The sequence below is a fragment of the Anguilla rostrata genome, chromosome 18 (genome assembly GCF_018555375.3).
Source record: "Anguilla rostrata isolate EN2019 chromosome 18, ASM1855537v3, whole genome shotgun sequence".
Lineage (NCBI taxonomy): Eukaryota > Metazoa > Chordata > Actinopteri > Anguilliformes > Anguillidae > Anguilla > Anguilla rostrata.
This window is the reverse complement of record NC_057950.1, coordinates 12,372,494-12,494,613: the sequence shown is the minus strand read 5'-3', so window position 1 is coordinate 12,494,613 and position 122,120 is coordinate 12,372,494. Positions and strand designations below refer to the sequence as shown.

Here is a 122,120-nt window from a genome sequence, read left to right as displayed (position 1 = left end):
GATTAAAAAATAAAAAGATGCTTTAGGCCTACTCCTTTCTAACTTTCCACGTCTAAGAATTCTTCATTTACAGGAACTTGCTTCTACAATTAATGCAATTCAAAGGAAAAACAATAAAAATAGAATGAAAAATTAACTATTTTGAAAGAGCTTTCAGGGGAATTAATACATTATGCTCGTAACTGGCAGTGAAACATTCGTTCCATATCTATCTATGGCAATAAACAAAAGCAATTGAATGCTCATCATTTGAGGTATACTGACAGACATATTTGGCACCTATGTGGTCCACTGAATAATAATGTTACTATGAAAGAAGATATGTATTTTTGCTAGTGTGTGTGTGTGTGCATGCATGTGTGTATGTTCCATATGTGTGCATTTTGAGTGGGAGCTGAGTGTCTGTGCTATGTAAGGGTGAGTGTGAATGAGGTAGTGCTAGAAAGCTAGTATTTTCATATAGCATTTAAGCTACAAATACTTCTTTACTAATAGTCTAAATGTGTTCATTGTACACACAGATTTTTTTTGCTAGTTCAACTTTGTCTTAGATGAGCACACTGTTAGCCACTCTCTACATGTGAAGTAGAATGTTTCCATAGAACTGGCCTGGACAACTGTTGTTCCAAAGACAAAGCTACAACAAAAATTATTTGAAAGCCTTCAGCTTAGATACAATTTTGTGGCAAGCCATGCTTTTGTTTATTCCAAACATTGTACACAAACCTTAGGACCGCCGGAATAAAATAGGCTACATATGTAAACCATATAAAATCTATTCTCTCCAGCCTGAAGTTTGATCTTAAGCATGGTTGGGCTTGGTCTTTACTTGGAGGGGACGCCTACTGAAAAACTGCTGCTGGGGGCAGTGTTGGTGGGCCAATAGGGGGCAGTATTTCCTTTGATGCAAGCAGAATAACCAACGTTCCAGTGGAGCAGCAAGGACACCAACACTTGAGTCGCTGTGGCTTGTTGCAATTATTCAAAGAGTGGAGTTTCTCATTGTGACAATTTCCTTTTCAGTTGTGATAATCTATTCATCGCACCAAATACACAATTATTATTATTATTATTATTATTATTATTATTATTATATAAGCAGTGAAGAGATAAATGTTTAATTTCATTACATATCATGTTGCAAGTCCTGTTTCAAAATGCATTGTTGCTTTTGTCATGCTTTCAATACATGTACCTTGTAAATGCATAATTTCACAAAATGAATTATAGCCCTTGGTCACCACTTCAGTTTTACAATGCAGATCAGCAGATAAGTGCATAATGCATTCCACTCACTCTGTGGATGTTCTATGTGCATGCGTACTTGGATGCTGCAAGTGCTGGCGGTGGTGTTTTTGCTTGCACACATCTGCTCGCATGAAAATATGGCATGGAGCTGGATTCGAACTTGAGCTGCTAAATGAAAGGCTACTGATGTGAATGTGTTCAGTTCATAGATCCAGCTGTATGGATGGATGGTATGCAAGCATTTTGTCACATTATGTCTTCCTGTTTTAAACTTTTAAAGTGTATTATGGTAGGTTAAATAGATCATTTATATACATATATGTGTTACTATGTGCATTTCATGTGCAGACCAACTTGAATACATTTGGTATTGGTCACTTCCCTTTTGATTCAGGAAATGAATGGAAATTCTATTCAATTAATCAAAAAATCCCCACAGACCATTTTGTATTGCGTTTCAATTTTTACTTAAATTTCCTGAATTAGCTGAATTGAAATGGAATTGTCACAAATCCTGTATGGTATATGCAATTATATTTTTTGCTATTGCATATTCATTGTGCTTCTATGGCTATATAATCTTGTTCAAACTGAGTGTATTTTGAATTTAATTCCAATTCATTTTCTTGAAAGATTTTGTTTATTGTGTTTTTTGTCCAAAATAAAGTTTATGGATGCAATGGTAGAATTTTATAGGACAGTATTTGATAACACTTGTCCTGCTCTGGCAGAAATGGTTTTTATTCTTTGGTACATCTGAGTTTCATCTATAGTCTCCTGAACTATTAATGTGTCTAAACATTTGAATAGTGGTTACATTACATGCCACCAGCACATGGTCACCTGTGTTCATTAAACATAATGTATAATTCAGTTATGCAGCTCAGAATTTGAAATTGAGCAAAAACCAGAAACATCTCTGGTCCATCATGTTAATGCCTGCAATTCTAAAACTGCTCACCAGGTGGTGCAAGAGTTTGGTAACATTGCAGACATAGGTTGAGTTGACAGCTGAAAGGGAAATTTGAACTTTGAACTGGCAGACATGTAGTCAACATGATGGATTCTGGACAAGACCAATTCATCAGTTAACTTTTAAACTACATTTCTCATAGAAAGAAAACAGTAGTACAAATGGCTGAGAGAGAAGTGGTAGTGGTAGTTATTGCACTCACTTGTTATTTTGTACTTCAGTTCACTGGTAATCAGCCCTCTTCCTGGAGATCTAACATCCTGTAGGTTGCATACCTCATTCACCAGATAAAGATCTGCATTGAGCTGCTAATTAGCGGAGTCAGATGTGCCAAATTAGAGTTGAAATTAAAATTACTGAATGGCAGATTTCCAGGAAATGGTTTGGTTACCACTACTTTGGTTCACAATCAGATCACACCAAAATGGCTTTAAACTGAGTGAGCTCTCAGTTCTTGCTGTTCTGGAGTAAACCAGACTAAGGAGAATGGAAGCAGACAGTGGAAAGGATGGGAGTGTTGAGTGTGGAGAGACAGGGCACTATCAGAGTTCAACAGCTGGGTGTACAGAAGCAGGAAGTGAGGGGAGAGATGGGCGTGTGTACGTCTGGCTGTGGGGGCAGGATGTGGCAAAGCATTGCTCTGTTCAACCATTTACATGTTTTTTTTCCGACAAAAAAAATGTAACCATCATGGTCTAGCAAACACGCAGATGCACCACATTGTATTTTTGAATAAAATAAACATAGGGTATTTCCTACTGCATGAAGTGGTACTTCATTTTAACATGGTACTCACATTAGCTTTGTGAATCAGGAGCATTATTATTAATGCTCATTGGGCATCAAGCCAGCCTTCTTTCAAGCTCGTGTAACATTGCTCTTCTGTGATTAAAAAAAATGTATTTATCCAGTTTAGTATAACTGGGAAACGCGTCTTTGTATTTATTGAGCCTCTGCGGGTCTCTCTTATGTCAGTGCGGTTAAATGTGTCCATCTGAGCGTCTCTCTCTCTCTCCCCCCCCCTCCCTTTCAGACCCCTGACCCTTCAGCTGTCCTCATTCAGAGGCTAAGAGGTGTGATCCAGACTGTGACCTCCCTCTTCCTCCCCGCACAGACAGAGAAATGATCTGCCTCGCTCAGACCCTGACCCCTCCCTCACACCACAGCCACTGACCCGTGACTGATGCTGGTGCCATGACAACGGCATCATGTGGCAGACTGCGTGTCCTTTCAGGGCGGAGGGCGAGCACACGCCTGTGCCGTGCAGTGAGAGACACACGCTCCAGGAAAAGGACACTGACACGTATAGACACACTCTACACATTCATGAATGTAAACACACATACATACACACACAAATCCACACACAAGGAAAGAAAAGAATCCCATGGCAATCCTCTACTCCTCCCCACCAAGACCAATTCACTGAGTGCTATTAGGGAGGCTATATCTTGTCTGTAACATCTGTGTGCTTTAGGGTTGGTGGTCTTTGACCTAATGGAAGAGGAGGGGGTCATTGCAGTTTATGTTATTCCTCTGAAAAAAAGTTGTCTATAAGTGCTGATATTTCACAGATAAGGATACGGTGTATTATTTTCATCTGGGTGTTCATTTTTCATATTTAATGCTATTAGATATTGCCTCCATCATCTAAAAGTGGACTATATTTGTGTCACATATCTGGAATCATTTTACTGCATGACATCATTATTTAAAATTTCAAAGTTCAGGCCAAAATATGAATATGGTGATAAACCGACAGATTAAACTATAAACCAATCTACTGATTTAGCAGAGGCCCCGCCTCCCAAGCCGGGTCTGGCCTCTCACGGTCCTTTGTGCGCTCTTGCCCCACCCCAAAGATGGCACTTCATGACAGTCTGGTCTCCCAGGGCAACCAGGGGTCCGCAGGGAGCTGTTGCTGAATTCATCGCTTTCCCCCGTCAAAGGGCGCTTTCACATCACAATCTGTTTTTCTGGCATGGAGCAGCACATCCATTCACTTAGCAGGTGCCACTCTATCGCCGCTTTTAGAGCAGGAGATGCAGCAGGAGCAGGATTCAGGACAGACCGAGCACTGCATCACATGGTGGGTTTGACACAAACCACTCGTCTGCTTATTTCATCAACCTTCAGGAAAAAGAGTTGTTTGTGTGCATTTTGACCAAATGTACCATTGTGCATTTGGTCATGTCACCAAATAGTTGAAAGGCCTCCAATTTGACTTTTACACCATGCCAGTCTTCCACTCCTTTTACCAGTTTGTTCCATTTTTAATCACCCATCCCCTCCTCCTGAGGCCACAAAACAAATCTCCCATTGCTCACAGGGATGAGGAAACTATTCTTCACACACCCAACAACCAGGGCGGGAATACTTCCTGTGACAATACTCATTTGCACAAACCAGTTTAGGCCCGGCCAATTTGGCTAGGCACTTCATCATCTGTCCCTCGACATTATGGTTTTAGTTTCACATAATATACCAGATACAACATGTGAATCAGAGAGATAGATGAGTAGAGAGCTGGTTACACACTCAGACACACACAACACTATAAATACACACACAATACGCACAAAAACCACATAAACCATATAAACCCTTTATAACCAGCAAAGAATGAGATATTTTTTATCATATATTCTTAATGTGCTTCAAGTCAGATTCATCTGCTCTATTGTTCATGGAATGCGTCTCTTACTAGCAATGTATTCTACACAACTTCCTGTCCAAGTTTTGGTTATTTCCTTGTTTTGATTAGCATGGCGCTGTCTTCTCTGGCCTTCGTTATGACAGTGTACTTCCTGTTTGGCAACATGCAGCAGAATTCTGGTGCTCAGCCTGTCTTATTCACTTTCCTAATTTAGCAGACACTCCAGTCCTGTGTGACTTACAGAGATTACATTCTTTTTGTATACAGCTGGATATTTACTATAGCAATTCAGCTTAAGTACCTCGCTCAAGGGCACCATGAAAGTTCCCCACCTGGAAATCAAACCTACAACCTCAGTTACAAGCCAAGTTCCCAAACTATTATGTTGCAGCATTATCTAAAAAGTGGGCATGCTCTCTCCCTTCTCCCAAGCTTATTTACTTCCTTTATGCGCTCTCTTCCTCTGCCCTTCTGTGGTGAAGTGAGCAGCCTGGCAACATTCAAACTGGGCCCTTCTGTGACATCACTTTCCCTCTCATTCCCTCTAGTGACCCTTCCCTCCCCTACCCCTGCCTTCCCTCTTCACACCATTTGTGCCCAAGCTGATGCTGAATCATTACCCGCTCGGCAGCCCAGTCTCGCCCGCTCTGTCCCCATGCAGAGAGGCCGATTTGAGGCACGGGATGGCCGAGCTGGGGGGGTTGGGCGCCTGGGAATCCCCAATCTGTCCTCCCCGTCATCCTCGAGCTCAGACCGGCGATGCTAATTTTCTCGTGGTAACGAGTCGGAGGAGAAATGAGAAGCGCCAGGCTGCGCCTCCGCTCTTGCCTCCCTGGCCTGCGGGGCCTGCCTCCCCCCAGCTCCCTCCTCGCCCGGGCGGGTGGCAGGCTCACGCCAGATGGCTAATTACCATAAACAGGACACAGGGAGTCATGCAGAACCAAACCAGAGGACTCTGCCGCCGTTACCAAGGAAGTGAGGCACTGGCGCTAGCAGGCAGCACAGACCTCCTTGCCCCACCCCCATTGGCCCCCCGCTTGGGCAGACTGCAGTCAGACTCCCCGCTCTCAGACAGATGGCCAGTGGGCCCCATAGGCCCTGCAGCTGGACACGGCGCAGGCAGCACAGTGGGACCTGGCTGGGTCATTTCACACCTCCTTCACTGTCCCAGCTAAGAATAGACCCCCACTTGTTGCCTGATTATCTTCAAAGTTCCAAAATCCAGCCCAAAACACGCCCCTACACCCTTACATCACCAATGGTACACCCCTACTTACCTATCAGTCAAAGTAAAGCAAGCACACACACACACGCACACAGACACACACACTAGCCTGCCTCGTTTATTTTCCTTGTCATCAGCAAATCTGCTGACTTAGTTTTTGGTTTCTTGTGAAACACGTCATCTTCAGCTGCTGCAATAAATTCATCTGTCATCAATAGTGTTGAAAACCGTTGGGTATGCTCAAGCAGAATTAAGTGGTGTGTGCTGTATGGTGAGATTCTGGATATACTGTACATATTTACATATTGATGTGTGTGGGGGCATATGCATGAGCTTGTGCGTTTGCATGTGTGTGTGTGTGTGTGTGTGTGTGGTGTGTGTGTATATATGCATGTGTGCGTGTATGTTTGTGTGTGCGCGCACGCGTGCGCGTGTGTGTGTGTGTTTGTGAGAGTGTCTGAGTTTGTAAAGTAGAGGAGTGTGATTTAAAGTATCAGGAAGTCTGATGAAACCAGTAATTTTCACAAGACTCGTGACGCAACATTTCAGGACAGACAAGTTAGTCATGGCTATTAAAACACGCAAACGGTGCCTCTGCAAAAGCAGAACAAGCCAGTGCTCATTAAAAACCAACCAATGTTCTTTTCCCTCCTTGCAGTTCATTTCTGCCAGACGTTCTCAACAGTGCATGCCATTAAAAAACTATCCCATAAACTAACTTAAAATCCTATTATATTGCCAAAGATTGCCCTTTTCCAGTGGGCATTTGCGACAAAGTGTTCTTTGCGACATTATCACCCCACAGAAAGGGTGAACAAAAAATAGCATAGAATGCAGTGGTCAAGTTTGTCACAAGGAGGAAATTAAAGTCCTTGTATTTTAATGTCAGTTTCACAAAAAAAGAATGTATTACAAATTAATGCTTGAAATAGAATGGAGAATTACAAAGCTTTTTTTTCAAAAAAATGTTTAAAACATTGAATAGACACGCAACATTAATTCCTTCAGAAGCGTTGCCACCCACAGCAGGTGAGGGCTGTCTGTGTGGTTTCTGTTTCACACAACCATTCAGAGTCCTCTAAAAATCTCTCCGAAGGACCCAGGGGAAACGCTCCGTTTGCAGAAAACTGACACCGCTGAAAAAAAAATCAGTTTCACTTCACTTGTTGGTTGCGTGTGTTCGATTTTTGCATCATGTGATTCTGTTGACATTATGTGATAGGTTGACAAAAGCCGACCTCCCAGACAATACATGCACCAGATGGTTTCACCATCGTCTGAGGGACAAGGTGGGCGGGGGGGGGGGGGGGTAATCATCTGTGGGGTATCGCTGCTTCTATTGTGGTCAGTAATAAATAAAGAATGTAAATAATATATGCACACCAAGCAGAATTATTACTTTGCATATTGTGATATAGAACTACCCCCATTTGTTAAACGTATGATTGATGTGTACAAACACTAAATGGCCAGAAGGCATCTTGTTATAACAAAAAAGTATTTTATGGATAAATACATATAAATATATTCATATGATTCCAGTGTGATTGGACAAGCTCCACCATGCATTAAACGCAAATGAGCTCACCGTATATTCATTTTAAGCTAGTGCCCATGTCTGCGGTTAGAATGCAGAGCACTGGCCTTGGACAGATGCTCTCTGGTTACACAGCTGCAGGGTCGCCGGGAGACGGGCCGAGGGGGGAGGAGTCGATTGTTTCCAGCCAGTGGGGGAACAATAGCACATCTGCCCAGGCTAGAGGTCAAGCGGCAGAGGAGAAGAGGAGGAACTAAACTGGGACAGTGACAGGAAGATGGGACAGAGAAATGAATGTGGGTGAGGTGAGACGGAAAGATATACATCGGGAAAAAGATGAGGAGAGAATAGGAGAGAGGACGAGTGGGGGAGGGGAGGGAGACGAAAAATGGCGTTTGACATGTTAGAAGCCTTTTCGCATGACCACCTCTTCTGGATGAAAAGTAGCCAAGTGGTATGAAATATCATCTCCTAATCTCAGAGTTATCATACAAAAGCATGGCAAGCATATTCCCAGGAAAAAGTGGTCTTTAGGATTATGTGCTGTATGCTGTAATTCTGGTCTTGGCTACAGACTTACTGAATCAGTACCACAGAGCTTGGTGCTTGGTTGAAGTTCCTGAGGAAAATGAGCATTCCAGAGCTCAGAGTTCTGTCACAAGAATGTTTCCTGAGGAGGACAGAACTTTAAATTCAACGAATGTCTTGCTACTGCTGTGACAGATATTCCCTTGTAATGACAGGCTTCACTCTTTTGTCCTCTTGTTGCGGTGATGTGAATGCATAGTGTGTCTGTGCAGGTTTGTCCTGCTGTGTTCTGCATTTGGGGATGCTGTGCTTCTCGTCAGTGCCTTTGCTGCAGATAGAAAACATACAGAAGCAGGTGAATAAAGATCTGAATGCGAGGGACAGAATAGATAGGGCAAAGCTGGAGAACACGCTACAGAGAGAGGGAGAGAGAGGAAGGGATGGAGAGACAGTGCAAGAGATACAACAAAAGGAAAAGGAAAGTAGGGCTTTTGCAAGAAAGAATGGGTGTTAAGAGGGGGAAGCCAGTGGAGGAGAGAGAGATTAGAGGAGAGAATGGAGAGAGTGGGGCAGAAAGGGGGCAGGGGGAGCGGGAAGCAGCAGCCCCCGTGCTGTACCACCTCTCTGCTGCCTCGGTTGCGTGGAAACGCGGGCCCAGCATGCCCTGCGGACAGGCTCCTCTCCTGCATGCTTCATTACTCACAGCACAGCCAGGCCAGCAGCGGGGAGAGCAGAGCGGCCTGTCCGCACACTGCAGCCCTGCATATACACACTGCAGCCCTGCATTTACACACTGCAGCCCTGCATTTACACACTGCAGCCCTGCACATACACACTGCAGCCCTGCATATACACACTGCAGCCCTGCATTTACACACTGCAGCCCTGCATTTACACACTGCAGCCCTGCACATACACACTGCAGCCCTGCATATACACACTGCAGCCCTGTATATACACACTGCAGCCCTGCATTAACACACTGCAGCCCTGCATATACACACTGCAGCCCTGCAAATACACACTGCAGCCCTGCACATACACACTGCAGCCCTGCATTTACACACTGCAGCCCTGTATATACACACTGCAGCCCTGCATTTACACACTGTAGCCCTGCATTTACACACTGCAGCCCTGCATTTACACACTGCAGCCCTGTATATACACACTGCAGCCCTGCATTTACACACTGCAGCCCTGCACATACACACTGCAGCTCTGTATATACACACTGCAGCCCTGTATATACACACTGTAGCCCTGCATTTACACACTGTAGCCCTGCATTTACACACTGCAGCCCTGCATTTACACACTGCAGCCCTGTATATACACACTGCAGCCCTGCATTTACACACTGCAGCCCTGCATTTACACACTGCAGCCCTGTATATACACACTGCAGCCCTGCATTTACACACTGCAGCCCTGCATATACACACTGCAGCCCTGCATATACACACTGCAGCCCTGCATTTACACACTGCAGCCCTGTATATACACACTGCAGCCCTGCATATACACACTGCAGCCCTGCATTTACACACTGCAGCCCTGCATTTACACACTGCAGCCCTGCATTTACACACTGCAGCCCTGCATTTACACACTGCAGCCCTGCATATACACACTGCAGCCCTGTATATACACACTGCAGCCCTGCATTTACACACTGCAGCCCTGCATTTACACACTGCAGCCCTGTATATACACACTGCAGCCCTGCATTTACACACTGCAGCCCTGCATATACACACTGCAGCCCTGCATTTACACACTGCAGCCCTGCATATACACACTGCAGCCCTGTATATACACACTGCAGCCCTGCATATACACACTGCAGCCCTGCATTTACACACTGCAGCCCTGCATTTACACCCCTCCCCCCCAGCACCCCCCACCCCCGAAATCACAACACCCTCATAGCAGTCAAAAAGAGCCCCTCGGCCTTTGACCCGGTCCCAGCCTGCGGGGTTTGTCGCTGCTTGGAGATGGAACAACAGCCTCTGAGGACAAGCGGCGAAACCCACAGCGGAGCTTGCGGTGACAGAGAACACTGGCGGACACAACACCCCGATTGTCCCGCAAAACAAAAGTGCACTTGTGCCTTAGGAGGGAGGGGAACTGATTGGAAGGAGGCTGGCACTAAGCACTAATAACGTGTCCACTGTTGCCTTCTGGGAAGGGTGGCAACATTCTTCCACGTGCCGTTGAGACTGGAACTTGTGGGTGAACCTTGGTTACTGAAGACTTGCATCTCCACTGAGACTCTCTGAAAGGCTGGCTTAGACCAAAAACCATCAGCTGACAAAACAGTTTTATAGCAATTTTAGAAAACAAATTGTTCTATTTAGAACATCTGCTGACAGCTGCTATAGTCTCCAAAATTCAACATGTCAAATTTCGAGCCTGGAGACAGTTCCCTCCAGTAACTCATCACACGTTGTTATGGAAACAGTCATTGAATTTTTAAACTGTTGGTTTGGTGTGGACCACATAGCCTTTACTGTGCATCATTCAAAATTATTTTTTTCTTCTTCTAGAAAACCACTCAATTTTGAGGCCTGCCACCAAATTTGGTAAAGGATAAATTTTTTCTGATTTCCCAGAAACTGATATTAGATCACAGAGGAGTCCAAAGAGTAACTGAACATGGCACACAACAAGATCTGCACTGCTAATGTAATGTACTGGTTCAGCCAGCATGCGTTGAGTTTCAGCCATAATTGTTGCAAAGTTGCAATAGCTATTACAAGAACTTAATCTGTGCATTTTACGCTAGTGCCTTTTTCTTTCAGAGGTGTTCATTTCCCTTTTTAGGGCAATAATTATGAGATAAAAACATTCTTTACTGGAATAATAGCACGGCCCAGTGGCCTAGTAAATTACTCTGCGTGAAATGTATTGTGTTACAGCGCTAGCACAATAAGCTTATCCCCTTCACACTCACTAAAAAGCTAATGACGGCGGGCTAATTTGCAGAGATTATGCACTTCTTGGGCTGCGGCATCATAAAGCGCTCCAAAGTTCACCAGCACACTCGTTGTAAAAGCGGGGTCAGGAACAGCGCCTGTGTAAAACAGCGTTATAAACCGGAGCTGGGGCCCATCGTGACAGACTCCATCACATGCTTCTGCTCTCTCTCATCCCCGCTCCTCCGGGTGGGAGAAGAAAGAAGCAGCCATTTAATGGAATGGAGGCAGTTCCTGAACATCGGCGGCCTGAAGAAGGTCCCTATGTGAGGGTAGTGGCTCGACATGACAGTGCCAAACACTAGGGCACCATGTTTTTGGTTGTCCAATTTTTCTCTCTCTTTCTGTATGGATTCCCCATTTCGGTAAAGGATTTTTAAAATCTCACATGGCCTCTGAAAGTGGATTGTCTTTATTTTGAAAGTTCCTTGGCATCGTTGGGGGGTTGGTTGGTGATAATTTGGTTGTGCTGCTGTAGCCCCTGCTCCCATCCCTTGGTTACTGCACCCCGCTCTGTACCCCGGAGCCGAAGTGTGACCAATATGTCTGTAAATCACGGCCTCCCGGGCCCTAGTGCAGACACTTCGGGCCCCGGCCCCAGGACAAAAGCAAGCGCTGCCTCTTTGTTGTCATCGCCCGAGCACAACAGGCACACTGAATGGGGTGGAGGTTTCAGGGGCCAGAGGGGTATCCCCCAATCCTGGCAGGAAACAGAGAAGTGGGGAAAGGAGGGTGGAGTGTGCGGGCGAGGGGTTCGAGTGCTCCCTGAACAATCACGGGGGGCTTGAACTGTCATCTCCTGCAAGTGGAGCGGGGAGAGAAGCCTCTCTCTCTCAGAGGTGGTGGTCCGTCTGCCATTGTTATTGACGCATTCTCCTGCTCCCCTCCCCCCCCCCCCCCCACCCGGCCATCACCACCCTTTTGCTGAAGAGGGCTATTGATCGGGCTGTCACGCCCCGCTGCCCCACGTGATTTCCACACGCACCACACAGGAGCCAAAGGAGGGCTACTCCAGTCACTGGAGCCTCCCCCTGTAACCTCCACCCCATGCCCTCCCTGCCCCCTCTCCACCCCTTGCCACCTCTCACTCCACATCACCCAAGCCGGTGGGGCCATTGCTGGATCAGTCATCCGCCGCCACTTTAGGGAGTGTAGCTGCTTCTTGGGGTGTGAATTTGGGGGACTGCATAAATCTAGCCCCCCAACCTCCCTCTTTTTCACCCCTCTCCCTTCCCTCTCTCCACTCCTGTTTCACAGAAACCAGGAGAAAGCAAGCAAGCATTTGCAAGCTCTTTATAGCTCTTGGGATAAGGGGATGCTGGGGGGAGGGGGCCAGATAGGATAAATAGGATTTAAGAAGCTGGTATTTTTCAAGATTCATTGATAAAAAAAAATGAGAAAGAAAAAAGAACTGTATTTTTCTGGCTCCAGGGAGTCAGAGTGCTCTAGTAAGCCGCCACAGTTTCAAAACCTTTTTACTCAAGACGTCAAGCCTCCAATTTTACAGTCTGGCTTCAAGAGCCTGTTAAACAGGGTTTATCAAAGCCTGCAAAATCGCTCTGATTAACATTCCTATAAGTCATGCTTCTTCTACTCCAGGAACAAATCAACAGCTCATCAAGTCCCATGTGAGTGTTTGTATACTTACCCTGAATAAATAGAGGGAGAACCGGTGTGGAATGACCCTGCTAATCATTTGGCCGCTGCCCAGCTCTTCTCCCGCCCAGTTCCTTGTTGCATATTCTTTTTTTTTTTTATTGCCTCTTCATTTGAAATGGGCCTTTATCAACTCACAGATAAGAGACAACCAGAGAGTGTTGACACAATTCATAAGGCCCCCGTTCCACACAAAGGCTGGGTAAACACTGGGCTCCTGTGCCCAAACGGCTGTTGAACGAAGGCGCTTAATGACAGCTCGCAGGACAGGGTGGTGTTAGCCATCTCAACTGCAGGAGTTGGCAGAGAGGACATGACTGTTGCTATGTGGCCCCATCTAATAGGGCCTTACTCGCGCTGTGGTGATGATGCTGAGCGTGGGGGAAAAAATATCTCCTTTACAGGCAGGGTTTTGCCCTTTGTTTATATGAGCCATAAACTTTATGTTGCCCAGAACTGATATTTTCAGATTGCACAATGGAATAAAAATATAAAAAGAATTAATAATTTTATTGATATTTACCAAAAATGTGCCATCTACTGGGTATGCACTTGATGAAATTGTAACTACCCACAAGTTCTGATCCAATGTCATATAAAATGTTTTGTTCATTTGAGTGTTACGATTTAGTAGATCCTGGACCAGTGTTGGCAGAAACACTATAAATGGAGCAGCTTGATGTATCCACACATTGTCCCATGGCCCATGACTTTTTAATAAGGACTTTTTTCCCCCTGCCCGAAGAACATCAAATCAATTTATTTCTGGAATTAGATAAATTTAACAACAGTTACAAAATGCCAAAATGTTTGTTTTTTTTTGAGCATGCAGACAGAGTGGCCATGAAAGTGTTCGGGGCAGGCAGCTTCACTTTCCTAGTACTGATCTTTGTTCCGCTCTCTCCTCTTGGTATTTTGTAAACTTTGCTCTCATATCTTGTATCAAAGTGCTGGCTGGTTATAAACCTGGCTTAAGTGAGCCATGGTGACCGGCTATAATACTGCGAGTGCTCTCCCTGGTAACTCCAGAAAGCACGTTTTATCAGATCCCGTGGCTTGTGACTTTTCAACAAACACACAGCACTTGCCCTTGGATAAATGCAAATATGCCTTGTTTACACAATCATTCGGCCTTGAGCGGCTTATCTATGGAAATGTGACTAAATGCGAGAGTGGGGGGGAGCAATCCTGGAGGCTTGGCACATACTTACAGATTTGTAATCCGCATGCCAAAAGTTCAAACTGGGCCTCCCTGGCAGAGCTTCTTCAAAGGCTGGGGTTCCAAACTTTGGTACCGGAGAGCCAACGTAGCATCAGAGACCAGCGGATCCGGCAGGGTTTCCTGATCCACGCCTTCACAGTTAGAGTTACAACAAAGATTCCTGGCACGTGAACATGTACGACCGCTTTTATAGGATCACTGTTCAAACAGACTGAAATAAACTGTGACACTCCTTGTTTCTCTTTCTCCCAGACACTGCGCCTCTCACGAGCTGAGTCTGAGCCTCAGGGCCAGCCGTGTCCCTCAGACTGCTGTAAGCCGCGAACGCGGGGCGTCTGGAGTGTAATTAGTGGGCAGCGATACCAATGGAGTGGTCTGCAGAGACCCCGAGGTGCCCGCCTGGCTGCCTGACTGTGACAGTGAAGATGCCGGAGTTGATATGTGAAACAGACAGGGGGTTGTGGCTTTCCCCTGTCCCTAAGACTGATGTGTTAAGAGACGGTGTGTGTTTGTGGAAGGTGTCAGGGTTCTGGTGCCTGGTCCCTGGTCTTATCTACGTAATTACCTGAAGTTGTGCCCTGAAGTTGTTTGTTGGTGAGGCGCATCTGAGAACAGGAGGTGCACAGATCCCCACCCCATCCCCACCATCTTTCTCTCTCTCTCTCTTTCCTTCACACACACACACACACATTTAGACAAAAAAATCATGTGACAATGTGGTTTTTAGTCATTTAAAATTTTAAGAACATAAGCACATATGATGACTACTTTCCTAGTCATCATATATGCTTATGCTCTTAAATATACACACAGGTGTAGGCCTGCTCCCCACTGTTCTGGTTCAAACTCTCCAGATCATCTGTGTAGGATTCCAACAATATGTCCAAGAACATCATAGACAGCAGTTCCCCTTTGTCCTCCCACCCTGTAGGCCCTAACAATACTGTCCACGCTAACAATTTCATCATACCATTCCTCAAAAAAATTACAACAAGCTAGTAAAAATAGATGGTGATTGAGAAAAGAATGAGAGAGAAAGAGAGCAATAGACAGATGTGAGAGAAAGAGGAAGAGAATGCGTGTGTGTGTGTGTATGTGTGTGTGTGTGCAAGCATATTAAATTACCAGGGTGGTATCAAAGATAATGCAATCTGGAGGCCTGTAGAGATGCATTTGCAGGCAAGACTACATTAAGGGCTGATTTAATTCAATAATTCCAGAACAGCCAGAGGTGGGAGTCACAATCGCGGGGCCGAGCGTGTGCACACACGCGTGTAGACGTTTCAAATGAACGTGACGTAGCAGCGGGCAACGGACCTGAAAGGAGAGAAGGAGAAAGGCAAAGAGCGAGCTGCGGGGGGAAAAGGAGGAAGAGCTGGCAAGCGGAGTATCCCATGAACAAACAGAGGTTGTCATTAATGGAGTGGTTTATTAGCCGGGGGCCGGTGGAGATGGAGTGCCGTGCGTGTGCCATGGCTCTTATCGGTCAGTGGGCAGGGAGGGAGGGTGCGAGTGTCGGCACTCACGCTCTGTAAAAGCGACCTGATTCATTTTCCGCTCGAGGAGCCCTCAGTGGGGCGGCGTCAGCCCAGCCGGGCTGCTCAGATTTATGGGCCATTAAAACAGCAGGGCTCCCAACCACACCACTACTGCTGGCCGCCTGCTCGCTCTCAGCCCCCCCCCCGCTCTCTCCCTCCCTCACGCTCCTCTCTCCCACGCTTACTCTGCGCTCTCTCCCTCCCTCACTCTCCTCTCTCCCTCCCTCACTTTCCTTTTCTTTCTCTCCCTCTGTCTCCTCTCTCTTCCTCCCTCACTCTCTGCTCTCTCCCTCCTGGCTCTCTCCCTCCCTCACTCATCTCTCTCTCCCTTCCTCACTCTCTTTCTCTTTCCCTCCCTCACTCTCCACTCCCTCCCTCACTGTCCTCTCTCTCCCTCCCTCACTCTCTGCTCTCTCCCTCCCACTTCTCTCCTCTGCCTCCCTCCATGCTCTCTCCCTCCCTCACTTGCCTTCTATTTCCCTCCCCCATTCTCCTCTCTCTCCATTAATCTCCTTATCTCTAGCTCTTTCTCTCCCTCCCTCACTCTCTTCTCTCCCTTACTCTCCTCTCTCTTTCTGTCTCTCTCTCCCTCTCTCAACTTATCTTTCATATACTTACTGTACCACTCACCCCTCTCAGATCTCTAATCTATCTCACACTCTGATCTTTTCTTTTGCACACTCACACTCTTTCTAACACACCATGCGCTGTCTCCCAATCCAGTCCCTCTTGCTTCGCAAATCCCTCTTCTTTTTTTCTCACCTTCCCTTTTAAGCCACAAGTTTTTCCTGTAGTGCACACCCTCTGGCACCCTCCCAACTCTGTTCCTGCACACACACACATTCATACACACACACACACACACACACACACACACATTAACGCACTCAGAGACACATATCACCAGGTCCTTTCAGTTTCCCCAGAGCGAAATGACCCTCTTCAGACCATCACACTCTGCCTCTCTCAAGTTAATGGTCACCATGGTGCCGAGGTCTTCACGTATTCCTCCCCTCCAATCCTCACTCGCTCCTAAAAAGACCTTATTAATGTTGTCACGGGAATACGGAACAGATGACTCCACCTGGGGAAGAGGGCCCTCAATCAGATCTGTTTCCAGGATCGCTATCTCTCATCTTCCAGTCACAGCGCCCTGCCTGCTCAGCAACTTCGCCGCGCCAGCGGACGATACTGAGGAGGGGAAAAAAAATAAAGTGCCATTCATGCCGTTCTGGCCCTATGAATAGCCTGGGAGTGTGTGGAAATGACGCTGCCCCACCCTGAACAGGAGCCGACAGAGCCCAGTGATTGCGAGCGATTCAAGGATGCTGTGACGTCGGTCATAAATCATAATGCACTCCCACGCACAGGTCTAGGGCAATAGGAATTCAGCAGTCCTCGCGCAGGGTGCGGGGTACATAGGTCTCCGTGCGTAGCTATGACTAGCGCCAGCGAGAGGCGGCGCAGTGTCCTTGAGTTATTATTGGTAATGTTGTTATTTATTTTCTCGACGTGACTTTTATTGCTCAAAATAAAGTGTTAAGGCTCTGAAGACCCCCCACGCGGCTGTGTTATCAGCTGTTCCGGAGCAGCTTCTTCCCCAAGCTGTGAGGAGCACGGACCCATGGACCTGGGAGCCCACGTGTGCACGAGAAGCCTTTGTGGTTCTGGCTGTGATTCGTGTGTGTATTGGTTTATGAGCTGAGAGAGAAAGACAGACACCGTGTTTTGTGTGTATTTATATACAAGCGGAAAGAAGAAGACAGAGACAATGTTTTGTGTGTATTTATATACAAGCTGACAGAGTAAAGGGGGAGAGGCCAACATTTAAACAGCAAATTGAACAATTTGAACATGTGTACCTGTGAGTTTGTCACTTGAGAAGCAATGCACTGAGTTAATGGATATGATTCTTACAAAACATGATCAGATACCTATGAGCGCAGCAGTCTACTTATATACTTTTTGTATATTGTTTCTGTGCAGATTATTTCTTAAATGTTTAACCAAAACATTTCAAAGGACGGTGTTAAGGGAAGGGAAAATGCAATGTGACAGTAATGAATATCGAGCAGTCCCACAAGCTCAGGGACTTGCTGCTGCGTAATGTTGCCATTGTGGCTTCGCAGCCGCACAGACTGTCTGTGTTCCACGAGAACCTCAAACAGACAGCTGCCAGCTCTCTGTCTACCCTCCACCAATCACAAGACAATCATGTGATGAGGGGTAGCGGGGCAGCAACAAATGGAGCTCATAAAAAACTGAATGAGCGGGGGGATCGGGCCTAGCGAGTGGGTGTGGTCGCAGGCCAACCGTGTCGGGACGTCTCCACTGCCCCCCATATGCAAAACCGTCTCCAGAGGTGACCGTGACCATCACCAAGCAGACTGCACTATTCTTGCTCGGTCAGCCGATACCAAACAAATGTGCCATCTGCAGAGAAGCTGATGCTCGTTGATGCAAAGGTCTGTAAAGAAGAGGAAGCAGCAACTGGGTTTTCATATTAGAGTACAAACTTACAGCCTGAACAAAAGGATGTTCCCTCTGACAGTCGATTCCAGAAATGCCTTTGACCGCTGTAGTTCACAATCCTTGCAGACTCCCCATGACAAATGCATACTTTAGACCTTAAACAGGCCGCGTGACACAGGATGACACAGGATGACACTGGCCTTCACGAATCTCATATGACATACAAATGTCACAACAATGTTTTCCACTTCAGAACAAGGTTGTACTTTTTGTTCTGGACCCCACCATGAAAAGTAGACACTTTGAAAATGGCACAAATGTAAGTTGTGTGCGAGACTAAGAGGAACTATCGGCGGCATATCAGAAGTTATTTTGGGAAAGCAGTATAAATGTGTCACGATGGTTCCATGTGCATTAGCTGACAGTGTTTTCCAGGCAATTGTTTTCACCTCACTGGAAATCACATTCAATCATCTGAAATAATCTACATAGGGCAAATGAGGCAAGGCATGCATTCGCATATCAAAGAATAATATGATGTAAATGACAATCTAAACTACATGGTGACAATTTCAGGGGACCAAAATCACAAGCACCATGCGTGAAATATGGACAGAGTTCTGAGGCGGCCAACTGCACCATGGGAAAAAACAACAGTTGAGGAGCAAGCCTTTAACATACTCAGTGATGTAGAACGGTTATAAAGGGCAGGGTGAATTTGGGTCGGGTCATATTGAAAATGGATTGTGAGCATGGAACAGTTGGTTCTGCCTTTGAGGGGGGTTTGGCAAGGTTGTGGCGGGAACCCCTCTGCCTCATCCCACCCCCATTGCCCTCCCAAAGCCAGGACAGGGCATCCCACAAGAAATCAGAGAAGTGTCACTGTGAGGCAATCAGATCAGATATCACAATGCTGTGAAAGCATTCTGTGTGAGCCAGCACATGGGTGTGAGCACATGGACACTGAACAGATAAGGGTCAAGTCAACATTCATTCATGAGGGAGAAAAATGCTTTTTTTTTTTCTCTCCGATGCATTTTGGCCAAAAATATCTATCTCTGGCAATTTCTTTGACCAAATAGGGAATACATGTTACTTGCCAGTTTTAATTTGTTGGATTTGAGAAATGTTAAGAAAAATGCTTCCATCCTTATTAACAACATGATATACATAATTTGTTTAGAAATTCAAGGCCACCGACTTCAAAATAGGTTCCCTTAGTTTATGCAACTGTGTTAGATATGTTTATATAAGTCAGTGGCGACGGCTTTTAGTGAAGGTCAGATAAACAGGCTTCTATCATAGCACGTAAAATCCGACAGGGCATCATGGGCACCATGGTCAGGACTCCCCCGCGAAAATGACGCACAAGTTTTTTAATCACGATTGGGACAGAGACAATCCTGATTGGTTGATATTCTGTAACGGAACTGCAGACTGTGGTTACTACGCGTGGAGGAAGTTTCAATTGTCGAACTCTCACTTTATAGTAGTATCGATAAAAAATTAAGCAAAGCAATATACTTTAAAAATATATACATATATGGGTATGATTAAAATGCATATTTTATATGTAATAATGATTTAATTTTTGTTTTGATGACTAATAATATTCGTTATTTTATTCCATATAAAGAAAAGATGCCACAGTATGCTATATGCAAATGCACTGTAAAACAGCAATGTTATGTCCATTTTTTCAGTAATCTAGACCCATAACTTATTCACCGAGTCAAAAATCATAGTAGTCTAATTAAGAAATAGACGGTGCCATACTTTTCCGTCGTTGAGGCCAAGTCAACGCCATACTGTTTCCAAATTAGAAACTGCACCACTCTTTTGGAAACAACGTACATTCGAGCCAAAATGGCGTACCCAGAACTAATATGAAAAAGAGAGCTACTGCTGCGGCAGTTGCCAGGGGATATGTGAGGGGAGGGGGTATGATTGGCTGAACTGGCCTTGTTGCCTTGGCGACGGCAGGGGGTTTGGTAGCGTTGCCGTGCGGCGTGATCTCTGCGCTGCCTGGATGGAGGAAGCAGCTGCTGATCTCTGACACAGTGCGAGAGAGACAGGCATCTATATGAACATACTGTATACAGAATCTCTGCCATATTGCTTAACAGGCACAACGTGCATGAATGTAAGTATCATAATTGGGTGTATACTACTTTTTATTAATATATTGAGCTTTATTTGGCCACATCATTGAATACACCACTGTTTACAATGAAAAGAACAAATAATAAGCTATATATTTGAGCAAGTCAACTAGTTATCTGAAGCTGGAACGTGACGCGGCAGCATTTACACTCTATTTTATTAACATTAGCATTCGGAATCTTTTACGCAGCTTCGTTAAGCATTCGCTTCTCTTCTTAAATAGTCATTTGGCGTATTGCATTTTCTGTGTACGAGCCATGGTTTCCCTTCTTTTCGTCCATGTGGTTTAGCTAGGCAGCTATCTAGCAAGCTGTGTGCTAACTTCTTTTGTGGTCGACGCTGGCGAACAGTACGTTGTTTTTGCTAAACTTCTCTCTGGACATTAAGTTAAACATTTTGCCAGTATTGTCTGAACGAACGGTATGTTGCTTGCTAATTCTTTGCTCATTAGTTATTAACATTCAAGCACACGCGATTTCTCCGAGCTACCTTTTTAACATCGCGTGTGTACATTGGGGGTATGCGATTCAAGAACGTTATCTAGCTAACTGACTGGATTGCTTTGATATTAATAATGTTTACAGTCTTTAGCTTTAGGCTTTTTGGTTGGAGTATAACGTTAGCTGCATTCAGCTAGTTCGTGTTTTATAGCTACATCGATGAAACGGGAAATGATATCGTGTGTAGGCTACGCTTACTTTGAAATGATTTGAAATGTGTGTTGTATACAGGGTGTGACATTTTGAGAGCTGTTTTTGTTAGTGAACTTTTCTCATCGCCGCGTTTTGTCGTCTTAAACACTGGCGGGTTGGTTCAGTGAATGGGTCCTGAATTTAAACGCTTACTAAACAATGTATTCCATTGTGTATTTCAAGGGTAGCTGGCCTGAGTTCTCTCACTAGCTGTCCGTTTGCGACGAGAATGTAGGGCAACTTTGTAACACGAGTTTTGGTTGTGGTCGTGGAGGGGGATATGTGATTTGCCTGTGTTGGTTAATTTGGATCGGCGCGTTGTTTTTGAACAGGACACGGTCTTTAAGGAAAAACAGTAACTCTTTATGAAATGTTGTTACATGGCAGTTTTGCGAGTTGTTTCCGGTGATTCTTGCTGTGGATTATTGCGTCGACTGACAGACACGTGGTAAAGGCGGCAGAGAGCTGAACGAGCGAGCGGCTTTTGGGGTACATTGATAACTGCAGCCAGTGGAGAGTAGTCACGGCTACAAATATTTCTGGTTGATTAAGTGTGTTTTCGCTCCAGTACTCTGTCTGAACACACACGCACGCACACACACAGCCGCCCCATACCCGCATGTGAAATACAACAGTCAAGTTCTATTCCGCACGGTGATCTGGAAGTAAGCAGCCGAGCTTGCTATCAGGAAGCAATTTTCTGTGTCGTGTGTGTTAAATTTAGAACCTGGCAGCGGGCAGAACTCTGCGCGATCCAGTCTAGGGACACTGCGCAGCCGAACAATGGGGCGCGTAGCTGGGCTGTGGATGGATCGCTACTGTACGCTTATTCATTCGTCAATGGCTGTATCCACAAAGACAGAAATGTCTTTGTGTAAAGTCTGTTTATAGACACCTCACCGCCGGGTGCCTTTTAATTGTCTCTACAGAGTCAGAATTAATTGATTACCGTGAAAAGCCTAGTTCTAATAGTAGCAGTTAGTTTTACGACCCCCCCCCCCCCGCCGCTAATCCAGCTTGGTTTTTGAAATTCAGGAGCACGGCCTTTGACGTTTCACAATCTGTTACATTGTCGTGCACAATGAAACGGGACCAATCAGCTCGTTGAGATAATTACAGTATCTCCATATCAACCCCCTTGGCACCGGTTACTAATTTGGATAAACAGTTATTGCGTCCCCCAACTGCTGGCATGATCGGCGGAATTGATATAATTAAAACCGAGTGACCAAAAACACTAAAGCAGCGCATTATTTGGTGCAATTACTAAATATAAATGTGAGAGTGATAGAATGTCATGTTAAACAACATTCATTCTGCATTCATTAGCCGCGTTTCCACCGCAGGAACTATACCCCGGAACTAGGAACCTTTTGAGGAACTCACTGCGTTTCCACCGCAGGAACTAGGGTCTAAATTTAGTTCTGGGGGCTTTGTTTTACCCCCCAAAACGTTCCTGCTCGGGGGGTAGTACTTTCCGAAAGTACAGGAACCTTTTGGGTGGAGCTTGCAGCGCTGAACATTTCTGATTGGTCGAGTACTCGTAGCATTTGTGTTGTATTTATTTTCCGCCATTACCCGCCATGTTTGAAAATATGCAGCGGCAAACCAATTTTTTCTCATAATAACTTCAAATCAAACTTGTATGTTATGCGGCGCAGTAGCCTACTTTTGGTTATAGCCTGTCAACGTCTTGGAATTATAACGTGTGCTCTTCTGTTCTTTTCTTGCTTTAGTATTCGTTTTATAAAATGCTAAGCATTCGTGCTGGGACAGCATATTACGTAGGCTACCAAAACATTCAAACGGATTAATTCGGTTGCTGAATATTTTCTTCCGGATTTTCTTTGTTAGCCCGTTGTAATTGACTCAAAACGTTTGATACAGTTATGTGAGGTATGCGGTAGTTCTGCATAATTAACATTGGTGATACAGTACAAGCAAACTGGAAATCACCTTCCGCACTTTTTATCCGGGTAAAATAACAGGTTAATTCTAGTAATCTTCCCTTTAGCTTTTTCAGACTGCCGTAATTTTACTCAATTTTACTGCCATTTTTCAATTCCACGAAAAGACCAGGAAGACTATGGACTCATTTATGGTGCATGGTTCGCATCTGGAGGGCACACTTCGCTGCTCGGCTAGCAGTAGCCTAACTTCGAAGGAAAGCAAACGGTGGCTGTACCACTACTAATTTACATTTTCACGCAAGTCCGAGTTTTCGTTCTATTCTTGTCATTTTGCGATTAGCCTAGCCTATATGGAATTGACGACGAGAAAGTAATAAAACAGCAAATTGTTTACAACGTGTGCATGTTTTCTGCTGTTAATGAATGTGTTTGAGAGGATATATGAAAATCAATAAATACAAAAGTAACCATATATAGTCATTGTTGGTAACCCGTTGTATATAAGTGGAATAAACCCCTCCGGGCTGTCCCGGTTATTAGAAAATAATGTAGGCTACTTCGGTGGTAGTATGGGGTTACAGAAGAAATCATATGACAGTTGGACCAACGACAACGTCAGTGGGCTAATTTGCCTAATCTTCGCGGTACTTTAGACCCCGGTGGAAACGCAGACAACCATTGGCTGAAGGAACCTTTTAGTTCCTGGTAAAGTAGTTCCTGGGACTGAAAGTTCCGGGTAATTTTGGTGGAAACGCGGCTATTCTCCACACATTTCTCAGAATTTAGCCCTGGTGATAGGACATTGCCTTTGCAGTACAAAGGTTGATGTTGACAATCGGCAGGGAAGCCACTTCAGGTACATGACGTAATAGATTGCCACACGTTTGCCCCGGATTCAAGGTGCATTTCAAACACAATGTCTGTGACCCCTCCAGATCTCTCTCTCTCTCACTCTGCTGAGTGGTGCTCGGTTTGGGGCCGAGCGCGTTTGGGGCTCGCTGTGCCACCGTGGCGTGTGTGTGACGTTCAGCAGGTAAATGAACACGCTGTCTGCAGGCGTGCGTGTGTGTGTACATGCCTGCAGCCGTCCTCTCCCTCGCTGTTTGTGTTTACTGTGCAGAAGCGTGAGGCACGGTGTGTCACCTTTGATGGAATACCCTTGAAATGACTTGCGATCCAGAAAGAGTTGCTTGTCCTTTTCTCTGTGGCCCTGCCGTGGTGTCGTCAGGCTGACATCGGGGGGGGGGGGGGCATCGTTATCCTGTTTGGTTTAGCAGATGTTTGCTGACAACTGTGACAGAGATAAAACAGCAAACAAAAGAGGTTGAAGAAAAAAGCATAAAAGATCAACCTGCTGTTCTACTGCCAGGCATTTGGGCCTGGGCATTGTGTGTGTGCGTGTGTGTGCGTGTGTGCATGTGTGTGTGTGTGTGTGTGTGTGTGTGTGTGTGTGTGTGTTTGTGTTTGTGTTTGTGTTTGTGTTTGTGTGTGTGTGGATGTGGATGAGCGTGTGTGTGTGCTGCTGTACCGTGAAGCCATCTGGTGAGCGGGTTGCCTTGCGTGTTGGGAAAAGTATGCCATGGGGCAAAAGGGATACACAGACTACATGCACATGTGAGGGCCTCTTACAGGTGTGTGTATGTGCATGTGCACGGGTGTGTGCGCGTGTGTGTGTGCTTGCACGGACATGGGTGAAAGAGTAAGCTAAATATTTCAATTGTGGCCATAAATAGGAAGTCAGATGTGTTCTGTGCACCAAGTTGCCAGGCGATCGTCCCTAAAAATAAGACTGGCCGTATAAATTATGCACTTTTGACTGCCCGTGCTGGCGTGAGACGCTGTGCCGCAGCGCCCGCTGCACTGGTGCGCGGGGGGCGCGCTGCGTGGGCACGGGGGGGGGGGGGTTCCACTTCACGCGCGCCGCGCATTACAAGGTTAATTAGCCCGTCGGCGGAACACGCGGCGGTAATCGCTCCTAATTGCGCCGTACCTTGTTTTGCGTTCCGCGACCCTCGTCAGATCCGGAAACATCCGCAGCAGCACATCAGGAGCAAAAATAAATAAATAAATAAAAAAACCAAGCCAGCTGTTCGGGTTCTTTGACGTTAAACTTACCTAGCGTCGCCCTGGGAACCCTGCTCGGATGACGTCCCCTGGTTGCATGGGAGGCGTCGAGCGTGTGCGGAAGGTTGCTTTTCCGGTCAGCATCGGGGGGGGGGGGGGGGTTGTGTGGTGGGACACATGATCTCCTCCCTCCCCAAGCTGCTGCAGCGGAGGCCGGAAAGCCTGGGTGACCCGCTGAAGGAACGCGTCTTTCCACAGTCTCCGCAGAACAATTAAAGCTAAGGGTCATGTCGAGGTAGCCATGCCACAGCAAAATGCTACAGCGTTCCCCCAAAGCAGCCCTGTGCAGACCATGCTGGGGGCTGTTTGAGTAATGAATCACCCCCCCCCGCCCCCCCTTCCCCTAACTCGTGTGAACACAGAGCCCCATTGCACTGTGGGAAGGATTCCCCCCTCTTGAGTGCATTCTTGGGGTACTCCTCCATGGAAGAGAGAGAGAGAATGAGTTGATTGCAGAGCTCAGATGTGAAATTGTGTACCGGTGGAGAGGCCTCTTCAGCCAGCTTCAGTGTGCTAATGCGCTGGCTGCACGTCTCTCAGGTTCAGCCAGCTTCAGTGTGCTAATGCGCTGGCTGCACGTCTCTCAGCTTCAGCCAGCTTCAGTGTGCTAATGCGCTGGCTGCACGTCTCTCAGCTTCAGCCGGCTTCAGTGTGCTAATGTGATGGCTGCACGTCTCTCAGCTTCAGCCAGCTTCAGTGTGCTAATGCGCTGGCTGCATGTCTCTCAGCTTCAGCCAGCTTCAGTGTGCTAATGCGCTGGCTGCACGTCTCTCAGGTTCAGTCAGCTTCAGTGTGCTAATGCGCTGGCTGCACGTCTCTCAGCTTCAGCCAGCTTCGGTGTGCTAATGCGCTGGCTGCACGTCTCTCAGCTTCAGCCGGCTTCAGTGTGCTAATGCGCTGGCTGCACGTCTCTCAGCTTCAGCCGGCTTCAGTGTGCTAATGCGCTGGCTGCACGTCTCTCAGCTTCAGCCAGCTTCAGTGTGCTAATGCGCTGGCTGCACGTCTCTCAGCTTCAGCCAGCTTCAGTGTGCTAATGCGCTGGCTGCACGTCTCTCAGCTTCAGCCAGCTTCAGTGTGCTAATGCGCTGGCTGCACGTCTCTCAGCTTCAGCCAGCTTCAGTGTGCTAATGCGCTGGCTGCACGTCTCTCAGCTTCAGTCAGCTTCAGTGTGCTAATGCGCTGGCTGCACGTCTCTCAGCTTCAGCCAGCTTCAGTGTGCTAATGCGCTGGCTGCACGTCTCTCCGGTTCAGTCAGCTTCAGTGTGCTAATGCGCTGGCTGCACGTCTCTCAGCTTCAGCCAGCTTCAGTGTGCTAATGCGCTGGCTGCACGTCTCTCCGGTTCAGTCAGCTTCAGTGTGCTAATGCGCTGGCTGCAAGTCTCTCAGCTTCAGCCAGCTTCAGTGTGCTAATGCGCTGGCTGCACGTCTCTCAGCTTCAGCCAGCTTCAGTGTGCTAATGCGCTGGCTGCACGTCTCTCAGCTTCAGTCAGCTTCAGTGTGCTAATGCGCTGGCTGCACGTCTCTCAGCTTCAGCCAGCTTCAGTGTGCTAATGCGCTGGCTGCACGTCTCTCCGGTTCAGTCAGTGCTTGGGTTTGAAAGCATCCACTGGCCCTCTGCTCACACACGGCATCTCTCTGATTTTAGATCCTTAAGAAAGGCGCCGCTTGGCAAAGGGAAGTTAAGTAGTCTTCCAGAAAAAAGAACAACTGGCGCAGAAAGTCGACTGCTGTATGGATGTAAGGAGAGCGGAAAGCCAGGGCCTCGTTTCTGTTCTGTGTGCGCCATGGTGCTTGGAGCTGGAGCATGGGCCCTCATCATAGTTTGATCCTCCAGTCAAAGTTTGCCAGGTGTCCTGATAGAAAACCAGTTTTTTTTGTGTTTGAGCTGGAAGTTGAGTGCAAGATAAAAATCGATTTATAGAGGGTTTGTAATGCGCTGTTTTAGTGAGGTCTCAGTTTGGTTTGCTAGTAGCCAACCATACTTGAGAAAGTGTCTTTTATTCAGTCATGTAGAAATATTTTCACAATAGCCAGGCCTGATTCTACAGCAGATAAGACCACATCACCCTCTTCTAAGAGTTTTTTTTTTGGTGCTTGTGGGTGTGTATGTTTTGCAAGTTTTATTTGCAAGTGCTAAGGCAAGAATTCTTGTTAGTGTATGAGTGTGAAGAGGGGCTAATTTTGCCTTTCAAATTTAGAAGTTCACGATGGACGCTTTAGTTCAAAGCCTGTTGTGTTGGAACAGGCTTTCGCTCTCCTGCTGACCGAAGACAGGTTTCGCGGTAAAATGGCCTCAGGAGCAGGCCTGAGCCCATCTGCCAGTCGGCGGGACGGTTGATTGTTTTTCCTGCGCGCGTGTGCTAGCGGGCGGAGGAAGAGGAGGAGCGATGCGCTGAAGGGCGCTCGCTCTGGGTCCACCTGCCCCGTCGGGCGCGCGCGTCGTAAGAAAGAGGAGTTTGGGCGCAGCTGTCGGAGCACGCGGAGCTCCGAGGGAAGACTGGCCTCGCGCTCTTTGTGGGAAAGGTGGGCTCGCGGCGTTTCCAGGAGGGACGCGGCTGTGAGAATTGGCCATTCGGGGCGCGTATTCGCCTGCTGTTTAGAAGAAGCAGCACGCCGCGCCTTATCCATTCATCTGGCTGCGCGTCCCTGCGGGGGTTGTCCCGAGGGGGGGGGGGGGGACCGGCGTGGCGCATCGCACCACGTGCCCGGCGGTTTGGCTCCAGACCCAAGCGGGCAGCGCTGGGGCCTCTCCCTCGGTCCCCGTCCCGGCCCCTGTTGTCGCCCAGTGTAATTATCGGGGCTTTGTTTAGCTTGCTTCGCGTCGACTTCTCTTCATAACGATTCCAGCCGCGCTCATTTTTCATCTCCCGCCCTCCCCTCTCTGGCCCTGAGCAATAGACCAGGAGGCGGGACGTCCCCAGGAGACCATAATGCTTTAGTTGTCTTGGTTACGTGACATCAGAGCGTGGTAATCAAATATAGGAGGCTGCTCTGAATTTGGGTTGCAAATGTGCTCTCTTCTCCGTCTGGGGAGCATCCCCCCCCCTTACTGTCACAACTTTACGGCTAACAACTCTCCCCTCCCTGCTCACACTGTTACCCACATTACCACCGTGACCTGTGTGTGTGTGTGTGTACGCGCGCACGTGTGTGCATGCATGCTTTACTACTGTTTTTGTTTTGTGCGCGTGAGTGACTGAGTTTTTTATTTTGACTGTAAGCCCATGTGTATTCAAGCATGCCGTTTCTGTATGGTGATATACACGTGTGGGTCTGCTGTTGGGACTAATGTTTGTGTGTGTTTTGAGTGTGTGAGAGACTGTGTGTGACTGGTTTGTGTGTTGGTGCATGTGTTTGCGTGTGTGTGCATGTGTGCGTGTGTGTAGTTGGTGTGTGTGTTCAGTGTGTGTGTGTGTGTATGGGTAATAGAGGGTGTGTGTGTAGTGTGTGTGTGGGTAATAGAGGGTGTGTGTGCGTAGTGTGTGTGTTGTGTGTGAGTGAGTGAGTGTATGTGTGTTTGTGTGTGTGTGTGGGTAATAGAGGGTGTGTGTGTGTGTGTGTGTGTGTGTGTGTGTGTGCGTGTGAGAGTGAGTGTATATGTGTTTGTGTGTGTGTGTGTGGGTAATAGAGGGGGTGTGTGTGTGTGTATAGGTAATAGAGGGTGTGTGTTTGTGTGTGTGTATGGGTAATAGAGGGTGTGTGTGCGTAGTGTGTGTGGGTAATAGAGGGTGTGTGTGTGTGTGTAATAGAGTGTGTGTGTGTGTGTGTGTGTGTAATAGAGGGTGTGTGTGTGTGTGTGAGCGCGTTGTCCCATTGTGGCGCCTGTCAGTCGGCTCAGTGTGGAGCTCCATATCTCAGGATTGGTCACAGTCTCGGCCGCTGCGCAGCGAGTTTGAACCCCCCCCCCCCCCGCTCCTCGCTCCCCGCTCCTCTCCCTGGCCTGTGTGTGTGGGGGGGTGCGGGGGGGTGTCTGAGCCGTGTTTTGGGCGGGCGCTCTGCCGTTGGAGCCTCTCCGCAGTGAAAGGCGCGGTGATGGCGGTGCAGCGCTGGTGTGGGAGCAGGGCCGCCCCGCGCCCCGTGTCACGCTCAACAATGGCCCCTTGTGCGCGCCGGCCCTCCTGAATAAGCGCGGTTTGTTTAATTGAGATGGCGGTGTGACAGACACGCAGGCCGCAGACTGCGCTGGGCTGACCCGGATCGCGCGGGTGGAGGGGCGGGGGGCGAGTGGGCGGGGGGGGGGGGTGCAGCCTGTGGGACAGAAGACCCTATTCTCCCCCGCTGGGGCGGTGAAGGTTCCGCAGGGGGCGCTGTGGAACTGAGCTCTCTCCTGCCCAGCCTCATACCCCCCTGGCCCAATCAGAGCGTTCACCCCCCCCCCCCCCCAACAAGACCCCCGGCTCTCCCCTTTCCCCCCTCACCCCCGAGAGCGTGGGCGTCCGCCGCCCTGCTCATGAATATTCATGAGTTATTCACAAGCGCTCTGGCCTGGGATCTGTTTTCCTCCTGTTTTTTTTGGGGGTGGGGTGGGGGGGGGGGGGGGGCAGGGGGGCCGTTAGTCTGTAAGGATCCTACACACGCCAAAAGAGATTAGAATCAGATCCCCATTCGTAGCTCACCGCTGGCTTAGCGTAGGCTACGCGTTAGCGCCTGCTTTCACCTGATTCGCCCTGGCGGAGCAGCGCTGGGGGATGTGGGCCGCGTTCAGTGTCAGACATCTCATTAGGGAATAAGCCGTCTGGACCAACACTGTCATCTGCGTCTCACAGCCCTTTGAACTGCGCTTCGCGCTGCTGTTTGCATCCGCTGCAGATGAAACGGTTCCATATGCGCATCGCGTTCTTTCCCTTCTTGCTTCGAGAAGTCCGTAGTTGTAGACCGAGAAATCACAAACAGGGGCTTGGGCCTCAGGTTCGAGGTTAAGGATTAACTTCATCAAAGAGCTCACTTATGTCACCGTTTGGGCCCGTTGAGTTTGCTTTGGTGTTGGTGGCGCATGCCTGCTTAATTAGGCACTCTAATAATTTTTTTAACTTACGAGATAACCAAAGAAGACTTTTCTGTAGAGGAGGGGGGAGAATCAGAGACTGCCCTGCTGAAGCTGAGCTGGGCTGCGTTTGCTGAGGTTAAGAGCTGGCTGTCCAGCGATAGCGGCCGCTCATTCTGCAGCCCCTCTCTCAGACGCGCCCCTCTGAGGAGCGTAAAGGAAAAGGAAACGCGGCTTTCAAAGGGCACGTTCCTTATTAAACGCTCATTTCTGAACCGCAGAGTTCACATTTGAGTTGTAGGCTATATGTCATCTGCCTTTTTAAAATTTAGCTGGAAAAAGGGATTACACTTTTGAAAAGTAAACTTGGAGAAGGGGCTTAGTTTGATATAACACACACACACACACACACGCACACACACACAAAACACAAACACGCGCGCATCTGCGGATCCACAGTGTGTGACTTCCTGTTTCAGGCATGCCTCCACGTATCAGCGTGTTAAGTAGCCGCTGCGTTTGCTCCTGGGCTGCTCTGCGTGCTGATTAAAGGTGTGACCTGTGAGCCAAACCGTTTGCCCCAGGTGCAGATCCTCAGCCCCTGAATGGTGATGTCAGGGGAAGCTCAGAAGAGATACAAAGGGTTTGTAACCCTTGTGAAATGCGCTGAAAGGACACTGGCACAGTTTACACGGGTAAATTACTGGTTCAGTGACAGCCAGCCCGGGTGTCCAATGTCACTTGCACTCCCAGCTGAAAGACACACCTGGCAGGTGATTGTGGGCGGGGCTAGGGGCGGGGCGACGGCGGGAGAAGCCGTTGTTTGCTGCTGGCTCCTCCCAGAGGGCTGGCTCCCTGCCCTCCCCTGAGGAGGCGCTGGAGCAGGCAGCGTGAAGGTGTTCAGGTGGCTGGGTGGGCGGGTGTTCGGGCGGGCAGCCCGTTGTTCCGATGCAGTTCGTCGCTACTTCCCTTTTTTTTTCTCCCTCTTTTTTTTCTAAGTCGACACGTTGCCGTGGCAGCAGCGCGCCAGTCAGCTGCGGGGTGGCCACGCGGGAAGCCCCGCCGTGCCCGCTCTGCCACTTACCGGTCCTGGCGTAACCTCCGCCCACTCAAAGCCTCCCTTTCACACGGCAGAGCTCGCTCACTTTCAGGAGCCGTCACGGCCTCAGTCTCCGCAGGGTGTTTTAATGCTTTATTTCTGGTTTTATTTTCCTCTTTCTCTGCTCGCGGTGGGCCATTTTAATCATGAACGCGCCTCATGGGGCCGTCCCCTCACCCTCAGCCCTTTTCTGTGGAAGTGTAAAAGCGGTGTTCTTAAGAAGCGGTGTGGAGGTAACGCGTGGCGGTTAAAGGAAGTTACTGGCTCCTGTGTGTGGGGCGGGGCTGCCGTTAAAAAGCCTCAGCTGACCTTGAAACACGGCTGCAGCGTGGCCGCTGAGCCTGCTGTGGGCAGATAAGTCTTAGCTGTGTTTAATGGCTGTGCAGGACCCTGTGTGTGATGCACAGGGGTTACAGAAGAGCAGCTCTGTCAGGGCCCTGTGTGTAAGGCACAGGGGTTACAGAAGAGCAGCTCTGTCAGGGCCCTGTGTGTGAGGCACAGGGGTTACAGAAGAGCAGCTCTGTCAGGGCCCTGTGTGTGAGGCACAGGGGTTACAGAAGAGCAGCTCTGTCAGGGCCCTGTGTGTGAGGCACAGGGGTTACAGAAGAGCAGCTCTGTCAGGGCCCTGTGTGTGAGGCACAGGGGTTACAGAAGAGCAGCTCTGTCAGGGCCCTGTGTGTAAGGCACAGGGGTTACAGAAGAGCAGCTCTGTCAGGGCCTGTGTGTGATGCACAGGGGTTACAGAAGAGCAGCTCTGTCAGGGCCCTGTGTGTGAGGCACAGGGGTTACAGAAGAGCAGCTCTGTCAGGGCCTGTGTGTGTGATGCACAGGGCCTACAGAAGAGCAGCTCTGTCAGGGCCCTGTGTGTGTGATGCACAGGGGTTACAGAAGAGCAACTCTGTGCAGGGCCCTGTGTGTGAGGCACAGGGGTTACAGAAGAGCAGCTCTGTCAGGGCCCTGTGTGTGAGGCACAGGGGTTACAGAAGAGCAGCTCTGTCAGGGCCCTGTGTGTAAGGCACAGGGGTTACAGAAGAGCAGCTCTGTCAGGGCCCTGTGTGTGTGAGGCACAGGGGTTACAGAAGAGCAGCTCTGTCAGGGCCCTGTGTGTGTGAGGCACAGGGGTTACAGAAGAGCAGCCCTGTCAGGGCCTGTGTGTGATGCACAGGGGTTACAGAAGAGAAGCTCTGTCAGGGCCTGTGTGTGATGCACAGGGGTTACAGAAGAGCAGCTCTGTCAGGGCCCTGTGTGTGATGCACAGGGGTTACAGAAGAGCAGCTCTGTCAGGGCCCTGTGTGTATGGCACAGGGGTCACAGAGGAGCAGCTCTGTCAGAGCCCTGTGTGTGAGGCACAGGGGTTACAGAAGAGCAGGTCTGTCAGGGCCCTGTGTGTAAGGCACAGGGGTTACAGAAGAGCAGCTCTGTCAGGGCCCTGTGTGTGATGCACAGGGGTTACAGAAGAGCAGCTCTGTCAGGGCCCTGTGTGTGAGGCACAGGGGTTACAGAGGAGCAGCTCTGTCAGAGCCCTGTGTGTGAGGCACAGGGGTTACAGAAGAGCAGGTCTGTCAGGGCCCTGTGTGTAAGGCACAGGGGTTACAGAAGAGCAGCTCTGTCAGACAGTGGGCCCACGTGCGCAAGGGCACTTCTGCTTTCTAAAATCTGCCCCGTTCATCAGTTTGGGTTATAAGTGTTTCTTCTGTTTCAGTATGTCAGCAACTGACCATGCGCTTAATATTGAACTTACACATGCATGCACACACACACACAAACACAGACACAAACAAACAGACACACACACACACTCTCACAAACACAGACACAAACAAACACACACACAAATACAGACAGACAGACACAGACACACACACACACTGTTCTGGGTCCTGTTCAGTGCAGTCTCATATGGAAGATTTGAGACATGCAGCAAGCCCTTGGTGAAATACTCTCATTCTAAAGCATGGTACTTCTACTCCCGTAAAAATTCCAAGATACAGAAGATCAGCCACAACTGAGCTGTCCCCGGCTCCTACATTTTCCAGTTCTAATACGTGTATGGTTCTGAACTTTAATAACAGTCATTTAATACATTTCTATTAATTATATATCTGTCCATGTAAAATGTGTTATGGAATTAAAAATGCGAGTCAGTGATGGTGGGGACATCTCTGAGACTTCAGCCTCACCCGTTTGGGACAAAGACACCGTGCTACTGCTTCGTTCTTAGGGCCTGCGTGTCAACTTCCTTCTTTTCCTCAGTTCTTTTTTTTTTTTCTCTGGTACGACGAACTTCCCCAGATATGCTAAGTGAGCGCGGGCCGCGGGCCCCCAGGAGGAGGCTCTGAAAGGCCCCTGGAGCAGGAACAGCCGCTCCTTTGTCTGAGCGGGAGCCGTTTGGGCAACAGCGGGGCCTTCATTTAACACGGCCCTCCTGGCTGCGTTCTTCTTTCAGGATCCGTGGTGTACCACTTCCTGTTTCAGACGCGGTTCTGTGTATCAGTATCAGTCGCGTACGCGTCACGCCCATGTTTTGGGTCACAGAGTTACTGGATCCGTGGGGGACACTTGGCACGTTATTTTGCAGAACAGATTTCATGTTTCCTAAATGTAAGTGAGATGACCGTTAATCTCCCCGTGCGCCCTAACAGTGGCACGTGACAGTCCCCGTGACGCTAGCGTCGGTCTGACCTAAATAAGATCCGGCGGTTTCTTCCGTACGGTGCCAGGCGGATTTCAGCCGGGAGCACCTTAACCCCGAAAAAGCACCGATGGTGGCGGGTGGGGGTTGGGGAGGGAGAACGTGGCAGAGTACTCCATGCAGCCCCGTCCAGCGCATTGGCCAGGCTGGGATTCTGTTAGCGTTGACTCTGCCGCGCGGCTCAAGTCCATCGCTCTGTAATTTGTTTGCTGATGGCGCCGTTATCGTCTAATGAAATAATGGGCCGCTTTAATCACAAGTGGGTTGATGCCGCAGTGTCACCGCTGCAGCGGTCAGGGGCCGAGAGCCCCACGCTTCTGGCTGCAGGCTGCGGCCGCAGCCACCCGGAGCCATGCGCCGTCGCGCATGCGCATTTTCTAAACTGTCACTGTTGCACTCGAACCTCATCAAGATTATCAGAAGGAAGGAAAATGGGTTTCTTTAGTGGGCATGGTGACTGTAGCTGAGCCTGGAGTGGGTGATGTTCTGTCCTATACGGAGTGGGTGATGTACTGTCCTATACGGAGTGGGTGATGTGTGCAGCTATGGGTGGGTGGGTCTATACGAGGGTGATGTACTGTCCTATACGAGGTATGTACTGCTTAGAGTGGGTGATGTGCAGTCCTATGTGGAGTGGGTGATGTTCTGTCCTATACGGAGTGGGTGATGTACTGTCCTATACGGAGTGGGTGATGTACTGTCCTATACGGAGTGGGTGATGTACTGTCCTATACGGAGTGGGTGATGTACTGTCCTATACGGAGTGGGTGATGTACTGTCCTATACGGAGTGGGTGATGTACTGTTCTATATGGAGTAGGTGATGTGCGGCCTTCACATGACCAGCTTCAATTTTCTGGTTATATATTTTTGACCGCCTGTTTACATCTACTTTTTAAAGTGATCCATATCCGATACCAGTGTTAACTCAGTTTACACTTGAAACAACCCGCATGCGTACACATTGGTTTGGTTACCGATACGAAAGTAAGCAACCATGCTACCACAGCCATATGACCATCTACCAGGCGGTGTAAACATAGCCTTATATGGAATGGGTGATGCACGGTCTTATAGGGAGTGGGTGATGCACGGTCTTATATGGGAGTGGGTGATGTACAGCTTATCTGGCATAGCCAGTTTCATTTCATATGTGATATGCTTTTACGGTTATGATCATTCCCACATCCTGGTAGTATTCGAGTTCAGGTTTGCAGTTTGATTGGCTTGATTCATTTAGCTTGTTTGTGCTCTTTTACTTGCACGTGCTGGTGTGATGCAACAAGGAATGACAAATTCTCATGTTCAGTGTTACACCTGGTGAGTGAATTGTACATCACTCTGTCATAGTACCCTTCAATATAAAAGGGTACTATTTTGTGACTTAATATATAAATACAGGGTTTATAAATGTAATGCGCATGGTGGCCTGGTCTTTTTCAGTTCACATTGGCACCCTGTTATTACTCCAGGGCCTGCCACTTTCCATAAGAGCTCCTCGAAATCTCTTCAGGCCCTCTGCTGCCTGGTGAACGGCGGCCAACGGGGAACGGGCCCTTCCCCTCGCATCAGGGCCAGGGCCGAACTCCTTTCTCCCGGGGCCCCTCAGCGCAGGTGCCCCCGGACCGGCGCTCCGCACCCCACACACACTGACACAGTCACCCGCACAGTTTATGCCGTTATTGGTCCTTTTCTGCACTGTAACAGCCTTCCGTCTGATAGTTAATTGTAGAAATATTGTTGAAGGTGTACTAGTGGATCTGTAATTGCATTGACAATTTTTGTCTTTTTTCGAAACTGATTATTTTGTGCATTATTAGTAGTGTGTACAAAAAATGTTTGTGAATCTCATTTGTGTGACCTTCATATTATTTATTTAATGATTTATGAGACAATAATAACCCCAGTGGGTGCACAAGAGGAATTATTTTTGGGTTCAGGAAGCTAGTCTGTTTTTTAATCAGACACCACTGATTATCCCAGAGCACAGAAATGCATTGTTGTCATGGTTATTGTAATATGTTGATTTGAACATACATTCAGACTGACAGACACGCGAGGGTCGCAGTCTCTCACCTGTAGTTCTGGTCCCCCCCCCACGTGGACCTGGGGACCTGGCACATTGGCTTCTCGTGCTTCATGTAGTACGGTTTGGCTTGCACTGGGGGGCTCTCAGGGTGAGCTGTAAACTGGAGACCATGGGATTTGAACTATGAACCCCCCCCCCCCCAGTCCATTGCCCCCCCCCCCCAAATCCACTCACTCGCTCTTCTCCATCTCCTTCCATTGCTTTCCCCTGCATATTGAACCACTCTCCTTCTGCGTCCTGAATTATTGATCACCGGCATTTGCTGGAACTCAGGATAATTTACCCCCCACCTCACCCTCTACGCCAGCGTCTGCCTTTTCCTGCGTGGGGCTGTAGGTTGGGAAAAGAGCAGAAGCGGGGGCGTCCTGCAAAGGATTGTGGGACAGTTCGCCTCAGACACAGACTGTGTGTGGAGACCGGTGACTGAACTTTATTGCGCACAATCACTTGTGTCTTGTAAAGATTAATCTTTTGCAGAAGCCGGGTATTGAACCTTGGAAAATGGACGGAGTTGGCATGTACACAGGGCGGAATGGCCTTTTGATAGCCGTGCTGAAGTAATGGTGCACTGACTGAAGCAGCGCTGTTGTCTGTGCTGTTTTGTGTACATTAAAAACAGCGGGGTGAGCCAGAGGCGTCAGTGCAGCGGAGGGCTGCGAGCCGTCCTCACTCACCGCTCCCCCGCCAGGCCCACCTGCTGCAGGTGTGCGGGGCGCTGTTTACAGGAAACACACGCCTTGCGTAAGACTGCTCCGAGCTGGGGGGGGGGAGGGGGGAGGGGGGTTTCCTGAGTTACTGGGCCATGTCCGCGACGTCATGGCCTTTCGATTGGCTCTGCTCTGTGGGAGAATGAGAACAGCGTCCGAAATAAACCCGCCTCCCCCGCTCTGGCTGCCCCCTTCAGAGCAGAGGGCGGGGCGAGTGCGGGAAGCCGGGGGTGTGGAGTTCACCTGCCGCCGTTCGGCAGGGTGAGTCACCGGGACCGAGGCGTGCGACACACCTGTGTGTGATTAGGGACGGGTGCGGGCTGGCCTGAGGGGGAGTTTAGCTGTGTGTGCTTCTGCATGCACATGCTTAATGGACACCTGACACACACAGACCTGCTTTCCCAATCTGCTCAGAGCCCCGTGCAGCCTTGTCTGACTGAAGAAGCCGTTCTCTGTGCTTTTCCCTTTGAACGTCCAGCGTCTGCGTGTGTGTACGTGTGTGTGTCTGTGTCTTAGTCGGTCAGTGAGTGTGTGTGTGTGTGCACATGCGTGCATGTGTGAGTGGCTGTGTGCGTGGGTTTGCGCATGTGTGGTTGTGTGTGTGTGCGGGTGCAGGTGTGTGTGTGTGTGTGTGTGCACGTGCATGCGTGGGTTTGCGCATGCGTGGTTGTGTGTGTGTGTGTGAGTGCACGTGCATGCATGTGAGTGTCTGTGGGTGCAGGTGTGTGTGTGTGTGTGTGTGTGTGTGTGCGGGTGCAGGTGTGTGTGTGTGTGTGTGTGCATGTATGTGAGTGTGTGTGGGTGCAGGTGTGTGTGTGTTGTGTGTGTGTGGGTGGTGTGTGTGTGTGTGTGTGTGTGTGTGTGTGTGGTGTGTGTGTGTGTGTGTTGTGGGTGCTGGTTTGTGTTAGTGCTGGGTGCAGGTTGTGTGTGTGTGTGTGAGGTGTCAGGTGTGGGTGAGTTTGTGGTGCAGGGTGTGGTGTGTGGATGTGGTGAGTGTTTGTGGGTGAGGGTGTGGGTGTGTGGTGAGGTGCGTGTGTGTGTGTGTGTGTGTGGGTGGTGTGTGTGTGTGAGTCAGTGTGTTGTGTGTGTGTGGGTGCATGTTGGTGTGTGTGTGTGTGGGGTGTCTGGTGCGCGTGTGTGTGTGTGTGGTGGGTGGTCATGAGGGTGGTTGTGTGGTGTAGTGTGGCTAAGCAGCATGTCTGGTGTAGCTATCCTCCCTCAGCAGCCTCCTCATGATCAGGGGAGGAGTCTCGTCCTTCACGGTGCTGGATGCCGTGGCAACGCCGCGCGGTTTTATCTGGCGGAGGCGTCGCCTCTTCCCGAACGCCGCGGCCGGAACCGGGCGCTGAGGACGGAGCCCTGCGCGTGTGAGGCTTCGCTCCGGGTGGGAGGGGCGTGGCTCCCTCTCCAGCCTCACCCTATCAAGCCCTTTGATGTTGAGTCACACTGTACACTTAAGTCGCTAAAAACACCGCCTGTGCGCCGGTCCCACATTCCTCAGCGGTGCACCTGTACAGCTGGGGGGGGGGGGGGGGGGCACCTGCCTGAGCCTGCTGCGCTGTGTCTCCTGTGGATGGGAGGAGGGGCCGCCGTGCATGAGGGGGGGGGCGCTGTGCGTGGGGGGGGGAGTGGCAGTAAGCAGCACTGCTCATGCAGCGTGAGCATTACTCCCCTGCCCCCCACAGCCCCCCCCCCCCATCCCCCAGCCCTTTCCCCCGCTCTCCGGTCCCTCCTGAGCGCGCCCCATTCAGACCCGTCTCCCGCTCCAGCTCCCGGCTGCGACGCCTTTGATGGCGGCGGCGATAATGATAACGGTAATGGCGGTAATGACCGCCCGGGCCGGCGTGAGAGCCCCGTCTGAGGGCGGCGCTTTGTCCCGCCCCATAGATATTGAAATGACGGGGGAGTGGCTCTCTGTAGAGCCCTGGATCTGAGGGACGCGGCTGGCTTTGTGTTGCTAATGGGGGTTAATGAGGCCCCCCTCTCTCTGGGACCCGCCCGGAGCCGAAGCAGAGCCTGGGGGGGGTGGGGGGGGGTGCTCAGGGTGTGTCCCGCACAGACGGGGACGAGACCAGGAACACTGGAGAACAAATGGAACTACAAGACTGTGGGGACGTTAGTGCTGTTGACATTTAAAGGAGGACTCATGTTCACACCAGCATACATGTGCATGATTAGCCAGGCCTGTACTACAGTGGAGCACTGGCCACACATGCATTGGCCACATTTAACCCCAGAATAACATCATACTGCACTCAGACATAATGCTTGTGTACTCTGCTTTATGGATACATAATGTGTTTAGGGCCTTGCACCATTGTTTTTATATTATACACTTTTTGTGTGTGCTGCTGAAATTCACCCCATGAGGACTAATAAGGCTTCCATTCAGGAGGCACGTGTGGAGACAGTTGTTTTAATTAGGCTCCTACCCTGTTTATCCCTGCACCTTCAGCTAATGCACGCTCGTCACGGTCCGGGAGTACCTGCTCCTGGCCTCATTCGCCGTTTTTCGGTTGTGAGTTCCGTGTTGACCTCACCTTGGTGGCTGTTCCGCGTGGAGCCTCGGGCTGGTCGGGCGTCTTCACCGCTGAAGCGCCTGCTGGACGGGCCCAAACCATCGCCCTTCTTTCAAATTAACTGCGGTCTGGTCTTCTAGCCACGCTAACCGTAATTACAGGCAGCTAGTCCTAGCCACACCGTCATACCTCAGTATACATGTGCCCAGGCGTCTCCACCGTTGTGACCGCTCGCTGCTAGGTGTGTGTACAGTAGGTAGTTGGTTAATTCAACTCCCATTAGTTGAATTTATCAGTAGATGGTTTGATGGGTAGATGGTATATGGAACCTAATCGGTAGATGGTATATGGATCCCATAACCTGTTAAATGTTTGATAAATATTCCTTGGAATGGAATTCTCGCTGAAGTACTGCTTCTAACCCCCTGTCCTTCACCATGTTTATTGTCCGGCCATTTAATGCAAACCAGACTGCAGTGAAGTTGTTAAGTGCTGTTCTTTTCAGTGCACTCTGTGCTGCTGACTTGCATTACTTTGCATTACATTACACTTATTTAGCAGACGCTTTTATCCAAAGTGCATATCGTGGTCATTGGAACAACTGCAAAACACAGGTTCGATAAGGTACAATACTCATTTCCTACAGTTATTTATAGCCAAGCACACCGTTCGGTTCACGCAGTGACTTGAACCCCTGAGTCATTTTCTGAACGGTATGTGTCACCGGTGTGGCTGACTCAGATTGGCTGTTGGAAGCCTGCTGTGAGCGGATGCTTTGCTGGCAGGTGGTACTGTGAAGGAGTCACGATAAAGCTGTTCACAGTGCAGGCAGTGTGCCTTGTGTTCTATGGTCACGTTTCTGTCCGCATTCAACATGAAGCCAAAATGTCCGTACAGGTTCCCTTTGAGGGATGGGATATCCATCCATTTTCAGATGCTTGTACATTTAACGACTTCACTTTTGATAATTTTCGACTTTGTCCTTTGTCCCAGATAGCATCTACTTGACCTATTTAAAATACTACATTTTGAAAGACTGATACATTTTAATCAATCGGTACAGCAGATATCAGCAAACATAGCTTTGCAGCTAGGCTATGTGAAATGTCCTCCAGTGCGAATATATACAAGCATGCATAATCCTGAGGAGGATTGTCACTGTCATTGTACTTGAGGCCAAACGCTTAGTCTGGGTGTTGTTTTGGGAAAGGTATTAGTCTCCATGGGACAGATAAGAGTGGTTTTAAGTCCCTGTTCTGGCCCCGGTCCGTTCAGGCCCCGGTCCGTTCTGGCCCCGGGTTCTCCCGAGCAGGAAGCCGGGTTTGCGTTAGCGTTGGGGCTTCAGCGGTAGCTCTGCTTTAACGCAGCAGGGCAGCTCTCTCCCCGGCTGACATCTCCGATTGGTCCACTTTCCTCAGAGCGACCATCGCAGGCTGATGGCTTGTTTATGAATTGTTCCTCGCTCACGGGGAGCCCCCCTCTGATCCGGGGGCCTGTAGGGTGTAAATTAAAGAGAGATGCCGTTAGGGGTCCCCTGTTATCTCGGGTGAGACCCCTGTGAACTCTCCTCGCCCCCTCCCCCGCTCTTCAGAACTTCCTCTTCCCTCCGAGCATTCCATAGGAGCTCCTCAGTGCTGCTGTTGGTTGAGGAAGCCAGGAATGATGGGAATTGCACTGGAAGTCTAATCATCATCATCGCCTCCTGTGTGTTTGTATGTACATGTGTGGTGTGTGTGTCGTGCTATGTGTGTGTTGTGGTGTACATGGGGCACGTGTGTGTGTCTGCGTGTTTGTGATGTTTTGCATGTGGGGTTGCTGTTGCTGTGTGTGTGTGTGTGTGTTGTGGGTTCCTGTCCCTCACCCCCCCCCCCCCGCCCCCCCCAGCTATAGTCTGCATGCTCTCTGTTCCTCCATGTTCTCCTCTTATCTCAGTCCGCCTCCACTGTAGCCCGAGTTTGACCCATTTTTCTCTGGAACGACAGCAGCGGAGCGACGTTGACAGATGACGAGCTGCCCCCGCCCCGGGCCCCTCCCCCCGCCCACCGCAGCCTGGTGCGCGCGGGCACCCATCGCTCGCCGCGGTGCGGGGGCGGCCGGTGGCAGGAATTTCCCCTCGCTCCTCTTTGTTTTGAGGATTTTTTTATTTAATGAAAATGACAGCGGGGTTGTCATGGTGACATGGGAACATGCGGTAAAGCCTGTTCCGAGCAGGGAGGGAGCGGTGCGTTTCGGTGAGTCGCTCGGCGCTCTGTCCGCTGCTGAGGCGCCGCGCAACAACCTGCCAATATCACTACGGCACGCTAACAACAGGCCGCTCCAGCGTGCCTGAGACATTAATAACATGTTTTGAGTTTGTTGGGTAGACTATACTGGTGCTGTGTGGTGTGAAGGGCTTCTCGGTGAACAGCGGTGTGTGGTGTTTTTTGGAGCCGGCAGGGTGTTAAGTGTTTGTCTGTCTGTCCGTCTGAAGAGGCTGTCTGTCTTTCTGATGGAGCTCCGCCACCAGACGCACTGCCGGAGAGAGACTGAGGAGCCCTAATTGTATTTATCCAGTTCTGTTGATGGCTGTTTGTGTGTATTAAGGGCACATTAATAATTGAGTGAAGCAAGCTGTAGCTGGAGTGGTGAGTCAGCCGGTGAGTCATAACTCAGGGGGAAAGGGGGACAGGTGGGGAGGGAGTGGGGGCGATGAGCGGTTCCGCGATGGCGCGCGGGCGGTCTCGGCTAACGAGCGGCCCGGTCGAGTCTCGTGGACAGTGGGCGCGGAGGGACGGGAGACGGGAGCCGTATCGGGGCAGTTGAGTGGCACTCGTCTGTGGATCTGGAGAGGGGGGAGGAGACTCTCGTTAATCACTCTGAGTAGAGGAGGCGGGGGGTGGAGGGGTGGGGGGGGGGGTTTCCGTTGCTGAGGAGTCCACTGTGAGAGGAGCTCTCTCTTCCTCCTCTCTTATTAAATTGGGGTCATTATGCTGTTTTCTAGTCCTTTCAGAAGAGGACGTGAAGTGATGTTCTGCAGTGGTTGTTTTTCTGCTGTGAAATATAGGCTACTTATCGTATTTAAAAAAAAAAAAAACCTATTAGCCATATACTTTATGGTACAGGTTTCAGTCTTTATTCATTTATTTATTCTATTCCCTTCTATTCCCCCCCCCCGCAGACCCCCCTGGTTTGATGGGTCCGATAATCGGGATGTCGCCGGATAAGAAAGCGGAATCCCCGGGTGTGCAGGACGAGCGGGCGGGGCTGAGGGGCGCGTGCGGGGCGGGGACCCTGCCCGAGGCGGAGAGCGCCGCCAGCCCCCGGGCCACCAGCCTGGACCGCACGGGCGGGGCCGCCGAGGACGAGGAGCTCACCAACCTCAACTGGCTCCACGAGAACCTGCTGCAGAACTTCACCCTGGGGGGCCCGGAGGCCCAGCCCAGCGGCAGCCCCTTCTTCGACATCGAGGGCGACGGCGGCGCCCCCCACGCCTTCTCCTCCCTGTCCTCCGGCTCTTCCTCCTCCACCTCCCCCTCCTCCTCGTCCCTGCTGGGCGGGCGGGGCGGGGAGAAGGACTCTCTCAAGGCCAAGCCCCCGTTCTCCTTCTCCCTGCTCATCTACATGGCCATCGAGCAGTCGCCCAGCAAGTCCCTCCCGGTCAAGGACATCTACGGCTGGATCTTGGAGCACTTCCCTTACTTCTCTAGCGCCCCCACTGGTTGGAAGAACTCGGTGCGCCACAACCTGTCCCTGAACAAATGCTTCCGCAAGGTGGAGAGGAGTCTTGGCAAGGTGAGTGATCGCACACCTGAGAGACACATCTGTCTTATTGCCGTTGTAACTGGCTGAAAGCCAGTAGATCCTGTTTGTAGGTGCAGTTGGGGTGTAGTCTTGTGTGTTCTGTGTGTTTTGGTAGCAGTGCAGTTTCTCACTGACATGTGTTTCTGCCCCAGGCTGGTAATGAACACAGACCTCTATCTCCCCTGGACCCTTCTGCATAGTGCTGGACCTAACTCAAGGTCACAGCAAAACACACGCACACACATTCACACACACACCGTGTACACAAGGACACTTTGGGATGGCATCGCTAGCAGGTCAGGGGAGGGGGTCCAGTTTGGCACTCTGAGCAGCTGGATGTGTGTCTGTCTGTCCTGTCTGTCCTGTCTGTCCTGTCTGTTTGGAGGCGTGAGCTGGATTTGGGGCAGGTGTGCTGCTGGGTGGAGATCTCACACAACAGGGCTGCAGGCACACTATAAAGGCTCAGCAGAACATGGGGTCACATGGCAGAGGTCACGTGATCACGGAGGGGGTGGCGGCTTCATGTCCGAGCCCATGTCCGATGAGTGCAGAACCGCGCCACACAGGCGCTCGGTCAGAGCGAGAGAGAGAGACCAGCACTGGTTTCCAATGACACAGCCTGGTTTCTGTTGCCATGGTGACATTTCCTCCTTCCTGTTTATGAGTGGGGCTGGTAATCTGAGTCAAGGTTATATTCCTCCTAGACAGAGGCTAGAGAGGAACCCTGAGAGTGAAAACAGAAGAATATTTACTGCACACTAACACACTCAGTCACACGCACACGCACACGCACACACTTGCACTCACACTCACACACAAACACACTAGCATAACGCTCACACGCTCACACATACTAAAGCATGCATGTGTGCACACACCCTTCACACGTACACACACTTGCACTCAGACACACATACGCACGCGCGCACTCGTACATATGCACACACATACTCACATGCACATGTGCACACACGCACATAACCTATACACACTGCACCCACCTATGGACACATACCAATTACCCACTGCACTCACACGCAAACACATACGGACATGCACACATATACAGTTGTGCATGCACATGTCCACACACACACACAGACAGACAGACACACACAGACACAGACAGACAGACACACACACACACAGACAGACAGACACACAGACAGACACACACACGCACACACACACACAGACAGACACACAAACACACCCGGTACACACATGCGCACAGCTCACACTGCGCATACGTACGAGCGGCCTGGTTTCTCACTGCGCTGCCTAACTGCAGAACTGTGTCACACTCTCTTTACAGTTTTGCAAGCGGCGTCAGCTGTTAGCGCGTCTGTGTTTGCAGGCGCGTGGGGAGCGGACCCCAGGAAGTGACGGCGTGCTGTTTGAGCGTAGAAGCCGTCTGGAGACGCGCCGCGGCGTCCCGCGCGGTCCTACCTGCAGCACGCTGCGCCAAATTTAGGAAGAGCGACGGCTCGCACCTTCCCCAGCTGCGTCCCACGATGCCCCTCTCTCCGCCGCGCTGACAAACCGGCGGTTATTTTTACCGGCCAGCCTATCGGAGACGAGACGTCGACCTTGTGACCAGACTCCCCAGGGACCTGCGACCCTTCTCTAGAAAGCTCTTCAAACAGGCTTTTTTGGTTTTTTAAACAGACTTGTGCTTATTCCCCAAGCTTTTTAATTGAAAATGACAGGCCAGACGTCAAGGCGATGACTAATTTCAGGCAGACGCCAGCTCTTTATTAATAGCTGCCATGTTGGAGTTAGCGCCTGCGTGTCACCCCAAATTGCGTTTCTTAATTGCGCAGCTGAAACTTTTCTCCCCCGATTTAGTATGAGCACTCGTGTCCCCTGAGTCGGCCCTGTCCCGCCCACGCTCGCCCTGCTGCTGACGTCAGTGCAGGCCACGCAGTACCACAGGAGAGCTAGCGCCAGCCGCAGGAGAGCTGTCTATTTCTCAACAGCAACAGCTGCTGGCCTGTCAGTGCCTGGTGGGCCTTGTCTCCCCCCCCCCAGCCTTAAAGTGAAGAACGTGCCGGTAGCTGGCCCCTGACGGGGCTGTTTGTTCGTTGAGCGGGAGCTGTTAGCAGGATGGCGCGGGTGAGCGGGCGGACAGCATTGGGCAGCAGCCTGTGAGTTTTTGACCGTGTCCCCCCCACCCCCTTCCCCCTCCCCAGGCCAACGGGAAAGGCTCCCTGTGGTGCGTGGACCCCGAGTACCGGCCCAACCTGATCCAGGCCCTGAAGAAACAGCACTTCCCCACCGCACACGTCTTCTGCACACCGCCCGCCTCCCCGCCCAGGTGAGGCCCCGCCCCCTCCCCGCCCACCCAGGGCCGTACTCGGAACACGGCGGCGCGTGGTGAAGGAGAGTGTTGGGGAATGTTTGTTGAGGCGTGTTGGGAGGTGGGGACACTCACGCCCAGCAGGGTTGCTCAGGTTCCCACGGTTGACCTGTGCAACTTTTCTTACTGAACAACAAAACACAGTGTAACTTAATAAAGGCACCATGGCTGAGTCTGACCTCTTCCTCTTTCACTGTGGTGTCTCTCTCTCTTCTCTCTCTCCCTCCCTCCTCCCCTCCTTTTTCTTTCTCTCCTGTCTGGCAGTGCCTCCTCCCCTCCGCGCCACCTCTTCCTGCAGGACCAGAGCTGCTCCCTCAAAGGTGAGTGGACCTCCGCGCTTTCTCCTCCTTTTGCGCCTCCTCCCTCCATCGGACCAGCGCTCCTCAGGTGCCGAGGCAGTCCGTCTGAGGAGGCGTTGGGAGAGCGCGTCGGAAGCCAGGTGAAGCACACGCCGGCTGTGGGAGAAACGAGCGTCCACAGACTCGCTCTGAGCACAGACTCGCTCTGAGCACTGACTCGCTCTGAGCACTGACTCGCTCTGAGCACTGACGCGTTCTTAGCGCTTCACGTAATGGGTGCGATTTTGGTTTTAAAGGGTCTGGGTCTCTAAAGAGGCAGAAGCCATGCTTAATGCTCCCATTTCCTGCACAGCGCCCTCAGTCAGCATGTTACTGCGTTTGGGAAACGTTCCAAGTGCATCATCTGCTTCATTGCTTTTTTTTACGAGTTCAACACACCCATACTGCCATCTCCATCTAAAAATCAGCCCGGTGTTCCATCTACTCGGGGTTTGTTCTGCAGGGGTGATTCTATACCGGTGTATAATACTCTTCCTCTTTTGTTCTCTCTTTCCTTCTCTAAGGGAAATAAAAAAGAGGAAATTTGAGAATTGAGTTGCTAAGATTCAGGGTCTAAGGTTTTCTCTCATTCTCTTTGTACCTTCACTCTGCCTTCTCCTCTTTATCCTCCCTCCCTCCCTCCCTCCCCCTCCATCTGTATCTCTCTCTACATCTCCCCCCCCCCCCCTCTCTCTCTCTCTCGCCGTCTTGGCTTGGCTATCTTCCGTAACCTTGACTACGGAGTGGGTGGCGCAGAGGTAGTCGCGCGCGGAGCTTGCTCTCCGCCTGGTCCCGGCCTCGTTTGGGGATGAATAATTGAGGTCCCCGGCCCCCCCGCGCCCCGTCCTAACTGACTGCACATGCATGTTCTCTCCTCTTCCAGAGTCTGACATTGACGCGGCCGCTGCCATGATGCTCTTAAACTCCGCCCCCGGGCAGCGGGCGGACCCATGTAAGAGAACGCATTCTCACCCTCCTCCGTTCCCCTGAGCTCTCCCCTCCGGACCTCTGTCCCTCTCTCTCAATCCTCCAATCGCCTGTCTGTCCCTCTGTCTGTCTGTCTCTGTCTCTCAATCCTCCAATCGCCTGTCTGTCCCTCTCTCTCAATCCTCCAATCGGCTGTCTGTGTCTCTGTCTGTCTCTCTCATTCCTCCAATTGCCTGTCTGTCTCTCTGTCTGTCTGTCACTGTCCCTCAATCCTCCAATCCCGTCGGTCTCTCTCAATCCTCCAATCGCCTGTCTGTCTCTCTGTCTGTCTGTCTCCCTCAATCCTCCAATCCCCTGTCTGTCTCCCTCAATCCTCCAGTCGCCTGTCTGTCTCTCTGCCTGTCTGTCCCTCTCTCTCATTCCTCCAATCGCCTGTCCAGCCCCCTTTCCTGTGTCTTGTCCATCTCTCTCGTCCCGCCCTCCCTCTTTCCCAAACCAGTCTGCTCACATTGACCTGATTCTGAGAGGCAGGAGTGCCTGGTGCACCCTGCACGTCTAATCCCCCCCCCCCCCCCCCACACCCCCCCGGTCTTTTGGTCTTTGGTCTTGTGTGTCTCTGTCAGAAATGCCACGGTTCCAACTCGTTTACCTGATAGCTGCATTTCTCACGTAATTGAATTGGGAGGGTGGTGTGGGTGAGGTTGGGGCGGGGAGGGGGGGGCGGGGGGTGACCATGATTTTCCACATGACCACAGCTATAATTTGATCATGTACATTTTTTTTCCAACATGTATGTTAATCATGTACATTAGCACATCAGATACATTCCACGTCCTTCCAGGCCAGCCCATTTGTTTATTTGCTTAGCAGCCAATCACTCAGATACTGTCCATTTACACGGCTCACCGCATGGACAGAACAGCTGCACAGCCACGGATTGGAACCTGCAACCTTCAGCTTGCGAGCCCAGTACCTTCATCACTCCTTCATAGCACAGTTATGCATCTCCCAAGAGATGCGGCTTGCCTGGACGTTCTTGCCAAGCAGGCATGGATCGCAGAAAATGCACACACACATACGAATGGCTTGAGCCCTTCCGGGTCTTCCTCGTTCTTCACAAAAGGATTGAAATCACTGCCAGTGTGTAAAGATGTGAGCCGTTCCAGGTCTTACTGGAAGCACTGTCAGTTGTGCTGATAGGAAGCCACGTGTTCCCCTCAGTACAGGCGCGCGCTGATGGTAAAACCTGGAATGGATTTGCACCGGGAGTCGCAATCCCATGCCTAGTTGAAGCACAGGCAGTTTGGTCAGCGTTGTGCCAGTGTCACTCCTGGCACTACGATCCTTACTTCACTCTAGTGTTTCTTTTGCGCCTCTACATCTTGAAACCTATGCACTTGTTGTACGTCGCTCTGGATAAGAGCGTCTGCTAAATGCCTGTAATGTAATGTAATGTAATGTTAGTATTGAAGCTTACAGTGGGGTGGGGGGTCATGACCGCAACAGGACCAAGGGAGCGATGGTTTTGGTCACCTGCCCCGGTCCTCATTAGCCTGGTAACGCTGTAGTCAATCACAGATCCAGAGTTCTTCTGGCGGATGGGTTAATGTTTGTTTTCTGAACTTGGCTGAGGGTAATATCAGGCGGGTATCCATGCGTACCTTCCCCTGCGTTGAGCTTCCCCTTTCTGAGCGCGCTCACTGCGCTAACTGCGTGTGATAGCGCCCCCGCCTCTGCCGCCGCCGCTCCGATGCTGAGACTGAGCCCCTCTCACCCCCCTCAGCACCCTCTAATTACCCTAATTAAATTACATACTTTGAGCATCTGATGTGTAGACATTAGTTCTGTTGTAGCTGCTGTCATTACAGCACTGGAACCGCGTCCTAATTGTAATGGATCCTTAATTATTTGCATAAACAAACCCATAACCTTTGGCTGATTGGATTATGAGAATGTATTAATCGCCGATTGTTTGCGTTCTTCTGCATCATGTGAGCAACTCTGATTGGTCCTTTGCGCTGACAGGTCTTTTTCTCGTTTTACACTTCTTTCCTTCGATGTCTCTCTCCCTTCACCTCTCTCTTTACCTCCCTCACTCCCATACTGTCTCTCCCCCTCTCCACCTCTTTCTGCTTTCCTTCTTCCCTACCACCCTGTCTTTTCTTCCTCACTTTCTTTCTGTCACACTCCCCTCATTTACTCTCTTCTGACACACTCTCTCCCTCATCCCTTCTCTCTCTCTCTCTCTCTCTCTCAGGTGATCCCGACAGTCCGATGGACCTGTCCCGCCCGGACTCGGTCCTGGTCAGCAGCGACCCGAAACAGGACCACAACTACAGCAGCGCCCCCCTGCAGCGCTGCTCCTCCCACTGCAGCTCCTCCTCCCTGTCCTCCCTGGAGGAGGGGGGGCGGTCGGCCCCCCAGGCCCGCCGGGCCGGCAGCGAGGGCTTCCACAGCGACGAGGACTCGGACCCGGGCGAGGAGCGCACCCGCCGGGGCCGGCCGCCGGCCCCCCGCCACCCCGCCCCCGCCAGCGGCCCCCCGGGGAAGAAGGCGCGGCGCGAGGCCAAGCAGGAGGTGGACGAGGAGCTGAAGGAGGCGGCCGGCTCCCTCCTGCACCTGGCCGGGATCCGCACCTGCCTGGAGCTCTCCAAACACGGCGCCAAGAGCAGAAAACTCAGCAGGAAATGAGTGACCCTCACAGCCCCGTGACCCCTGACCCCTGACCCTGTGACCTGGTGCCTCCTCCTGCTCTCCGGTTTAGTGAATCATTGTTTTTTTCTTTTCCTGGGATTTCTTCAGATTAAAAAAAAAAGTTCTTCTCCAAACATGGGAATGTCCCTCCCCTTCACACATGGCAATATTATTCACACAGGAGAACAAAGCCATATTGAGACTTTTGCTACCGGGGGAAACAGAAAAGCAAGAAATAACCACACCTTCACAGAAATAACTGCCAACTTCAATTGGTTATACATCTTGGTGCAATTCAGAATTTTTTTATTGTCAGATGAAAAGACAAAAAAAACCTGTAGGAATTTCATTAATAGAACAGTTGCATGCTTCCTACTCATACACGTGTGTCCACTTCCAGGTGAAATATTTCTACCGAGAATGAGTGCATGTCTGTAACGTACAAACCTAACCTCCTGTAGGCTTACTTGACCTTCCTCCACCATGATGGGAAAAAATTTAAAAAAGAAAAAAAGAAGTTAACACTGTTTTTGAATAGAAGACCCTGGTCTTAAAATACCATACAAAGAGAAATGCAATAATTATTCCAAAACCTTTTTTTGTACAATTCAGTTTTTTTCCTGATGGAACCATGGGGTGCGGATGTGATGATGTTTGGACTTTTGTGATTGCCCCACAAGGATCTGGGAAGCAGGATTGGACAGAGTGGTGGGGGCCAGGGGAGTAGAGAGGTGAACAGCCCCCTCCCTTTCATGTCCGATTACTTGGAGTGTTTTAAGATGACCTGAGGGTATCCAAACAGAACCGGGACTGCAGAACCGACCCCTCCAGTCCAGGGCTGTCATCCCCCCCCCCTCCATGCGCTTCATCCCTCTCTTCCTGTCTTTCACCGTCAGCGTTATTTCCATCTTGCGTTTTTCTGTATCCGTGTGCAAACTGAGACCGGAATTTGCGGCAGACTTTTGTTTGGGGTTTTTTTGGGTTTTGGGTTCAGATCCTATGCAAGGCTCAGTGCGGTGGTGGGGAGGGGGGAGGTTTTGTGTGTGGGGGGGGCAGTATTTAGCCTGAACACCTCCTGAGCGAGGACTGCCAGTGTTCGGGGGGTGAGGAGGGGGCACTCCCAGTCTGGCTAATCGAAGGCAGAGGGAACCGGTCCAATAGGAAGCATTGCTGTGGGAAAGGAAAGACTTTTGCAGCGGCAGGCAGGCGGTAACCCAGCTCACGCACCTTCACCGTCGTCTTCATCGCTGCCAGTGACGAGGCGGGCTCGTTACGTCAGCAGCGCCGGGGGGGACCTGCGGACCCTCAGACGCGGCGAGAGAAACGCGGTCTGCGCTGACAACTGGAGCGCGCGTTAGCCGAGGGAAGCAGTATGCAAACGATCTAAACGGCTCGTGGGCTGGCGCTCTTTACCCAGGGAAATGAGACCGGGAGGAGGGCAGGCCTCGGCACATTACTGACGGGCCTGTTTTACCGCTGCCTTTCAGCGCCCTAGGCTTACCGTCTTCTTTCACACGCGCATTCTCCGCTAATATTCAAACGCAGAAACGTTTGTAAGGAGAGAGAGGAGGGATGCATGGAGGTGCCTCTACAGTCTAAGCGAGGGGTGGGGGTGTGCGTCCCCTGGAGGATTCCCAAATTTGGCGGGAAACCGAAGTCGAACAGAAAGGTCTTGGCGAGCTGCGTGCTGATTGGCCAGACGGGCCTGCGACAGCCGACCGTGCGTGAAAAGTGTGGAGTGAATAACAGCAAGTGGGAGAACGGGGAGGAATCTGTGAGTGGAGGCCTCCCCTGTCTCTGTCTCTTCCTCCCTTCTTCCTCCACCTTATTCTGAGACACCTGTGTCTGTGTGTTGTGTATATATCTGCCGGGGGCCCCCAGCCGTGCCCGCAGACCTGTGCGTGGCGGTTTACACCCCTCTTGGTGGTGTGACCTGTCAGCACTTGCACAAGACGAACTGAAAGCTAGCGAACGCAAACCATACAAGCTTCTCACAGGTGTGAAACGTGATTCAAACAGTATCCGCCTGCGTGCCACAAACCATACTGCTGAAATAGCATTTCATACACGTGCCATGCCTGAATATCCAGTGCCACTGAGACACATCAGCCTGGTGCGTATGCAGGCCCTTAGTGACCCCGTGTTATCAGTATTTATTTGGTGAGGGGGGAAAAGTTGGTCTTCCTCAGTCGTCTCTTCGCTGTTTGGGTAGGACCTGGGGTGACGTGCCAGTCGGAGTCTGTTCGATTCCACGCTTCACTGAAGGTCAGGTCTAAAATGTAGTAAGACCTGTGCAGTTTACGCTCGAGCCTTGAACCAATCAAAACCGTACACCCACCTGCCAATCAAAATGCAGAAACTGGCGCACAGCCTGTGCTGTTGATTTGTTGACGTGCTCGTGTCTGAGAGAGTCCACCTGCGAGGGGACCGCCGGTTTTGGGTCACGGCGCAGTTTGGTCAGGGCCTCGGTGTGCCCAGCGCGGGCTGGCCTCTGCCTCTATGCCTCTGTCTCCTTTCTTTCTCTCTCTTTCATTCTCAGTCCCTCCTTCCTCCGGCCCACTGAACAGAGCACTGAAGCAGGAAGTGTGTGTGTGTGAGACGTTTCCCTTCGACCACAGATCCGTTCACTGCCAGAGACCGGCATTTCCTCTGATGTGTGTCGGTGATGATGTCAGTGATGATGTCATAATGCTTTGCGGGTTATTTACGGTCATAGGGCCCGTCCCGGCCTTTTTGAGTGGTTCATGAGCAGCGAGTTCCCAGCAGCGTTATTTTAAGGTTTAGGCAGCATGTGACTCATCCACAAATCAGTGCCAAACTGAAAAAAAGATCTTCATTTATTTACACAGAGCCACTTCCTGTTTGGCTCCAGTGTGTGGATGCACCATAGTCTTGTCTTTTAGTCACCCTGGTCCCAAGCATGCTGTAAGGACAGTTGACCAGAGTATACTTTCCGAACGATTTATGTTGATAGACTGCCGTTTCCCATTCTAGTGAAAGGTCAAAAAAATTAGAACATGAAATTGTCTGGATTGCATCAGTGATTAATTTATGCATTAGACAGCGGTTTGTTTTTTTGGTTATTTATATTAGGTCTATTTATATGAAGCAGCCACCGATCACTGCCTTGGTTGTCACGCCTGCGGACGGGAGCGGGCGCATTCTGGAAAATGGCGCTGGATCCGCGAAGCGGTGGCGGCCCGTCGGGAGAGGCGAGCGCAGGGAACAGGCCGTCTGAGCGCCTCCCTTCAGAGCCCGGAGGCGTGGCCTGGAGGCGGTGCTCTCGGCAGCGAGGGCCGTTGGCTGCTGAAGACCGATTAGCCCACCGCGTCAAGGTGGCGCTGATAGCGCGGGGCTAGGCTGCGTCTGGAGATTCCCTTCACAATGCGCCAAGTCTCCCACAGAGCGCCCCCGCCCCCTACAATAACGTACCTATCATAGATACCCCCGCGTTACTCTGGGTTATTACAATAGCGCCAGGATAGACTGTGATATAACTTTACTGGGTGTTCAGCTGGAACTCCGTTTCCATCGCTTCCTCCAGTTTGCCACCAATCAGCGGACGTGCCACAAACCGTCTCGACCCCGTTTTAGTAACCCAGCTGTGTGTGGTGTTGCTGCTGCGGCCGCTGGAGCATGCACGGCGCATGTCTTCAGCACGGACATCCCATCGCAGCCCGCGTCTGCGGCGTAAGACTGCGACTGGGTGACGTGTGCGTTTTTCTGGGGCTGTGAAGCGCAGAGAGCTTAATAATAGTGCATTAGTGCAGTAATCCCCCCCCCCCTACCCCCACCCCCACCCACCACCACAACGGATGCGCCGTGATGCACAGTTTCCGCGCCTCCCGCCATAGGCCACGAGCAGTTCATCGCGTCTGCTTCTCCCCGATTTCGGTATTTATTACACGCTGGGCCGCAGAAAGCCTGGGCGAAAATTCAGAATGCCAACACTCTACCTGTTTAAGCTAAGATGTAGCAAAATTTTAGGTGGTAGAAGGGTGTTCTGTAGAATTTTTTTTTTTTTTTGTATTATAGGTTTTTTTTTTTATTAAATAAAATTATGTGAGAATCCGGTGAGAAAATTTGGAAAGCAGATTTTTTGTGAGTGTGTGAGAGGGGTATTAATGGGATGTCCACAACAAGGAATCTCTCGCGAGTGTTCGACTAACAAGAGATCCTGTGTCAGAGACAGTATTCACACGGAAACATGTCCGGGCTGGTTTAGTGATAATACAGTTGGTTTATTATTTGAGTGATTAAACATTGCAGACAGATTTTTTAAAATGCCATTATTATTATTATTATGATGATGATTATTATTATGACTATTTTTGTCAACAATTTAACTAAAAGCTGCCAATCCAGTATCAGTTTGCGTGAGTTGTCTCCATGTCTGTTAGACAGACACACCTTTTGGTTTTTTTGTATGCTAACCTCTGTTAATAAAATGTTTATAAAGTTTATTTTCGCCAAAGATATGCAATTGCATTATATATGGTATTACTGAATTAAAGATGCTCTTGTTTTACCACTTCTTCTTGTGCTATTGTTTTTAACTGTGTGTTATTGTCCTTAAAATGTATACTTTGCATGGCATATTATTTGATACAGTTCTATTAAATTGTTGTGCATGTGTTTGGTTATTAGTAGCCAGGCAAAATCTTGTCAAAAGCTGTCCAATAATAGCAACGACCAAGCCGAGGAAAAGGGTGAGCCATGGAATTTAACCCTCTGTCCTACTTTTTCTCTGGTTATGCTGTTGAGCAACGTCGCCACCTGCTGTCAGGAATGTGTTTGGCAAAACTTGTGTTTTTCATTTGTTATCCCAGCACCTTGATGACACCTCAGACTGTTGAACCTGTATTGTGACTGTGCACGCGCGCGTGTGTGTGTGTGTGCGTGTGCGTGTGTGTGTACGCGTGTGTATTTTTTAAAGCGGTGAACGTTGGTTTGCTTGAAGGCACAGGCAGATGGTACCTGTCCGTACCTGTTTATTCACCTACTGCAACAGAACACACACACGTATTGCCATTCCTTTCCATTCTTTGCTTGCCACAAGCCATTTTTATATGAACTGTCATCTCCATATTTCATACAGTATATTTTTATACTGTAGTACAATCTGCCTGAAATATCACCCAGGTAAATACTACTTATCTGAGAAGTATACAGCAACGTTCTTTGAGGTACTTTGGGACATTTGATGGGAAGGCTTTTCAAAATGTAATCATTTTAATGAATGATACAGTAAACGTTTTTACTGTGATGAGAAGGGATAGTGGTACACTAGCTTGCTGTGTTGAATGCTGGACCTTCTCATCAGAAAAGGTGGGATGTTGCTTTTAATCAGGCTTTAATCTAGAACTGAAGTACTGGTTTCCCCAACACTGAGCTGGAATTTAGCCATTGAACACATATAGAAGCTGATAAGTGATACAGCAGTCACATTTGAACAAATCTCAAACGTGCATTTCCTGTTTACACAGTGTTTCTGTGTGTCTCTAGCGGCAGCTCCATTGAACACCCTTCTGACAACGCCTCCTCATTAGTTCATCTATCATGGGGATGGTGCTCGCACAAAGCGGGACCGGATCATGGGTTGCTTGGACACGCCCCTGAAGCTATCCGCCTCACCCTGATTGTTAGCTCAATACCAGGGGTCTCCTCTCATTCCTGCCGTAGCCTGCCCCTCCTGCCCCCTCCCCCTCCTTCATTCCTCAATTCTGCAGAAAATCAGAATGCCCCCCCTCCCAACCCACCAGCCCCTGCCACCCTAGCAACTGCACCACATCAACAGTTACCAGGCAACCAGACAGAGCTGAAGCCTCTAGCAGTGTGCTGATGTGTATGGGGGGGGGGGAGGGAAATGACACAGTGTGTGTCTGTGTGAGGACACTACGCCAAGCAGCGTGTGTGTGAGGAAAAGAAGCATGTGAGATTTTTTTCTTGAATTTGGGTGTAAATGAGAACAAGGGAAGTGTGTGTTGGTTTTGACTGGGAAAGAACAAGAGAAGTATGTTTGTTTGATTGAGAGATGCCTGAGCGAGTCCAAAGAGTTTGTTTCATGCAAGAACAATGTTATAGTGTGACATCACCGAGACGGCTGAGACCAATGCTGAAATGACAGAAGATCTACAGTTCTTCAGATACACTGCCTTTGAAGTTTCGTGCCTGAGTAGCAAGGTAGCTAGCACTATTCCACACTGCAAAAACGTTTCTCCAGGGTCTTAGACTTGTAATGAGACTTCAATTTTTTTTTCACTTATTTTTGGTTTTGCAGTATGGACAGTTTCACTTTGAGATATACCTTTCAGTGCCCAAATACCATTCTGATAATCTTTTCCCTGGGGATGTTTCACTGGGATCCTGTGGTAAAATGTTATGCTTTTTATGTTGGAGTCAAGCAATTGAGTCACTTTCAGGGGAAAATAAGGACTGTACTCTGGTTTCAATATCTGGTCTTGAATTGAACATCACTTCTATAGCTGAAATCTACTTTTTTCAGATTGAATACTTTCCTTGGTTCACAATGGTTTGCAACCACAGAGCATTTCTAATATAAAGTCCACGAAGGAACAACAGTTTACTGGTCCTCAGTCTACCTGGAAAATTCAATGTCTATTATTTGCCATACCCCAGATCACCCAGAGTAATTGCCCTTTGAGCAGACACGCAAGCTACATTTCGTTTACGTAGGGAAATTTAAGGCTGCAGAAGGTCTTGTACTCTGGATCTAAACCGAGTTCAGCAAGTTTTAATGAGAGGCGCTGACCGGAGACGCAAAAACAAAAACAATGTAATTGTAATACTATTTACTCATCCAAACACTAGAGGTCATTGTTGTCCCGTAAAGGCAAACTAATTTATTCCACATTAGAGGGTGTTGTTAATCACAGAACGAAGTCGTTACTCTCCATGGAGACAAGAAAGTCTGCGTTTTCTTTGATTTTAACTAAGAAGTTCAGGCTACGTTTATTGCAAGTAATAGTTTCATTATTATAGAGTTCTGTGATACAATTAAACGTTCTGAATCAGGGACAACATTATGAATCTGAACATTTGCAGCATCTTTGTTGTATTTACGATCTTTGCTACCAACCCTATCTGTTTTATGAACTTTGACCCTAAAGCCGGAAGCTGCGGCCTTGGATTGTTTGATCGGATGATTTTTTTTAGAGAATGCCGCTTCACTCTTGTGCTTAAAAATGGAAATTATTCTCTTTGTTTTTGAAAAGGTGTATTTGTCAGTGGGATATAAATTAAATGTTGGCATACGCCGTCGAAGTGTATTATATAGACACAATTAGTTACAATGAACAACTGTTGAATAAAATTAATTTACTGTGTTTTGCGATATCTGCTACGAGACAACGCATCCTAGATAGCTAGCTAACGTTATGCGTTAAGTGTTGTAAAGGATAAAGTTACGGATATACTAAAGTTAACCCTAGCCGATTTGACGCATTTCTAATTAAGTTAGCTAACTTGGTTAGCTAAATGGTGCCACCCGATTTAACCCACTGTGATAGCTAACGTTATTACAACTCTTGCAGAATATTCATCATAGTATATCTAAATAGTGTTAGCTGTAATGCTAGAAAAATAGTTAGCTGTTTATAGAAAATATAAACGGTTTCCGGCAGAGTAATGTTAGCTAAAATTAATTCTTTAACGTTGCGTGTTTTCGCAAAATGAATTGTGCATGAATGAGCTGACATCCTGCCTCTCCAAACAGCAGACACGTCTGTTCTTGGCTATCTAGCTAGTCGTTGGTAATAGTCGCCCGTTGTGCAAGGGACAGTGTTTACTAGGCAGTTGGTTGTTGTCCTCCGCAATTTTTTTGCTGTTTTCATAGCTAGCTAGCACCAGCAAAATAAAGAGCATCAACATTTATTAATTTATACCAAGTCGAAGCAATGGCTGCAGATTTGCAATCGAAGTACAGCAAGCTGGCCCAGGAATACTCGAAGGTAAGCGTCAATACGTTTTATTTTTGATTGCGTACTAGAAAACTTTTCTCAATGCTTAGTTCAAATGAACTAATCGCACTTGTACGTTTGAAGCCTGTTAACCAGCTATAGCTATTTACTGTATTGGAGATTATGGCTGCTCATTAATCATGTTAGTACAGTGTCTGAATGGTGCTGATTTAAATAAAAGCCTAAGTATTTGATAATGTAGTTCTTGCCTTACAAAATACTGTAAAATGGGTTCAAGATTATAGTGGGGGTACATGAAGTCACCCTCATGAAGATTCACTACTTACTAATGGTGAGCTAACTGGCTAGCTACATCGAATATGGTTTTGTACTGTGGCCTGTGCGTTTTAATCGAATTGTACTTTTTAGATGTCGGTACTTTTCAGAAAAGAGTTTGTAACTTAGTAACTAGATGCAGTAGACGTGACTTAGCATTTAATGTAAAAATACATGGGTATTCTATTGGTTTCCTGTCACTCGTAATTGTTACTGTCGTAGCTTCACAGTTAGTCTGTTTGCAAATTTTTTATTTTAATTTTTGCCCATGTGGTGCATGCACACTTATGCAACAATCTAACTAGGAACCATACTCCATTATGTACCACTATAAGCAGTAATAAGCCATCTTACCTAATGTGTTTGATTAAATTTACATAGCTATATCAAATTGACCACATTATGTGTGTGAATCCCTGGGTGATATTGTTCTGAACTGCCTTTCGTATTTTAAATACATTTTTTGGCAAATGATCAATACATTTTTAGGATTTTGTGTAATTACCTAATATGAACTGGTTAATCGAATGGCGGTGTCTAGGACAATCATCAAGAAGAGCAAACGAGGGAGAACAGTCAGGACATACTAGGAATTCCAAAGAGATTAATAGACATCTGGCCAATGCAACGACACCCATAAACATCTTGCACATATAAGGACACTTAAGATTCAGTAAATTTTGGACTTAATAAAGGTGGCTTTATCTCCTGGTGATCTTTTACACCTTTTACTCTCATGCTATCACTATCTATCTATGCACAGAAACTACCAGAAGTAGCGCATGAATCAATAATTCCATACATTGAGTGATTGCTTGAGCGATTGATTGTTTGCCCCAGATGTGGCCAATTTGTCATTACCCATTAAGGTATTTCCATATAAAATAAATATTCCAAGTAAAATAAATAAAAATGCATCTGTCCTGACAGGATCAGCTCTTTGAAGCTGCCCTTGGGAGAGTGAACATCGTGTCTTCTGAAGTTCTGTCATTTGCGAAGGCCAGTTCATGCTGCTGTTCCTATCCAGTTCAGCCTTGCGTAAATTGTTGCATGTATCTCAATCTCCTGTAACGTAGTTTGAGCTGCTTTTGTATGAATTAAAGGCGCTATACAAAGAAAGTTAAACCTCCCACACACCTGTCAAGGTTAACTGCCAGCAAGTCATTCATTTACGATGGCAAAGCAATCTAAGGCACACCATCCTTCTTCTGTTCGGTTACTGAGTGGCACGTGAACAGATGAGCTTCTGTTAGCTGCGGGAGATGCTTAGTGTGCAGAAAGCTGATGGGTCAGCTGACTGCAGTTCTTTGGGTTTCCTGTTTGTTCAGGATGGTGATCCAGCTCATTTCCTGTCTGCTTTTTTCTTTTTTCTTTTTTCAGAAGGTTTTGTGGCAGAGGACTGAGCCTGCTCATGTGCAGATATAGAAATTCCTGTTTTGGGAATTATAAAGTCCTGCTTGTCACCTACCTCTCTCAATGTTTTCTGCGCACTCTTGCCCTCAGCTGCGGGCCCAAAACCAGGTTCTGAAGAAGGCCGTGGTTGACGAGCAGGGCAGCTCCACTTCTCTGAAGGTATGACATCACTGCCAGACTTCCCACGATCCTCGAATGGCTCACATGTCTTCATTGCCTTGTGTTGGCAGTTTTTTTTTTTGTCCAATGAAAATTGAAGCTCAGATTCAGGAAGCGCTCTCATAAGCAGGTTTCCACTGTTTAAAAAGGAGTTGAGTAAAAAGGCGTGGTCATGGTAACTGGTGGGAAGGCTCTGACATCATCTGCATTTCCTACCGCAGCCCATATGCACAGCATACATATTTAATTCTTTGGCAGAGTTATAATAGCTTTCCCGAGCTGGGATGAGCAAGGCTCATCCTTATTCATTACTTTATCCTTATCAATTGGAGTGTTTTTTTTTCATCCATCCCTGTTCCCTAGAAAATGGATTCCCAATACCACAAGCCCCCTCTAAAATGGCCACCCTCTGCCTGTGGATAACATTGGGGCCCTTTGTCCAGCACGCTGTACAGGCAGCAAAGCAAAGGCTATGTGGACGTTAGCACATTAAAGCACATCTAAGTGGGCCGTCATATATTAGGAATTTTGCTAGTACAATGTAAATGTCGTAAATTTGAATGATCAAAATATTACCAAGGGGATTTAGATGAAGTAAGTTATGTCTGAAATTCAATGTCTATGAAATGTGGAATGTGTGCTGAAAAGTTGGAACTGTTCCATTGTCCATTTTGCTGAGGGTTCTACAGAAGAACCCCCTGAACACCATGCCAGCCTGCAGGGTGGTGGTGTTCAGTTTGAGCCTGACCCTGTGCGTCTGTCTGTATGTCTGTCCGTGTGTCCGTCCCGCAGGACCAGCTGAAGCAGAGGGATCAGAGCCTGCGCAAGGTGGAGCAGGAGATGGACAGTCTGAGCTTCCGCAACCAGCAGCTGGCCAAGAGGGTGGAGCTTCTGCAGGAGGAGCTCACGGCCAGCGAGGCCAAGGGCAAGAAGAGCAAGGTAGAGAGGAAGGGAGTGTGAGAGGAGGAGTGGAGGGGAGAGGAGAGGAGGAGAGGACAGGACAGGAGAGGAGAGGGGAGGAGGGGAAGGGATACAAAGGAAAGGGAGGGGACAGAGAGGCGAGGAGTGGAGGAGAGGAAAGGAGAGGGAAAGGGAGGGGATGGAGAGGAGGAGAGGAGGAGAGGAGAGGATAGTGGACTGGACTGGAATGGAGGACAGAGGAGTGCATTCAACTGATTAGCTAATTTGGCCAGTATAAGTGTATTCAGCTAATTGGCTAATTTGGTCAGTGTAATTGGTGACAACAAAAAACCTGCATAAACACCAGTGCTGCAGGAACTGCCAACCCCTGACATTTCATGACTGGATCCATCTTGATCAGTCTTCCTGTTTCACGTTCCTGCTTTACTGAAATATAACCATAGGAATAAGAAGCTTTTATGCAACAGGCTGACTGAGGATTTTTCCTCTTCAACACATTGTAACCACATTTTGTGTTTTAATTGCCTGTAATAACTCTGACAGCTGGCATATGCTCTGAGTGACAGGTGTGATTTCGCTATGCGACTGTACTCGTGCACACTTGTGGGCCCTCCCCCCGGCTGCGACGTCCTCCGGTAATTAATGCAGAACAGGACGTGCAGCATCTGAAACTCTGCAGTTTTACTGCTCATTTCTCTCGCTGCAATCCACTGCGCAGGACTGTGCAGCTGAAGCGACTGGCGTGGGTGGTCGCAACCTCCCATTCAGCCAGAGAGGTCGCTAGTGAGTGGTGTTGCCGGGAGTTGCCTCGCCAACTGATTCCCTCCCTCCGTTGGTGACGCGATGGCCAGTAGTGCATTACCACGCGGCTCTGCTGGCCACAGTCTGTGCTGCTACGCTCCTAATTTGATCCAGGCCACAGGACGCTCCTAATTTGATCCAGGCCGCAGGACGCTCCTGTGCACTTCCCGTAATCGCATTAGCCAGGTCCATTGCTCAGGAGCCCAGGAACCAGCAGGCCTTTATCAGGCGTCCCTGCTCACGTGCTCAGCCTCGGGGTGTCTTTCCTAACCGCCTGCTGTGGCGTGTTCCCACAGCACAGAGGAGACTCGCCCTCCCAGCAGGGCCTGCAGGCCCAGATAGTGTTTGACGAAGACCTGCAGAAGAAGATCCAGGAGAACGAGAGGCTGCACATACAGGTGCGTGCAGGCGTGTGCGCGTAAGCGCCAGCGCGCGTGACCGTGTGCGACCGCGTGCGACCGCGCAGTGAACGCTCTCCTTTCCCCCCTCCCGCAGTTCTTCGAGGCGGACGAGCAGCACCGGCGGCAGGAGGCCCAGCTCCGGGCCCGTCTGGAGGAGCTGGAGCGAGACTCGGAGCAGCACCAGGCCGTGGTGGACGGCCTCACGCAGAAGTACATGGAGACCATCGAGAAACTGCAGAGCGACAAGGCCCGTCTGGAGGTGAGGGAGAAGGGGCGGAGACTACAAACTGAATGTGTCACAATTGAAGTGAGGGAAAGGGGCGGTGACTACAGTCTGATTGTGTCATAATAGATGATAAAAGATGGCTGTGGACCAATGAGAGCCGCCTAGACACGAGCAAAGGAAGCTCATAATGTGTTGTGTATTATTTTAAGCACTGGAGAGAAAGCGAGTGAGTAAAGGAGATTGGTGGAAGTGGCAGAGTTGGTGAGTGAGATGGGAGGCCCGGTTGTGAGTAGAAGAGGAAGTTTGGTGGACGGAGGGGGAAGTGTTGGTTACTCATTGCTGAGTGCCATTTTGTGGCCGATGCTGATTCTTTTTGACGAAGGCTTGGCGATCTTCCCCGTGCAGGTCAAATCACAGACCCTAGAGAGGGAGGCCAAAGAGTGTCGGCTTCGGACCGAGGAATGGTGAGTCACTGGCAGCGTGTGACCTGCTGGTTCAGCGGGCAGCTGCGCGACAGGGTCCCTGAAAGGTCGCTGCGCGTGCAGCGGCCCCTGAAACAGTCAGCCTTTGTCAAGCGGGCGCCGAGCAGTCCGCCTGTTTAACTGTCCCTGAATGATCAGCATGTGGGAGGTGGGCCCTGAATGGCCTGTCTGTTAAAACGGTCACTGAATGGTCAGTGGTTATGAGAGGTGGGCCCTGATTGGTCAGTCCGTGCGAAAGCGTTTTCTCTCTCTCTCTCTTTGCAGTCAGCAGCAGCTGAAGAAGTATCAGACGGAACTGAGCAGACAGCTGGAGAAGAGCAGCAGCGTCATCCTGGAGAAAGTGCCCTTCAACGACACCAGTGAGTGGGGGACCCTGTGCACACGCTAGGGCTGCGCGCTGTACTGTAGCAATAATTATCTTCTTTTTTTTGAGCGCCATCTTGCGGTGTATTTTTAAATTATGCCTGATGCAGTAGTAAACATCCACACCATTTGAAATTCCAGTGGAAAAAAAAATAGTTTTGGGGAGGAAAAAAACAGCCAATTGGCAGCAAGGTTGTACAGCTTCCGTGTGATCATGTGATGCTTTTTTCCAGTCACATGGAACCTGCAAGGCCTGTGTGGCCTCTGGCATTTGAATGTTTATTACCACACCAGGTATGATTAAAGTGTTAATCCGTGGTTTATCAGTTTTGGTGGACTTGTCAACATCCGTGGTGACTGGTGGTCAAACCCGTCAGCACCGATGAAAAATTGCATGTAGAGGAGCAATTACAGAATGCAGATACATTGAATGTATATTGGTACAATAATGCCAGCGTGAAAAGGTGTCAGATACGGCATTTTTTAATATGAAAAATTGAGGATTACCCCTGTAAAGAAAAACGGATGGAAGTTATACTGCATGGCGGCGATGATTGTTATTACGCTTAGGCAATTGTCGATAATGGTTTTTTCGCCCAGCCCTAATGCACACACATCCACTGGACCATTCATAGTCTGAATATCTTCCCTCCCCGTTTGATGCAGAAATTGATTCAACAGACCAGTCTACTGGGAGATGAGTGGTTTCAATGCTCTGAAATTCATCGGAACAGTGCACTGGGAGATGAGTGATTTCAGTGCTCTGAGAGTAGTTAGACATGAGAACAGTCTCTTCAGGGGGATCAGTGATTAGTGCGCTCTGAGAGAGAATCAGGTAGAGATTAGCTTGGCTAATTCTGTGTTGACTTTGTGTGTGTATTTTGTTCTCTTTCACCAGAGTACAGTGATTACAACACTCTGAATGTCCCTCCACACAACAGGAGACACCAGGTGAGCTGCACATGGTGGCCTCCATGTTGTTTTTGTGTTCTTAGTGTCGGTGATGTCATATTGTGATTGTGGTGGTGGTGGTGATGATGCCGGTGCTATTTTGAGGATGTGCCAGTGATGATTCTCTCGTCTCCCCCTCTCTCGTCCTCCTCCTCCTTCTCTCTTTTTCTTGTTTCGCTTTCTCACTCCCTTCTCTGCCTGCTCCCTCCATACCTCTCTGCTCTCCTCCTCCCCCCGTTCCCCCCTCCGTCGGGCAGCTGAAAGCGCGGGACGTGGCGGGGCAGGCCGTGACCTTCGTCCAGGACCTGGTGGCAGCGCTGCTCAACTTCCACAGCTACACCGAGCAGAGGGTTCACATCTACCCCCTGGACTCCTCCATCGAGCCCATTTCTCCCCTCAACCAGAAGGTGGGCAGTCTTCAGCCACATGGGGGCGCCTCTGTCCGTGTGCTCGCCTTCTGCACGTCCCCTGCCTCTGTGGAGTTTGACGTACCATAGATAATTTATGGGAGATATTATGTGTAGTAGTGTGTTTAAATATCTGTGGTGTTAGGTTCTTGAACGTGTGGGGGTCCCAGAGCTGTGTTGTCAGTGTGTGTAATGCTGAAGGGTTGTACTGCTCTCCTCTACTGCTGTTGGTGACTCTGATGTCTCTCCAGTTCTCCCAGTACCTGCATGAGAATGCGGCGTATGTGCGCCCCCTGGAGGATGGCATACTGCAAGTGCACCAGAGCATCACTGAGGACACAGTCACTACGCTGGTGAGTCTGGGTAATACTCCTGTTCAGTATTTCTGAATGCTCCTGGGTAATACTCCTGTTCAGTGTTCCTGACTGCTCCTGGTTAATGCCCCTGTCCACTATTCCTGACTGCACCTTTTCCCTTCAAAGGAAACGGTGGGGAAGCTCAAGGAGTTCTCAGATCACTTCACATCTTACACCTGTTTCCTGCAGAAGATTCTGCCCTACCAGCTCAAAAGGTGCGTCTGCCCCACACAAACCTCTGTGTTTCTGCCGTCTCATCTCTGGTCCGTTTGATCGAGGGTCTGTAGTGTAGCGTAATGGTTAGGGAATCGGGATTACAGCTCTGAGGTTGCAAGTTCGATTCCCATGTGGGGCACTGTACCCTTGAACAAGATACCTAGCCTGAAATCCTTCATTAAATATCTCGCTGTATAAATGGATTTTATGTTAAGAACATAAGCTGTGTAAGTCGCTCTGGATAAGAGTGTCTGAAACGTAGCTTAAATGTCGCTGTAATGGCTCATTTTGCACATCCACCACTTTTCAGTTCTTCCGTGCAATGTGAGAACTTCTTACTGCTCGGTGCATATGAAGGTGTTGGCAATGAATTGTAGTCATAGAGTGTTCATTTAATTGGTCAGTTTAGGTAAGGCTATTTTAATCCCTGTTAAATATGTCAGAGGTCTGAAATGAGCCCCTTTGACTTTGTGGGGTTACCTCCTGGAGCCTGTTATCGTACATGAGTGTGCATTTGTGCGTACTTTTGCATCTGACCCTCTCTCTGTTCCTCCTGCAGCCTGGAGCAGGAGAACGAGGCCTCTCTCTGCACCTCCGCACTCTCCTCCAAGAACAGAGAGCTGCAGAGCGACATGAGGAAGATGACGTCCGTCTTCGAGAAACTACAGAACTACATCACCCTTCTGGCCCTGCCCAGTGAGTGACCTTTCACCCCTGACCTGCTGAATCAGTGCCCCATCAGAGCACTTCACACTGAACACGCTCAACTATGGCACTGCCCCTCAGTTCCACTAGGGGGCATATCTGTGTCACAGACCATTACAGAATGAGTCCGTGTACGCGCGTTTACTTCAGGAAGTCCTGCCGCATTACTGTAGTGAAGAGTTTTTAATTCCGGTCCTTTTTCTGTTCTGTATCTGTAAAGCACTTCTGACACTTTGAAAAATATGCAAAGCAGCATTGTTATTACTTATAGCAGTAATGTTGTTATTGCAGCTGGAAGTGCTTGGATCAGCTGCACTGCTGGCACAGTAAACTGTGGTAATAAAGAGGAGTTAAGGCTCTGCTGGCTGCTAATGGGATGGAGATCAGTGAACAGCTGATCTAATCTGTCCCAGCCTCTCCCAGTGCTTCCCGTTTGCCTGTTTGCCCAGTGTGAGGTGTGGCTGATTCCGTTTCTGAAGCATATTCCAAAAACGGCTGTTCATCTGCAAGGACATGGCGGAGGAAGAGAGAGCGAGAGAGAGGAGCAGGGTGGGAGAGAGGAGATTAGAGGGATGGAAGAGGAATAGAAGAGATACAGGAAATGTGGGAGAGTATGGAATGGATAAAACAGAGAAGGGAGAGCGACTCTATCCTGTACGCCATTGGTCATCAGAAATGTTATTGGCATTTGGTCAGCATTGCATTCTGCAACAAGGACTCTTTTAAGTAGTAATTCTAGAGAAATATTTAAAACATTTTTGAATGAATTAAAATTGTGTATTACTCAAACTCCTGAGCAACACCAGGGATGTTACATAGAAAAGAAAAGATCAAAGAAAAATAACCTTAATTGGATTATATTGCATAGGTAGTTTAAACTTTAAACTGCCTACATAGTGCTAGGATCACCATTTTTTAGACTCTGGTGTAAAAAAAAAGAAGAAAAAAAAAGAAATAAAAACCACTGAAGTGAGCTCGCCAACAAATTTCAGCCATGCTTGGCGCTGGATGATGATTTGTGTCTTATGCGCGCTCCAGTAGGTGGTGAGTTACTGTGGGTGTCCTGTGAGCTGGGAGGGGGGGGGGGGGGGCGGCTGTAAAACGGCGAGCTGAGGCGCGCAGAAGAGCCCGCGGGCGTGCCGGCGGGGACGGGGTCGCCCGTCGCGTTTATGAAAAGCTTCTGCAGCGTCAGCTTTATTCACACGCGGAAATTTACGCACAGGCGCACACTTCTCCTCAGAGGTGATAAAGGCACAATAAAAGCGGAATGGAATTTAACTGAGAGTAAATTCGATTTCCTCCTGAGCTGTGGTGCAGTGCCGCCCATGTTAAACGCTGAGCTGGATTTACTGCGCTGGAGGCGAAAGCTGTGCGCTGTGAGCAGGGAAGAGGGTGAGGTTGCTGTATGTTTGATGGGATCTGTGCAAACTACGTTTGGCTGCTTCTATGTGTTGGGTGGGCATAGGTTGTGTGGCTGGGTCTGCAGATTTGACCCAGTCATATGCAGATGTCTGGGAATTTTTTATTTTGAATGAGGGCAGACCATCCACTGTCATTCTGTAGTATTGCTTCATTCAGACAGAGAAAGTAAAGAGGGTAAGAGATAGAGAAGGGATCTCAGTTCAGGTGTCATTTGAGCTGACTTCCAGACTGCACCAACGCCTCGTCGATGTGTCTGCAGAGCTGGTGCTTCAGCACGGTGTCTGATTACACGTGTGCTAATGGCTCTAATAGTTTGTTTAGTGTAGATTTGGGAGGTGCTAACGCGTTTGACGCTGTCTGCAGGTGTTCGCCCGGACGCCCTGTCCCAGAGCAGCTCCACAGCCGTCTTCACCCAGCTCGCCGCCTGTCTGCACGGCCTGCAGGACGCCATGAGAGGTGGGGCAGCCAATCACAGCAGAGCGAGCTGAGCGCTGCAGCCAATCCCAGCGCATACTGCTGAGTGAAGCCACTTCTCCCAACCAATCATAGCACACAGTTCCCCTCTGTAATCCAGCCCCAGCCTCCCTGTACTAATGAGTTACATCACCAAGCTTTGTGCCCTATAGCCAAGACCGTCCTGTCCTATAGCCAATAACAGCCCCTGAGTTTTGTATAATCAGTGTTCAGATTCACCTGTCTCCAGGTGTGTTGTAGTGCCCTCAGTGTTGTGATATTTGGCACACTGTGCGTGGGTCTGATGTGGGGGTGACATTGTGAGTGTGGCATAAGTGCAGCCGGTTGGCACAGTTGGCACACAATGGGCTCTTGGTGTGGTTGGCCTGGCACAGGGACAGCATTCCGGTGGTGTGCTGTGAGACCCCCCGGGGTCCCGGGGGGGGTGGGGGGGGTCATGGGAACGTTGCCGGGTCCCACGGGGAGAGCTCGCCCGACCCCCTCACTCCAGGGCTCTGTGGAGTCCGCTGCTCTTTTTCCTGTGAAGAAATGCCAGGGATGTTATTGGTGCAGTAAACACTGGGTCCTTTCGGCCTGCAGAGCTAACCTACGGAGGTGCTAACTGTTCACAGACATGAATTGGGCAATAAACTCTCACACAGACCCAAGCACAGGCATTCTCATCCAGTATCTGACCAATCAGCTTCACTTAGAATGCCAAAGTCTCTAGCGAATGACTTGAGGGCTGGGCTGTGGGGGCGGGGCCAGTGTTCCAGATTGTGGGCCAGTTGGATGATTTGCTTACTGGGATTTGGTTCAGACGCTGCACGACTCAGTTTTTCATTAAGATGAAACAGAATTCTGGCTTTTGTTTCTCTCTCCTCCTCCCCCTCTCTCTCCCCTGCCCCTGCTCACTGTTTCTCTGTCTTGTTATTTTTTCCCCGGTTCATTCTATTTAAATCTCTCTCTCCCTCTTTTTCTCACTCCTACTCACACACCCCCTCTCTCTCTTTCTCTTCCCCTCCCTTTACATCTCTCTCTTTCTGCACTACCTCTCCTCTCTCCCCTTCAGAGCTTTCTAAACACTACAGTGTCAAAGTCACCCTGGAGCAGGAGCTGCCCACCGTCACCCAGAAACTGAGCACCACCAACGAGTGCCTCCTGTCCTCGCTGGTGTCCCTCACCAGCTGTTCTGGGAAGGTAAACCTGGGGAACGGGAGAACGAGGCTGCATCAGCCTGCTGTGGGCGGAGCTCTCGCGTGTGATCGGCCACTGATAGGCTGCATTGAACCAATCGCAGGGTTCTGCTGAGGAGAGCAGATTCCTTCAGGCAGCTCCTGCCAGTGGGTGACTGACAGCACATGGCAGCAGTGCCCATTAGGGACTGCTGGAGGCCCCTGTGCTGTCACAGGGACAGGGTGGCTGTGGGACTGAGGGAATAGCTGGGGGAGTGTGTTGATGGGTATTTGACTCATGCTGGTCATGGGGGTGGTGAGGGGTGTAATTAAATGAATCAGCAGCTTTCTGTCAGAGCCAGCACTGCGCGTTAGGGCCAGGGGCTTTAAATAAGCAGGTGTGTGTGTGTGTGTGTGTGTGAGTGACTGTGTGTGTGTGCGTGTGTGTGAGTGACTGTGTGCATGTGTGTGTGTGTGTGTGTGAGTGACTGTGTGTGTGAGTGACTGTGTGTGTGAGTGACTGTTTGTGTGCGTGACTGTGTGTGTGTGCGTGTGTGGGGGTGACTGTGTGTGTGCATGTGTGAGTGACTGTGTGTGTGTGAGTGTGAGTGACTGTGTGTGTCTGTGTGTGAGTGACTGTGTGTGTGCATGTGTGCGTGCGTGTGTGTGAGTGACTGTGTGCTTGCGTGCGTGTGTGTGAGTGGCTACGTGTGTGTGACTGACTGTGTGTGTGTGAGTGGCTGCGTGTGTGTGTGTGACTATGTGTGTGTGAGTGTGTGTGACTGTGTGTGAGTGGCTGGTGTGTGTGAGTGACTATGTGTGTGTGAGTGACTGTGTGTGTGTGTGTGCGCACGCCGGACGGCAGTACAGCAGTCCTGCAGTGTTATGACAGGCCGTTGGGAGACGCAGTGACAGGGTGATGGATGGAGCTCTCTGTCCCTGAATGACTGAGACTCCCTGTGCCCGGGCCGCCCGCCTCATTTCAAAACCCCAGGACAGGCGCAGTGAACGCCAGCGCTGGCCATTGTGCTCGTTCTGGATAAGGCCCAAAAAAGGAAGCTGCCACTCTGGAACTACAAACCGCTGACTTAGGAAATGAATGAGGTCATCTTGCTCTCTTAACTGAAGTCATGCAATATTCATCAAGTTGCCAAAATTGTGTGAGAAAAATCCAAATTACAGATGTGTTTTTCGCCCAGCAATAGAGTGTGAAATCATTTGGCTGAAAAGTAAAGGCTGCTGCTCTTGTTTTCTCTGTATGTGTGCAGCCTGGAATAGAGACTTCAGGGGAAAAGTGATAAAACAATGTGACAGATGACATCTGAGGAGAGGTCAGCCCCTCGGGGGAGTGGTTCAGCAGCCTTTCCAAACTGGGAAACAGTCGCAGTCCTCTAGTGTTCTCTCCCCATCTATGGTGTGGCTGTGGGCTCTACACAGGGTGCTCTCCAGAGCCTTTTACGTATTTAAAAGTCCACCAGTCGGGTCAATGCCAACAGAATAGACAGGCGAAGTGCAGATGATGATGATGCGTTGCGATAGGACGCCTTGTGACACGTGCGGGGGCGTTCTTGACGGCCATTGGTCGGTGTCCTGGTGTGTCGTCCTTCGCGCAGATCGCCACGTTCTTCAGCAACAACCTGGACTTCTTCGCGTCGTCGGCGGGGTACGGGCCGAGGGGCGGCGCGGGCGCCCTCAATCCCCTGCAGGCGGAGAGCATGCTGGGTAACAAGAAGCAGGCGGCCGCCTACATGCTGGCGATCAGGAAGGTGAGCGTTCGCTGGCCACGCCCACCTCCTGCCCCCCCTCTCCCTGGTTCTAACTGAGACGTCGCTACGCGCTGACCTAATCATCGCTAATTAGCATGGCCTCACGCTGGCGAGGCTGAAGCCTGTGAGGCTGCTCATTTACTGGCTGAGTGCTTTTTATGAACGTGTGGGTAATGGATGCCCTTATATGGCCCCTAGCTTCTGTGCTAAAGCATGGAAACATGACCCTTTTCCTGTAGTAAGCATGTTTAAACCAGCCTGGTGAGCATCCTTGATTGGGTGTTATTTGGGATGTGGAACCAAAACATAATCCCTGGGTTATTTTCCGGTATTTATTATCGTTTTTTTTCAGTTGAAGACTCTTACACAGGCTGAAACCCACTGAATGACTGGTTTTGGCCTGAAAGCTAACGATGTGTTATTTGTGCATGTGTGTGTTTGTGTTTCACTTTGTGTGTGTTCTCGTGTCTGCGTCCGTCTGTCCTCCCCGTGGACGTGCAGCCCAGGCCGGAGTCGGTGCCGTACTCTGAAGCTCTGTCCAACCGCCGCGTCCTCACCAGCTCCACAGAGAGCCGGGAGGGCCTCACGCAGCAGGTACCTTTCACCTGTTCTCTCCTCTTCCTCTCGCTCTCTCTCTTTCCCCCTCACTCTCAGTCACTCTCTGTCTCTCTCTCTCAGAGGTTGGGCATAGCACGTTCTGTCCGAGGTGTGCATACAGCAGTACTATAGGCTACAGCGACAGTGTCTGTCTAATCTCTCCTCCCTATTCTTCCTGTCTCTCCACCTTCCTCTCATCCCCTCCCTCTCTTTTATACCCCGCTCGTGACCTCTTCCTCTCTCTGTCCTCCCTGGTCCCGGCCCCCGTCAGGTGCAGCAGAGCCAGGAGAAGATCGCTCGGCTGGAGCAGGAGAAGGAGCACTGGCTGCTGGAGGCCCAGCTGGGCCGGGTGCGGCTGGAGAAGGAGAACCGACGCATCGCCGAGCTGGAGGCGCAGCTCTCCGCGGCCCTGGGGGGCTGCCCCGCCCCCCAGCCCCTCCCAACGGAGGGCACCGCTGCCCCGCCCGGGCTAGAGGAGGGCGACCCGGAGGAGAGGGGGGGAGGGAAGGACCCCACCCAGACCTCCAGCCTGGTCAGTGGGACGCCTGTTTCACCTGTACATACAGGCACATATCAGCACGCCATTTCCCCCCCTTGTGTACGAACATGCAGTTTGACTCTAATCAGGTTAAGGCCTCCGTTTGTCTTCCATTTTAACTGACCCGCTGTGCCGCGTGTGCATTGGACACGGCCAACAAGAGAGCCCTTATGCTGTCTGTGGAGGCGCTTTGCTATGAACAGAGTGCTAGTCTCTCTCTCTCTCTCTCTCTCCCTCTCCCGCTCCCTCTCTCTCTCTCTCTCCCTCCCTCTCTCTCTCCCTCTCCCTCTCTCCCTCTCCCTCTCTCTCTCTCTCCCTCCCTCTCCCTCCCTCTCTCTCTCCCTCTCCCTCCCTCTCTCGTTAACGCCCGGGCCTCAGACGTGTTAAAGTTGCAGCCGTCAGTGCGCTTTTGTCCAGCCCTTTTTACTCGCTGATTTATTTGTTTATTCTGCGAGTCCGCGCGTCCTCCTCCTGCTGCGTCTCATTCCCAGAGTGCGTGTGGTCAGAGAGGGAGATAACGGGGCGGGCGATGAACCCCAACCTCATTAAGCCCCAGAGCGTCCCTCTGCGGGGCCGGGGGTCTGTAAATGAAAGAGCCTCTGGTTTACATCCAGCCTGGACGTGTGGCTGGTTCACATTCTGCCTGTGGTCTGCTGCCGCTGGCTTTCTGCGGTTAGTTTTAACGTGTAGCGGGCTTTCTGGAGAGCGTTTGGGTCTGTGTGAGACGGAGCTGTGAGCCTGTTTTCCTTTCCTTCTGACGCAGGTCGGCATGTTGACTGTGACATCCAGCAGCGAGGATGTGAGTGACCTCGGCCCAGTCTCCGTCCATTTTATCATTCTACCACCACGACCGGTTCACACGTCTCATCTGCAGCCTGTAAAACTCAGCTGCTGCACTGCACGTGCTAAATTCTTTCCTTGGAATAGAAAACTAAGCATTTTATTCACATTATTCTAGTAATTTCTTTGCCTGGCGGAAGTCATTGTACTGAAAGTGTTGGGAGTTGGTTAAAACATTACCCTTCTGAGACCCAGAGGGAGCAGTGTGTGTCATCTGGGGACGTTAACCTCTACTTGACTATCCACAAGCCTGACTGTCAGCATGGCGATTACCCAGAATCCCCCTCTGCACAGGTACAGGATGAGCAGTCGAGGGAGGAGCTGATAAAGACCCACTACATGGCCCGAGTTGGGGAGCTGACCGCGCAGCTACAAGTCTCCGACAGCAAGGCCGTGCACTTCCACGCAGAGGTAAGGGCTGTGACACACGCACACACACACACACGCACGCACACACGCACTCGCACACGCACACGCACACGCACACGCACGCACACACACACACGTGTACAAACACCGATTTCCACTCATTCTTCATGCTATTCTTAATATTTTACTCATATGTCCCTTCCGTTTCTACATCCCTCTTTTTTCCCCCAGGCTTCCTCTGTACTCCTTTATCATCACTTCCCCTCTCTCTGGTGTTTCCTGCACCCCAAGTAGTCCTCTCTCTCCCCCCCGCTCTATTGCTGTCTCTGACTCTGTCTGTCTGTTTCTCCCTTTCATATTTTCAGACACAGTCATCTGTCTGAAACACGTAGAGAAATAACTGGACTGATGCGTGTTGAGTATGTATCAGAGTAGCTGCAGATCCAGCAGTAGTAAGCAGCATATGGTTTCCCCAGCAGACTGCCTTGTGCCCTCTTCCCCTCCTCCTTTTTCCTCCTCCCCCTCTCTCCTTCCTTCCTCTTCCATCTCATTGTCTCCATCACATCCCTTTGTGTGTGGACACGTGTGTGCGCGTGTGTGTGTGTGTGTGCACGTGTGTGTGTGTGTGCGCGCGCGTGTGTGTGTGTGTGTGTGTGTGTGTGTGTCGCGCGCGCGCGCGTGTGTGTGTGTGTGTGTGGTGTGTGTGCGCGTGGTGTGTGTGCACGTGTGTGTGGTGTGTGTGTGTGTGTGTGTGTGTGTGTGTGTGTGTGTGTGTGTGTGTGTGTGTGTGTGTGCGCGTGTGTGTGTGTGTGCGTGTGTGTGTGTGCATGTCAGCAGTGGATCATGTGTCCATTCTTTGTTGGGTGCTTTGAGTCACAGGACGCGTGATTGTGCCTCATTGCCTAACAGTGACAGTGATGTTGTGCTGGCCATACGTTCCGTCTCTCACATGCTTCTCCCATAGCCAGCTGGAGCCTCCCTGCCCTGGACCTTACAGCTGTGCTGATCTGAGATCAGTGGCAACGCGCGCGTCACAGTCCGTATGAGTCATAGAGCCCATGGCTGGAGTACAGAAGCAGTCTCATTCCTGAGCGTGTGTGTTTGAGTTTGATGTTATTTGCGAGGTCTTTTCTGTTTTTTTGATTTGTTTTGCCTTCCCTTCCCACAGTGCCGAGCGCTGGCCAAACGCCTGGCCCTGGCAGAGAAGTGCCGGGAAACTCTGACAGAAGAAGTGAAAGCGGCCAATCGGAACATCTCAGGCCTGCAGGTGCTGATTGGCAGCCGACTGTCTCCATAGCGGCCGTGGTTCCGCAGTGTCCTCCTCCTTGTGACTGTGCCCCTCCTCCCCATGACCGTGCTACTCCTCCCCATGACTGTGCTCCTCCTCCCTGTGGCTGTGCTCCTCCTCCCTGTGGCTGTGCTCCCCCTCCCTGTGACTGTGCTTCTCCCCGTGACTGTGCTTCTCCTCTCTGTGACTGTGCTCCTCCCCATGACTGTGCTCCTCCTCCCTGTGGCTGTGCTCCTCCTCCCTGTGGCTGTGCTCCCCCTCCCTGTGACTGTGCTTCTCCCCGTGACTGTGCTTCTCCTCCCTGTGACTGTGCTCCTCCCTGTGACTGTGCTTCTCCCCGTGACTGTGCTTCTCCTCTCTGTGACTGTGCTCCTCCTCCTCCCCGTGACTGTGCTCCCCCTCCCCGTGACTCTGCTCCTCATCCCTGTGACTGCGCTCCTCCTCTCTGGCAGGACGAGCTGACCACCACCAAGAGGAGCTACGAAGACCAGCTGAGCATGATGAGCGACCACCTGTGCAGCATGAACGAGACTCTGAGCAAACAGCGCGAGGAGATCGACACGCTGAAACTGGGCAGCAAGGTGTGCAGCCTCTCTCTCTCTCTCTCTCTCTCTCTCTCTCTCCTCTCTCTCTCTCTCTCTCTCTCTCTCTCACACTCTCTCTCTCTCTCTCTTTCACACATGCATGAACACTTACTCTGGCACTGAGGTTTTAGTACACCCACACTTTTTAAGTAATCAGAGATTTTAAAAAATAAATAAACACCTTCTATTTTATATAAGTAAGTCTTATATTCAACAAAATAGCCTCCTTTTGCAGTGATAACTGCTGAGCGTAATTTTGGAATTATTTTTGAGAAGGGAAGTTATATGGTTCTGAAAGTTCACACCAAACACTGCTGCAGAAGTTCCCACAGATGTGCTGCACTGGGGGGTTGCTTCTTTTTGACCTTTCTGTCCTTTTTTACTTCACTTGTTGGAAAATGGAAAGAATTTGTTCACCTGTTTATTTTGCCAAGTATGGCTTTTTTATGAGCCATACTTGGCAAAGCTCCAAAATGTAGGTCACTATCATGTGAAGTAAAAGATTCTTCTCTGACTATTAACTTCTGACTTTGTGCGATTTGAGGTTATTCACAGAAGCTAAACTGGTTGAATTTCAGACACCAAAACACAAGGAAAGTGTACTAAAACTTTTGACCATTAGTGTACACATACCTGTGCACGTATATACAAAATTTGCACAGACACACCCACATGTACCTACACACATACAAAAGCATGTCTGCACATATGTACACACACTCATGCAGATATGAGTTATCAGCGCAGATAACTATCACGTCACAATCAAACTGGCAGACAGGGTAAATCCATGCATTTAGCATCTATTTTAGCTAACTGAAAAGTAGCTCAAACGATACATATGGATTGAAGAATACAACTACCAAAATATAGCTTACACTGATATAAAGAATCCAAACCAAATGACAAAAAAATTGTTCATAGACTTCTAAAAATCTCTGTTAGTTTAGCTTGTATCTCCGCATTTCATAAATTACATATTTCAGACATTCAGACATAATAAACCTGGTTTTAAAAAGCCTGATTTAGATGTCCAAGATAATACTATGATTATATTTTATTACAGTAATCATAATATTGTAATTTATTGTGTGTAAGTATATGACTTCAAGGTCCAGACACGCTTCCATATAAGAGTGTGTTAAGTGGCCGCTGCATAGCAGCCTGTTGTGTGTTGGATAGACGGTGCGACACTTAAACAGTGACAACATCCAGCTGGTCATCTGAAGTGGTTTTGAAATGACGGATTTGGGAAACCTGGCCAGGTTTTAGCCCTCGCATAAGATTCACACATTTAAAGATTACATTTTAACTAAACGTTGAACTTTTTTGGCAGCGACTAGGGACTTTTGGTAAATTGCGACTGCCAGGTTAAGGGACAGGGGATTACATACCCAGCCAGTGAGCCTCAGTATGGTTCCGGTGATGTTTACTGGGAGGTGGCGATTAGTAGTTCTGGTTCAGGTGATGTTTACTGGGAGGCGGGGATTAGTAGTTCTGGTCCAGGTGATGTTTACTGGGAGGTGGGGGTTAGTGGTTCTGGTCCAGGTGATGTTTATTTGGAGATGAGGATCACTTGTTCTGATGGGGAAAGCACCTGCTGAAGATTTCTGGGAAAGCTGTTACAAAGGCAGGCAGCTCGAGCCAGGTGGCCTGTTATAGTAGTCATAGATTAAAGAAGAAAATGTGTGTGTGTGTGTGTGTGTGCGTGCATGCATGTGCGGTGTTGATGCATGTCGTGTATGCGTAAAGTGCGTGTGTTGTTTTGCGCACGGTGTGTGTGTGTGTGCTGCGCTGTACGGGTCGTGTGTGTGTCCGTTGGATCCTGTGGTACTTTTCGGGGCTCAGAACAGGAGGAAAGGCGCGCGTGCAGCTGGTGCTCTGGCTGACCTCCTGTCCCGGGACCTGAGCACATTAAAATCGGCCAGGAGTCCTGCTCCTGGGCCCAAGCCCAATTAGAGCTCATTAAAGAAGCCCTTACAACAGCAGCCCTGAGGGCCGAGAAGCAGAACAAACAAACCTGCTTTGAACACATTTTATACGCATCAAGGAGACCTCTGTTCTGCAGTGGAAATAAACACTCAAAACCCTGTAACGACCTTGCCGGACTCCGTAAGGAGGAGTCAATCGCCTGAGCGTGTGCGCGTGAGCCTGTACTGCTTTAAACTGAATGACTCCTTCCTCTTCCTCCCCCCTCCCCCTCCGCAGGCCAATTCTAAAAAGAACAAAGGTCGGTAGGACGCCCTGGAAAAGTGGACCCCTTCGCACAGGACAGGCCAGGGGACGACTGGGACTGCAGAGCATACCGGCGCGTCTCCACTGCTGCGGGTGGAGAGGAGAAGAGAGGAGGAGAGGGGGAGAGAGGGAGAGAGGGAGGGAGGAGGGGCTGTCTCAGCCACTCCGCTGTGGGACCGTGGAGATGAGGTCAGGGGCTGGGACGACCAGCGGAGGAAGCGGCCTTTTTCTGTATCTCTGTACAAATATAAACACTGACTGTGAAGTGCTTCCTGTCGAGGGAGGAAACAGCTGCTTGGCTCCAGGCCGAGGGAGAGGAGGAGGAGGAGGAAGCACTCCTCCAGTGACAGAGGAGAGACTAAACGAGCAGCGCCCTTGGGTGATCGACGAGGGCAAGACGGGGGTGGGGAGGCGGGGCCCTGCTGATCACTCTAAGGGAGGGGGGGCGGGTACTGGTGTGTCTGTGAGTGTGTGTGTGCGAAATCTAGCTTATGTGTATTTGTGTGCACTTTCAACTGTGGGATGAAATTATGTGAAGTGTGTGTGTGTTTATAGTTTGCCTCGGGTAAAATGATGTTTTTTTATGTATGTACTGTTTGTGAGAGCGTGTGTATGCGCCTATACTCAAAAAGTATCAACTGTGATATTTGTCCCCACTCAACCACCTGATTCACAGACCACCTGATCCCTGCTCTGTCGCCGTGACATCTCTCATTGACCCAGCGGTTCCCGCTCTGTCACCAGGACATCTCTCATTGACCACGCGGCCCCGCTCTGTCACCAGGACATCTCACATTGACCCAACTGGCCCCGCTCTGTCACCAGGACATCTCACATTGACCCAACTGGCCCCGCTCTGTCACGGACATCTCCATTGACCCAGCGGGCCCCGCTCTGTCGCCGTGACATCTCACATTGACCCAGCGGGCCCCGCTCTGTCACCAGGACATCTCACATTGACCCAGCGGGCCCCGCTCTGTCACCGGGACATCTCACATTGACCCAGCGGGCCCCGCTCTGTCACCAGGACATCTCACATTGACCCAGCGGGTTCCACTTAGTCACCGGGGTGTCTCACATTGACCCAGCGGGTTCCACTTAGTCACCGGGGTGTCTCACATTGACCCAGCGGGTTCCACTTAGTCACCAGGACATCTCACATTGACCCAGCGGGCCCTGCTCTGTCACTGGGACATCTCACGCTGACCCAGCAGTCAGGGAGAGTCCTCACAAGGTGTCCATTGGCAATGAAAGCTTTAAGTCTCCTGACAGAGAGAACAAAGGAACCAAACGTGTGCCCCTCTCTGTCATCTTCCTCTGTAGCAGATTCAGAGCGGTTTTTATCCACAGGTGATTGGTGGCTTCTGCCGGAGTTTCTCTGACCAATAGGAAGCGCTGACAAAACAAAGTTTACTCTTAATGTACACTCCATTCATATCATTGGAAACGCAGTACTGTGGTTCAGTGCACTTTTTTCTTTTAAAAATAATTACTAAAAATACATAGGCATTTTATTTCTTACTGGAAAAAAACAAAGAGTTTCCTTGTCTTGTTTATTACCGAATTGATAAAAGTGCTGTTTTATGTGGTTTAACTGTTCTTGATCAGAAACATCAGTAATGTGATCCACAATAGGGGGGTATTACCATAGATATACTACCACGTCATCTATGGTAGGTACAGCATGGTTACCACTGGTCTGTTGTTTGAGATACAAGATTAGTGGCTGCCCTGTTGGACCCATGTGACACTGTTTCTGGGTAGGAGAAGATCAGTCATGTTTTAGGTTGTTTGTGTGTCCATTCAGTGTTGAGTATTACAACCTATTATGATCACATGTACTCTGTACGCTAAAATAAAAAAGGTGGACAACATGATTGTCTTGTGACTAGATATCATGGGAGGAACTGTTCACATGCTGCATAGCATTTCAGAAAAAAGGCATATTGACACAATGAGGCTCAGCCATGATGACATCATGTAGATCAGCAGAGTTTAGTAATGCAAAGGTTACTTTTTGAAATAATTTCCTGTCATGGTTTTGGGAAGATGATTGCTTTGTCCTGCTTATTATAAGTGTTGTTATTATTATTGTTCTCATTATTATCATTGTGTTTACTTGCCCTGGCTGTTGCTCGGCTGTCTCCTGACCTGGGTCACCTCTTTCCCAAAGGCAGTGAGTCAGGCGGGGTCTGCCTGTGTACGGCCCTGTGTTCGCTCCTAGCGTGTGTGACCGCGCCGCGCTCTCCAGTGAATCACTGCTGGGCTCGAGGCCCCTGTGTGTGCTTCTCTCTGTTTGTTTGAGTTGGACGTTCCCTGGCGGCTCTGTGACCTCCTCCCAGGGGCTTGTTGTCCTGACGGCTGGCCGCTAGCGCGCCGTCCTGTTCCCTCTCCCGTACGCGGCTGGCTTTCGCTGTCATCCCGATTCCCTCTCCTCCCCCCACCACCCCCACCCCCGCACCACATTCACTTCCCAGCACCGATTCCTGGCCCGACACATGCGTCAGACGTCTGTTTGCTGCTACGTCTGAGCCAGAGACCTACTTTGTCCAACTCTCGCATTTTGTGGAGAGGGGGAGGTGTAAGGCGGTAGAAGGAATGTTCTTCTGTAAGATATACGTGGTGCTTGGGTGTCAGCGTGGATAACGGAGGCTGCTGTTAATCTTGGTTCTGGTCCGGGACCTGGTTCTGAGTGAAGGCAGTGTTGTGTGAAATGGGCCGTGTTCAGTCTGACCCCGTAGGGCCTCCGGTTCAGAGCAGTGGGCGGCGCTGACTCAGATACCACAGAGTCAGCCAGTAGAACAGAACCCCCGGGACCCCTTTATCAGGGTACTGTTGACCCCCTCGTTTCCACGTTCAGACAGTTAACCGTTCCATAAACAAAATCCAAAGTACAAAGCCTGTTCTGCCCGTGATGCCAGTGATTCTACAGTTATCATTTAAGCAACAGTCTTGATGGTGTAGCAGTTTTACGCCAATGTAATCAGACTGACAGATTTTACTGTTTTTTTTCCGCAGTTGGTCTTATACACGAATGGCCGTTTGCCAACTTTTTTTTTTTTTTTTTTAAAGACTAATTACTTTTTTAGACATCAGCGCATTAATTTGTAAGATTTATTTTCTATGATGTGTAATTGCTCCCCACGTGCTATTCTTAAAATGCTAACAGTATGTTGTGTCTGCGAGACTGTCAAGGTTGTCGTCTCCCCTCCCTCTTCAGGGAAAAAAAAAAAAAATAATAATAATAATTGTGTGGGGGGAGCCCTGTGTGCTGTGCTTCTCTGTAGATCTGCCTTGGCCTTCAACTCTCAACTCCACCCTGGCACTAACCACAGCCTTCGGGCTCTAATCTGCTTTCACTGCAGAGTTTTCTATCTGTCTCTGGGGCGGTGATAAAATACAGGCCTGGAAGGGGTCTCCTGCTCCCCAGCTCCTCTCATAGCACATAATTGATAGTCTCTCTCTTTCCACCGTGCCCAGTAATTACTGCTGCAACCCTGAATTTAGCGGCTAGGGGGGGGGGGGGGCGGCGGAGGAGGAGGAGGCTCGATGACACGAACGCCCGGCGAGCACCTCTTCCACTGGCTAGACGGAGCTCATTTCCCATGAGTCACTCTGCCAGTGGATGTGCGAGGAGAGGGCAAATTGGGTGCGGGTGTAGGGCCATGGTGGAAGAGGGAGAAAGTCTGTGGGGTCACAGCACAAGGTGCAGTAAAGCTTTGTCCCCGCAAATCTGGAGGTTTATGGGTAGAAAGACACCTGTTCAGAGGGGGGTGAGAATGGCGCGGTTCAGCGGCTCCTCAAGGAATGAATGAAAAGCAGATTGCCACTTTAAACTTGTTGGACCCCAATTTGCAAATGTCTTCAACCCAAAGGAGCATTTGGTATTCTCCTAATTAGGAGTACAGTACCATCTGTTGCACAGACAGAGGACAGGGACTTATTATCGTTGTGTGACGAGTGTAGCATACACAAGGCGCAAAAAACAGAACTGCGCCTTACCCTGTTGGAAATTTTGGCCTTGCATTCCCTGGTGATTTAGTGCCTGGTATCTGTAACTTTGAGCACTACAATATATCACAGTGTGTAAATTGCACAGTGTGTCTGGTTCTAGTGATCATCACAGGAGACAGTGGGTCATACTGGATTAAAGAGAGATAGATAATTGTGGTATGCAGCCTGAATTTTGGAAGGGCTTATGACTTGTGATTTGATCCCTAACCTCAGATTAAGATATATTTGCAAATGGTCATGGTTATAGCCAGAATACCTGCACACACGTGCTTGCTGTATAATGTGTACTGCAGAGTAAGTAGGCTATAGGCTGACTAACCCCTCAGTGGAAGATCCAAACTGAATTTTTAGGCGTATGGTTTTCTACAACTTGTCAGCTGTAAAATTTCAAACAAAAAAACGCCTGCACTTATTGTAGGGGAGAAATAGGCCTTTGAGGGATACACTCAAAGTACCGTGGTCACGTGAGGTCTGGTTGCATTTCTTTAGTGGGGAGGGGGATGGTGTTTAGCAGACTGCTTGCAAAGGGTGCTCAAACAGTCATAAATCATAAACTTGAATTACATGGGGTGGAGTTCACGAATAGCCATTTTAAGTTGTCGGGTAATATACCTAGGTTGACGTCGAAGAGTAAGTAGCCTACATTATATTCTGATGTCTGTAATCATCGTGAAATAAGAATTTCCGTCAAACACATAAACCTCAAATATGTAGGAAATGCTCTTGGAAGCATTCAAACCCTTCTGCATCTCAAACTAGAGATGGGCCTCTAGCCTATAATTTTGCAGATGAGGACGACACCTTTATTTAGCACGATCTACATAAAAACAAACACAACTACAATGTACCATACAATCCGTCCTGTGCGTTTAGGCTATATATGCTGTCAATAGCGCATATTTTATGTATAATTAAAACTTAATCTCTCTGCAAAGTTTAAAGAGACCCCCATTTCTCATCTGAGCCTTGTTTCGTAACACCCTAACAAGCAGATTCTCAAGTTGCGTCGTCATACACAGCTTCTCAGCTGGGAGGAGGAAGTAGTGCTGCGTGCTCAGTCCTTTGCGGGCTGTCTCCTGCTCAGGCAGGACCTTTCCGTTAGCTGGGCTCATCGGGAGGAGAGAGGCTGGGAAGGAGGGAGAGATTCCGTAGCCGTTCGCCCTCTGCCATTTTGTGCAAATTCTGGCAGCTTTCGAGCAGGGATTTGGGATCGCGAACACACAGCCGTGTCAGCTATGAGCTGATAGTTGATCTGTCTTCATCCCTGACGGTATGTTAGTTTTTATTCGGGTTCGCGAGCGAGCGAAGTTATTTTGGGGATTCTAGCAACTTCAGTGCGACTTCAACGGGCTGCGCTGTTTACCGCATAAGTTGGATCTCTAGCTGGCTACTTTGTTTTGGTTTACTTGTAACTGGGTTCTGTGGATGTGACAAGTGCCATTACAAACGTTGCTAACTCGATGCGTGTTAGTGTAGAATGTTTTATTTTATGAATCGAACTTTTTTTATGCGGTAATTTACATTATGTGAACTAGATGGAATGCACATTTTATGAGTCTCGAATGATGCCAGGACTTATTTTTGGTGTTTGCTAAATGCGTTGTTGTACGTTTTATTACTTGGCAAGTTGGGTAGCTTGGCTTGGAAACATTTTGTTATGTCTAAGCCTAAAGCTGTAGTTAGTTAAATTATCGTTATGGTAGTTTTACAAGTAACAGAGTAAGTCTCAGTCTAATATGAAATATGCTATCTAGGCTAGTTAGCTGTACAGAGAGTCAATTAAATCCTAAAAATATATCTCGCAAATCCTAATGACTTGTTTTTAAACTAAAACGTGACAGTGGGTTTATACTTGCATGTCGGTGGTGCATAAAGTTAGCTGTATTAAACTCACACCTCATTCCAACAACGACGGATGCATAGCCTATGCCCGTTGGGCGGCAGGGTCAGTCTCTCCCGGTGTCGTGAGTCATTTTCGATCGTTGTTCACGGTTGACAGGGTCCGTAGTGTCACAATATGACCATCATTGCTCTACCAGCTATGTCCTGCCCTTCTACTCGGTGCCCACCTCACTTGCTCCTCTATCACCCTACCTCTTGGCGCAGAACATTTATCCCTCAAAGTAAACCTCAGCATAGTCTCCCTAGTTTAAAAAAAGACAAAGCAAAACAGCTACTATGCAATTGATATGCCTAGTCATGCATTCGACTTACTGATAACGAATAGAAGTGATTTGTCAACAGATTTTTTACCTGTCCCTTCACCCTTTCCATTACCCTGGAATTTTGGCTTCTATGGCTGGCGTGCTTGTTTGTTGTTAATTGTTAATTTTAATTAGAATATGTCATTAAGTAGAATATAGCAACGCTGGTTTAGTTGAAACACCCTTTATTGTCTGTGATTAATGCAGGCCAGTATGACTGCACCTCTCCTGCAGTAACTCTTCACTGCAACTGTTTTTGTACCTGAATCTGTGTGTGCGCGGTCTTACACTTATGTTTGTCCAGTCTCTTTAAGCTTTTATGCATCTTTAGTTGAGGGACACAATGCACATGCTGGACAACAGCCAAGCAACAGAATGAGGCGTCTAATATTTGGAACAAGAACTCTTTTGTAGAGTCACTATTTGATTGACTCTTGTCCTAATTCTTTCCCACTCGAGAGAAGGCCAGGCAAAGGCTGATGAATTGTAGAATCTTTGTCTCAGGGTTGTATGCTCGAGTGTCGAATGGAAAGATAAAGCAGCTCTTTGAGCTCCGGAGTGTCCCACTCCCATTGCAATAACACAGGCTGGGATATACCTCAGTAGTGACAGGAAGTGAAGGACCACACCCAAGTGGCAATACCTGGAGGAGAGATGGCAAGGATCAGGAAGCATGCACGCTGCTAAGATTTAAGCTCACAAATTCAAAGACAACAAGTCTTCACCTGGCCTTTTAGAGGAAAGTATAATAAATGAACCCAAAATGCAACTTTTTAATGCAACTGTAATTTTAAATAGTGTGTCATAGCCTCAAAGAAGAAAACTGGTCAATGGAAAGTGGGTGTTTTCGGCCTAATTATGTGGTTACCGTGGCAGCAACCCTGTTTTTCTCATGCAAGTTTTTAAATGACATCAAGTCATTTAAATTTCCATTAAACCATAGTTGTTCTCATTTGTTCAGCAACCGACAGCTAAACGATTATGAATTAGTCTCTCGTCAAGCCATTAAAATAACTTAACGTTAAGCTATTCCAGCTGGAACATAGCTAGCAGATTATCTCCGAGGTCTGGCAACACCTTATGGAGCATTCAGTTAGATTGCTGTGGAAGTAGTTAATCAATTAAGATGCAAGTAATGACTCTCTCGGTACTATAGCTGATCTCACAAGCAAGCCATAGGTTTGGCTCCTAGATGGTCCCAGTGTTCTGTTTAGTAAGATGTTTATCTGGAATTGCTTCACCAAAATTGTCTGCTTGATGAATTTATAATCTTTAATTATGAGCTATGGGAAATTGTGTTTGATTAGTAAATCATATATCATTTTAATGCAGTGAAGGCCTAATTGGGGGCAATACCGCTATATATTTCTTCCAAGTCAATGGGAGATTCCCATTCCCTCTCTGGAGTGCTGGTCCTTTTCATGCTTTGAGTCTTTTTGACCTGCAGTGCAATATGAAAAAAGACAGATGTGGCAAGTTTACTGTCAGAGGGCACAGCTTGGCCCCAGGATAGAGGGAGATCATGAATGGTCAGCTAATCTAGATTTGACAGGCTCTTCTTCAAAATGTACTTCCTGCATTAAAACAGACGCGATTCCCCCACAGTAAAGCTTCGCTGTGACCTCAGGTCGGCCCCTGGACAAGTCTGTGAATTCCTGCTTCCTTCCTGCTTAATTTGCGACAGCACTTTGCTGTGCGTGAGCATGCAGGAGCTTCCCTGTGCTCATCACCGAATGGTTATCAGAGTCATGTGAGCGTCCATCATGCCTGGAGTCTGTCACGTATTCTTTTGGGAAAACTCTCTGTGATTATAGTAGCGTCATTGCAACTTTGGCAACTTTATTAAAATCCATCTTTATTAAAACTAATGTTTCTTACTCGGTTCTCCTTCAGGTGACCCATTTGTATATTCATGCCTGTTGTTAGTCAGTACCTTCTGACCTGATGTGCATTGATACCGACTCGTTGATACATGAATGTCCCTTGCTCTTTGGTGTAGTCCATTATGATGCAGGGTTCCTAATTGCATAAAGCAGAAGACCATGAGGTTAATACCAGCTTACTATGCACTCTGACGTATGTGACAGTGCTGTTATTAATGCTGGTTCCCCCACCCTCACTCGATGTTGTTGGAGTAGGATGAGCCAGCATTTCAGCAAACCAGTGTAGGACATTTAGAAAATAAGCTAAATGCATCTCTGACTGGACATGGTATATAAGACCCAGTTGTAGCACTTCATGCAGACTTACTGCTGGCAACTGCTCACATCACAGCACCCTGCTTAGATCTGTGGCCCCAGGTAGTGTTTTTCTCTCAAATATAATAGGTTCTCTTCTATTTTTCTTTATAATTATACCTGAAGTGGTTAGTAAACAACCAAACTAAAGTGACTGCATGAAATGCTTCTGGAGAAAAAAAAACTTGACCACTGTTCTCTATTGGATTTTGATAAGACAGCCAATCTGCACCAAGGTTGTACAGCTTCCATGTGATGTGTTTTGTCAATCACGTGGAGCTGTAAGGGCTTGCTGCTGATTGGCTGTCTTATGGTAACCCAATAGATAAGTGGTTATGTTGTTCCCGGGAAGAATTTAATGCAGCCATCTGAAGCATGTTTGTTTATTACCATCAGGTCTAATTAAAGAGAAAAGGATGAAAAGAAAGGCAATGCACCAAACGATGGCTACGACCATTATCGCATTCAGTAATTAGCCCATTGCTACAATGATAGCAGTGTAGCTGCACGAATTTCTGACTGTCCAACAGCTGACTTCTACAAAGGCCGCTGCCAGTAACGCTGACAGGTTCAGCTGGCGTGGGTCAGCTTGACAGAATGATTATGGACAATCTAGCATAACCAGAGCTGAGCAAGCCAAGTCCTCTTCCGGTTCTATAGAGGAAAAAGGGGCATTTGTGACATGAAATTATTTGTGTTGCTGTGTGTGCTTGTTGCAGCCTCAGTGTGTGTTGTGACTGTGTGGCAGTGTGTTGTTAATGTGTTTATGTGAGTTTGTTCTGACTGCAATGTGTTTATGTAGCTGTGTCGTGACTGTGCTGCATTATGAGTGCACGCTTGTGTGTTGCAACTGTAGTGTGTTTTGTGTGTGTGTGTGTGTGTGTGCGTGTGCGTGCTGGAAGGAGGAGAAACTGATGGAATTTCCTCTGTGTGCTGATTGTCCCTGAGGAATGCCCGGAATTTCCATCAGCCTTCTGAGGGTTCTGCAGAGTCTTAATTCCTCAGCGCCTGTCAGGCCGTGGATCTCAGGCGGCAGTGTTAGACCCCGGTCAGCAGGCTGCTTCCGGGCGGCTCCCTGTGGTTCTGAGTTTACTGGCTCTATCAGTCTGCCTCTAGCTCTACATGTATCTGTCTGTCTGTCTGCAGTGGTTTTATTTGGTCAGTTTCTGTTTACTCGGCTGTGGTTCTGATTGTTCTGTCTGTTCGCTCTCTCTCTCTCTATCTCTATCAGCTCTCTCTCTATAGTTCTATCAGCCTTTCTCAGTGGTTCTTTATCAGGTTCTGTCAGTCTGTGTGGTTCTTCCAGGTTCCATATGTGTCTGTGGATCTGACTGTACGCAGGCCCATGTTTGTGTGGTTCTCCGGGCACTATTTTCTATGTGCGTTTGAGTCCCTGTGTTTATGCAGGCCCTCCTTGCTGCATGGTGCGTAGCCCCGCACGGTCTCTCTCTCTCTGTCTGCAGGTGCTGTGTTGAGCGATTATGCAGGCAGGAGATGTTGCTCTCTAATCATCACCATTACCCTCACTGCAGCGCAGCGTTTTGGGTACGCTTGCCCCAGAGACAACTCGCGGCCAGAGTTTATTTATAGCCCAGAAACTGTTGTGCGTCGCCCTTGCCTAATTCTTGGTGACACGGGAAAAAAAGGTCCAGTCCACTTACTGCAGCGGGTTTTAATTCACCGTGTCAGGGGTTCTGTCTGTTTCGGAAACCTGCTCTGAACCGTCTGCAGAACACAGCCGTTAAATAGCGACACCAGGGCTCCCCGCTCATTGTAAACTCTTGAATATCCTCTGATTTTGAAAAGCAGAATCAACGATTTGAATGTTTGTGTAAATAATAACATTTTGAGAGGCACTTTGAAGCAGTAGAATCATTTTGTTTATAGACATTTTGATGACCTTTTTGTCTGAATGGTTGGGGTTGGGATTGAAGGTGCTGAGATAGCGGACCTTGCTGTGGATATTGAGACCATTTTATTATCTAGTGTAGCAGCCTTTTGTAATTTCATATGGGTCTTTAAATTTGGGGGAATGGGACTGTGAAAGTCCTTGATTTTGCAGCATATGTAAGTTTGTGAACCCTGGAGCCCCTGCTGGTGCATCCATTATGGATGTCACCGTGGCGTCTAACTGCTGATAATCCACCTGCCCCATGTGTTACACAGAGGGAAGGACGCGGTTGACCTCTGGAAGGGAGTTTTCAGACTCACATCACTGCCTCAGGCTGTGTTCTTCTGTGGAGATCCCTGGGCCCTAGTGCCTTGTGTGGAAGCAAACCATTCTGGTAATTGGTAACTCTCTTGGTTTCTCTCTGTCTCTTTCTCACTCTCTATTTCTGTCTCTCTCTCTCTCCCCACCCCTCCCATTTGCTGGGTAATAAGTCTGGCCAAATTCTTTGGAAAAGAGATGTGCGTCCAAATGCAGCCTTCAATTATGACTTGAGTATGAGTTATGACTTCAGAGCTGCTTTAATTTCAGCATATATTCATTGTTTTTGCATAAATACATGCTTGTGGGCTCTTCTGTTTATTCATAAACGAGGTGTGTATATAATTCACGCAGCATCAGGGGAACCACACTATTGAATTCCTCTTATGCTGCATCCCAGCGCTCACCCTGGTAGGAGTATAGCTATGTGCTGTACCTCTCTAATCTGCCGCATATTTCACCTGCTGTGTTCTATCTTGACAGGGCACCCCAGGTGTTGTGTTGCGCTGTTAGCATTAATAAATTTATGTTGGCTGACGAGTGAAAGTAAAGGTGTGAAAAATGGCTGCACCACAGCAGAGACACTCGCAGAAAATAAGGGAAAAAAGCCAAAACTGATCTGATTCCAACTTTCCAAGATGGCCACCAACATTACTCAGCAGGGACCAGCTGATTCAAGCTGCTATATTTAAATCCCTTAAATGTAAGGAGGTGGGTGCATGGAATGTGGCAGCGAGGCATTGCGTGGAATGTGAGTTCTGCCCCCCCTACCCCCCCCCCCTTTATTTTCTGAGGGTTTGCACAAAGTAGGGTTTTGTGTTCCACAAGTTTCCATTTGAAATTGTTTTGTGGGGGACAAAGTAAACTGCTGCAAGAAAATAAAAAAGCAGCAGCACGGTAGAGAAAAGCTTTTCCCTGCTGTGCCACTTGATAATTAAGCCACCCCCTCCCCCTCTTTTTGTGAATTCGGGAGGAATGTAGGGCAGCGAAGGTCAGCTTCTGGCGGGCGGGAGTAATTTATTTATTTTTTTCACCCAGTGCTCACCCCCGCACTGTCCGGCTGTGAGTTTCCATCTCTCACCCCTCTGTTCCAGACATCTCTACTCCTTTTAATAAATGCCACTTCATCAGTAAATGGCAGAGTGATTTATTGCTTGGCAGTGGAATGATAACGATATGATTATTCATTTCTGTAAAAGACCATTTTTTACAGCGTGATCTACGGTGGTACATTACTTATGGTTCGTATGTAATCGTATGTTCACAGTAACAATAACAATAAAATGGGTGAAGTGCAGCTGCAATTCAAGTGATGAACACTGGAGAACGGTGCTGGCAAACGATAGCACTAACTTAGCGTCTTAACAACTCTGATTTAGAGCAGTGTGTTCACATTAAACCGAAGTGACCTGCAGAACATAACAGTGGTCTGTGGGAGTATCGTTACAGTACCTGAAGTGCTAACCCCTAGTGTTCCTCATACTCCGTGCCAGAACATGATTCATAAGAGGAATGTCAACTTCAGTCTACCATACGTGTGGAGACCAACATGAAAGATGGGAATGATAACATTATATTGCTCTGACAACATTGTAATTCATTAATGGTGAATTTTAAATGTTCTGGACGGCTCACCGGCCGCCTGTCTAGACGTGTTCCCTGAGCTTCCTGTTTCCTAAGCTGGGTCTGGTTCCCGTGGAGATGTTTGGCTGTTTCCCACCCCCTGCGGGTGAAGGAACACCCCGGACTCCCGGTGAGAGGGTCATGGCGGTCTGTTGCTGAGTTCCCATCTCACCCTTTCTCCCAGCACGCGCTTACCAACCCCCCCAGCCCCCCTGGCCCCTCCCAGTCCCCCTGGCCCCTCCCAGCCCCCTGGCCCCCCCCAGCCCCCCTGGCCCCTCCCAGCCCCCCTGGCCCCTCCCAGCCCCCCTGGCCCCTCCCAGTCCCCCTGGCCCCTAGGGTTGTGCTGAACTGGGTGGAAACTGGGCTGCTTGATTTGATGAGCGTGCTTGTTCGAGCGCAGGAGGTAAGCGGACCTGACAGGCTGGAGATATTGGTATTGATCTTTTCTCAGTCTCGTCCCGGTTGGGTCCTGTGTGTTTTTTTTTTTTTTTTTTTGCCCCACTGCATTGAAGCGTCGAGACAAAAATGCTCTGTCAAACATAAATTGAAACTGCAACTGCAGAAAGTGGCACTTAAGACTGCAGTTATGTGCGTGTGTGCTCATATGGACGTTTCTTCTGCAAAGACAGTTGATGCTGTGGCTTCATTGAACTGCTGTATCAATTCTGGATTGTCTCCAAATCACAATAAAAGTTGAATGTGAACAATTAAGATCATCACATGGAAGTGATCACGTGGAAATAATTTGGACAGAAATAGATTAGAATGCAATGTTCTGATTTTGGTGTCTTCTTTCAGTGGCTGCATTGGACTTATCCCAGATTGACCAATTGACCTCTTGGTGGAAAAAGAAAGAAAACAAATACTTTGTATGTTTAGGGACATTGCGTAGCTGAAAGTAATGATGGAAACAGGATGTGGGTAGGTCGTGTGCTATGTATGCTTGTTGCCAAGGCAATGTTTCCAAAAAAGAACACACGAATGGATGGAAAGAATGAAAATAATCTTTTTATCTCAATACAATGTTGGCACCTGCTATGAACTGGCCCCCACTCCAAGGGTAAAGCTGAATTTTTTGATAAAGTTTTATTGAAAGTTACAGTAATAAACCTGTGTTTCTTTTCACTGGACATGTGCACTAATCCTGAGGTTGACTTTCACTTCTCTCTCTCTCTAGTGTGTTACAGTGTGAGCAGCTGTGGTGTATGCAGTCAGACCCAGAGAAGCTGATCTTTGAGGCGTATCTGGACGGAAACCCATCGCAGGCATGTGTTCCATGAACCACCCCAACTGGGTGACGTTTGAGGATGAGGCCACGCCCCTCTCGTCGCCCCAGAAGCCCCTGCAGTCGCCGTCGGCGAGCGCGGCGTCGCCGTCCAGGCCCAACGGTCTGAAGCTGATGCTTCCCGCCGCGGGCGACCCCTCCTGGAGCTTCAGCACCTCCCTGGACTCCCCCCAAATGCACTTTTATTTTAACGGGGGCTCCTGCGTGCCCGCCAACACGCCCCTGTGCACGCCCGTGCGGGAGACCCCCGCCGGGCCGTCGCCCTTCCTGTGCGGGCCCCCGGGGCGGCCCGACTTCTTCCGCAGCTTCTCCAGCCCCTCGTCCGCCACGCTGCCGTCCCCCGGCCACGAGCGGGCCCCCTCGGGGGGCTCCAGCCCCTTCCCCGCCTTCCAGGACGAGCCGGGCCACTTCAACCCCTTCTGGGGAGAGCCGGGACGTCCCGAGTCCGGGGGCTCCTCCTCGGACTCGGACTCGGGCTCCGCCCCGCCCCGCTTCTTCATCCGGACCAAGGACGGCTACCAGCCCCCGCGCGACCCCATCCACAGCTCCTACAGCTACATCTGCCACAAGCTGGAGCGCCTGCGGGCGGAGGACCAGGGCGGGGGCGGGGCCGGGGGCGGAGGAGGAGGGGCGGCGCCCTGCGCGGGGGCGGGGGCTGACGGACCGGAGGCGGGGGGCCGTCCCTCCTTCGTACCCCAGGGCCTGCTGCTCAGCCAGCGGCGGGACGGCTGGCCCATGATGCTGCGCATCCCCGAGAAGAAGAACCGCATGTCGTCCCGCCAGTGGGGGCCCATCTACCTGCGTCTGCTCCCGGGGGGCGTGCTCCAGATGTACTACGAGAAGGGCCTGGAGAAGCCCTTCAAGGAGTTCCAGCTGCTGCCGCAGTTCCGGCTCTCCGCCCCCAAGCTGGAGAGCTACGGCGAGCCCCGCAAGATCCACGCGGTGAAGGTGGAGCAGGTCTGCTACGCCGAGCGCAAGCGCTACCACCCCAAGCCGGAAGTGACGCACGAGGCCGAGGCCGAGCAGCTGCTGAAGCTGGGCACCGCCGAGCCGGGCGACATGGAGGACCTGGTGGCGGCCGTGGAGGAGGAGCTGATGAAGCTGCCGCACCCCGCCCAGCCGCGCCGCCACTACGAGGAGCAGGAGATGTCCCTGGCCGTGGTGGACCACCTGTGGGCGCGGCTGGACCGGGAGGGGGCGCTGCTGGAGCGGGCGGCCCTCACGCGGGTCTACTGCCTGGCCTTCCTGAACGGCGCCGGCGACTGCTTCCTGGCCCTCAACGACGCGCAGCTGTGCCGCAGCGACCCCGTCTACGGCTCCGAGGAGGAGGAGGGCGAGGGCGCCTGGATGGAGGTGGCCGACTGCCGCTTCCACCCCTGCGTCAACGAGGCCGAGTTCCGCCGGTCGCGGCTGGTCAAGTTCTGCCCGCCGGACGCCTGCCGCGTGGAGGTCATGCGGTTCAAGACGGCCTCCCTCGGCCCCGCCGAGCTGCCCTTCTCGGTGAAGGCGGTGGTGACCGTGCAGGGCGCCTACGTGGAGCTCCAGGCCTTCCTGAACATGGCGGCCGGCCCCTCGGGCGAGCCGGCGCCGTGCGAGAGCGTGCTGGTCCAGGTGCCGGTGCCGGAGGACTGGGTGAAGGTGTCGCGCACCGTGGCCCTGCTGCGGCAGAAGTCCCTGAAGGCCCGGATGAACCGCAACGCCTGCCTGGGCTCCGTCAGCGCCGCCGAGTCCCAGCCCGTCATGCAGGTGTCCGTCGGCACCGTCAAGTACGAGAACGTGTACGGCGCCATCGTGTGGAGGATCGACAGGCTTCCAGCCAAGAACATGGGTAAGGAACAACAACAACAATAATAATAATCATCATCATCATCATTATAATATCTATACAAAAAGTATTAAAGCAGTTAAAGCAATAAATATAACAGAAATCATGTCCTTCATAAATGACACGTCGCTGTGGCATGAAGTGTCAGTGCTGAGCGCTGCTCTGTGGTCATCTCAGGACGCTTTCGGTTGTGCAAATGGCTGTGTTTACTCCCAATCCCAACTAATGTGGAAAATGATCAAAGCTCCAGGAAATGCATTTTATTACTCGTATTGTTGAATTCCTTGTACCCTCTTTAGCCGGGAGCAGTGAGGTTACGGCTTTAAATGCAGCTCCTGTCTACATGGTTATCGTGTTTTACTCTGTAACACTCAGCAGCATCCCCATTCAGGCACAGATATACCTGTTTCTTAATGCACTTCCCAGTGGTAATGTTGTCAGTGTATATGTCAGTGTGATTAACATTTAAACTGTATTTTTCACTCTGTTTGGTGCAACTAATGTTCTCTGTTTTCCCTAAGATAAGAGCACCAGCCAAGAACCTATGCACGAACAAATAAATAATCTGGCGATAATTAAGGCTAAAATGTAGCTGTTTGCTTGTGTATTTTCCCGCAGTGTTATTGTCAGTCTGTTCTTCAGTGTAATTTGCATTTAAGCTGCATTTAACTGTGTTTATAACCACTGATGATGCATGCAGATACAGGCAATAAACAACAAACCAATAAATAATTCAGTGTTAATCACGAGCACTTAGACTCAGTGTACAGTGTGTTTCCCTTTACCGCCCCCTGGTGACGAGAATGCGCACTACCTCTGTCTTCTCTGGCTCCCTCTGCAGCAGTGGACCACCCGCACTCTCTCTCCTGCAAGCTGGAGCTCGGCTCGGACCAGGAGGTTCCCACGCACTGGTACCCCTTTGTAACCGTGGAGTTTAAGGTTGCTGAGGCAGTGGTGTCCGGGACTAAAGTGAAGTCGCTGGGCACGGAAAGCGACATCCAGCCACAGAAGCACTTGAGTAGCAAGACGCACTACCATTGCCAGGTACTCTAGGGGTGCAGCCGTGCCGTGTATGCATACGTGTGAATGTAACGTGTATGTGTTGCCAGTCTGTGTGTTCTACCCAGTACTATGGCATGTTTAGTTCAGGTTTAAGAGAATGTGGTGTGTAGGGGCTACACAATTATAAGCTGGCGTCACTTGCAATGTAGCCCTCTAATGGGATGGGAGGTTGGTCAAAAAAAAGCTGCACAATCTGTGGTTTCCATAGGGACTGGAAATGTCCTGCTATTACTAATCTTCCCATAACCCCTTTTATTAGACATTACTCCCCACAACTGGTAGGATTTCACTGGCTATGCCATTTAAACTGGTGAATTCATTGGACGTGTATGAAAACCCGTCATTCTGGTTTCACACCTAGCCTTGCTGTGTCTACACTTCAGGTGGAGATCGAGAAGAAGTGGATCGAAACGGAATCACGGAGGCAGACTGACTGTGCGACGCAGTGACGTCCCCCCAACCGGGGTGGGGCGGGGTGGGGTGGGGATCTATGCTTCTCCTGAGCAGATGCACCCAAGATGCCAGTCCCCAAATTACTGACCCCAATACCGAAATAAAGAGGAAAGCTGACTGAAAAAGGGACGACGTCGATGTGGAGCAAAGCATCAGTGCGCTAACGGGCTCTTGTGCTTTTCCGTAGTGCACTGCTTAATCATCAGCGCATATGCATTCCATTATACGCACATTTCTGTTTTATCTTATGATGCCAGTCCGCTGTTATAGGAGGCATGACCTCTGACCCTTTCTGTTTGTCGTGGCTCATCACCTGAAGAGAAATGATAACTCTTGGCAGAACATGTGCGCACACATTCGATTACTCTGAATTATGACTCCTGAGTGTTTGTTGCCAGGGGAGGAGATTGCGGGTGAAAGCGATGTGTTCTTGTTTCCCCCTGAGGTTGAAGGGAAGCGGCACATGTATGCCATATAATAACATCTGTGTAATGTGTAGTTACACACCTTTATTCTGTTTTCTGGAGCTTGTTTTTGGAGACTCAGCATGTCTGTTGCAAATCTTTCCCTGCTGCTCGTGACAGCCTTGTGATGTCAAAAAAACAAAACAAACAAAAAAAAAAACACTGCACAATCAAACGCTCTTTCCCCTGCACAACTGCTAAATTGTCTTATGCTACGGGACAGACTTCTGAAAAAACAAGGGGAAATCACCCTGTACTGGTGGAACTATTGGAAGCAAGTCTGGGCTGTTCTTCAATCACAAATCTGTTTTGCCACAGGATAGAGATGATGAGGAAACTAACAAGTAAAGTGTGTGGTAGGCATTTTAAAGTAATGGAGAGGTTGTTACACATGCACTTTCTTTGATTAACAAGCAATTCGTTCTTAGCAATTTATGAATGAATTAATTGCATGTAAAATTAATTACATTAAGATGGGCCTTCATTTGTGTCTAGTATAGTGTACTCGCACAAAGCTGAGGTATGTAATTATAGTTTTATGGAGTATAAGGTGAACTAACTGCACATTAATAAGAGTTCATAGCATGTCATTTGGATAAAGACATAGCCCAGGAGTACTGCAACAAAGCTTGCAGCATGCGTTGGATTAATATGCCCATATCTCAGTTTCTCTAGTAAGTTCTAAATGTAAATAAATTCAAACTCATTTCAAGACTTGTTTTGTAACGGTAAGATCCATGATTACTGATGTGGAAAAACTGTGATCACTCAGTGTGCCGCTGCATAAAACGAATAAATCTCTCATCAGCATAATACCAGTTTTGTAACGAGATTGTATTGAATTATGGAATTTGAATAGTCTCTGTTGGTTTAACCGTTTCAATATAGGTTAGGCAACACATTTATTACGATTATTATTATTATTATTATTAAGTCACCATGAGCCTAAATAAAATTGAAATTCAATGTTTGTTTTAATCAATTTTGTTTTGAGTTTCAACTCAAGTGTTCAGTTCATCAGTATCTGTGGATAATAGGCTATGCCGTACCATTGTTGTTAATGTCGAATATTTAAAGACTACAATTAATATTTCCCATCTAGTTAACGAACAATTAACCATCCTGTGAAAGTAAACTCATTTTAAGTTCAAGGAGAAATTATTGGTTTTGCAGGAAATGTGGATAGCTAAATGCTCCCTTGATTTTCATTTTCAACCGAAACAGACCGGCTGGGTTGATAGATCGTTAGCGACCTTCGTCAGTTCCAGCTGAGGAGTTACGCGAAGTCACTCCTCCAGAAGAGCCTTTTAATTAACAAACTCGGTCAAGAACTGAACAGCTCTGGACTTTTTAATGGTGAAGTGCATTGACAATGCTATCCAGTTCTAACCCCGTGGTAAGTGGTGTGCTAGTGATTACATTTACAACTAGTTTACAACATTAGTTTCTTATTGTTGTAGCCAGCTTTCCAGCTAGGCGGACCCTTATTGAGAGCCGTCTGGTCGGATTGCTAAACGAATCCATCAAAATGTGCTTTTTCGCTTTTTTGTTTGTTAATGAAAAAGCAAATGTATTTATTTATTATTGGTATCAGTTGATTATGGTTTAGATAAATAGATAGATAAAGTAGATAAATGTATCTTGCTATCTCTGTCTTGCTATTGCTTTGAGTTAATCCCCAATATCCAAAGCGGATTGTTGATTAAAGTTTAAAAAATTATGATAATAAAATAAAAAACCTTTATTTATTTTTTCATTTTAGTTATGGTGATAGGCCTACGGTTTGCTACTCGGAGTGCTGCCTACTCAAGCAAATAGTGACGCCATGTGGTGATATTTTCGATCTCTGTGTGGGTTCACCCAAACCTGATTTTCATAAAAAAGGGTAAATTTCATGAAATTGGTTCTAGAAAGAGATCTCTAACTACTGAAGTTGCATTTATGTTTTACGAGGAGCCATACCTAGTAGCACACACATTGCAGAATTCTGTCTGACCAGACCTCTATATTCAACCTCCTATCCCACCAACCAAACCTGACCCAACTCTGGCCTTAAATGTGAACTCTTGTAGCCCAAGCTATACCTCTCAGTTATCGATGATGTGATCGACAGCCTGAGGGAGCTCTTTCTGGATGAGGGGATGGAAGAACGTGTGCTGGAAGACCTGAGACAGGTGAGAAATCCAGGCAGCCGATAGTTCCCCGCCTTACACCCAGGAGGAAAGGTGAGCAGTCCAGTGGTTTCTCGGATGTTAGCGGAACATCTGAGAAAAAGATCTAAGAGGTCGGTTCACAGTGGCCAAGGATGATGGATTTTAAAGTTTGTCAGCTTGACAGCTGCTTTTATCTTGCAGCTTTTGCAGTTTTGATTAGCCTCATGGGAGAATAGGTTTCAGATCAGCCAGCTATAGAGGATTAAGGGAGATAATTTCATTGTATGAACCCTATAATAATTTCCATAGACACAGTCAATGGAAGTTTCTGAGGCCTCCAGAAAGATTTGTTTAATTGCAGCTATATTCTTTGATGGAAAGTTTGCTTAAAAAAATAAAATAAAAAAATGGAGGGTGTCACTATTGCACTTCTGAGTGAAGTGTTTGGGCCTGCCCTGTATTCTTGGCCTGGCCTATCATTATTCTAGTTATCTTTAGAAGCTTGTTCCATGTAGTAAGCCTTGCTTTCACTTCTTAAATTTCAGAATCATTTCAGAATGACGAGTTTCTGCTAGGTTACTGGTGCAGCTGTGCTTGTGGCGCTTGTTGGGAAAACTGGTCTGGCAGCTGCATTTTTACCTTGCCATTTCAGAAATTAACCTACAAGAGAATTTTGTAGGTTAAACAAGAGACAAGATGAAAGTTGCTTGTTATCTGTAAATGTCAGAATTTGTACAGAATTTGACTGGTGAAGAAATACATTTTTGTCAGAAATGATGTCAGAGGGAAATGTTCATCTCATCTCAAGTATAGGCTTGTGTAACCCCAGTGTACTCTTAACTAAATTAAGAGTATTGTTTTTGATGTCCAGCTTCTGAAGTTTTCACGCCTCCTACGTGTGTGTTGGGCAGGGGTTCTCGAACTGGGGTCTCCAGAGTCCCTCAAGTGTGTGAAGGATTCCCTTGGATTTCTCAGCAAAGTTAATGCCTATACTGTTTGTAGTATAAAGCTGTATAAAACTTTCAGTCATTTCATTGAGGTGGATGTCCTTAACCACAGGGTAATCATTCTTGGGAGCCTTGGGATAAGGCTTGGGAACCCCTGCTGTTTTGAATATGAAATCAGAATGACAGAAGGGAATATAACTGGGGCTATTGAAGACAGGATGACGGTACTGATGATAGAATAAAGCTTCATGAACCGAATAATGCCTGGAGGCGGCCATGTGATACTGTCGGATACTGTTGTCGCACGAGCCAATCAGAAGACTTCCCTCCGTGGAATACATTCAGATCAATGAGTGACTGAGAATGCCATGTAGCTTCACCTGTTACTATTCGGCTGCCTTCTTTGTGTCCCACGCAGCTGTGGGAGTCCAAGGTCATGCAGTCGAAAGCAGTGGAGGGCTTCCTGAAAGACACCCTCAACCCATCCAACTTCGTTCTGCAGCTCCCACCGAACTACACACAGACTCTGCACAAACCCACTGGTGAGGTAGCCTACAGATAAAGCCAGCATATGTCATATTACTGATGTGGGGAATCCATTTATTCTCTAAATCAAGAGTTCATAAATTGGGCTCACTGGGAATATGGGGATCATCTGCAAATTTGAAAAAGCATTTTTCCTTAAAAATAAAAAACAAAACCAAACTAAATTCTTGAAGTCCTCCCCTTCTCCTTTGTATTGTTTTGATTTTCAGTGTGGATGACACATGCAAGGTGAACCAGCCATAGTTTACTTGATCCTCATTAAAAAAGTATGGAAGCAGTATATGAATATGAATTACCTTTATCATTTCAGTCATCGTCAAATCATATTCATATTCCATATTTTCCTGTCTATTTTAAAAATACATATAATTCACCTGACCTGAAGTAATAATGTGAAAAGGTACACAGTAGAACTGATTTGCTGAAATCTCCTGTTCTCCCTCCCCCCTAGCTTCAGTAGTCATTCCTGCAAGTCAAAATGTTCAGAGTTTCACCTCTAAAGCGGTAAGTGACAAATGCCATTTTAAATCAGCTCAGAGCAGTCCGTATGATTTTATTCTGGAAAAACGCTGAAATATGGAAATATGAAAAACGTCCTGCATGGGAGAAAAAATCCCTTTAGGGATTGAAAGCCTATGGCGATCCACTCTCCTGGGTTTGCGTCAGGCTATATTCTAGATAAAGTAGTATTACGTTTGAAATTAAACCCAGATTGTGAATCAGTCCTATCCCGATGCCTTGCATCCACTTCTCCATTAATTTTTAAGGAGCAGTCCCAGTTCAGTCATTCTGTTTGCGAAGGACAGGTGCGAAAGAGTGCTGTTAATACAATTACATCATCCTCCACATTGTAGACAAGGGGGCAATGGTGGCACTCAGGGTGGTGCTTGAACTCATTGTCCGTGAGAAACCTCTGTTATGACTGGCAGCCGGATGGGTCAGGATGACATAATATAAATCATCCCAACAGTGGAACACAATTTAAACTTTATAAGGGAGACCTACAGGAAAACGAGGAATGTATTTTAACCTGAAATGAAATGACTCGGGTTCTTGCGTCAGACTCTGAAAGGTTTTTTCAAATTTTTAAAAATAAATCCTCTCCTTGGGGATAGTGACAATAAGGGGATATGTATTTCCTTTCTTTTGTTCCCTTTTTCTGAGGTAAATCTAAACCTTTTTGACTAGTGACAGTCTTTTTCACCACACTTCTCAGTTATTTTAACCCGGCAGACTGACAGCGTGTTCCATTTCACCATCTCTTTCATTATGCACATTCCTTTTCAGTTAAAATTTTTAAAGTCACATTTACTTGGTGCGTCATTCAAAAAAAGTCAGTGTCGTGAAATTGTGCGCACTTGTATGCCCCCTGGAAAAGGAAATCGGTGTGACTTTGAGCTGCGGTTTTGCTGTAAGCTTGGTCATCTCCCCCCGCCCTTTAAGTCATGTATTGAAGGTTATGGTGTCTGAAATTTAAAGTAATGAATTTTAGATGTAGTGATTTGTGGACTGAGAGCGCATGATGCTAGCAGAATGGGATAAGTAAACATGGAACTTTAAATAGGAGTTAATTGCTGTATAGACTTAGATATTGTGTTTAAATCCTTCCAGAACAGCACTGCTAGCCTTGCTACCTTCTCTCTTCCACCGGGAGTGAGCTACCCCGTTCAGATTCCTGCTGGGGTCACACTGCAGACGTCGTCGGGTAAAACTCTTCACTCATCTAGCACTTACACCTGTTATAATATTTTACTCCACATGCAGATGTATGACATTATTCACAAGTCCACAATTTGTGGTAGGTTTCAAAGACATTTAGGTGGTTTCCGGTGATGTGAAATGGCCGTTTGCTTCTGACTCCCATTCTGCGCAGCACAGTTTCCTGCTGGGGCTGAATAATACTGGAGAAAATTGAAAGGCTCTTGAGTCTCAGTAGTGTGGAAAATGGTAGTCTGGTGTTTGGAGCTGCTGTTACGAAAACGCAAGTTTGTAGCACAAGGTGGCTGCATCCGTCCCCCAGTCAAGCCTGTGTGTTGCGCCCCCAGGTCACCTGTACAAGGTCAACGTCCCTGTGATGGTGACCCAGGCCCCCGGGGCCAACCGCATCCTCTCGCAGCCTGTGCAGCACATGCTGGACCCCCGGGAGCCCCCAGCGCCCCAGAGGGTCCTACCCCCCACCATCCTGCATGCCTCGCCCCCTCAGGTGAAGGATCTGTACGCCCCGCCCCCCTCCGCTGGGCCCCTCCTCCGCCCGCCTGTGGCACAGCAGCAGCCTCCGCAGCCTCAGCCTCAGCAGCAGCAGCAGCAGCAGCAGCAGGTTCTCCAGAACCAGTGCGCCCGGCCCCTCCCCCCCGCCGCCGCGCCGCCTCCTGCGGTCGTCCAGGCCCCGGTCCTGCCCCCGGAGAGCCCCGGAGACGATCAGTTCACCCTGGAGGGCATAGAGTTCAGCCCGCGGCTGCTGGACGCCGGCCTGGCCACGCCCTCTCTCTGCGACTTCCAGGCCTCGTCGGGCCAGACGCCGGCCTCGGGGTCTGAGGTCGGAGCTCGAGGGGAGAAGGCGGTGCTTAAAGAGGACGTGGGGACCTGGACAGAAAGGGCAGAGAACGCCAAATCTGAGAGTCCTACCAAGGTGAGTCCAGAGGCATCCAGCAAGAACGCATCTGTGTGTGGATTATCCTTGTTTTTGCATTTCACACTTGGATTTTCGAAGTGCATAGATATTGTAGTGATCACGTCTGTCATATCAACAAGGCGAAGACCTTACTTGACGCTCTCCAACATTACCTCACTGCCGAAAGGCAGGGCCGCTCACTGCGCTGGAATGTTCTGCTACAGCGCATTTTCTAGTGACATCACCGCAGATTTTATTATTGATGGATTCCTTCCATCCCCCCTTTTTAACTCTAGGAGGTTCTGGTTAGCAACGCGTGTTTCCAGGGCTTCTGAATGCTCCTTAAAACTGCGTTTCTTGAATTTTCAGAAGGTGCATAAAATGCTTCACCATCGGCAGACGGGAGACTGAGCTTTCAATATTAATACATTGTTAATACATAATACATGGCTTGCCATCTGGTTAATGCATTAAAAATGTCTGACTTCGGCCTGCCTGGAAGCCATTTTCTCTGCAGCGTGAAGATGCGCACGGTGGGACGTGAGCCTTGACTCAGAGCGGCTGTCAGGTTTGTTACTCGTGTGTTTTGGAGAGGGGAAGGCCCGCCGCTGAGTCTCTGTGGTACGGGATTTGTCTCCTCAGCTGGAGGCGGGCCCACCGCTCGACTACAACCACAACGCGCTGGAGGACATCGTGCAGCTGGACGGCGCCTGCGGCGGCAGCAGCTCGGAGGAGGAAGAAGAGGAGGAGGAGGAAGAGGCGGGCGAGGGGGACGGGGACGGCATGACGGAGAACGAGTTCTTGGGCATGATCAACGCCGAGGCGTTGCGCTCCCTGCAGGAGGGGGAGGGAAGCACGGCCGGGGGCTCCTCCGACAGCTGCAGCGACGACGCCGACGGGCTCGCCGAGGAAGAGGTGGAAGAGGTGAGGAAGGTGGGGGGGGGGGGTCAGGTATGGGAGGAACAGAGGCTGCTGGGTTTCAGTGACAGTGATGGGCAGTAGGTCTCGTAGGGATTGGGCTGGGCTCTGCTCTTCACTGACAGAAAAAACAAGGATAGTTTAATCACAAGTTACTGAATGAGGTTTATGACTGAACCCAAAAGAGCGACAGATTGCCATGTCCAAACGGAGATACACGTGTGTGTCTGGAGATTTGGTCTGCGTCCCATTACTTTTCACTAATCACCTCCATTCATCCGCTCCCCCACTACCACACGTCTCCTGCCCGGAAGTATGTGGAGGAAAGGGGAGGGGTGGAGATGAGTGGAGGAAAGGAGAGAACGAGGATGCATCAAGAAAAGTAGGACAGCTTATCTTCTTCTCCGTCATCAAAGTCGACGTCGACAATTGATGAAATAGCTCTGTCGTAATCGTTATATTCTTCCAAGCCCGCAAATAGCTGCAAAATAGCTTGTAAGTTTCAAGTAGACTACAGCCTGTACAGACATCAACCTGGCATTGCGGTTCGCATGGAGACACATGTAATCAGCAACATTAGCCCAAAGTAAACATCTCAAAGTAGGTCCTGTGCAAACATAAAGATTTATTGCAATTCCAGAATCCCAATGTGCACAGTGTGTCTGAACCTTAACCTATGGCACTAATCACATTATATACTGCAGCTATACTGTAACAGCCTACATTCTATTGCCAGTTCATTCCATCTCACATAGGCTAATGCAGAAACATTTCCATAGATTAGTGAAAAGGGTATGTTGGTTCATATTGTCTGAGTTGTTGTTTCCCAATCTTCATTGTTCACATTGAAAAACATTATTACCTATTGTAACATCTGAAATCAAATTTGTTGGTAAGAAACGTTTTAGTAAATTAATTCACATTGATTCACATACAGGGAGGACAGAAAGATGGGTTTCTGGGGCACGGAGGAGATGGGGTGGCAGTGGAGGAAAGGAGGATACATTTTTTTTGAGTATTTGGATGCACCCCCTACTTCACTACCTTGTTTGTCAGATCTGCTTGCATGTGCTGAATAACGTCAGCAGGTGGTGCTGTGACATAAGTTTAGGGCAACATCTGAGTCTCCGGGGTAGTTTATGGTATTCTTTGAGTAATTAATGTTCAGTTGAGGGTAAATTTGATTCCATATCTCAATGAGCACACACACACACACACACACACACACACAGACGTTGTACACTGTCTTTTGTGATGACTATACAAAGTCCTTCTATATGTGAGCACTGTTTTTTTCAGGACCCGCTGAATTCGGGGGATGATGTCAGCGAGCAGGATGTCCCAGACCTCTTTGACACAGACAACGTTGTTGTGTGTCAGTACGACAAGGTGAGTTTCCCTTATTAAAGTTTCGCTTATTAAAGTGATATCTCACCTTTTTGATATTATTTCAATTTTACTATAAGTTTTTGATTGGCACAGACCATTTTTGTGTGTGATGAGATCTCTGATATTTACAAAGAGGTTTTTGATTACCTTCTAGCTTTATAATGGCTGATATTGGGACATTTGGGGGTTTGTGGAAATGCAGCCAGGAAATGCATTTCAGGAACACACTCCAAAGCGGGTTCAACCGTGATGTCCTGTGGACGACCTCCTGTAAACATCCTAAATGAAAAACTGATGCATGGAAAAGCACTAGAAAATGAGCTATCCCTTTCAAAAAGAAATGTTGGGGTGGTCAGTGCCTTAATTTAGTCATTATAGGTTGTGACCCCTTGGTGGTTTATTTCATTTTAACAGTGTCCCATTTTAAACAATGGCGGTAGAATGAGCTTAACAGTAGTATACTTGTCATGGGAAGTTTTTGCCTTGGCTCAAGATAAACCCTGTTTATTTGTTTAGTAACACATGGAGCCCAACCCAAATAGCCCACATGAATAGGGTGGGAACTTCCTTCATCTTTTGCTGATTAAAGCAACATGAATTCTTTTCTAAAATAGTGTGATTCCCGATTCACGCCCTTTCGCCGTACACTCACAGTGAGAAATGGAGCTGATTTGCATGTGTGTTTGGGCCAAACACGATTTAGCTGGGTCGAACGGAAGAGTATGGAAGAATTACAATGACGGGACAAATATTATGCATAGATGTCCCCATTGAAAGTTGACCAACATTTACTTAGCATCTTACTTTTATATTCTTACCCAGAATGACTTGCAGCGCAGTTCTCTCACTTCCCGTGTTGTCCTGTATTACAGATCCATCGCAGCAAGAACAGGTGGAAGTTCTACCTGAAGGATGGGGTGATGTGTTTTTGTGGAAAAGATTATGTCTTCTCCAAGGCTGTGGGGGAGGCGGAGTGGTGACCGAGGAGTGCTTGTTAGATCCAGGCGTCCTGTAGGTCAACACAGCTGTGCGGGGAAACCAGACATAATGAGAAAACTTGCCTAATGTGTTCAGAACTTAACCTAACGAGAGCACCGCCAGAGATTAAGTCAATTCAAGTCAGTGGGAAGGAACCGTGGTGACCAGCAAGCTGGGGGGGGGGGGGGAAGGCGGCGAAAGCCTTCTCCTGCCACAAATGGAGCTTCTGGGCTCAGAGAGAATTTATAATGAGCCATTACTGTGAATGGCTTTTTGAGTTTCCGTTTATTTATGTTGTTGTTTATGTTGCATGGTGTAATGCCATTAAATTCAAATCGAGCTTGTTTGTGGAGCGGCTCTGGGGAATGCTAATGAGGTCTGTACTTGCACATTTATTCATGTGGTGTTTTCTGTCTGGCTTAAAAACCTTTCTTTTTTGAGCAAGCGATGCAGACTGTTTACATTTTTTGCTTTATTTATAGATATTTAATTCATTTTTTGAGTTTGTGTATAAATTCTGCTAAATGGCGATATAGTGTGGTGAATATATGATTTTGGAATCTTCAGCAGGTTATCTGTTTGGGTTCGATTGATAGGATTGCCTGAAGCCAAGGGGTGAAATGTGACCTCATCGTTTTCAAATTCTCATACAAGTTGTTTTGATTCAGTAAAATTCAAATACATTTGAAGCATACATTGGCCTCCTTCTATTTCATACTTTTTTTGCGACAATCTTGATCGTATGACAAACATAAAATTGCAGGGTGGGGAAATTCAAATTTCTTATCGAAGTCCACAAGCTCGTTTCTAGGTCTCATTTGCCAAACGTCCTTGCGACATTCTCGTAAAATAGCCATTAAAAATAATGAATAACTTGCATGAGCCATTGTTAGTCCGGTGTAGCAGCATGACATCTTTCCTTTTAACATTGATCTTGTTTTGCTTCAGCATTATACTATTCATTAATTGGGTTTAAGAAACCCTATTAACTTCTCCCATAGTGGGACAAAATGGGCTTAGCCAGCTTGGCAGGATGTGAAGGTAGCCCTTTCTCTGCACACTGGTGCCCCCCTGGCTGATGATTCTACCACAATCACTGCCTACTTTGTGTGTGGCTGGGGAACTGCAGTACAATTTATTGTCATTGCAATTAACTATATTGCACATGGAGCTTAGCATCCCGCTCTGAGGACTGCTGTCGTGTCGGATGGGCGAGAGGTCCATAAGGGTGTGTACCTACTTGGCACTGAAAAACCACGGGCAGCTTCCCTCACGTTGAAGTGCAAAGTACACGTGGCATTATCTTTTGGTAGCGGTGACAGCCTGCTTCGGCAAACAGGATGTGTGCCGTGTGCTCTTCCTTTGCCCGGAGGAAAAATGCCTCACTGCTGTTTACGCTGCGGGAGCCGACGAGACCTGCTTCGCAAAAACAAATCGCGTTTTTGAGGGGTACGCCATTGTTTTACACTTTATTAAATTCAGGAAATGTAGCCCCCCCAAGCAGTCCCCCCCCCCCCCTCGTCACCCCTTTCCAGGTTAAAAATGGATTGCCATACCGAGGTAGACAAGTCTACAGCCTCAAGCAATGAACAAATTACCCCAAACACAAAAGGGTTTTTGCGTGGCACAACCATTTTCTTAATTTATTTTCTCCACGCGGCAGGACAGGATGTGCTCAGCCACCGCGGTGAGACGCTGACAGATGATGCTGGGTCAAGGTGCCCTGCTGCTCGGAGGCCGATTGCCACACCTGCTTTTGGCAGCAGAGGCCTCACGAGACTCATGGTGGGGGTGGGGGGGGCGGGGTGGTTTGGGGGAGGTGGGCATCCGGTGTTGACTGATCAACGATCATCTGAGCAAACGGATGAGCTGCAGACGGGCCGGGCTTCAGGCACGCCTTGTGGGTCTGAGACAAATGTGTTTAATGGAGTAAACGCCATTTTCCCCCTTCTTTATGAGTGACCTACCACGGTCCCTCGCCACACACACAAACACACACACTCACACTCGCACTTCTGTTTGTTGAGTCAGTCAGGAACAAATATGACTTGGGAAAGGAAGAAGCAGGGGAGAGGGAGAGGGGAGAGGAGATGTGAAGTGAGAAGAGGAGAGCAGTGATGTCATCATCGATGACCCATTTTAAATACCCCCCAGTGAGTGCAGTCACAAACGTTTCCTTCTCCCAACAGTGTTTTCATCAGATTTATTACAAAAATATTCAGCAGGTATGTACAGTATTAAAGTCAGCACCTTTGATCATCAGCATGAATAATTCCACATAATTCTGGAAAAAAAAATAAAATAAAAAATTCAGTTATTTGGGACCTCTGTTGAGAATGCAGCCCTGCATCTTGATGTGGTAGGCGTAAAACCTGAGTGAGCTGGGCTTCCTGGAGGAGGCGCTGTTGCGCGGCTTGCGGGCCGCCAGGCCGAGCAGGCGGTGGAGCCAGGCGCGGTCGCTGCAGCAGCCGCAGCGGTTCAGCAGGAGGCGCACCTCCAGGCGGAAGGCCCGGGTGAAGATGGTGTACAGGAAGGGGTTGCACAGGGAGTTGATGGGGTAGAAGAGGATGAGGAGGATCTTGGAGTGGGACACGGTGATGAGGGGCATCCGCAGGGCGGCGGAGATGGCGAAGAAGGAGATGGGCGCCATGCACAGGAAGTCGGTGAATATGAGCACCGCCATGCGCTTGGCCATCTTGGTGTCGCTGCGGCGCGTGGCCAGGCGGGGGTTGCGCACGCTGGCGTAGATGCGGCCGTAGCAGACGCAGACCACCAGGAAGGCGGCGGCGTTGAGCAGCAGCACCGCCATCACGTAGGCCTGGGACGCCGGCGTCTCGATGTCCATGGGCAGGCAGATGCTCACCTTGGCGTAGCTGCTCACCCCCAGCACGGGCAGCAGGGCGGCCAGCAGCGAGAAGCCCCACCCCGCCGCCATCATGGCCGCCACGTGGCGCAGGCGCAGCTTCCTGTCCCGCCGCAGGGCGTGGGTGATGGTGTGCCAGCGCTCCAGGGTGATGACGGTCAGGGTGTAGACGGACAGCTCGCTGGCGAACACCGTCAGGAAGCCCGCCGCCCCGCACCCGCCCCCCGTCTGCCAGTCCGTGGCGTGGTTGTAGTACTGGCGGCGGGAGCGGTGGTCCACCACGGCGATGAGGAGCAGGTACACGCCCATGCAGAGGTCGGCGAAGGCCAGGTTGCACATGAGGAAGCGGGAGACGGTCAGCTTGTGGCGGCTGGTCAGCAGCACCGCCAGGACCGCCAGGTTTCCCAGCACGGAGGAGACGGCGATCACCCAGGTGGCCGTCCGCAGGTAGGCGTACCCCAGGAGGTCCTCGCAGGGGTTGAACGCGTCGGGTTCCGGGGTGCACTTGATGGGGGCGTCGCTCAGGCACAGCTCCAGGTTGAGGTACTGGAAATCGAAGTCGTCGAGGCTGTACTCTGGGTACGACATGTCGCTTGCAGAGGGGTACCTGCAGTGGGGCGAGGGCAAGATCTTAAATCACGCAATGCTAAAAGGAAAAGATTTCCGTGATATGCATAAACAGTGATGGACTGTAGCAAGTTTCACATGAAGTAAAGGATCCGCAGTGTGCTTTACACACAGCTCTGGAGTACTTTCTACGTAAACATTTAATCTTTTTTGTGTGTTATAAATGATTTGGCAAATTGGGTAATGAATCTGAAGGATGTATAGTGTGTGTGTGTGGTGTCTGTGACGGGAAGATCTGTAACAGTCTAGGCCTACTAACATCATGCATAAATATCACACACAGGCTACACTGACATGATGTCCCAGGATGATATGGAATGTTCAACAAAGAGGGAATTGTTGATGTGTTTAATGTTGTAATGTCCCAACCCATTCTACCCCAAAGAAATTGTACAAAGGATTCAATACTAAATCAACAACCATTACTAAACCCCATAGTCCAGTACTTATGGGTCCTACAGTATATATAATGCAAAAATGGACTCAACTATTTTCAGGGATAATTTGTCAAGGACAATTGACAATTTGTAAATTGGTGAAATTTGACTTGAATTATACATTAATTATAATGGATTTTTTTATTGCATACCACCCTATAACCAGCATTTTGGCGAGACTATGTGCTTTGGAAAACTGGGTGATGTTACTTCAAAAATTAGGATTTTCACTGCATTGAAAGTATACAGCAACTGAAAGAATCCAATTAAACACGCAAAACAGAAATAAAGAGGTTTTTAAATGAGCCAAGAGAAAAATGAGCACCTTCAAGCGCTGCAAATTTCGAGCACTTTCACAAACTTGAATTGCAAATGGAGCACTTTCAAGTTTCGAAAGACTCCTGGGAATTAGCGACGTGTTGTCATTATATCATCTGAAATGTTCAGACCACTTCAAATGCAAAACGCAGATGGGAAGACAAACCTCACGCATCCTCTAAACTGCACGTGGTAGTTCAGCTTCAAAGCTCCTCGTCAGGTGGCACTTTTTATACGTTTTTGACAAAGGGGAACTTCCTCTCCGAGCTTCAATGCTGCTCACCCAAGGGAGGACCTATCAAAGAGCACTACTGCGTGCTGGGCCCGTGGCAACCTCTACAGTCACGGTCCAGCTCCTGCAGTTATCTGGACTGGGCGACAGCGCGAACATCTTACCCAATCCCCTGCGGTGGACCGCTGTTGCATAGCCTGGAGAGGTTCCCAAAGGACCCCAGAAGCGCGTTCTCCCTGGGCCAGAAAATGGACACCGATAAGAGACGTGCAAATCAGCAGCGGTAAACACAACCAGAACACAACAACACCACATCATAAAGTAATAATAACAACAACAATAACAATAATCACAGTAAAATATGAATGGAAAGAACACAAAAACTGGGAAAGAAATCTATAAACTGAGCGAATTTTGAAAATTAATATTGTTTGTGCAGTCTTGGGTCCATATAATGGTGTGTATGTTCCGGAGGTATAATATAATGCAATAATACAATATAACAGTGAAAATGTTCCTGAGCGAGATGGCTAATGGGCTCCACAGCAGAGTGGCAGTATAGCAGAATGGTCTTCATCCCGTAGATGTGAGCTTACAGCAGTGCAGCTGCAGGAAGACTGACTCAATAGAGCAGAGAGTATGTCCTGTTTACATATCTGAATGACATCACTAGCGCTCAATATGAGTATCTCAATGAACACGATGCCATATAGAGAACATCTGCCACTTAACACAGATGTGAAGTGCCGGTTGGTTATTAATGATTTATTATTAGATAAGATTATAAAGATAATCAGTTGTTTTCAGTTATTAAATTATATCCAGAGCACTTATTTCCTAGTAGAAAGACATAGAAAGCTTTTACTTTTATAAACCTCCATGAAGGAGGTTATGTAATGACATCTATCCATCCATCCGTCTGTCTGTCTGTCAGAAAAGTAATGGCTGGATTGCGATGAAATTTGCTATGCACTCTCATGATCCCAAGAGGAAGAAACCTATTGATTTTGATGACCCCATGATCTTTCGTCAAGTGCCGCCATCAGGCCAAAAATTCACTTTGTGATCGACATATCTGGAAAAGTAATGGCAGGATTGTCGTTACATTTGCTGTGCACATTCATGTTCCCGAGAGGAAGAAACATTTGGATTTTGGTGACCCCGTAACCTTTCCTCTATTGCCTCCATCAGGAGACTTTTATAGTTTTTTTATTTAAATGGCTCTGCTTGGCTTCTCAAAATGTCAGGATTAAATGTTAACAGCCACCTCTGCCCTGCTTTTCAGCCTAGAAACCACGCATTGTTCTGTTGCCATGGCATCTCACGGGGAAGCATTAACATACACTGAAATGTGTGTAGCACACATATTAATGTGGAAGTTGTTTATTTCTCTGACTTCGTTTTAACAAAAATGTGAAGAAAAACTAAGAAAGGTGCTTTTGCTTCTCCTGTGGAGGTGTATTCATTGAGACTTACTAGCATTCAGAATATAGTATGTGTGTGCTTTCGTTACAGAGAATGAGATTGATTCTGTTTAATTCTTTAATTGATTCTTTAATTTATTCACATTGCACCATTGCCCCATACTGCTAGGACCCTGTTAATTTCCGCTTGTGGCTATTATTATTATTATTGATACAGATATTCCCCTGTCCTGGTCCACAGCCCAAGGGACTCTGTGGCCAGCAGTTTCTACCTGTGTTTCCGCCTCCAGGTGTGAAAGGCACAGCAGTGACTGGGGTAGGTGAGGTGGGCCTCCTGCAGGTTGACCAGGTTCTCCAGAGGGGGGAGGGTCTTCAGCCCCTGGGTAGAGCGCGCGGTCAGCACAGTCACCTGCTGCAAGCCGAGGGCTGGGAGGGAGCGGAGAGCCGTAGAAGACACATCGCTGAGAAGAGAACACACATGCACACACGCACACACACACGCACACACACAAACACACAGCGTCAGTAAAATTTTTGGGCTAAACCAGAAACAGAAATGACGGTATCGCACAGCATCGTCATAACTGCACCGGGAAATTTCAGTAAACTGTGTTTCCCTTAAATGGATCTGAGTGGAACACACTGTCCTATACTTATATCCAATATCTAACATTTCCACCACTGGTTTCCCTCTTTTACAGTCCACTTCAACTGTCAAGTGTCACATATAGCAGTGGTTCCCAAACCTCTCATTGAGGGCCCTCAACCAGACCCAGGTATTGCCCATGATTAGTTGCATCAGGTGTGCTTGTGTTGGAACACATCAAAAACCTGGACCTTGCTGGGGGCACCTGAGGAGAGGTTTGGGAACAGCTAGTGATGAACATCCTGCATTAATATAATATAATATAATTATTATTATATTAATAATAATAATAATTATTATTATTATTATTATATTAATATAATGTATCTATTTATAAAAGATGTCTTTCTAACCTACGGCTCATGGTCTGTTAAAATGATGCAGGCAAGTTGACACAGTGCTGTATGTGGGTCTGTTGGTGCGTACGTTATGTCTGCATGATAAGACCATACAGAAAACACAGGATACTGGCCCCGTGCTGTAAAGCACTATCAGTCTATTTTACTTGATAAAGCAAGGCTTTGTGATTTGAACAACACTTTCGGCATAAGGAGTCAGAAGTTCCAGGAATGTACTTTCATAGGTCAGAATAAATGGGTGTACACAAAGCCAGCATACCACAGACCTATCCATAGCAAATGAAATGTGCCTTCATTTTAAGCACCTTAAGGAAAATACACTGGGGAAGCTTCTCAGAAACTGTGGTATTGTGTGTAATGGAGTCTTCTAGTTAAATAATAATAAGCCTTTGCGAAAGTTAGCTGGCTAGGCCCAGAACAATGAACCGCATTAAGAGCAGTATTAGTGGCAAAAATGTACTGGGAGAAATTTAAGAAGTAAACAGTGATAGAAATATTTCTGTGTGATGAGGTGCCATGCTATTGATGCATTTCTCTACAAATTACAGGTTTGAAGTCCATCTTGGTGACAAAAACCAATTTGCAGGAAATTTGTTCAGTTTATTATTACCAAAGTACAACTAGCTTTTCAGTTATATGAAGCCCCACCCACACTCTACCCAAATATAGCTGTGAATATCTCTTTCTGTAGCTCAAAGCAGTGTACTTTCGCAATTATTTAGACAAACTATATTTGTGCAAAAGAAGCATGAATGATATGGGATTTAAAGGAGCTGGATGGCCTACAGTACAGTAGTACTTCTGGGATCACAATTGGATCTCCCAGGCTTATTTTGGAGCACTTTCACATATAGGGCAAATATACAGATAGAGGTGTAGTGTGATTATGGATAATAATGATTGGTTAGTAACTCAAAAGATTGTGGGTTTGATTCCCATCTTGGGCGCTATTGTCATTAGTAAATTACTTGACTTCAACTGCTTCAGTTAAATATGCGGCTCTATAAGACTATAAAAAATGTAATCTGTGCAAGATGCTCTAAATAAGAGGGTCCACTAAATTCTGAAAATAAATGTGTAGTTCTTCTCAATGATTTGTGTCCCTTTAATTAAATTTAGTTTACTTTGTCACCAGGTAAAATACAATAGCGCTTGAATTCATTTCCAACAAGCAATTCCCAAGATTTCTACCCCAAGTTCTACTGCATTCTATTTCATCACATGCTCTAGCACTGTAGGTTTGCATACGTTTGACAAATGGCAGAAGTTGTCAGGTTAGCCTAATTGAAAAGATTAATGATGTCTGGGGAAAATAGTCCCGGCCCTCTCTCGCTGCTAACATTTTGGCAGCAGAGGGGAACGCATCGAATCAGCAGATTGCGTGCAACTGTCACTTCCGGGTTGTGTGCGCTCGTTTGGAGCAGTGCTTTCCTTATCTAACTGGGTTGCCTTTTGCTTTCGTGGCTGAGGGACGATAGGGCTGGCTCCCCAGGCATCGCGGCTCATTCTGTTCCTGCCACACCCCAGAGCGTTTCCACCACACACGGCCACAAACAAACCGCGTTGATCTCGAACGCAAATCGAGCCGTGGACGAGGAAGGCCTCCTGTCCTGGGCAATCTAACGGCGCTTAAATTTATCGACGTGCTCACAATTTAGCGCATTTACTGACGCAGTGCAACGGATGCCTGTCTGAGAATGCATTAATGAGCTCTAAGACAGGGGGTTTGCCTGCCTGGCTCTGTAGAGCTGCTCGGTTTGCTGGTTTTTATTGTTTATCAGCATTTTGCCTTATTAAATGTACTGTATACATCAATGTTTTGCAATTAACACTTTCCAGCTGAGGAGTACCCCGGATCCACCAGTGGGTCCCGCCTCCGTTTAGAAAGGGCTGTTTTAGTCCTATACTCATACTCCTGTTCAGATGTGAATTTCTACTTAATTCTGCCATTTTCTTTTACGGGACCAGACACTTACAGCAGACTCGGCCCTGTCGCCCCTTCGAAGGCTTCATCGTGGATTTTACGTAGGTTCCTGTTGCCTTTCAGAACCCTGAAATGAAAACAGGACAGAAAAGTTATGCAGGGACTTTAATGGCATACAAATCACATTCTCTCACACACACATTAGAAATGTGACATTTCATTTGGCATTTAGGACCTGTCCCCCTGCAAAATTCAGCTCAACGTATGAATTTTTAATTGCAGGTATCTGATGAGCATTGGGTCTGCAGCCTGACTTTTCTGGAAATGTAAACGTTGGACAACTACGCAACCTCCAGGCCAGTCTGTGGCCTACATAGAACAGAGTTTAAGAATCTGGCCTTATTTTTATTTTCCATATTTTCTCCATAGGTACTGTACATGCGATCTGACAGACACACTCCAAACCCTCGCCAGTGTGTGGTGAAAGTACAAAAACAATAAGCTTCCAAATCAGTGTTTTGTCCCCGACACGTTTATTTACCAGAACATTTTGTTTCCGTGATTACCGGAGCCTTCTTGCCCATTAAAATCCCCGCAATAACAACAAGCGTGTGCCTGTCAAAGGCCACGAAGGGTGGAGAGACCTTCTGAGCGGGGCGTGGCAGGTTACGCCATTATGACAGGCATTCCCTGAGCCGCCCAGTTTGGGACTGCAGCTCAGAAACGGATGACTGTAGGTGGGGATGGGTGCCGTACGCGGTACGTACAGTTTAGACATTTTTGTCCCGTTGAATGCGTGGTGCTGCACTTCTTTAAATCCGTTTCCGACCAGGTTCCTGAAATGAGATTAAAAAAGCAGGAAATTGGAGAACGTTTAATACTGTGAAATGCACATTACCGAAATGCCATTTTTGTTGTGCAACCTGCTGTGATTGCCTATAAACAAGTGATTATTCAATTACTCCACAACATACCCAGCCCCTTAATGCCTAGCCTGTCAACCGGGACCTCAAACAACTGCAAGTTAATAGGCTAAGTGGCATACAACAAGTCCCCACAATAAGGCCACACATTGGTTTCAAATACAGGAAGTGACAACATTTAAGAATGGAGGCTCCAGGTGACGTCATGAGAAAGCTCATCATTCCACACTCACATGTATGTCTCTTCTTCCGTCATGCCCAGGAAAGCGTTGGGGGGGATGGTGTCGATCTTAATATTGTCTCCCACTTCTCTGGATAAACACACATTTGCAATAATCAATAATAGCTCCCTTGCCAACTTTTTTAAAAGGACACGTGGCAGCTTCCAAAGAACATTATACAAAATTTGAATTTGAAAATGCATTTATTGTCAGAGTGTTGTTGTTATGTCCAAATGCCCCCTACAAACAGAAATGTCCCCCACACTGACTGAGTGACTGGCTCCCCCAAAGTAACAGCAATATTTTGTTTTACCAATAGATTGGCAAAAAGGCACTTCGAGCTCCATTAGTCACAGTCTGTGGATAATGCCTGGCCTTGCTTCTTTAAAAAGGTGGGGGCACAATCTGTTAGATTTACAACACAGATTCTTTTTTTTTTCTTACTACTTACAGAAAAAATAAGGGTTCCAGGGAGGAAATTGTTGAGAGATCGGGGAACTCCCGCAGTCCAGTGTTACAAATGCTCCTGGTGAAAGCGAGAGAGGGAGGGAGGAAAGAGAGACCAATTTAGTGAGACACTGTCCAAAACTGTCATTTCCCAAGTCACTGACAACGCATAGCAAAGACACTGTTAACTGCTCCACTGAGTGACAGCTAATATGGCAAGATGATCATTTATGGTATCTCTTGTATGTATATATGGATATGTTTGTAGTGAGATATGGAAATTTGAATAACACCTGCTGGGGTGCATGCAATTGTAAGATACAGGAAGACTCGTGTTTTTGGCTGTTGAGGCCATGGGCATATTTGTCTGGAGCAGGCAAATTAATACTGACCAAAGCCCAGCGTCACAATGCAAGCTCACTGTTACTCTAATGGGTGTTCCTGCTCTAAAGAAAGACCTTTTAGCCTTGGGCAAAGTGGCAGAGGTTCTCATGGCAAATAACTTGCATCTGACTGCTTTCCCTCAAATTCCATTGATCGGCTGCATTGAATCTTACGCTCGTCATATGCCCTGCTGAACAAAGGAGACGGATGGGACGGGTGCACATCCTTACAGGTATTTGAGTTTGGGAAGGTCAGAGAAGGCTCCTTTCTTTATGAACTCCAGGTTTTTCATGTTGTGTATCAGGCTGCAAAAGCAAGGAGAACCACAAATATTTACAGCAGGCACAGCTACAATCAAACTGTCTTACCCTGACAGTTCTTTCAGCATGTATGTCACTTCTCTCTCAGACGAATACCATCAAAGCAAATGTGCATACCCTGTCCCTGGTGTCCCTGGCCCCCAGCTGCATTTACACTGACATGTATTCATCCAGGATGTGCCAAAACAAGCTAAGTTACCAGTACTCGCAAACACACTAAGCACACATAAGGATAAGCACCAGAACAGAGTGGAATAATAGTTAAGATATTCAGAGCAAAGGTAATCATCACTACTAAAGTGAGTTAGATCAGATATCAATTACAAATACTTGACACAATGCACTTAATACTAATGGACATTCCAAAAATAAGGCTTTGATCAAAAAGATGAATATACAGAAGACCTCTAACTGGAGTACTTGATAACTTGAGTTCAACGCCTGAAATATGGCCCATTTTTAACAGTAAGACCAAGGTAGAACCTCTCTCTTTTGTGCCAGCTTCAAGTTGCTCCTGAGAAGAAGTCCTTCCATGGCCTTGCCTTTCAAGGTCTCTATCTCTTTGTTGCTGCGACTCAGAACCAGCTTTAAGGAGTCCCGGTGTTGAAATGTTGGTGTGACAGTGAAGACGACAGAGGCACTCACACTTCTTGCAAGCTGTGCAGAGAGTGAAACGCCCTGGCTCGGAATATCCTGATGGAGTCACTCTGGGAAATTTCACTGCAAGAATGACATACCCAAACTGCTTCATCATTACCATACACCGAAAGGGTAATAGTATTATATATATTATATGCATTTTATGAATTCAATTACATAGAACATTACACTATATATATATATATATATATATATATATATATATAGTGAGCACCATAATATTTTTATTTTATTTTGCTCTGTACACAATTTTACATTTGTAATCAAACAGTTCACGTGAGGTTGAAGTGTATTTTTATATATTTTGGTTTCATCATGTACAAATGACAACATATTTTTATAGAGTCCCCTAACATCAGGGTGTCATAACGTTTGGGACAAATGGCTTCACAGGTGCTAATTCGTGTTCAATTTCCTTGGCTTGTCAGTGCTCTCTTTCTTTTTAATAGTGTTCCAAACAGTTGATTTTGGTTTGCTTAAGACTGCTTTTTTTCTTATTTCTCAGCCTCATAATGGTTTTCTTGATTTTCATTGGCACAACTCTAGTCCTCCTGTTGACAAACATCAATAACAGACTCAAAAGGCAATCAAAAGGCTAGAATCAAAACTAGGTACTGAAAGCTCTATTATCTCCTGCACTAAGGAGGTAATTGAACACACCTAACTAATCAGAAACACCTGTAACGCCATTTGCCCCGAATGTTTTGATGCCCTGAAATGAGGAGACTATTCATAAAAAGTGCTGTAATTTCTACATGGTGAAACCAAAATGTATTAAAATGCCATGAAATAAAAGCTGAGAATAAAGCCATAAGCCATTAAATTTTTACAAACCTTTCCAACGCACAAAATTTTGCACTCAATTTGAGTGAACGGGTAGAGTTTGATTTCATCAGAAATACAAGCACAGTGCCCAAGACCCTAAATACATAATGTGATCTCTGAGCACTGTAGTCTAACTGGGTCTTTTAAATGGCTGACTTTAGAAGGACCCACAGCCATGCCTGGAGCCCGGCCTGCTCGCAGCTCTCACACCACTCCCTCCACCTGCCATTTCTCCTCATCCACCACCTGCTGTAATTATCGGTTTTTTATAGACTGCCGCTCTTCTTTAATTAGAGAGAACTTTTGATTGAAGCAAAATGAAGGTGCTACTTAGAGCAAAAGTATATTTTAATTTCTCCATTTTATTTTCACCCAGGTCCTCAGCATCCCAGCAGAGGTTTAATAATGGCTAAGCTATTTGCCATATCTCTCTCTCTCTCTCTCTCTCCTTCTTTCTATAAATCTCACATTTCAGATTTTTTTAAGCACATTTCTACTCAGCCACAGCAACCCTAAAAACCCCTTCAAAATCTAATTTTAGGCTTCGTTTAGACAGGCAGTTTGATTTGACCCAAATCTAATGTACATCTGATCATTTCCTTGAGCTCTAAAAGGCAAACAATAACATGGAATTGGATACTTCACTTCTGATTTGGACATTAGTATGTGATCCAAAACTCAATACATATCCCATACCTGGGTGCACAATTTGTGCCTGAACAGTCAAATGACTGAGTGCTTCCAGAGTTTTTTCCATCTGTCCCCATGTGACCGGGGTTGACTCGCATCATCAATTCAGGACAGAAATAAAAACACGTAGCTTTGTCTACACAAATCCAATCTCAGCACTGGTAAAACTATTGTGCAGACAGGTCAGCCAAAAACATTGGATTTGGAAAACAAATCCGATTTGAGCATTAAGGCCAGCTGTCTAAACAAAAATAAACAGATATGATTCTAATGCGTTTCATCGATGATTCGGTTCCATCGCCTCCCCCTTGTCCGTATGGTGAGGTGTGAACCGTGAACATGGCGTCATCAAACCACGGGAAACTCTGTTGGGTTGTGGCACAATTTTCAATACGATGATCTAAAAATGCATGGTCTAAAAGTAGCAGTAGTCAGGCCAGTAGTGATTTGGCTAAGGATGTCCCCGAGTTTGACCACTGACTGTCACGGAGAGCTGGTCAGATTTAGATAAGCCAGTGCCGTCCCCCTTTGTCCAATTACACTACAGGAAACAACAAACTGCGACTGTCACTTCTACCCGTTTATAATATATTGTCCGTACTAAGACATCTCACAGCATGTCCTTTCTTACAGCACTGTGCAGTCCTGCTTTTAGTCAGGGCACAGGACTGGTTGCTATATAGTAGTAGATTGTAATAAGGTCCAAAGCCCCAGTAGGCGAAGAGAACTGTGTCAGCAAAGTGACTATTTATTTCCACCCCACCTGCATCAGAGCTGGACACCTCCATGGCGGTTAATGTGATGTAACATCAGACAACCCAACGATAACAGAGAGGAATCGTCTGTTCAAAAACAGAAGTGATGTGATACTGATGGTCTGTATCTTTTATGCAGTCAGTTGGCAAAATATGCATCTGAGAAATGTCCCAGTGGAATGATTACTATTATTTATCTGGAAAAAAAGGATTTTGACTTGCTCACTCTGTTATTATTCCTTGTGTGTGCATAAATAGGAAAATGTATGTATATTTAAAACTTGTTACCTGGAACAATTTGTTCATTTATTGTTTAAGCTGAAACTTTGTGAATCTGTTCAAATGCATTCCATTGGTTTATTGAATTACTAAATGGGGTGCTTAGACCCCACAGACACCCAGTTGCCCGAAGGCCACAAAAGAATATGTTGTTCTAGTTCCCCAAGCTTCCTTCTAGCCTGATTTTCCCAGACCGTTGAGAACGGAACCCACCGGAAATGATACATGGATCATCTGGGCAACTGTTGTGCCTTTTGGGACTGAAAAATGCAAAGAACAATACCTGACCTTAAGTCTGTCCCAGTCAGATATTCTAGAGAAATCTGTGTTCTAAATTGTGATTATTTACAAAAGCAGCTGGTCTGGTAGGTTTGAACGATTTAGCCCGACTTTAAATGCATAATTTATCCTTTTACTTTTAAAACTTTTTCGCTTTTACCGAAGTTTTTAGCAATTCACCATAAACCAATGCCTCGTTAGTGACTGACTTCAGTTTCCTCCAAAAGCATATCTTTAACAGTTTTTCGGGTGAATAATCATGTTAATAATTGTCTTCCAAGGTTACCATAAGCACCCTCTGACATAGCAGGTCTCTAAATCGTGGCTGAGGTTCGTGGCAAGTGGCTGCTCTTTTCAACAAGCTACTGTAATTGGGTCACAGTAAGTGCTACAGTCGAGAGCTTTTCGGCATCACAGTACAAAGGAGATGGTGATATTTACAACTGAGCCTCTGTGCTTTGAAAATTAATATCAGTTCCATTTGTACTTCAGGTGTTATGCATATATTGTAATGCATCCAAATGTGGAAAGACATCTGAGCCTAAATCTTAGTTTTCTGTGACACAGCTAATGGTTTAACTGTGTGTATTCGCCGGGAAGGTAAAGGGCTGTGTCACTCACATTCTGTCTACGTTATGAAGATCTCTGAAAGTATTACTTGGGACTTCTTGTAACGGCAGATGAGTTAATCTTCTATAAGAAAAAAGAAAAAAAAAATAGCACGGTTAGTTGGTTATTTAAAGCGAACATACGCTTTATTTTATTACAATTCGAACATACATAAGACAATTACATTAATTAAAAGTGTTTTTAGAAGAAAACAAATGCGTAATAAAAAATGGGTAATGAACGTATTCCATCAAAAGGTTCACTGTTCAACAGGGTCAATTCCATTTTATTTCAACCAGTTTAGGACACGATTGATAATTTCCTGAATTCAACTGAATGGAATGGAACTGACCCTTACCTTGCCGTCTATTGAACAAACAATTTGGCAATGATGAAAATGTTTACAAAGATCAGCATCACTTTAAATCTAAATGTAATTGTTTGTTGCATGAAAATCACACGTCTATTACGCGATGAGCTGGATTGACACGAAAGAATCTGCGGTAGGATACTTACATGTTGTTAATTAGTGAGGATTTGGCAGAGGAGTTCAGCTGAGTTTCCCTTGTGCAGCGGAAAGACTGTTCGGTGCATTGGCAAATGACGGGGCACGAAAAAGTCCAGCCGGAGCGCACCTGCAGGACAGTGGACAGCATAACCAGTCGCCACATCGTCCACAAGAGCAGATTGGACATGTCTTATTCCTTTCTTATTTCCTTTAGTTTAAAAGAGTGTTTTCTTCCTCCCAATATGTAGGCTAAAGCGAAACAACCTGTTGCTGATACTTAAAAAGCGCACTTTAGAAGAAGTAGCACATCCCTCAATTCCTGTGAAAATGTGTGTAGTTGCCTGACCCCCCTCGCCTCAGCTCCGAAATACTGTAGCTACTCTACGTCACAAACTCTACAAACAACGCGGTAAGGTAATTGCCTACTTTCAACGAGTGGGTTAAAAATGATATAGTGAACTTTAAGGACTATCAGAGCAGTTGTGTCTGTACTTCGTGTACCCTGCATTCATAAAATTAAATTTCAGACGCTACTGTATCTTGTTTGATAAACTGGCAGTAAACATGGCTTTTTATGCATGTATCAGGAATGTTTACATGTAGCTTTCCAAGTCTTGTATTTCATATCTAATTTACAATTTAATTGGTCACTAACTGGTCGAATCAAAATAAATTCCATTGGACATCCCATTTTTCACTGAATGGTTAATGTTTATTTTATTGCTGAATTTATATGTTTAAAATAATACATTTAACACCTCCTTTAAACATAATTTTCCAGACAAATACTTTTTAAAATCTATATTTGGCCTACCTCATTGCCTTTTTATTATAAATTGTTGTCACTTTTGACCGGCACATTAAATATTCGGAATGTTTGTTAGACATTGGACGACAAGCGGTTAGCTTAAATTCGGGAAAGACGCAATGTGCAAATAAGTGTTACGTCTTTCACATCTGAGGAACCATGTGAGCAATTACATTACTGAAGTACAGCCTTATGGACACTGCAGTCGCACAAAAAGAGTTACCCTCGTATTCCCTGGTCTAGGGACAGACAGTGCGTTGACTCATGGTCACTGTTTGGCTTGAGGTGCTCCTATTTATCAGCATAACCTTGACAGCATAAATACCAGTCGCCTGCGGCTGCATCTTCTAATGGATTTGTCTATTTTCCTTTTTTTCTTAGTCCCGCATCCCACCCTGTCTTTCTCCCTCTGGCACCGACTCTCCAGAAAAGCAATACAACTGAAACAACAGTCAATGACCCCAATAACACACACACGCTTTAGAAAAGTACACAGTAGAGTCTCAACTTCATTATTTATAGAGGTGAGGGAATGAAACAGCGAACCACTTTTTGTGGTTTAGACCAGTAAAGAAGTGAGCAAGGCGCACCTTGAAAATGACAACAACATGTTTTAACTGCATACAGTATCTCATAATGCATACGCTCTGCAGGGGGAGCAACAGTCACAGTATGGATTTGCCTCATAACCAAAAGTGGCATGTGACTTGGCGTGCACCAAACTGGTGCCGGTGTCCTAGGTCATTTTACTTCGCTGGGGTCCGGGAAGGTGTTGGCTTTTATTTTCAGCTAACTTCATTTAAAACAAATTGCACAGTGTTTAATTATAGTATTCAGCAAATCATTATGTTTTCCCTTTCAGGTAGGCAGTGTTGACTCAGACCGCTAGGAACTGGCTAGGCAATCAGTCAGCCGGAGAAATGGAGTGGGCTTTAGTCATTGTCAAGACACACGCTTAGACGCACACACAAACATACGCGCACGCGCGCACTTAAAGCCAAGTAATTTGTTTTCATAATTTGATTGATTTATTTATAGCATGTTTTGAATGTTGTGCTGCCCTCGCAAAGTTTGTAGGGGTAAACTGCAGAAGCTCTGTGGACTATAGGCTGTTCTCAGCCACGGGAGGTAGGGGTGTTTGTCAAACTGCTAAATTAAAGACACTCCCATGGACCAGGACCAGAAAGTGAACTGTTAAATAATGCCAATTCAGCTAATGCTATTCAGATTCACAGAGAGGTTTGTCTGCGGCTCAGGTGATGACAAGAAAGCATCTACTGCTGTGAGAATCATAGAGGGAGATAGGGAGAAAAAGAGAGAGGGAAAGGGAGGGAGGGATGAGACATAAAATGGAAAGCACACAGATGGAGTGAAAGAGGGAGGGTGGAGATGGAAGGAAGGGGGAACGAGTGAAATAAAGGGAAGGTAAGAGAGGATGGGGGCAAGGAAAAAAGGTGTGCAAAACAGTGAAACAGGGAAAGTGAAGGAGAGTAATGACACCATCCAGAGTCTATTTACAATGTGTTTGGAGAATCAGGTGGCAGGGACCCATTTCTCATTTGAAAGAGGGGAAGATGGATGGAGAGGAGGTGAGAGCAGGAAGTCGTTCATTTGCATCCTGTCAGAAGGCATCGGTCATGCTAAGAGTCTGTCAGCGTGGGAGAACAAGGCTTATGGCAGGGAGAGAGAGAGAAAGAAATAGAGAGGAAGAGATGAAAGAGAGTCACCACCTTGAGCCTTGAGTTTGTATGTGTGTGTGTATGTGTGCGTGTACTGTGCGTGATACACCTGTGTGTGAGCACATGTGCATGTGTGTGTTTGCGGTTATGTTAGTGCAAGTGAAAACTGTTCAATATTGCATAATTGCATCTACAGTCAGTATTGTAGAACACAATGCATGTCTGAGTCTCTTGCCCATCCCTGCCCTTGAACAGACCTCAGGAGAGTGTGTTAAAAGAGTGTGTTAAAAGAGTGTGCATGCACTCTTTCTTCAATACAAAATAACGGTCACTCTGACTGCCGGCATGGAAGTGACTGCTTCCATCAAATGGCATTTGTTTCTTTACTTTGAACCTCTTTAAGGTTGAAATTAAATGAAGAACATGCCATGCACAATGCATGGTGGGCAATCATTTGACAAAGCAAACATCTTTTTCCTGTGTAGTAAGAGAGGGAGGCTAGCAACTGTTCTTTTTAAGGGGGGAGGGGACAGCCTAATATGGCAGCTAGAGGTGTGATTGGCCTTACAGGAACAGATTACAGTCTCTGCTAGTCGTCTCTCCAAACGACTGTTTGGTGGGTAAAACAACAGCCACACTCCTCTCTGAATGGGATCAGAAAATAAATAACTGGAGTGCCGTTAGAGATTCATACTTTTCTCCATCATTAGTCCCGTGTGTTAAAATGCAGAGAATGAGAGAAAGAAAAAGGGAATTGACAGTGCCATCAGGACAAGATGGAGGTCGTTTCAGCTCACATGCTTTTCTGTTTCACGTGCTGTCCACAGTGGCCAGGGCAGGGGATTTGTGACATATTTTTCACCGTATTTGAGTGAAAGAAGAACTGGGCTTTTAATGTGACACAAAGCCACTCTCAGCTCTTGTGGATGCCCATTTCTTTTTCCAGGTCATCT

At 48.1% G+C, this 122,120-nt stretch overlaps 5 protein-coding genes across 13 annotated transcripts; 4 read left to right on the top strand and 1 right to left on the bottom strand.

Annotated features, from left to right (window-relative positions):
* Window positions 1-19,962: 19,962 nt before the first annotated feature.
* On the top strand, window positions 19,963-53,637 carry foxn2a (forkhead box N2a). Of its 4 annotated transcripts, none has more exons than XM_064316713.1 (6): window positions 19,963-20,176; window positions 42,169-42,782; window positions 44,984-45,108; window positions 45,415-45,470; window positions 46,372-46,440; window positions 48,673-53,637. In XM_064316713.1, the coding sequence occupies exons 2-6, from the start codon at window positions 42,183-42,185 to the stop codon at window positions 49,104-49,106; spliced, it is 1,284 nt and encodes a 427-aa protein (XP_064172783.1). In that variant the 5' UTR covers window positions 19,963-20,176; window positions 42,169-42,182; the 3' UTR covers window positions 49,107-53,637. The 4 variants fall into 4 exon arrangements, with proteins under 4 accessions (XP_064172783.1, XP_064172785.1, XP_064172784.1 ...); XM_064316715.1 differs by lacking the exon at window positions 19,963-20,176 and adding an exon at window positions 20,242-20,545; XM_064316714.1 differs by lacking the exon at window positions 19,963-20,176 and adding an exon at window positions 20,242-20,616.
* Window positions 53,638-56,040: 2,403 nt separating this feature from the next.
* Window positions 56,041-78,351, top strand: ppp1r21 (protein phosphatase 1, regulatory subunit 21). Of its 2 annotated transcripts, none has more exons than XM_064318015.1 (22): window positions 56,041-57,079; window positions 58,868-58,936; window positions 59,729-59,875; window positions 60,955-61,056; window positions 61,154-61,318; window positions 61,691-61,749; window positions 62,032-62,126; window positions 63,029-63,081; window positions 63,339-63,488; window positions 63,740-63,841; window positions 63,971-64,059; window positions 64,620-64,756; window positions 66,551-66,643; window positions 67,713-67,840; window positions 69,429-69,581; window positions 70,083-70,175; window positions 70,450-70,710; window positions 71,480-71,515; window positions 71,857-71,967; window positions 73,094-73,192; window positions 73,666-73,794; window positions 76,006-78,351. In XM_064318015.1, exons 1-22 carry the CDS (start codon window positions 57,026-57,028, stop codon window positions 76,033-76,035), a joined length of 2,355 nt encoding a protein of 784 aa, XP_064174085.1. In that variant the 5' UTR covers window positions 56,041-57,025; the 3' UTR covers window positions 76,036-78,351. The 2 variants fall into 2 exon arrangements, with proteins under 2 accessions (XP_064174085.1, XP_064174083.1); XM_064318013.1 differs by having other exon boundaries at window positions 56,042-57,079; window positions 71,851-71,967.
* Window positions 78,352-80,528: 2,177 nt separating this feature from the next.
* LOC135245145 (stonin-1) lies at window positions 80,529-94,374 on the top strand. Of its 4 annotated transcripts, none has more exons than XM_064318017.1 (4): window positions 80,529-80,676; window positions 89,497-91,432; window positions 92,271-92,473; window positions 92,875-94,374. In XM_064318017.1, exons 2-4 carry the CDS (start codon window positions 89,587-89,589, stop codon window positions 92,938-92,940), a joined length of 2,115 nt encoding a protein of 704 aa, XP_064174087.1. In that variant the 5' UTR covers window positions 80,529-80,676; window positions 89,497-89,586; the 3' UTR covers window positions 92,941-94,374. The 4 variants fall into 4 exon arrangements, with proteins under 4 accessions (XP_064174087.1, XP_064174088.1, XP_064174086.1 ...); XM_064318018.1 differs by lacking the exon at window positions 80,529-80,676 and adding an exon at window positions 81,023-81,324 and having other exon boundaries at window positions 89,507-91,432; XM_064318016.1 differs by lacking the exon at window positions 80,529-80,676 and adding an exon at window positions 81,024-81,316.
* A 149-nt stretch (window positions 94,375-94,523) lies between these two features.
* gtf2a1l (general transcription factor IIA, 1-like) lies at window positions 94,524-103,644 on the top strand. Of its 2 annotated transcripts, none has more exons than XM_064318021.1 (9): window positions 94,524-94,804; window positions 95,522-95,582; window positions 96,927-97,050; window positions 97,506-97,558; window positions 98,666-98,759; window positions 99,100-99,683; window positions 100,308-100,589; window positions 101,883-101,972; window positions 102,845-103,644. In XM_064318021.1, the coding sequence occupies exons 2-9, from the start codon at window positions 95,550-95,552 to the stop codon at window positions 102,950-102,952; spliced, it is 1,368 nt and encodes a 455-aa protein (XP_064174091.1). In that variant the 5' UTR covers window positions 94,524-94,804; window positions 95,522-95,549; the 3' UTR covers window positions 102,953-103,644. The 2 variants fall into 2 exon arrangements, with proteins under 2 accessions (XP_064174091.1, XP_064174090.1); XM_064318020.1 differs by having other exon boundaries at window positions 95,481-95,582.
* A 1,513-nt stretch (window positions 103,645-105,157) lies between these two features.
* On the bottom strand, window positions 105,158-119,083 carry LOC135244964 (lutropin-choriogonadotropic hormone receptor-like). The gene is made up of 11 exons (XM_064317683.1): window positions 118,689-119,083; window positions 118,185-118,256; window positions 114,721-114,795; window positions 113,986-114,060; window positions 113,376-113,450; window positions 112,937-113,014; window positions 112,548-112,616; window positions 111,833-111,907; window positions 109,124-109,312; window positions 107,592-107,663; window positions 105,158-106,420 (listed from the first exon to the last, which is right to left on the bottom strand). The coding sequence occupies exons 1-11, from the start codon at window positions 118,865-118,867 to the stop codon at window positions 105,265-105,267; spliced, it is 2,115 nt and encodes a 704-aa protein (XP_064173753.1). The 5' UTR covers window positions 118,868-119,083; the 3' UTR covers window positions 105,158-105,264.
* Window positions 119,084-122,120: the final 3,037 nt, after the last annotated feature.

Bases quoted from the DNA above. Each gene is read 5' to 3' on its own strand.
- gtf2a1l (XM_064318020.1), top strand. From the start codon at position 94,781: ATGCTATCCAGTTCTAACCCCGTG. The intron at 97,051-97,505 runs GTGAGGTAGCCT...CCTCCCCCCTAG, and splicing joins GACTCTGCACAAACCCACTG to CTTCAGTAGTCATTCCTGCA. The intron at 101,973-102,844 runs GTGAGTTTCCCT...CCTGTATTACAG, and splicing joins TTGTGTGTCAGTACGACAAG to ATCCATCGCAGCAAGAACAG.
- LOC135244964 (XM_064317683.1), bottom strand. From the start codon at position 118,867: ATGTCCAATCTGCTCTTGTGGACGATGTGGCGACTGGTTATGCTGTCC. The intron at 113,015-113,375 runs GTAAGTAGTAAG...GTGTTTATCCAG, and splicing joins CTGGAACCCTTATTTTTTCT to AGAAGTGGGAGACAATATTA. The intron at 112,617-112,936 runs GTGAGTGTGGAA...ATCTCATTTCAG, and splicing joins ACGGAAGAAGAGACATACAT to GAACCTGGTCGGAAACGGAT.
- ppp1r21 (XM_064318013.1), top strand. From the start codon at position 57,026: ATGGCTGCAGATTTGCAATCGAAGTACAGCAAGCTGGCCCAGGAATAC. The intron at 59,876-60,954 runs GTAGAGAGGAAG...GTGTTCCCACAG, and splicing joins CCAAGGGCAAGAAGAGCAAG to CACAGAGGAGACTCGCCCTC. The intron at 62,127-63,028 runs GTGAGTGGGGGA...CTCTTTCACCAG, and splicing joins AGTGCCCTTCAACGACACCA to AGTACAGTGATTACAACACT.
- LOC135245145 (XM_064318017.1), top strand. From the start codon at position 89,587: ATGTGTTCCATGAACCACCCCAACTGGGTGACGTTTGAGGATGAGGCC. The intron at 91,433-92,270 runs GTAAGGAACAAC...CTCCCTCTGCAG, and splicing joins GCTTCCAGCCAAGAACATGG to CAGTGGACCACCCGCACTCT. The intron at 92,474-92,874 runs GTACTCTAGGGG...TCTACACTTCAG, and splicing joins AGACGCACTACCATTGCCAG to GTGGAGATCGAGAAGAAGTG.
- foxn2a (XM_064316712.1), top strand. From the start codon at position 41,182: ATGGTGACATGGGAACATGCGGTAAAGCCTGTTCCGAGCAGGGAGGGA. The intron at 41,243-42,168 runs GTGAGTCGCTCG...CCCCCCCCGCAG, and splicing joins GGAGGGAGCGGTGCGTTTCG to ACCCCCCTGGTTTGATGGGT. The intron at 45,109-45,414 runs GTGAGGCCCCGC...CCTGTCTGGCAG, and splicing joins CCGCCCGCCTCCCCGCCCAG to TGCCTCCTCCCCTCCGCGCC.